The following is a 144,179-nucleotide window of genomic DNA, read 5'->3' as shown; positions in this document are numbered from 1 at the left end:
GGTTTTCTTCTATGACTACCTCCCACCAGGGCAACAGATGAATCTTTAAAATATCACCAAAAGCTTAAAGTAAGGCTTTCTATCCATGCACATCCCTGAAGACACTTTACATGGTAGAGTAAATAACACAAAGAGATAGAAGCCTGGGGGACATGTGAAAAATGAAATTATGAGCTGTAAACACTAAGCATTATTTTAGCACAGACAGAGCGGAGGTTGTAATTGATTAAAGAATGCCATCCAGATGTCAGGAATAACTGTTGCAGTTTTCTGAAATAGTCATTTTGTTAAAGCTTTAAAAGCTTTGAATAGCTCCAGTTATACACACTAGGGACACTTAGAAGACCTTAGCTGTAAGTTCCTTGAGGAAAGTATCTCACTAGTTATTCAGGGACTGACAGGCAGTCTATGTAACTTTTGAGTCACAAAGAAGATTGCAGAGTTGTAAACTCCGCTTCATAACGCACATAGGTGGGAGATGAGCTATGACCAAACCGTTTATACAAAAAATAAACCTGTTTGTTATAGGAAGTGACCCTTTCTGCAAACTGCATCTGTGTTCTTCCCGATCAGAAAATAATATGCAGTGGGACATGTTGGGAAACATTACAAATGCATAACACCTCAGTTCTATATTTAAAACAATCTAATCATTAAGTCTCAAGTATTTATCCAGTAACTGTTTTCTTAGCATAATCTGAGTAAATGGCATGGATTCTTGTATGACGCTTAACTGTTCTTAGCAAGTTTTTTGAAAAGGAAGTTTCTATTTCATTATTTAATTTCAGATTCTTTTTAAACACGGACAAAATGAGTAATGAGAGTAAGCCTTTATAAATGTCTGTTGCCAATGGGAATTCACTGGAGATGACTCAAATCACGCTCTATACTGGAAAAGGTGCATTTAACTGGCAAATGAAAAGATCAGGCCAATTTCTTTCTTGCATCAACCCTGAGTAAAATCTCCTTAAGAAGAAAATAATGATTTGTTGCATAGGGAAAGAATTTAACTACTTGTTAGCATTCGAATGGGCCCTGAGGAAACATTCAAGTTCATTAAATCAGAACTCCCTTTTTGAGTCTGCTACCAGCTGGGCATCAACTAGCCCTCCCATAAAAGCATTATTGAAATCAATGGGTTCAGGGCTTTGTGTTGAGCCTGGACAACAGAGAATTGGGTAAATGACACCATGGTTTATTAAAGAGTATGACCGCAAATACATTATAATGCTTTTCTTCCTCTCTTGATTTAATTCTGTATCTCTGCCTCTGGAAGGCCCTGACTCTAAAGTTGAGGTAAGAAGTAGGATAAAGATGGTTTTGCAGTGATAGGAAAAGGAAGACTGAGGCTGATCCTAATTTTGTGAGCTTCTTAATTTTCAGAAGAATATTTTTGCAGGAGTAAATATTTATCAATCAATCAATCAATCAATCAATCAATCAAGAGTCCTGCCAAAGAAGATTTTATTAATTGAAGGACCACATCCACATGATTCATGGTCTACGGTTTTGTCAATTCTATTCTAGAGCATTCTTTTTCTCTTAGGGCTTAAATTTAATTGAAATTTTAATCCCTACTAGGTTTTTAATAAGGGGCAGCTTTTGAGACATTATAAAAACCTATAATTCTCCCTTCCCAGTTAAAGAGTTGTACAGATGTCATAAGGCTTTGAGGGGCATTTATGTCGTGCTCCTCCCAGGGTATGTTTCTGGTTTCTTTAAAAGTATCTTAACCTGCCCATATGTGCTCAACTTCCCTTTGTGGAATCCATTGATAAATCATGGCAAAAGGAAACCACTCCATGGAAATAATGTCTAAAGGAGACCCTCTTTATCCTAGAGAGGAAAACCAGAGAGCTGACCCAACCTGCCTCATGTACAAAAGACCACTCCTTGTTCAAATCAAAAGTGTCCATGTAGCCAATGAGAAATGGGAAGAGGGTGGTTCACCTGGAAATCTGGGGCCTCGGGCATTTTCTGGAATGTGTACAGTCAGAACGTGCGAGTGAGTCAGCAAAGAGAAAGCAGGCGGCCACACCTCTCCCCCATCTGAGCAGTCATCCTTCCTGTGTGGGTCAGAAGCATTTGTCTCGAAGCACCGCATGTAAGACCGATTGATTTTAAGTAAAAGTGGCAGTGTTATAAAGCGGGGAAACATTGGAGAGAACTGTAGGAATTACTAAAACGGGCCATGCCGCTTCTTACCCTGTGAAAATTGCCCTGTCATTAGCCTCTCTGTGTTTTGGTTTCTTTACTTGTGGAATAAAGACATGAGACCAGGTGACTTCCAAAGTCCAGCCTGGGTCACTGCGGTGTTGGTCGCTCGGAGGGTAGCTTGAATATACACACAGGTTCGTAGAGGAAGAATCGGGGCCAAAGAAAGGAGCATGATCCCCAGGCATTCTTGGCACTGACCGCGTTTTAATGCCCTCTCACCATCTGTCTCTGATGACGGCTGACCTGCCTCCTTAGATAGCGTATCTGTGAACATGAGAAACCACCCGCACCAACCGTATGACCTTTCTGACATTGATTGTAAACCGTCCCCAAGCCCAGAACTTTTCAGAGATATATGAGGTTTATCAGCGCTGCTCAGCTGGCCAAACCTGACAACACTGGGTGAGGTTGCTTTTGTAATCTGGTCTGGAAAAGGGGAACCATACTTCATGTTCACCCTGCACCCACCCACTCCCGTTTCTCTCCAGGGCTTCTCTGCTTTCCCATTTCCAACTCCGGGCTACACCTTGCCAGTGGGCATTCCGAAAATGGAAACTTGATTATGTCTGCTTAGATTTCCTTACTCCCCATTTAATAAATATCAATAAATTCAGACTGCCTCACTTTCCAAGACTCTAACTTATTTGACAGTAATGATTTTTAAAATTCATTAGCCTTTCGTCATTCTACCTTCTTTATTATGGCATCCATATGAGCTACCATGTACGGTTTCACCACTCTTCCATTTATCTGCATTTACTTCTTGTTTTCTCCAAAGTATGTTCTAGCTTAGACACTATCTCATCCTCTCCGCTGCCAGATATTGATTATTCAGACATTCTCTGATCCCGTCCACTTCAGCTATACTCATTGTTATGTCTTTGTAGGTCTTCTTTCCTTTGACTACAAGGACAACCTATTATTCCCACAACTCAGCACTCTTAACTGGGTCTCTCCCGTTTCCAGAGCCTCAAAGCATTGCCGTGGGCTGGGTGCTTCTCTTCCACACGAACTTTCTTTCTCTTCTTAACTCTTCACATGCACTGTCACTTTTGTCCACAATCTTCCTGACTTAGCTGCCATCACAAACATGTGTTCCTGGCTGTTCAGATGTAAGTCTTTCTCTTGTGGCATGGCAGTAAAGAACTATGAAACAAACAGACAAACAATAAAACCATTAAGCTCCGGGGCACCTGGGTGGCTCAGTTGGTTAAGCGTCTGCCTTCGGCTCAGGTCATGGTCCCAGGGTCCTGGGATCGAGCCCCGCATCGGGCTCCCTGCTCGGCGGGAAGCCTGCTTCTCCCTTTCCTGCTCCCCCAGCTTGTGTTCCCTCTCTCGCTGTCTCTCTCTGTCAAATAAATTAAAAAAAAAAAAAAAAAAAACCATTAAGCTCCTCAGTGCTATGGTTTTCCTTGGGGGAGATGATGTGAGGAGAGCAGGGCTCAGCATCTTTCAAGGCACGCATGCTCTGACTGCATATGCTAGACTGTTCTCTCTCTCTGGTCTATGGAACATTCCCTCCATCCCACCTCACTGAAGGCAATTTTGATGCATTAGACTCCTGAGGCTGTGTCTCCCCGGCTTCCATTTCGACGACTGCCTTCTTGACCGCTGATCATGTAGGCTTCCTCCTGCCATTTTTTTTAAATGCCTTCTCCAACAAATCAAAGCTCACCCTCCAGGCCTTACATGTGTAAATATTACTGGACCATTTCTGTTTTCTAGAGAACTAATATACAGTTGCTAAGTGTGGAGCACGTGACCAGCTCACTTCATGCCTCTGCTTCAGCTGTGATGATGCTAATCCTGTAGCTTGAAAATCCCCACTGAGGGACACTCTTTTGTGAAAATCCACAATTTTATACACGCGTTTCTGACAAAAAGGAAAAAAATGTTAAGTCCACCCTAGTTCTGTCTGGACAAGCACAGAGAGAGGCGTGTTGGATTGCCAGACAAATATTTTCCCTGAGTTTTACTCAATGAACTTGATTCACCGAAGGGCTGTTTTCCCGCATGAGCAGGAGAGGTGGGCTGCCTGGAACCACCACTGCCCCACTCTCCACAGGGCACGGGTGTGAGTCATCGTTTTCATGAATGAGAAGAATGGGGAGGTGGGGGAGACAAGGCGCTTGTTGCTAATGCCCTCAAACAAGGCAAACATTTTGTGAATAATTTTTATATAACATATGACGGGTTGACTTTTTGGTTTTGTTGTTTTGAATGGAATGCAAAGAAAAAAGAACTTGTTTCAACAAAAGTTTTATCTGATATCCTATTCATTTGCCTGTTCTTTGTAAAATGTTTGGCAGCTTTTCCAGGGGTGCAGAAAAGGCGAAGTGTTGAATCATGCTGCTTGCAAGCATTGTACCTGTGCATGCATGAAATGCACTGCAAGGGATTGTCAATCCCGTAAGGACACATCTGACCAGCGAATATGACCGCTCAATTTCTGAGGAAAATTAGAGTTGGGATGTACTTTGCCACCAGCCCAGTGCCTTTGGTAGAGGTTTGGAGAAAAACAAAAAAGCCAGCAGAGGAGTTAAGAAGCTTTGTTATAAAGCATATCGAGTTTCTTCTTCACTGATGTCTGGTGACTGGTTTTGCAGCATGTACCTCAGTGAGAGTCTTCCCTAATCCAGGAATAAGAAGCAACAGGGTAAAGAGAACAAGGCCGGGAATAAAACTAAATAATAATAATGTTTAATCCTCGTCTCATGTCTGGCTAGCTCTTACCCTTTTAATCATCTGAGCTCAGTGGAAGGTCTGAGCTTTTCAGTTTAATGTACTCCATGGCATGCATCCTCCTGAACTCTTGACCTCCTGCACTTCTCAACCTTGTACTTCCCCTCACATCCCTATGGTTTCATGTTTCTACTCTTAGCTCATGCTATTCCCTCTACCTGCAACATTGAGTTCATTTAACTAATTCTAGCCAGTAGGGTTTAGCACAGAATTCCTCTCCTCTGCCCGGTCTTCCCAAACCCCTCACTGGGTGAAGGGCACCTCCTCTGTGCTTCTACATCACACTGGATATAACTCTATTTGCACCTTCCTCAGTTCTATTTACCAGAGGTGCTCAAGGGAAAAGGCTATGCCATTCATTCATCATTCATTCATTCAACAAAGATTTATTAGATTCCTGTTATGCACTAGGTACCTCTTCAGAGGCTAGAAACAACCTGGCGAACAAGACAGGTAAGACCTATCCTCCAGCACTCTATCAGGGAAGACAGCTAAAATAAACCAAACAAGGAAGCTAGCAAGGGAGGTACTATTAAAAAAAAAAAAATGAAGATACAATACCCCAGGAGAGTGCCTGCTGATTTAGACTGGGTGGTTAGGCGAGACTTCTCCAAGGACCTGGCTTTGGGCAGAGACTTCGAATGCAAGGAGGAGCCAGCTATGTGAAGATCTGCGGACAGTGTCTGGTTCAGGACAAATGCAAGTACAAGGCCCCGGGGAAGGAAAAAGCATGATGAATTACAAAACTTAAAAAGGGCCATGTGGCTGGTGAATAGAACGTCCCGGCAGAAGTCAAGGGTAGATAATGAAGGGCCTAATGGTCACAAATAGAAGTTGGGATTTTATTCTTTGTGTGATGGGAAACCCTGGGACAGTTCTGAACACGGGGTTATGGGATGGGCTTTGCAGTTCATAGAAAACATTGGGGCTCTCAGGGGTGGATGGATTTTGTTGTGTGTCCCCAGAGCCAGGCATCATGCCTGCTCTGTTTCATTAGGACACTCAAGCCATACTACTTTCCTACCCATGAGAACTACCTTTTCCGAGGTGCATGGCCCCCCAGTGGAAAGGAAAACCCAATGTCATTTCAGCCCAACACACAGCACTGAGCTAGAGTTCCTCCCCTGGTCTCTACTATGTACTGCCCTATTTCCAGCTTCTTAAAACATCTCGAAATCAAAATTGCTTTTTACATATTTTTTGTCCAGTTCCATAGATAATCCATTTGATTTTTGCTCACCCCAATTATCCCAAGTTGGAAGACCTCAGATGTGTTGAAAAACCGTCTCTAGGCAAGGCCACAAGGTGGGGCAATAATAAGGAATTGAAGGACTTCTGGTCTCTTCTGAAGTCTAAGTGTTATTTTCTAGAACATGCTGAAAGCAGTCATCAAGGCTTATTGTCATTCTGTGACTTTCTTCCAAGGGCCTTTAACCAGTCCCTCTGTGAGTTAACCCAGGAATGCCCACCGCGCAGCCTGTATTATTAAAAATGGAACTCAAGAAGCAGAGCAGGAGGGCATACACGATGGTACCTAAGAGATGAACTTCATGCAGCCTGGTTCGCGTTGCTGGGAAGGCAGCCCTGTGGTCTCCTGTTCTCTTCGCTCACTCTCGCATCTGATAGTGGGGCTTCAGTCCATGCTGGGGTGTCTTAGATGCTATGTCAGACGCTTACCAACCCCCCTGGGAGCAACATCCTTTCTGGGTGGGAGGGGGGATTGGATTGTATCACTTTATTAAAACATACTGACATGATTTAAGAAATTCTGCATTTCAGAATTAAAGTATAGCTTTCAGTTCTGAAGGTTAATGTTGCTATCAATGTGGGGAATGGGATCCAATATTTTTTAGGAAGCAATTGCTGCTCTTCTTCCCTGGTCCTGCAGCCCGAGCCCCATGCCTCCCTAGCAACACCCACTAGATCTCAGCGGTTCCAGGATCACTCGAATCCACACACCCTTGCCCTTCTAGGTAGAAGTTAGGCGCTTTGTAAATAGCAAGTCCTCTGGAAAATGCGAAGTTGTTTGAGTCTTTTGAAGAGAGCATTTCAGATTTACATTCCCAAGGAGTCAAGGAGCCAGGTCTTTTGTCACACACTGAAACTCAGGAACAACAATGACAGTGAAGCCTGCGGGCTGTTGCCTGGTCTGCTAAAGAGCAAAGAAACGCTGGTCCCGGGACCACTTCGGGATGTGTTTGTTCTTTCTAAAGTAGGAAGTTGTCACATCCACCCGTTTCTTTTCTTTTCTTTTCTTTTCTTTTCTTTTCTTTTCTTTTCTCTTTTCTTTTCTTTTCTTTCTTGGTTTTCATATTTTATTTATTATTTTATTTATTATTTATTTTATTTATATTATTATGTTCAATTAGCCAGCATATAGTACATCATCAGTTTTAGACACCCATTCATTTCTAACATTTTTCTCATTATACCATTTAGAAAACTGGGATATTGTGAAAAAAAAAAATAAGAGATCATAAAAAAGCTTTGAAATCCCAGAGAAAACTGTAATGGTTACAGTTCTAGTCCATTTATTTCTAGTTTCACTCTAAGAATGTGTGTGTCTATATACATTTATGAGTATGTAGTGCCCCTGCTTACCCAGACACACACACACACACAATTGACCCTTGAAAAACACGGGTCTGAGCTGCACAGGTCCACCTATTCGTGGCTATTTTTCGATAAAGACAATACAGTGTTGTAATTGTATTCTCGTTCTTGTTTTCTTACCAGGATTTTCTTTTCTCTAGCTTACTTTATTGTAAGAATACAGCCTATAATACGTATTATATATAAACTACGTGTTAATCGATTGTCAGTGTTACAGGTAAGGCTTCCAGTCAACAGTGGGCTATTAGTAGTTAAGTTTGGGGGGAGTGAGAAGATATACACAGATTTTGGGCTTTGCGGGGTTTGGAACTCTTAACCCCTGCATTATTCAAGGGTCACCTGTACCTTCTTTAACAAAATTGTTATCAATGTTTATATTTTACAGAAAATATAAAAGTTCTGTGCTCTTTCTACATAAGCAACCACTAGTTTTTGCCTTAAGCCAAATGCCGGACAGGTGGTTTTAACTGACCTTAGTCAGGTTTTTCTTGCAATACTTGTAATATACATCATCTTGATCAATAACAGAAGACAAATTAGATTGTTTGAAACTTAAAAAAAAAAAATGCCTTCCTCCTGTTTGGGTGCCTTTCTTCACCAAATTAATCAATCCTTAGCTTTTACACCACTATGCGCCGTGTAGACTGGCTTTTAAGTGAAAAAAAAAAAAAAAAAGCCCTTTTTAGGGGCCTAATGGCAAGGTAGCTTTATCAGAAGAGCACTAGACCAGGAGTCAGGGGGTCTGGTTTTGCACGCTAGCCCTGCTCATGATAGGCTGCATCCCTTGCGGTTCGCTTACTCCTAAAACAGAAATGTGGATTTCTAAGGTTCTTTACAGCTAGAAAAGTCGACCCTCGGTTACCATCGTGTGATGTTGTGCTTTTCCAAATAACCTAAAAAAATGGTCAGCCTGCTGTGAAGAGTAGGGAGAAGTTCAATTAACTTCCTGGGCTGGCTTAAGCAATAAGCCGAGTGACCTCTGTAAAGCCGTTCCATAATACAGAAGTAAACAATTACTCTACACAATCTTTCCTTCCACGTGCTTCCCACGGGTCACACATTAATCATTCTGTTGGTCTTTTCAGGCAAATGGATTCATTAGTTTCTTGCTGCTTCTTCCTGAGCTTCGTTATAGAAAGGTCGAAACTCTAACAGACAGGGAAGGGAGAATATTTCTTCCTCACATGCTGAGGAATGGGTGTATTTCTTTGGAAGCCTGGAAGACAGCTCTCAAATGGGTCCCTGTCCTTACAGCCTTGGTCCCACCTGCATCTCCAGCTTGCCCTCCATACTGTTTCCCATTCTGCCGCCCAACCGTACCTACCGTTGCTTCTCACTCAGCCCTCTTGCTTCTGGGCCTCTGCCAGGAAGCTATACCCTCCATCAGCCGCCAACTCTGACTCTTGTTCTGCTTTCGCCTTTAAATGTTACCTCTTCTAAGAAGCTCTCAACCTTTCTCCTCCAGATTCGGTTTTGTGATCTTCCTCTAAGAAGGAAGTCCCACACCCCATGGTTACTCTCTCTATACCTTCATCACTATCCATCAAAAATGTCCATTTTCTATCCGTTTCCCTTCCTAATATAAATGCCTTGAAAAGACTCGCTTGTCTTGTTTACCATTGCACCCTGTCCCCTAGCATGGTGCCTGGCATGTCTATTCCCCTCTACAAGGTCAATGAGAATGTCTAGGAGACCAGTAGGTCTATTTGTCTATTCCCCTCTACAAGGTCAATGACGATGTCTAGGCGACTAGTAGGGACTTGATAAAAGCATCAAGGAGGAAAAGTATGCATGAGACATATAAAAACGTGCTTCAAGATTGGGCCAAGTGCTTTGTACATGTTATTTCATTTACATATGTACAAAGCATCCTTTACGTATCCTGCATTTTGCTAAGTACTATGGTATATAGAAAAGAAGAGAAATTATGAATCTTGTCTTCAAGACAACTGAAGGGAGATGGTGAACGTATTTGGAACAGTTAGACTACACGTGTGTGATAAGCTGTGTGTGTATTGAGAAGGCCATGAAAGTGCAAGAAAATTCAATGCATTCTGAAAACCCTATGAAGGATGCTAACTAGAAGCTGGAAGGACCTAAAAGTTTCCTGGCTTTTAACAGGTGCACATTCCTTGGAGGATGGTGGTGGGAGGGAAGCAGATCTTCACTCTGTTTCAGACCTGGAGGAGACAGGAAGCTAGCTCCTCTCTCCTTTTCCTTTAGACTGTTGTTTGCAAGAGGAATACAGATGAGGTTCATCTGACAAAACTACAGCTCCAACATGACCCTTTTAAAGGGTAATCGCTTTGAGCCTCAGTTTGAAACTTCACTCACCACTGATTTTGCTGAGGTAGCAGAGCTCCTTTTAAATAACACATTAGGAACTTTAAATGAATTAGCGGAATCGACTGATAATAGTTGAATCTGAAAGAGAGTCTGTGGGCTTGGGGTACGGAACAGGTGTTCTGGGAGGCAAAGCTCCGGAAGGTGCAGATTGGCTCAGAGAGAAAAATCAGAAGACCCTAAAGATAGGCTTTGCCAACAGGAGGTCCTGACGGAGTATTTTCTCCTTTCTTTGGATAAATAGAGTGGTAAGGTTTGTACAAAGCAGGCCTCTGGAGTGGGTTAGAGAAATCATATATTGTTCATCCAAAGTAGTAAACTTCGTCTGAAATAAAGCACTAGACTAGATATTATTTTTAATATTATCCATAGATTTTCTCTCCACTCTTTAGCAGACTTTTCTGGGACTGATTAGGAGTCTTCTCTGCCCAGAGTACTATAAATGTGTTTTCTCTGTGGGAAAAAAAAAACTAGAAAGACCCAGAGTGGAGGAAGGAACATCTTGCTTTTAAAGCAGCTCTGCTTAAGAGACCATAGGAAATAAATTACATTTCCCAGGGTTCTGATTTGATTTTTAAAGACTTACTGGCTCTGCAAAACAAGACATTCAGGAGAAAGTACATGTGAATAGACAGAGATCTACATTAAAAAAAAAAAAAGTCTGTTCCTTTCTTTTGGGATCACAATGAGAACATAGGTATAATTTAAATAAAGCCAAGGAAGAAGCATTTTCTTATGGTCTGCAGAAGTTTTCTGTTAAATATATCAGACGCTTTGCACACTGGGAGCTGTATAACCTCCCCTCCTTGACTGAAACTTAATGCAGACATATTTATTCATATTATCCAGTTACTCCTAAGATTGTTTTGGTTTGCGACCTAGAAATCACAAGAACCTTTAGCTTGAGATGACAGAACATAGCAGGATAACCCAGACAAAACAGAACAAACACAAAGATGAAAAGGATAAACTCTTTAACTAGGCTCTTCCGTAAGGAATGCTAGGGAGGGATAAATGAAGGAAATCACGACCTGTTGCTGTGTATCCAGGAGGGTGAAGTGACATCTCTCGGTGAAGTTCCAGTGTTTAGCCATTGCTAAGCTTTCTTTCCCCCGGAATCAGTAGAGGGTGCTGTGCCTACAGAATTGAGGCGATGAGAAGTTTCTGTACAAGGCTGGGACTTGGGGCTGTCCTCCATCTTCAGGCTGCTTGTTCTTGCCCAAAAGAACTGGGAAGAGGGGAGAAGGTACACACAAAGGCCACGCCAAAGGATATAGGTAACCCAGGAGGTCCTAAGAGAACATGGGAAATGATCCACTTCTGCTAAAACTCTTCTAAAATACTATTTTGAAGTATTTGGCAGAAGCCGAAGGGATAGCAAGCTTTCAGAAATTATTAAGGTGACTGAGACTTTATCTATCTGAAAGCAGAAGGGCAATATTTTGAGCAGGGTGATGCCTACAGTTAGCGAAGCCTTCTGGTAAGTGGTGAAGTGATTACTATCATTTTATTACTGTTGGCTCTTCCTCTTTGAATACTCCATGTACTGGATGACAAATTTTACCAATATAGATTTGAAATCTCTTTTGACAAGACTATGCCATGCTTCTTTTAGAATCACACATTTCAGAGCCGGTTGGCCCCCTGGGGCCCTGAGGTGCAATATTAATATTTGGACATACAGAGACATTGGCACACAGAGGTGAAGGGACTTGAGAAACCCGCCAGCCTGTTAGGGGCGAGGCCAGGACTAGCACCCAGTGTCCTCACCCCTGGGGCCAAAGCTCTCTATTTCCACTGACCTGCTGTAAGGGTCAGCATCTTATATGCTGATGGTCCATAATCATACTATCACACTATAATCATAGATCACTGTAGCCTTCAAAGCAGTTCACATACATTATCTTACCGGTATGTACCCAAATGTCTCTTGAAAATATATCATGTGTCTGTTTGCTCAAAGAAAGCCTGCCCAGTTTCATGACTGGTTAATGGATATGTTAAATATCTGTTTCCAGTTCTGTTTACCATGGGATACCCATCTCCATCTAGTCCATCCATCAAGTTTCTATTTTTTCCACTTTCCCCACCTGTAAACTCCTTTCTTAGTTCCTGACTTTGCTATGTTGTGTGAACAGTGGAGTAAAGTTCAGCTGACTCAGAGTAGGGAGCCTTGGCCGGATTCATGGGGTTGTGTAACACCTACTTCCCAGGAGGTCCCAGTGCGAGTGATGGCATGATGAGCAAAAGGGGAGCCGACACCACTGATGCTTCATAGAAGGTGAAAAGTTCAATAGCCCCGAGAAGTCCCTTGCATGTGTTTCTCAAGCCTGAGACCTGAGGAACACCTCCCGTGTTACCTGACAGCTGGGATCGTGACTCTGAGAGTCTCTTTATGGCATCCATGCACTTTTCTTAACACACATCCCCTAGAGTAGTTAAAGGGAAAGATGGAGGCAGCCCCATCACTTATAAAGTCTGGGCAGCTGTTTTCAGGGATACTGATGGGAACAGGACCAGTCACGCCTGGCGTCATGTCGTGAAAGTGTAGATTTCAAATTCCTCGTCTGCCTTTCCTATATGATTTGAGGTAAGAGATCAGTCATCTGAAATGTGCACAATAAGGCTAAACTTGGAAGCCTGTCTTGAGTTGCAGGAAGGATCGAGGCCAGAAGCCTCCAAGGGGCCCTGTGAGCTGCCTAAGACAAAGGGGAGAAGGTTAAGGGCAGCAAAGATGCAAGGACTAGGCAGGATAGATGGTCTTCTATGTGCAAAAACACTATAACATGGGCCTCCCCAGAATGAGGAAGCTAAACAAGAAGATAATCAATGCCTATAAAATTTTGAAAAAGCTGGGGCCCCTTCAGTTGTTAAGCGTCTGCCTTTGGCTCAGGTCACGATCCCAGGGTCCTGGGTTCCAGCCCCACATTGGGCTCCCCACTCCACAGGAAGCCTGCTTCTCCCCCTCCCACTCTCCTCTCTTGCTATATCTCTGTCAAAGAAATAAATAAAACCTTTAAAAAAATTTTTTTTTAAAGTTGATGGAGGGTATGATCTTGTTCACTGTTTTATCACTTCAGGAGACTCCCATGAAGCTCAGAGATTTTTTTTTTTTCTTTTTAATTAAAAGGAGTACCACTTTATTTAATGGGTAAAAAAAGCATAAGGAAATTATACCAAGAAAGAACATAGGCTGATAGGCTTAAGGAGGAGTTTATAAATTTTATATCCCTAATGGAATAATGAAGAAAATTAGGACTAATTTTGACATTATCCCTATTTTTTTTTACTATACCCTTGGATTTATAGAGGGTTTCTGTATATAAAATGCACATTATGAATATAAATATGAATATAATATTAATATATAGTAATATCCTCTCATGAATTATCCACTAATGTACATGTCAGTTATAGAATATAATACCCGCTCACAGACCCAGGAAGGAGGAGGCTCTATGTGAAAGAATCTAAGATTTGGTGCCAGGAGACCTGGCCTAACCCTGGCTTTGCTACTTAAGAGCTATGTGATTGTGAGCAAGTGATTTTAAATTGTCAAATCCTGTTTTCTTCATTTATAAAATAAAAAAATGTCCACCTCATGTTATTGTTATAATTTTTAAATTAAAAATATAACTGAATGAACCTGGCAAATGATTATCAGATTGTAGGTACTCCATGGATCTTTGCCTCTTCCTTCCACGGGCAGAAAGAATTCTGGCATTATCTTTTTATAATTATTAGTTTTTATTGTCTTCAGAAAATGTTTCTAGACTTAGCCTTTCGTTTTCTTGTTAGGAAGCTAGTTAGTCCCTGGATATGTTTGTGCAAAAATTGATTGCTCATCGAGACTTCAGAAGGTACACCATCATTACATATCTCTAGCATACATGTAGAGTCTTGTTTTTCATTTCTTGGGTAATCTGATTAGTTGATTCTGATATTGTCTGTAAACAGCATCAACTTTAAAGGCAGATTGGATTGGTGATGTTTGTCAAAGTTCTCCAAGGAAAGTAGTTTCCTTCCTAAAAGTTTTGGTAATCTTAATTTTTTTGGGGGGGGGGTAGTGGTGGTAGGGGAGAAATCATTCATATAATATTGCTTCTTGGGAATATGATTCTTCTTAGGAATGTACTGAGTTACCAGATGATGCAAGCACCCTGGCACTTGATGATACATGAAAAATACAACACTGATAAGATCTATTGTCAAGTAAATGATTGATTGTTACATACGACCTTGATTGGTTGAGCCCAATCCACTAGTCAATTTCAAAATTACCTCATAAATCACCAAGACGATAGGAAGGGAAGCCTTACTATGACTTATCTTTTCCCCAAAATGTGGCAATATGATTTTATAGCTTAGTGATAATGATATTTCTGTGAAATCAAAAGTAGTTCCACACTGGAAGATGGAAGACATGTCAACTCTTTCTACACACCCCTATCAAATTCGTTGAAGCTCATGGTCTTTAATCACCATCTTTCTTCCCTGGTAAGGTTACAAATGTTAGAGTCATGTTGACCATGAGTGAAAAAATCTGACAGCATGCTATTTTGTTTTTTGGTTTTGTTTTTTTTTTTCCTTCTCTACCACATCCTCTGATAATGATTTCCATGGGCTGGAAACACTGTGAAGAGAGAAATATTTAGTTGAAATTATTTTTAAATGGAACTGATAGCTTCACTAGTGATCTCATAACCTCAAAGCACTTTACAAACTGAGTAATCACTGAGGACGCTAAATATAGTAAATACAATGTTTAAAACCTTCACAGATAAATCCGTATTTAAATCTTCTACCACTGAGTAGCTTTGCTTTTGATGTACCTTTTAAAATCATGGATTTCTTGATGGAGGTATTGAGTTTGGTCCTAACTGTTGCTTTTTGTTTGTTTGATTTTTTTCCCAATTATATCAGTTAGGCCTCACTCTCTGAGACATTTTATTATATGTGGAAGGAAGATGCTGTTGTGACTGGAACGATGGTCCGGGTGCCTAAAGGTCTTTCTTAATCCCTAGCTCAATTAGTGATTGGATATCTCAACCATGAGCAGGTTTAAAATAAGAATGAAAATATTTCCTTTCCTTGTAGAGGTTTTTGGTATATAATATGCACATTATTATAAAATAATAGGCTTTTAAAAAATGTAACATGCACTCTATCATTTTGTTGGTACTAAATAAGGATACTACTCATTTAAGTATATGCATACCCATCTGTTTGATTTTATTAAAATGTAGTCATGGACATGGATAGGTCACAAATTATAATTTGTAAATGTATTAAGATAGAATAATTACAAGGAAAAAAAGTTTTTAAGTACTCACCTTTTCCTTCACCCATTCATTCCATATATTGGTTTTAGGACTTACTCCTAAAGTTGTATTACGAATAATTAGCTTTAGGCATGAGAGATGTGAGGCCCCTATCTTCTCCAGGGCATCACGTCTGCTGCTGGCTCACTCTCTAGGCTCTTGTGGTGGTTGTTGAACCTGACCCTAGAGCAGCTCAGGAAAGAAAGAATATCCTGAATGGTACCGTTCCTTTAGTAATAGCCACTTTTTGGTTATAGGAGACTGAGCAGGTAGTCTAGTCAACTGGAGCCTCATTTGATACGTTCAGAGTACATGTTTCTTATATAACAGGTATTTTGCTCTATAGTACCAGCTCTCACTATTTTCATATATATATATATATATATATATATATATGTATAAATAAGTAAATGTATATATATAGCAAAAGTGGACGAAGTACTTTGCAGGAATGTGTACTATTCTTAGACACCCAACACACTGCTGGTTTTTGGCACCCCCTCTGCATCCAAGCAGGACTAAAGCCTAGAGACAAGAAACCTGAGAATGAATGCCATACCAAACCCCAACTAAGCATCGCCCTTCAGTACAGTCATTTTCCTTAATAACCTTTCATGAGAATAAGGTAATTATGAGATGTGTTGGGTTTTGCCAAATGCTTTTTAAAAAGCCACATAGTCTATGAAGTCATCTCTGATTTCCATGCAGAGAGGGTCCCCTCCTCCCTTCCCTCACCCATTCTACTCCACACCCTACCCTGAACCCCACCTTCCCTCCAATCCAACTAACTCACACAAGTTTAATTTTCCTTCCCAAAAGCTATGTACTTGAAATTCCTATTCTTAATCATGTGTATTTTGGTTTCCTCTTTGATTTTCCTTTTTTTTTCTGCCCCCCCTCCCCCGCCCAAGTTTCCTGTTGATACCAACATGAGTCTCAAAGGGCTTCCCTTTGCTTCTTTTGGAAAAAAAATAAAGAAAAGAGATGAATTTAGAACCTATAGGGTGGAAAATAATAGTCACAAAAAGGCAGCCCTAGTATGTAGAAGTGCAGAGACAGGGCTTACCCACCCATCGCTTCCAGAAGCCACCTCCCTGGGAGGGCATTCCTTTGGAACAGAAGCAGCATCCATTCCACAGGGATTTGAAAACTGTGAGCTCTGAGTGATAAAAGGCTGAGTCATAGGTTATCAATGTGCAGATTGCTTCTTTGCCTCTGCCTTGAGGGCATGCAAGCCATTTTTTTCTTTTAAACTAAATTGTTGGAATTTGATTCATTTCCTCTTTACTTCTTCCCCTCTGGTTCTCAAATCTAGAATTTTGAGTTTATCTATAGAGGAGGGGTTCCAGGTCTGGGCTAATCCTGAGGAGCCTAAGATTGCCATCAGAGCTCCCTGAGCAGACGGTTGGTGGACGATAGCCCTTACAGACATAGCTCCACATGAGCCCATGTGGCCGGGCTCTGAGAAGCCCAGTGTGAGATCAGAAACGAAGTCCACCTTCGAACAGTGTTGTCACAACTGCTGTTGTCGCTGATTCTGAAAGTGTTCGCCTGGCCAGTTCTTACCACTCATCTTCTCCATCTGCCTCTCCCAGCAATGATGTGAGGGGAGAGCTCATCAAAAGCTAAAACGGCCAAGTGATCGGAAAGGACAGGATGAGTACACTGAAACCTCCGTCTTCAGGAGGTTTCTGTCAAAGCTCTCTGATAAAATTTCCAACCTAAAATGCTCCTGTGGTTATTCAGCCAGGCTCTGGGACCCTCAGGCACACTGAACTTGCATGGCCTGCACATATTCCATGTTGAGCTGTCTTCACCCCTCCATGATGTGTAGCTGGGAAGGCACACTGCCTCCTGTCTGATGGTCCTTACTGCAGAGAGCAGGCTTCTGCCCTGTGAGCAGGGGCAGCTCCAGATGGTGCGGGAGGCAAATCCCTGGTTGGGGATCTGTTTCCTCTATCCCTTGAACCCATCTTGCTTGTTAGAGAATTTTGAGTGTTGAGTGGAGAGGTGTCTTGCTTGGGCTTGCTTGTGAGTACCGGGAATTCAGCTTTTCTGCCTTGGATTACCTGAGTTGGGATGTAGGTGTGTGGCGGAGAGCATGGGTGGAGGCTTCTCACTAATGGGGAAGGCATCTTTGAAACAAGCCGAGATGTGGAGCTGGGATTCTGGGAAGCAAACATTTCTTCCCAGCACCGAACTTTGATGGGAGGATACTTTGATATCTGTGGTTGCAGAATAAATATGATTCACTCTGGGGATTCTGCACTGCAATTAAATAAGCCAGAAAAAGGCAAATAAAAAATCTGAAAAATTATCCGTAAATACTTAGCAGTTTCAGAAGGGCTCCCAAGGGCATTCAGTCCTTCCTAGTCATGATTTATTAAAATCTTCAGAATATTACCATGTTTTTGGTAGTGTTAATGTAGCAGCTAAGAATGCAGCCCCTCTGTTCAGTAACAAAGCCACCTCTTATGAGCTGTAAACCCTTGAGAAAGCTACATAAATCTCTGTGTGCCTCACTAATATCAACTGTGAAGTGGGGATAATAATATTATGTATTTCATAAGGTTGTTTTAAGGTTTAAATTAGATTATAATACTTAATATTAATTGACTGCTTTGGAGCCAAACACTGTTCTAAATGCTTCTTCAGTATTACTTTGTTGTCATCATCATTACATCAATCCTCATTATTATTTGTTATGTTGTGTTATAAGGACCTATAGACAACTTTGATTCCACAAAGAATGGAATTCAAGACCTCAAAAGGAGGCATATTAAGGATTTTAATCATCTTCTAGGGAGCCAAGCAAGACTGAACCTTTATTGCAAAGTTCTGCTAGGCTTTTTAGCACTTTTCAAGGGTTAGGTAAATAAAGTCATCACTAGCAGCAGCTGTTAAAGGAAAGAGAGCGAGGGTAGAGGTACCAGGAGATGTAGATGAGAGTTCTGAACCAGCTGTCACCTACCTGTATAACTTTGAATAAATTATTCCATTTCACTGAGCCTCAATATAAAGGACTCATTTTTAAAAATAATAAATAAGGGGGCTAAATTGGGTGACATCAAAAGTTTCTTTCACCTCTTTGATCTTAAATATTACTCAATACCTACTCTATTCAGAGCATCTATTCCCACAAGATACCACTGGTAGCCCAAGACTGTGCCATATTCCTATTTTGCAATGTGGCAGCTGAGATTCTGGTCACTTGTACATAATTCATCCTTAGGTCTATCTTAAGTCCAGGAATGATTTTGTTCAAGCGGTGTCTTCTCTACCCTTCAGACATCAGATTTTTAGATAAAACAGTGAGGGACTGCTTGCACTGACATACACATTTTACTCTAGCAAGTCAGACCAAATCCAAACTGGATTTGAAAAAGTGCATTAGAAGCAGAGTTAAAAATGCAGATTATACTTAAAGTTCGGCAGAGATAAGTGGTAAAGTCCTATCCCCAAACTGTTTTATTTTCGGTGTTATAAAGAATTCTATAAATAAATAAGAGATTATTTAAAATTAAAAAAAAAATCATGTTCAAGCAATATCATTGATTGCAAGACACTTCCGGCGACAAGACAGAGACAAATACTTGAAATCTCAACAGCCCTAAAATGTGCTGAGATTTTGTTTTCAGTAGAGCCTCATAAAGAGGTCTTGGGTATTCTGCTAGTCAATGAAAGAAACTAACGAGTCACATAGAAGTCCTCCAGCTATGCACTGGACCAAAACGTCCCTGACTGCCTGCCCTATTCCAGAGGATTGGGCTCCCGAGAGCAGTGCAGTGTTGGCACAGAGATTAAAGACAAAGGGTTCCTCCCGGTTCCTGCTCCTTTGAACCTGAGTCAGACCAGAGGAAGAACAATGATGTAACCCAGGAGAAGCAAGGCTGTGATCCAACTTTTCTCCCAGATGCTAACAATATTGACTTGTATGGCATAATTATGCCCAGATGCTACAGCGACAGGGCAGCAGAAATGTCTGACTTCTGTAACTGAACATGGTGTTTTTGATTGTTATTTTGTTTTTTTAAAGGCAGCAAAGAAAAAAGAAATCGGTCCCATTGCTTTAGCATCTCAGGTCTTGGCGTGTTTCTGCCAGGGCAAGTGATAGTCTCTCTGAGCTCCTCTGTGCTTTGACAGCATCATAAAGACTGGTTTCAATATTGGATAACATAGCTTTAGGGAAAGCCTGACACTTAGTATCCCACTCAGAAGGGATAAGTAGGTCACTGAGGGTCTGGAAACCATCCCTGTAAGTTATAATTGGATCTTCCAAGGAAGTTTAACTTGGATAGAGGAGTAGAGAAATGCCTTCAAATGTTTTCAAACATGTGAGGAGCTTCCTACTCTGTTTTTCTAGAAGGCAAAACAAGTGAAATAAATCTGAAAGATTTCAGGTCACTGTACTGAGGCCCTTTCTGATAGTTACACATCATAGAAATGGGGTGAGTAGCCTTATGAGGTGATAAGCTCCCTGTCATTGATGGGAAGCGGATCGAAGCCAGTTGAGTATTTGTCAGTAATGCTGTAAGCACGATTTCCATTCTGCCTGGGAATTTGGAAGGAAAAAAAAAGTCATCAATGCTCAAATGATGAGAAAACTGAACTGATGGCGAAATATGTAGGATTTTTGGAGCCAGTTACCTCTCTTCAAATCTCTATTGTGAAAAGGATGAAACTAGTGTTGTAGACCTTCTTGAAGAAGTCAGCAGAAGGGACTATTGCATAAAGATAGAATGTCCCAAATTGAGACAGCATCCTCTGAGAACATGGATTTCCCCTTAGGTAGAGTGAGGATAATGATATTGGCCACTCGTTTACCTCCCAGAGATTAGTGCAAGTCTGTGGCTCAGTATTTTTAAAGAGCTTTGAATGGTTGCAGCGGTTACTGTGTCCCTGCAGATGCTTTGGAAGGGCAGTTATTTTGATCAGAATGTCACTCAGAATCAGTAGGCTGGCCTCATAAATCACTGGGGGAGGATAATGTAGTTCAAATTTGTTATGTCTTGTCAAATATTTTAAAATAATAATATGTAGTGTAATAAATAAAGTACTTGGTTTGATGCCCTAATTTGAAAGTCATTTCGTTTTCTGGAAAAAGAAAACTGTCCACACCGAGGTCCAAACTACTTTAGTTTTTATAGTTCCAAATGTCTATGGGGCATCAAGCCAGGTCATTTAAAATTATGTCAGGTGGTTTCATTTTAAATTCATTTTGTAAAAAGCCCCCCTCCCCCATCTCTGGGGAGAATGGACAGCAAAAGCAGGACCTTCACAAAAGCTGAATGTGCAAAAACTGACTGGTACTTCTTAGCAAGCCAGCAGGGTCCTAGAGTGGGTCCTATGTTGGGTTCTGGAGGAGAGTCAAGCCTGGATTTACACAGTGCTCTGAACACAGCAAAGGTCCAAGCAATGGGAAAAGCCTAGTTAATCGTCTCGGAATTATGAATTCTTCTTTGCTGTTTTGCTTTGGATTCACTATCTCGAGCTGACCTCTGAGGAAGGTTGAATGTGCACATGGAACCAGTGCTTTCCTGTGAGGTAGAGGAAGCAACTTCTGACTTGGGAAAAACCCTTGAAATCTACATATTGTCACCAATTATTCTTGTGCTTATCAATCACAATATCAAAATGATTTTGTAATACAACTCAAACCTCAAGGGACAACAAGATTCCAAAATATGAGTTCTATCTAGATAATATTTCTGTCCACGGGTCTAGCTATGTATCAGTATCCATGTAGAAAAGTAGAAAAATAAAAGTTTAACAACATTTCTAAGAACATGTTGAAATTAGCGATCACTGCGCTCAAAAAAGTATTTTAAAAATGGAAAACAAATCAGTTGATAAATGAGTCATTGACAGATCAGTGCGGTAAAAATAAACAACTCTAGACTGATGGCGCTCAGCTCTGGTTTATGAGATCAGCGAGCAGTCCCTCCTGGGAATGATCATCTTAGAATGTAGTCCTGCTTAGGTGAGCCTCCCCATCTTTCACCATTCCAGTTAAAAGGAAACGAAAACAAAAAAACGAAACAAAACTCTTAGGTAGGTAGTATTAAGGACACCCAAGTATTTCAGGTTTGATTTGGAACTGTGGGGAAATAAAATGTGTGACATAGAACAAAGCTGCAGCCTTTACAGATTGTTTTCTAGGTCTTTGCAGTCAGGGTCAATATTCTAGGGGGACAGAGCCCTTATCTGGATCAGGAGTGAAAATCCTGTTCCCAAACCCATTAGTTAGCAGCTTCACTACCTTGGACAAATCGCTTCACCTTTCAGAGACTTGTTTCGCAAATAAATGATGGTAGAGTCTAGACAGTTGCCTTGGGTCAAGTTCTTCTGGGGACAGACTTTGAGGGAGAGAGATCAGAGGTGAGTGAGTTTATTGGGGTGCTCTAGGAATACCTGTGAGGGAGTGAAGGTGGCAGAGGGAAATGAACTCTTTTGCAACAGAGTCCTCAACTGTTCCTACCGGCTCCAGAGCTGGGATGGCCTTCGGAGTTGTCCTGAACTACACAGGAGTCAGCCTTTAGACATTCGTAAGTCACTTTGTCAAGTCATTGAGGCTGTCCTCCAGGAAAAGGTGTGGCAAGAGGCCTCTTTTCAGCAGTTCCTGGGGAAGGAGTCAGCTATGATTTGTCATCAGGCAACATTTCTAGCAGTTTGGAAAATGAGTGCCCCTGAAGGCTAGATCTGAGCGATGTACCATGGCACCCACTTTGACAAGCAGCACTATTTCCAGTATTACATTCTGTGATGTTAAAGTATTGTGCAGTCGCTGAAATCAGGGTATTTTTATATCTGATTACCCATGAAATTTATTCCCTCTGTGTATACTACTTCTCCCCCTATCTAAAGTTCCAGAAAGATTTTCTGCACTTTCATGTCCATTGAGGCAAAAGGCTTTTATTCTTCTAGTTTTATAGTTTCTGTTAGTCCTCCTTTTCAGGTAGATGAGCACTACATGATAGTTTCTTTTGCATTTTTGTGGCATTTAAAAAAAACCCCATAAAATAGTCATTATAAAAGTCTCCATGAGGGGCGCCTTGGTGGCTCAGTCGGTTAAGCATTTGCCTTTGGCTCAGGTCATGATCCCAGGATCCTGGGATTGAGCCCCACGTCGGGCCCCCTGCTCAGTGGGCAGCCTGCTTCTCCCTCTCCTCCCGGCTCGTGCTCACTTGTGCTCTCTGTCGCTATCTTTGTGTCCCTCTCTCTCAAATAAATAAATAAATAATATCTTGAAAAAAAATAACTAAAACATCATTTAAAAAAAAAAAAAAAAGAAGTCTCCATGAGATAGGTTCTCCCTTTAGGTTCTGTCGCTACTAACCAATTCCAATTTTCATTTCTCCATTAGAAGAAATTTTTTCTTCCTACCTTCTATCCATTGTTCATCATCCTTCCAACCAACTTACAGCCAATAACTTGTCCCTTTACAATTTAATATTCATAGTCACATTTCTTTACAAAAAGGTTTTTATCTATATTCAAAATCATATGCCCTGGGGATCTTTTCATAAAAATGAAAATAACTTTTAGGTCATGGAAGGAAGTATGAGTAGTGAGTTAGTGAATGGATTGGGAAGGTGGGTAGGGAAAGCGGTATATGATTAAGAGATAATCATCAAGGACTAGTGAGTGATGTGTGCTTACGGAAGCATGATGACCTAGCCTTGAATATTGGACTTAGGAAGTTACACAGGTGTCTGGGCTTTTCAGAAAGTGTTCATGCCATCGATCAGTATCTTAGATCAGCTTATTTGATGAATAATGACAGTGTCGAATGGAATGAAACATACAAGGTGGGAGGTTGATGAAAGTTAAAAAAAAAAAAATCCGGTAAAGGATGAAGAAGAAAAGCATAATAACCTGTAATGGGCCAACCAACACATTTAGATTCCATTCACAACTTACTATCTTTCACCTTATTGGTAAAACAAACAAACAAAAAAACAATAAACACAAGAGCACCTTGTTCATCTTCAGCATTGATTTGTTTTTTCTCCCTGAGATACCTCCTTTCCCATTTTCTCTCTCTGAGTAGACTGTTGAATGTCTTGGCCATTGGTCCAGATTTATTCTACTTTGAGAAGTTCCCTGACCCCTTGCTTGACAGCCCCAGATCCAATCAGTCACTTCTCTGTAACTGATACTCTTCCATGGTCTTCCTTGGAGATTTTATCAGTGCACTCAGGATACTCTATTACAATTATTATTTCATGTAACAAACACCTATTTAGTTTCTAGTCTGTGCCAGGCACTAATCTCAGTGATAATTTGTCTAATCCTCATTACAACTCTATGAAGGTAGTACTATTATTTTGACCAGTTTACAGATAAGGACACTGAGGCACAGAGAGTTGAACACACTTCCTGTGGTCTCAGAGCTAGTAAGAAGAGCTAGGATTCCAGCCCAGGGGATCTGGCTCCACAATATTGCAGTTAACCTCTATGCCATGTGGCCTTTCTGTCACTTGTCTGTTATGCTCATTAGACTGGGAACTCCCTACTTCTCATGGGAAAAAAATAGCTTTTTTATGATATAAATAATACTCTCCCATTGTAAACATTAAATCAATGCCTAAAATAAACTGAAGGAAAAAAGGTTACCTGGCATGCCATTACCCTGAACCTGCCTGAAATAATCATCACTAGAATTTGGGTGTTTATCCTTTCATGTATTTGTTTAGTGACCCACCCACCCACACCCAACACATATAATTAAATGAGATCATATCATTTTTTTTTATCATGGATGTTATCTGCCCTCCACCTCCCAGAGTTGTCAGTCCCAATAAGACTTGTTAAAAATCAATACATGAAAAATATCCATTTATTTTCTTCTCTTATGGCCTCATGTTTCACCTATGTTAATGGAATTTTTTTTTTTTTTTAAATGGGACCATATTGGGGCACCTGGGTGACTCAGTCGTTAAGCGTCTGCCTTCAGCTCAGGTCATGATCCCAAGGTCCTGGGATCGAGCCCCACATCGGGCTCCCCGCTCTGCGGGAAGCCTGCCTCTCCCTCTCCCACTCCCCCTGCTTGTGTTCTCTCTCGCGCTGTGTCTCTCTGTCAAATAAATAAAATCTTTAAAAAAATAAAATAAAATAAAATAAAATGGGATCATATTAAACAAAATACATAATTTTTTGTAAGTTACTTTTCTCACTCCACAACTTCTCCCAGTCACTGCCACAGCCCCAATTCATTCTTTTCACCGGCCACATGACATTCATCCCACTGCATAGACCACCATGCATTCAGCTGTTCTCCCGTGGCATTAACTTGGTTTTCAGCTCTGGACCATTGCAAATAATGCGGGGCTGCATCTTTAGCCCTTGTATTTCTGACATTGTGCTGGGCACAGTGGGATCATCTGAATAAATATTTATTGGATTTAAAAAATGGATAGGATAGTAGTCAGACATTAGGAAGAATAAACTAGTTTTTCTTAATTTACAAAGTGGGTGTGATTCTGAGGGAGTCTTATATAAATAGAATTTTAATAAGGGAATTATAATTTAAATGTATGAGGAGCTTACTATTTAAAAGACTCATGTGAGGGGCGCCTGGGTGGCTCAGTTGGTGCAGCGTCTACCTTCGCCTCAGGTCATGATCTCAGGGTTTTGGAATCGAGTCCCGTATTGGGCTCCTTGCTCAGTGGGGAGGGTGCTTCTCCCTCTCTCTCTGCTGTTCTCCCTGCTTGTGCTTTCTCTGCTGTCAAATAAATAAATAACATCTTTAAAAAAAATAAAAAACTCTTGTGATAAATGCTTCCAAAGGTATACAATTGTCCTTATTTTTTTTCTCTGATGAAAAATCAGTTTCTTCATGTAGAATGTTTGCTTTAAGCGACCTGCTTTGGAACATCATCAAAACACCTCTATCTACACACAGTTCATTGCTCAAATACCTTTTGCTTTGTGATCTTGTCCCTCTATTTCCAGCCTGGTTTTCTCCTACTCCTGTGTACAAAATGTACGTTCTACCCATACTAAGCTGCTTCCAGTCACACAAGCACATAGGCTTTTTGATACAGCCATGTCAACCCTCAGCTTGGAATCACATTTCTGTCACCACACTGTCACTGGTGATTTCTGCTCATCCTTTCCAGTCTGAAATGCCACTTGCTCTGCAGAACATTTTTTTTAAGGTTTATTTATTTATTTATTTATTTGAGAGAGAGAACAGGGGGGAGGGGCAGAGGGAGAGGAGAGCACAGAGCCCGTGCTGGGCTCGATCCCACAACCCATGAGATCACGACCAGTGAGATCACAACCTGAGCCGAAACCAAGAGTTGAACGCTTAACTGACTGCGCCACCGGGCGCCCCTCTGCAGAACTTTCTTAAATCTCCTCTCCTGATCACTTTCCTGCACAGTTATCAACGTTTTTGCATTTGATCCCATAGAATCTATCCTATACGTCAGTACAGTACTTAAATCTTCTATTTTAACTCATCTGTATGACTTACAACACAAGACCGTGGTTTGGTTTTGTTTTGTTTTTAGGGTTTGAAGTTTGTCTTTTTTTTTTTTTTTTTTTTTTTTTAACTTTTTCTCCAGCAGTCTTCTCAGTGTCTGGTGTAGAGAAGTTGCTCAAAAATATGTGTTGAGTGAACGAAGATAGAAAAAATAAAAATGTTCTGGCATGGAATCACGAAAACCGTCCAGTAACCAGTATTAAAAAACTTGGTGGCATCTTAGAGAAAACAATCTGGGGGCTCTGAGACTTTCCAGAGGACACTTCTCCGGAAAAGGAGGAGCAAGTACTCTGATCAGAAGTTGAGTACAAATCCTCTGAGGCCCCTGATTACCCCGACATGGACAAAAGAAAGGTTCTCCACAGCCTGCCACTATTACTATAAGGAAGTCCCAGCTCATATGATTCATAGTTAAATATTTGCATGTCCTCTGGCTAAGAAAAACAAAAGCCACAACATTCCAGAGCCTTTAGGCATAGAAGACCTAGGGACTTTCCCAGTTATTTCTCCTTAGAAACTAGTACCTGTAGAGGCCCTGTTTCATAAAAGCAAGGCATGCAAAATGGGAAGAAAGTGAAATAGCTCTCTGCTCAGAATTTATAAAGTATATCAAGGCCAACAAAGCAATTATTAAAATTGATTATCAATGTTCTGATACTTTGGTATTTCTGGGGTTTTGTTGCTGTTCTCTAGAATAAGCTAGAAAGCTGATAAAGTGTGGTAAACATTATAAATAAAGAACGGTGGGCACCTGGGTGGCTCAGTTGGTTAAGCGACTGCCTTCAGCTCAGGTCATGATCCTGGAGTCCTGGGATCGAGTCCCGCATCGGGCTCCCTGCTCAGCAGGGAGTCTGCTTCTCCCTCTCCCGCTCCCCCATCTTGTGCTCTTTCTCTCTCTCACTCTCTCTCTCAAATAAATAAATAAAATCTAAAAAAAATAAATAAATAAATAAATAAAGAACGGCAAAATACAACAAAATGATTTTCCCAAATCCCTATGGTGGGCTGAGCTCACAGTCCTCTGACACCACCAGTCACGGCCCTTACTTGAGCTCAGAGTCATCCCCATTCTCTTTGGTGGGCACTTTAAATGTATTTCTCTTCCAACAGCCCTGAAAGTTTGGCATGATTATTTCCACTTCGCAGATATTATTTCCATTTCACAGATAAGGAAATGGAGGTTAAGAAAAGTAATTATCAATAACTGTTATGATCAGGATTTGAATTCAGGTGGTCAGGAGGTGGCATTCTGCAGAGAATGATCTCAGAAATGCTATGTGGGAACCTCTGCCCCCTTTAGACATAGAAATATATTTTCTTATTACCTGAAAATTTGAAATTATAGCTTTATTCTTGTGGTTTAAGGCAATGGAGTCTCTCTACCTTGTTAATGCAAATCTTCCCCAAATCTTGCAATCCATTTATAACTCAATGTGGATGAGCTTATCAGATCCTTTCTAGAAAACAGTCGTGATTAAGGAGTATCAACAGTTATTCTGTTGTTCTTCCCTAGCTTCAGTCTTGCAGTGTTCTTCAAGCTCTGGGTGGCAAATCCTTCAGAACCCATCGTTAATCTGAGGCCAAAGGATACAATTTTCCTCCTTAGGCCAAAGGATACAATTTTCATATTTGATAAAGTATGTGTAATGTTTGGGGGCCTACAGAACACCAAGAAGGATCTTCTAAAAGTGCCCACACTGAAAGACTCCCAGTACTAGGAAATCAACTATATGACAGAAGGAATAGAGACCTTCATGGCTCGCACCTAGTAGGTGTTCCATAAACGCCTTCCACAAATAAGCTCATGTTAGATGGACTGGCAAATGGAGCCCCAGTTCATAGTTCCAGCCTTGGTACTAACTCATTTTGGATCCTAGTCCCAACACTTCTTCTCAGAACCACACCTGAAAGAAAATGCAGCACAAAGGGCATGATCTCTTCACTATGACAGGGGGGCTGTGGGCCTCACAAAGAAGCACGCACAGCCAGAGCATGTCTCTGAGTCTCTGATACAGAAAATACGAAGCTGCCGGGAAGACAAGGGCAGTGCTGACATCTGCCCGGCCCCCCTCCCTCCCCGCCCCCAACCCCACACTCACATTCTCTCTGTCTCTTTGTCTCTCTCACCTGCAACTGTACCCAAATGATGCCATTACCAAGTATAAAGTAAGTGGCCCCATGGCTTGCCATGGCTTGCCTAAGAAGGTGATCAATAGCCCACATTTTGGAGAGATCTCCAGAGAGAAATCCAGAGTACTTTCTTCATTTAATCCAAACTAACAAAACTTCTTATCTTTTTTGTTCTTCCATTATTCACTTCCTTCATCTTTTATCGCACATTTATCGAAGGTACACTTCGTACTGGGCACTTACATATGCACCAGAAATAGAGTGATGGTGAAGAGAGGCAAGGTCTTTGCACTTACATTCTAGTGAATGGAGCAGATAATCAACAATAAATAGGATAATTTAAAGCAGTGATTAGTGAGAGCAAACAAAGCAGCAATGGGGCAGAGAGAGACTAGCCAGGTCCGGTCGAGGGGTTCTCTATGGAGGCTCTTGGAAACCCTCTCAGGCAGACCTGAGGATGAGGGCAAAGGAGAGGTCTAAGGAGAGGGAAAAAAAGTGAAAAGTCCCTGAGGCAAGAATGAACCTAGTGTGTTCTAAAAAATTAAATTAAAAATGTCTTTGTGGTGTAAGGAACAGAGGGAAGACATTGAAGAGATAAGCAAGGTGCCATGGTCAAATTCTGAAGGAGTTGAGATGTTGTTCTAAGGACAATGGGAAGTCATAGGAAGGATTTCAGAAGCGGGCTTACAGCATCCGAATGGATGCTTTAAAGAGCACCAGGGCTGTGGTGTGACCAAGTGTGGTGGCAGGGAGAACTATTGTGGGTCTGTGGCAGTGTCCAGGGAAGGGATGATGCCAGCCAAACTAAAGTGCTTACCTTGCGGACTGACAGGTCTTGACGTGTGATCTTTTCTAGAGGGAGAAGTCACACAACTCTGGCAGATTTCAGACCGAAGGTTCCCATGCCTTTGAATAAGGACCACATGCACACAACTTCACACTAACATGGAATTGATTAGTTCCGTCCCTTCCCAGAAATCAAATTCTGATTGAGAGAAGGACCCTGAGTTACTGAAGAAACAAAGGGGATTATTGCAAAGAAAAAAAATTGCTACAGTAAAAGGAAAGGAAGCCTGAGCTCTCAAAAAGACACATCACCCACTGTAGAGCAGCCCTAAGGGCCAAGCCTGCATATCCATGCCGTCTATGAAGTCTATTTTCTTGTGACGGTGTCAAGCTGAAAAGATCTATAGGCATCACGGAGGTCATTCATCATCTCAGAAATAAGAAGACTTAACAGAGGAGATTGAAATGCTTCACCTGGGGTCACGGTTCTAGTTATTGCTATGACCAGATTTAGAGCACTCATCTCCTAGTGCTCAGTACTATGCTTTATTATTACTTTTTAACACATAACCTGATTTGTTCCTAATAGGTTTGTAATACACTGTCCCTGAAATGTAAAGATTCCTCACTGTTTGCCATAAGGCAGCAAACGTGTCATTTGAAATTTTAGGACACGTGTACACCTCATTAGAATTATTCTCACTGACTCTATCCCTTTAACATGAGCTACCATGCAGTAGAGTCTCTTTTAGAAAAGAAGGGAGGAGAAGGGGGGTGAACTGGACAAGGGCAGGGAGGAATATGGGGAAAGGAATACCGCTTGAAAGAGTTAATAATATCTTTGCCTTAGACTCAAATATATGATGTTGTTACCTTCCGGACATTAATCATGTTGTCTTTTTCATTTTTGTTGAAAATGGGTACAAAGGTGGTAGCCTGGTACCGTTCTCCTTTATGTAACTTTTCCTACATTCCTTATTTTGGGTGAGATGGGTAGCTCTACAATCTTAACTTGATGGATGCCATAAACCATGGAATAGTCTACAACAATGCAATTTGCTTGGTCAGTGCTAAGCATCTGTGCTCATCATGAAAGAGCCTTTGAAATATTTATGTGCACACTAAGAGAATGGTAGAAAATCAAGCAGTCGGGTGGATTTCACTGGATTCTTTTCTCCAACAACTGGGACCCTCCTCTCTGGTACTGATTTTAGGAGACCTTGGAAAATTTTCTATCTCAGCAAGCCCCAAACTTTTCAGTAAAACAGAAAAAAAAGACTGATATTTTATGAGACATGTTTCGACCCTTGAATGCAGAGGAACTTTATAAATAGACAGTTGCTGTCATCCTTCAATGAAATCTTTATCACCTGGTGAAATTATACTTTGGTAAGTACAAAAATGCCCGGGTGCCCACTCCACACTCTGGAGGATGTTCATTTGTAAGCTTATTAGCGTCTCCAGCATTTAGCAGCTCATCCCAGTTGCCCCATTTGACTTCAAGTCCCTAGTGAGCCCTTGGGAGCTGGAGTCCTCCAAGGGAACTTCAAGGGGGAGTTCAGAGCTCAGATCCACCAAGGAAGGGAGAGCCAAGATAAGGACTAGATCTCTGAGAAAATAGATGAAAAAGTCAAATCCACCACTACTTTGAGTCACTGGCACAGAGAGGTGGCAGCCAAACTGACTGTCATTTTGTGGAGTCATGGTGGTTCAAAGAGAACAGAAGCCTTCTCTTCCCCCTTGCAATTATTTCCATGGGCTCTGTTCTCCTGCCCTGCCTGGATTTGTCAAGTCTGAAAGCCAAAGGAGAGTTGAATGTGCATCCTGGTTGCCTACTGTTAATAAAAAGGACAAAAACAATTCAAATAGTTATTCTGACAGTAACCATGCAACCCTGATTCATCATTTCCTCTCCTCATCCCTCAGCCCCAAGTGCTAACTTTACCTCTCTGACTTCTCCAAGTGGAGTTAAGAACCAGTGAGAACAGGCATCTTCATCAAGGCAAGTAGGGTGTAGACTTCAAAAGGTAATGAAGTGGGCTAGACCACACGTGAAAGAAGTTCTCGTGTCGTGCAAGCTGATCCGATCAGGACCTTGCCAGGCAAACATCCAGGAAGTCACAGAACTCTTAGTGTTTTGCGGTTTATGTCTGTTAAATGGGGATGTTAGCAGTGACTTTAACTGATATTGAGGAGGACTTTCCATGTGTTAGACACTGTGCTAAAAGCTTTATGTGCATTATGCAATTTAATCTTCACAACCGATTTATGAAATGGGCATTTCCTAGACAAGGAAAATGAGGTTTAGTAATTTACCTGTGGTTCCAGCCAGTAGTGAAGGGAAGATTCCAACCCAGGCAGACTGACTCTGGAGTTGTCCTACTGTCCTCCTCATCCCATCATGGGAGGCTGAATGAAACATTGTGTATAAGCTTGGAGATAAAAACTACACGATATAAGAAAGGTTTTATTTATCATTTCTATTCTTTACAACCTATAGGTTGTAATCTCAATAAGGATCATGTTATCAAAAAATTTGCTTGGTGAGCTCTGAGGGAGTGGCTTTTTGAAGTCAGGTAGAAATGATTTCCAAAGAGCTTGACTTGTTCCTTTCCCTCTGCAGTCAAATGGTGGTGGTTCTAGGACTTCTGCCATAGAACTAGATATATGAGTGACAGGAATGGGAAAACATAGCACTGATGCACAGGGCTCGTAGATTGTCATTTAATAAAATGTCCATGCCATATTATTTCAACCCATGCAACATTTAAACAATACACATGTGTGCACTTATACACGCACATGCACATGCATGCACACACACGCACCTTCTGCCCTACCTTGGGCTGTGGTCAGCTTATGGAGGCTGAATGACAAGAGGCAATTCTTCCCTAATTCAACCATTCTGAAACTGAGAAGTATTAGGACTTTCAATATCTGTCAAATCCTGGAGAACAAAAGCCTCATTCAGTGTCTCATCTCTTCATGACTGTCTTATAGAAGTACCATTTTTGCCTATATCCCTTTGGTAACCTACTTGATTTTGGTGTTGCTAGGGAGTGCTATAAAACTGGTTCTAAGATATACTTCCTTCTGGTGAAGGAAGTCCCAAGGAAGCAGAAATGGAATTAGTTCAAGGAACTTAGGTATACCATACAAGTTGGCTGGATGTGCCAGCCAGCAAGTCCAGCTCTCACTTTGCATTCATTCATTATCCTGTGTAATCCTCATCACAACCTCCCCCAACCCCCGAATTGGGGGTTATCTCCTTCTCCCAAAGAATGAGAGGCCCAGAGAATTTTAAGAACATGCCAAGGTCATTTAGAGAATATCAGAGCTGGGAATCTAACTCAATCTCTTAGACCCTATGCCCTGTAATTATTCTGCTCTACTTGGGGTCAGCCAATTACAGCCAATGGGCCAAATCTGACCTGTTGCGTGCTTTTATAAATAAAGTATTATTAGAACGGAGCCATGCTCATTCTTTTATATTCCATCTACTGCTGCTATTGTGTTACAACAGCCTAGTTGAATAGTTGCAACCGAGGCCATATGGCCGGCAAAGCCCAAAATATTGACTGTTTAGCCTTTTACAGAAAAAGTTTGCCAGCCCCTAGACAATCCCCAAACATGATAGATTCAGCTCAGATTGTTCATCTCAGGGTGTCTACATTTTACATGTCTCTCTGAAACCATTGCCTACAGATCTATAGACTTCCTGTCTTAAGCCCAGCTTCCTCCCTATACATTTGTTTTCTTCCGCAGAGCAAGAAGAAACCTGAATTCCAGACAAGTCTCTAAGAATGAGTCATGTGTTAAAAGGTTCTATTCCACTTTGTATTTCTAGAACATGTTTCTTTCATAGAAATCAAAGTATTTTCTAAAACCCATTCATTTGTCAGGCATCTGGAAAACTCGCATCCTTTAGCAGAGGGGAGAGAGTAGTTATTCACTCTGGAATAGTGAGACACCAGTCAGCTTATGGATGAAACCCACATTATGTCATCCGCCGGGTCTACATAGAGTGTAAGGTCATAGGAATGAGGTCTTTGGCCGTCCGGGTGATCAAAATCTTAGATTTCTGAGGCAAGTTTAAGGTTCTACATATCCTGTGGTCTGTGAGGCCTGAGGATAAAACCAAAAGAGTAGCAATGCAATTAGAGCTTCCTTCACTCCTGCCTGATTGCCCAAACCACACAGTCATAGGCTGGGGGAATTGGCTGAGCTCATGCGTTTATTGTCTGTGGCCTTTCTCGGGTGGTGATAGACATGCTATCATCTCAGTTTTTAAGGGAACCAGATTGCAATGTTAGGAAATAGATAAAGGAGAGGTGGAGACATTTTTAAAGGAATGTGATGACTTCCAAAGTACAAATGTAAAAGTATTTCTGAATTAGTGAATAAGCTATTACAAAATAGTTTTGAAGAAGTGCCTTAGTAACACATACGATTCCAGTGAAAGTAATTTATACTAGGTAAAAGTAAGGGCCTATTTGAACCAATGTATGAAATGCTAATTTGTGTATCAATTTTAAAATATCTAATACTAAAAGAGAATGTGTCCTATATGGATGTCTGCTTTGCAATTTCTAATGCCATTTATTTTTTATCATCATCCTCCTCTTCATTTTTGTTTTTTGGTTTTTGTGTGTGTTTTTTTGTGGGTTTTGTTTTGTTTACTAATGATATCAAAGTTTATTTCAGTCAAGTCCATCTCCAGGTAGCTTGAGTTCATATTCACATATGGATTTTTTTATGGGTTAGGTATCCAGAAATTTGCACACTCTGGGGAAGAGCCAAACATCTCCAAGTTAACAGAATGGGAGAAACTGCAAACCATATATCTGATAAAGAATTAATATCCAAAATATAAAGGGAATTCCTACAACTCAATAGCAAAATCAGCAAACAAACAAAAAATAAAACAAAACAAAAAATAGCCGGATTTAAAAATAGACAAGGGACTTTAATAGAAATTTCTCTAAAGAAGACAGGCAAATGGCCAACAGGTACATGAAAAGCTGCTCAACACTGGGAAATGCAAATCAAAGCCTCAATGAAGTATCACTTCACACCGTTAGGATGGATGTTATCCAGAAAAGGAAAAAAGTGCTGACAAGGAGGAAGAGAAATTGGAACTAATGTACACTGTTGGTGGGAATGTAAAATGGTGGATAGGAATGTAAATTTGTGCAGCCATTATGGAAAACAGTATGGAAGTTCCTCAAAAAAATTAAGAATAGAACTACCATAACATTTAGCAATCTCACTTCTGAGTGTTTACCCAAAAGAATAGCAGTCAGGGTCTTGAAGAGATATTTGTACTCCCATGTTTATTGCAGCATTATTCACAATAGCCAAGATATGGAAACAAACTTAATCTCCATCAACAGATGAGCAGATAAAGAAAATGTGGTATATGCATTCAATGGAATATCTTGCAGCCTGAGAAAAGAATGAAATCCAGCCATTTGTGACAATGTGGATGAGCCCTGTAGACATTATGCTAAGTGAAATAAGCCAGTCACAGAAAGACAAATACTGCATAATGCCACTTATGTGAGGTATCTAAAATAGTTAAATTTATAGAAGCGCAGAGTAGAATGAGAATTGCCAGGGGCTGGGGGCAAGGGAAAATGGGGAGTTGCTATTCAATAAGTACAAAGTTTCAGGTCTGCAAGATGAGTAAGTTCTAGAGATCTGATGTGCAGCACTGTGTCTATAGTTAACAACACTGTATGTTCAAAACTTGTTAAGGGGGTAGATCTCATGTTAAATGTTCTTACCACAATAAAAAAAAAATCTCTAAGTTAAGTAAAAACTGCTTTAGTGCAGCCAAAACAGCTCTAAGAAAGTTCATGTTCTATTATATGCAATTTTAATAAACATATCTGGTTTCCCAGAATACCACAGATTGAATATCAGACCCTAAAAATGAAAGCAAGACTAGTCATCACAAGAGCTACAATTTGTTGACTGTTGATGTTGGGCCCGGCACTCTTCTAAGTCTTCTGTAAGCATTTCACTTGCACAAAAACAATTAGTTGTTTTCTGGAAGTGTTTCTGGAACGCCCCCCACCATTTTGAGGTTGTGGATAGGCATGATGGATTTACAATGACAAAATAATCTGTTCTGCAGAGAAAAAGTTCAGTCAACCATTTAGACTGCCTTATGCCGAAGAGTCCGTCACAAAGGACTTTAAAACTATTTCAACAGCTTGGTTGGGCTGTCTGTAAAGATATCTTCCCAGGAAAAACCTCAGAAAATGCCTCAAAGAAAAGAAAGGTATATAATTCGTATTTGGTTCAATCTATTGTCAGCTCTTATTTTATATATATAATCTAACTTGTTAAAGCTTCTTTGTGCTTATTGATGCTTACTAGAGAATAATATCACAGTTTCATTCTCTAATCATATGTGAAGTTCAGGGCCAGTCAATATTTTTACATCTTCAAATTTAGAAACCTAGTATAGAGCCTTACATATACTAGCAAATGTTTGCCTTTCATCGCAGAAATTTCAAAAGCACTCTATTTTGTTTATGCATTTGTTAATGGTCTTCCCTGCTATGAACTTTAGAAACGTTTAGCGTCCATTTACCCATGACATACACACAGCCCTGATGACCTAACATGCGGATTTGCAGAGCAATAACCTTGCAGCTTATGTCAGCCTCAAGTAAAAGGGGAGGTGGTAGTGGTGAATCTGTTTTTATTACCTGATGCTTCATCATAACGAATCAGAGGATTTATGAGAAATCTTTAGCCATCCCATGAAAAACTTGCTTGCCAGAGATGTACAGATTTCTGCTTTATTAGAAAAATTGTTTAGACTTTATTTGTGTGTATATAAGAAATTGTTTGTCAGAAAGTTCAACAGTCATTTTATGCTACGTCAAACATCCACACTGTTCTGAGTCCACTTTTCCGATGTCATCGGATTCTATAAAATGTGATTTAAACAAATTAGTCCTGGTCAGAAGGACCCATTAGAGGACATCTGCAATATATGAAATTGTGGCTCAAAACATGCTCAGTCTTGGAGTTACTCACTTTCTCTGGGTCTCTGCCATGTATACAGGAGAGTCCAAAACAATGCATAATATTTGCTGGGTCTTCAAGAAGGAAATAATGATGCCTGGAACCAAAGTCCCAGAATTCTCCACAAGCAACCTGACATATTACAGATTTCTGGGAGAGCTATTTAGTAGGAACTCTCTATTATGGACTGAAAATTTGTTCCCTCCCCCCATTTATACGTTGAAGCCCTAATGGGATAGTATTTGGGGACGGGGCTTTTGAGAGGAGGTTGGGTTAGATGAGACCCTGAGAGTAGGGCCCTCATGATGGAATTAATGGCTTTATCAGGGCAAGAAGAGAGACCTCTTTTGGCCTCTACACACTTGCACTGAGGGAAGCCCACATGAGATCATAGAATTTGGCCATCTGCAGTCCAAGAAGAGCGCCCTCACCAGGAAATGAATTGGCTGGCACTTTGATCTTGGAATTCCCACCCAAATAGTGAGAAAATAAATTTCTGTTGTTTAAATTAAAAAAAAAAAAATGCCCAGTCTTCCCACATAGATAACTACCTGATGGTGGCGACCTTTAGGGAAAGGCCCCTGTTCTATCTAGGAATCCCTTTAACACAAAGTAGCTGAGTATCTAAAGCCTGAAAAAAACATCCAGATAACTAATGGCATTTAAAAATGTATATCTGAGGGCTCTTCTCCAAAATATAGGAGGGTGGAACTTAGGCAGATGTCATTACTTCCACTTTAAATGTACCCCTTTTTGGGTTCTTGGAAGTGGCAAGTGTGTGGGGCACTTCCTTCATATCAAGGCAACACAGTTCTGTGCACTTTAAAATTATATTAGGAAAAAGACACATCTTGGGGCTGTAGTAAACATGACAGATTTCATCTGGTAATTCAAGATATAAAAGCCACTTTGTTGTTAGAAATTAATTTAGTGGACATTTAAGTTTATTAGACAATGCATGTATTATATATTCTGCTGCTCAGGAGAGGGTGAGACCTGCTGATTTAGAAGAGCAAACTCGATGAGAACCTGTTTCTGCTGTAGGTTGGCCAGACGATACCCTTCTAATGTAGTTTCATATATAAGGAGCTAGCTCACAAAAAATGTCAGTAGTCTAGTAGGTATGTACTTAATGGGCCAAGCCTAAGATTTGGACTCTCCATTATTTCCTCTGCGGGCAACATATGCATTAACTCTGGCCCATCCATGTTAATGAAAGTCCAGAGCCATCTGTATTCTGACTAAAGGCAGGAAAACAACCATTTAGTTATGGGTATAAATGTTTTCCTTGCTCTGGGGTGGTGCATGCACTTTATGCTTTGAAGGAATAGTTAGATTATATTCCTTTCATTATGGAGAAGCGCCTGTTGAAGAAAGACATGATTCTTATAGCCTGGAAGCTAGCCATGCAAATTTGTCCAAAGAGGACTCCATCTTTTTCAACTTGATATTGAGTGCTTCATAAGTGAGTGGCGGCCCCATAGATGTCCTGTTTCAATGGCTTTGAGGTCCCAAGCATATGAGGAAAATCCAAACTGCCATAGCTACTGCTCAAAACAATTAGTTTGAGTGCCTCTACTATTCCTAACATGTGTAGGTAGAGTCAGGGTCCTAATGGGACCCCTCCTCAAGCAAGCACAGGGGCCCAACTACTTCATATTCTCACTACAGCACAATACATGAGTGTTTTTACATTTAAGTTAGAATTAAATTGAAAATAACATATTGACCTGGCAAACTCAAACAGTATGGAAGTATATATATGACATGAAAAACTAAAATCTCCCTCCTTGTTTCATATTTCATTCCTTCCTTTTCATCTGATTATCCTGAACAAAGCACTGTTACATCTGTTATGTGTGAGTCCAGAAATGTTTTGGGTAATAGCTACAGCTAGATAGCCAGTTCACTAGAGCCCTTGGATGGAAATAAAACAGTTTTTCAAAAGGCATCTCTTCCTTCAAGCAAACATTAGAGGGCAACTCTGGGAGGGGGGAAATCATATATAGCTCAATCCATGACAGACCTTTCCCCCTGCCAATAAATGAATGATCTATCTATAACTCAGTGTTAATTTAGATGTGCTTATCTTTCTGAAACTCCCTGTTTTGACAATAAGCTCATTAGTGACAGGAACCCTGCAGGGTCTCGAAGATAATCCCCAAGTGCCCCAATTTTTCAATACATATTAATAGAAGTTCATTGTCAATTCACATGCACCTCCTATAACAAATGAATTCAGGCAGCCCAGATTCCTGAGCTCTTTTCCTTGACACCTCCCATGGTAATGAGATCATTGTAAACTCATGCAACTGAAACCCTCTTTAGTTTGATGTACTTGTTGTTTTTTCATGTCCTTTTAAAGCACAAAGACTATAGCCAAGATTTTTAATAAACAAAAAATGGTTTAATGTTCTGCATTAAATAAATTGAGGAAGGTTAGACAAAATAAGATTTGCAAGATTTTATGCTGGGAGGGTGATAAGGGTAATGGGTGGAATTAATGAGTCTGAAGTGGTCCTGACTACAAAGTTGTTTTTAAAATGTTGCTTTCTCAGAGAACATAGAAACTTGAAACTCAACAAGCATGAATATAGGAAGGCCTTCTCAAAGAGAGGCCATGGACATTCTTACACATATGCATTTGGCTTTTCAGGATAACACCTAAACTGAGAGCTGCATTGATGTATGCTCCTCTTTCTCTCATCAGCCTTTAACCAAGTTGTTTGGCATTCAAGACGCCACCCAGGAATGGATTGGAATCCTGTAGATCCCACATTTTGCCAGTTAATTCCAGAAGCTGAGTGGCTTTCACATTTCCTTTTCCTTTTTCCTTTTAATCATCACTACACAGCTCATCCCAGCTCCAAGAATCATTCCTTCTCATATCTGCCTATACATCCTCTTTGAGCCCCTTCTGTTTGTTTGTTTGTGGGTCTTGTTTTGGTTTTGGTTTTCAACTCACTTCTATCTATTTCCTGGTTATTTCAGGAAAATCTTTTCTCAAAGCACTTTCTGGTCTATTCCTTTTTCCTTCCCTCTTGACTATAACATAAAATTTGTTATGATCGAAGTGTCTGGATAGCGTAGGAAGTGTTTTTAAGTGGCACAAAGAAACCAAGGCCATCGCTCTTTTGAACTTGCTTTAGGGTCTACTCAGATATTTTCCTTCACTTTTTCATCCCTCTGGAGCAAAATCTCAAATAGATTTACTTTTCAGTAAAAATATTAACAGATCTTTCTCCATTGTGCATGATGATTTTTTTCTGTTTTTTAGATATTTTATATACTCTAAAATCACAATGAATTACATTTATACTCAGAAAACAAAAAGAAAAATACCTTATAGCCAGTTACTTAAATTTTATCGTGTGTTTTGAAGTTCTAACTATAATATCAATATCATTTTTTGCTATAATATGGTATATGTGTAGATTTTGGCCATATAATAGGTGAAATAGGTTTCTGTGTTAATTTTATATTGAGACACAACCACTATCTATAACATCTTTTATGGGAACGTGCATCCAGGGCAAAACAACTATTTCAAGTTTCATTTTAGACAAATTGGGTCCATGCGTTTATTACTTCCATTTTCCAAAGATGATTAATTTGGGAAGATTTGGAATGGAAAAATAATGATTCAAAAGAGGCCACCATACTTTTAAACTAAGGTCCAAATGGTATGCATCTTTGTATCCCAACAGAGTGCGCTTAGTAGGTGTTAAATAATATCTCTGTGTTGGATAAAGAAGTTTATGAGTGAATGAAGTAAGCATTAAAGCTACTGGCCTCCTCTGTTCTGAATTAACCTCTAAGTAGGACTGCCTCTTGCAAACCAGTTAAAAAATAGCCATTGGCTTCCTAAGTTCATCTATTGTATTAAGGACTACATAATCAAGATGCCTTAGCCCATGTTCCTAGATATTTTAAAGGTATGTTGTGAATTAACATCCCACTGATTCACTTATATGTTTTGCTTTGTAATGGATCTGCATCTCTAGGGATAAGACATATCTTGGTAGACCACATGGATATGCAAGTTTCTCACCTGCCCCCTAGTGATCTATCCTTATGGAAAATCATTATACTTATGACTAAGTTTCCTTACAAAAATCATTCTCCAGATTCTGATATTAGGAATTCCAGATTCATAACAGGGCACTGTTTGTACAGACAGACAAGAAATGGACAACAAATAAGAGAACTGGTATACCGTGGGGAGGATTTGAAGTACCACATATGTGGTAAACATAAAGGAGAATTCCTTATCATCTCTTTATGCCTCTTCACAATTATTTTGGAAACTTCACAGAACATGTCTAGATAACCAGAGTGAAAAGTGAGGGGTAGGACAAGGTATATAAAAATATGAGAAGAATGAGAGATCCTAGCTTTGCCACCTGGTACATAGGATGAGAGGGTTGTACGAGCAAAGTGGGCAGCATTTGGAGGTAGCAAAGGAATAGACAGATAAGCCCTGGAGGTGACCAGCTGCCAGTCTCACACAAAGCCCTAATTAGTGGTCTTTCTTGAGCCCTAAACTGACTCCAGGATGGGCTGCTGGCCACCAGCTCTGTCAGGGCTGCTGAGCCTGGGTTGGCTTTCCTCCTTAGCTTTCTTCTTTCTGATTCTCTGCCTTCCTGTGATCCGACTACTTGTAGTGACAGGATTGTGGTTGTCAAGATGCACATTTGATTTCAAAATGGATGTGATAAGCAGATATCCTCCTCTTTTCTGTAGGAGTGTACTTGAATGAACAAATCTTCTTCCTCCAAGGTTTGGAGGAAATGGGAGGAAGCACTGCAGCAGAGAAGAATGGAGGGTGTGGGCAGTAGCAGTCCTGGATCTCTTCCCTTCCTCGGGGGAGACCCACTTTTAAAGAATTTCAAAATGTACCTTAAGTGGTCCCTGCACACCATCTATCTTCTTTCTCAATCCTGCCTTGTGGTTACAGAAGAAACAAAAGGTAAACACTGCCACAAACCAACAGAGAACAATCAACTGTAAGAATGCAGCAGAATATGTTCTTTACTTGAACTTTGAATCATTAGATCCGAACGTACTCTTTCTCTTCTTCCAAACCTCCAAAGTGTTGATGACTTCTGTTTTTCGAAATCATGAGCTGCACAGAAATCCTTTCTCTATAAGTTCATAATTCCAATCGGGAACATTTGGAAAACAATTCTTCTCTTCTTAGCCAAATAAATAATGACTTACCTTCTTCACAAAGAACAAAGTCCCACTTCTAGTTAGAAAGTTGGAAAGGTACAAGAATACCTGTTTACATTTAGCTAACGAAGATGTGAAATTTCTGTAAGAGACTGAAAATTTACTTGAACACTATCTAGCACTGGGCCTGGCACACAGTAGGTGCTCATTAAAAGTCTGATCAGGAGACTTTGATTCTAATCTCTATGTAAGACTATTTACATTTCTAGGCCACTTTTTCCTCATCTGTAATATAAGAAACAATAATATTATACATGGGGGCACCTGGGTGGCTCAGTCGTTAAGCGCCTGCCTTCGGCTCGGGTCATGATCCCAGGGTCCTGGGATCGAGCCCTGCATCGGGCTCCCAGCTCCGCAGGAAGCCTGCTTCTCCCTCTCCCACTCCCCCTGCTTGTGTTCCCTCTCTCGCTGTGTCTCTCTCTGTCAAATAAATAAAATCTTTAAAAAAATAAAAAAATAAATAATATTATACATGATGTATTATTATTCTTTTTATAATAACTAATATAATAATATATTATAAATATTAGAGCCTTTGTGATTTTATTACGTATTGATGCCTAAAAGACAATGACGTCTCTCTAGATAAGCCCGGTGTCCCCACCACTCAGCACTGTGCCTTTTCCACAGCAGATACTCAGTAAATATTTATCAAGTCATTGTTTGTGTTCAAAGAGAATGTTTAACCTCTTACTGTCTCAGTTCCCGCCTCCCCTTTCTTGGTCTCGTGTTTACTATTAGTATATTGACGTCCTCCGGGCTGCTTCCAGGAATCTAAAAAAAGTTTCTCTTTTGATATAGGGATATGCAATTCAGTTTTTCAGAGACATTTCATATTGATATACATGACACAGATTAAACTCCCTGTCTCCATATTCCCACATACATACACATAATCTGTTTGTTCTCTCTTCCCTTCCTTTGTAAGCTATTATCGTAGGCAGACTACTTACTTCTTCTTCAAAGAATTCTGAATTCCTAAGTCCGTGAAACCCTGGATGGGCTTATGGCAGGTCTTGTGAAACCCATACATGGCTTTCACAGGATCCATAAACCCTGCTATTGTATGAAATGTGTGTGCCTTTTCATGGAAAGAGGATTGGATTTTTTTAATCAGATGCTCCAAGGGTACTTTGACCCATAAAAGGTTAAGATCCACTTTACTAAATGAATCATGTTTAGTCATTCCAAAAATCCTGCACTCTCCCCTTTGTGATTGTCTCAATTTCTTTAAAAATCTTTTATAAGATAATAAAGAAACTCACTTTACATCTTATAATTCCATTCTATGGCAGGAGCAGCTTAAGGATGTGCCTTAAAGTTTCTATCACTCCATCAGAGGGGTCTCCACTCTCAACCCACCCAAGCCAGGAAGCCCATAACTCATTATCACTAGGCAACATCCTCTTGACATTTCCATGAGCTGCTGTGTCTTGTTACCCTGGCCCTGGGCAAGTAAACTGCCCTCACATATATGATGACTCATGAGAAGGTGGTATTTTCACCAGAGTGAACTTGGGGCATGCAATGCATGTTGAGGACACCAGCCTCACTAAAGTAGAGGGCCATTTTGGGAAATAATAGGAAATGAGAGATACAGTGATGTAACAGAAGGGACACTAAATAATAGTTAAGGGGCCACTCTTGAGACTGCTATTAACATACTCTAAACTTTAAGGTAGTGCTTCAGCTCTTTAGGCTTTATTTTCTTTCATAGATCAGTACAGATATTGGACAGGATAATATACAGTGTCTTCCAGTTTCGATCTATGTGTGATTCTGGTTGACCAATATTGGACAAGTTAAGGGACAGATCTAGAGTTAAAGGTCCAAAATTTTAAAGTCTCAAAGTTTTCTAGGTTAAGAAGAAATGGGCAGGAAATTCAATAAATCCAAAGTACTGAACTTATGAAGAAAGGAGCCAAACTAATGGACAAGAATACCTAATATTGTAAAGATCTTATTTCTTCTAAAATTATAAAAAATATAACTCAATTCTGATTTTTTAAAAAGTGGGTTTCTTAAAGTTTTTCAAATTTCTGGAACAAACAGATGAGAATAGCCTAGACTTCCTCCCACAAAAAAAATGATAATTATGAATAATAAAAAGTTACAGTGCTATTCATGACAAAATAATACAAAGCCACAAAAAATTAAAACAGCATGACATAACACAAAGTAGGTCAATGAAATAGATTTAAAAATCCAAACTACCTGGGCGCCTGGGTGGCTCAGTTGGTTTAGCATCTGACTCTTGATTTCAGCTCATGTTATGACCTCAAGGTGCTGGGATAGAGCCCTGATTAGGCTCCTGTCTCATCAGGGAGTCTGCTTGTCTTCCTCTCCCTCTGCCCCTCCCCCTGCTTGTGTGCTCTCTCTCTCTCCCAAATAAATAAATACATCTTTAAAATTAAAAATGAGAAAAACAAAAAAACACAAAAATCCAAACTACCAGTCATTAATAATAATTATAATGGTAAAACTATACTAATTTTGTTCTTATCATTTTAAAAATAACAGTTAAGAAATCAACTAAGGAGGGCACGTGGTGTGATGAGCACTGGGTGTTATACACAACTAATGAATCGTTGAACACTACATCAAAAATTGATGCACTGTATGTTGGCTAACTGAACATAATATAAAAAAAGAAAAAAGAAATCAACTAAATAAAATGATTTTAAATTTAATAATCTTATGTAATAAAACTATAAGCTTATAATTGTAAAGCTATAAAGTTTTATAGTTATAATCTGATTTGATAATTGTGATAATTTATTATAATAAAGTAATAATGTAGTTATAATAATTAATAAAAAGAAAACAAACAGCCCAACAAAAAATAGGCAAAATATTTGAACATATACCTTCATCTAAGACACACAGATAACCAATAAAAATATGTCAAACACCACTAGAGATTAGGGAAACTAAAATTAAAATCAGAATGAGATTGTCATAAATACCTGTCAGAATGTCTAAAATTAGAAAGAATGACTAGAGCAAGTGTTAGAAAGGATAAAGAGGAACTGGAACTCTCATACACTGCTGGCAGGAATGTGAAATGGTACAACCACTTTGGACAACATTTTAGCAGCCTGCATAATAAGTTAAAAGTACATCTCCTATTTAACCAACCATTCACCTCTTAAGTATTTACTCAAGAGAAATGAAAGCATACATCCATTCACAAAGAGTTGTACATAAATATTCATAAACAGTTTTCTTCATGATAGTCGAAAATTAGGAGCAACCCAAATGTCCATCAACAGATGAATGTATAAATAAATTGTGGCATGTACATACCATAGAATAGTACTCAGTAATAAAAAGGAATTAAACGACACATGCTACCACATGGATGGTAAAAAATAATTATGCTGAGTGACAGAAGCCAGACCAAAAAAAAGTTTTACTGTGTAATTCATTTATATAAAAGTCTACAAAATGCAAACTAATCTACAAAATGCAAACTAATCTATATAGAAAGCTTACTCAGTTATTGCCTGGAGACAGAGGGTGGGATGGATTACTAAGGGACAGGAGGACACTTTTGGAAGTGATGGATATGTTTATTACCTTGTTCGTGATGATGGTTTCACCTCTACATGTGTATGTCAAAATTAATCAAATTGTATGCTGTAAATATGTACAGTGTTTTGTATATCAGTTATACTCAATAAAGCCAGTGTGATGTGGCATAAAAATACCGATGTAACAGATTCGAAGTCCAGAACACCAGATATTAAAGGTAGTTTCTCAAATCTGTGAGAAAATAATGATATTAGAGAAAATGGCTAGCCATCTGGAATTAAATTAGATTCATCCCAGTAGCAATGTAAATTCCAAATTGATTTACTCTAACAATTTAAGAGATGAAAGAAACTATAGAACACTATGCAATTATTTATCTGATCTTGAGTAAATATAAATTTCTAAGCATAATACAAAGACAAAATTTTTCAAGTAAAAAGATGATTATTTTGATGTCATAAAAAGTGTTTAATAGTTTACATTAAAATAAATATAAAATTAAGTAATATAGTGAATGTGTAGTCTATGTCATAAATATAAGAGAAAATATTATATCCTTGACATATATATAAAAAGATCTTATAAAACAATATTGATTTAATTGAACATCCCTATTTTAAGATTTTATTTATTTATTTTAGAGAAAGAGTGTGCATGTACACGTGTGAGCAGCGGGGAGGGGTAGAGGGAGAGAGAATCTCAAGCAGACTCCACACTGAGTGTGGAACCCAATGTGGGGCTCGATCCCACAACCCTGAGATCATGACCTGAGCTGAAACCAAGAGTCAGACGCTTAACCGACTGAGCCACCCAGGTGACCCCGAACATCCCTATTTTAAAAAGCACTAATCATAAAAACAAGTTTCACCCCCCCCAAAAAAAAAGATGAGGGAGAAAGAGGGGAAAAGGAAGGGAATGGAAAAAGGAAAAGAAAGGAAGGGAAGGAAAGGAAAAATGATGGAAGGGAAGAAACAGAATTACAAAATTCTTAGCAAGAAAGAGATGTCCCCCATCTTTATAGATTGTTTTACTTTAATCATTGTGTTTTTCCATATTTTCACCCTTCCTACAACATAGCTGTAGTGCTGTACCTGGGTGATCACAAGAATAATCTAGAGAATAGAGAAGTTCAGTGAGCTTAGCAAAGTGTTAATAGTCTTCCAGATGAACAAGGTGAGGAATATATGTCTGTCCAAATGAAGGCAGAGATAAAGGAGGTGTGTGTGAGAGAGAGACAGACAGACACTGAGGAGATTATAATTAGCAGGAGAAATCAGAGCTTTAAAAGGGGAACACATGGGGCGCCTGGGTGGCTCAGTTGGTTAAGCGACTGCCTTCGGCTCAGGTCATGATCCTGGAGTCCCTTGATCGAGTCCCGCATCGGGCTCCCTGCTCAGCAGGGAGTCTGCTTTGCCCTCTGACCCTATCCCCTCTCATGTGTTCTCTCTCTCTCATTCTCTCTCTCTCAAATAAATAAATAAAATCTTTAAAAAAAAAAGGGGGGGGAACACATTCTGGTCACTGGAGGACAGAGGTAGTGCCTCAATCCTGGTGTGAATCCAGACTGTCCAAGTACGATGCTGAGAGTTGGTGGGCACTTCAAAGATGCTTGCTTAACCAGTGGTGAAAGATATTAAGGGGAAGAATGTATATCACATTCAAACATATGCAGAGGGCAGAGAAATGTTAAGATGTTCACCATAAGCTCCATTTCCTTTAACCTTTACTTATAATTCTCATTTTCCAACCCTTGGTTCAAAGCATAAGTGGTCATTGAACATTGACTATGTAGTCAATGTTATTACCAGACCAGATAAAATCATGCAACACCATCCTGATTCTAAAGAATTTGGAGTCTAGCTAGGAAGATACACCTCACAGGAAATCATCAATAATCACAGATGATCCCTGATTTACCATAGTTTGACTTTACTATGATGTGAAAGCAATATGCATTCAGTAGAACAAGAACTTCAAATTCTGAGGTTTGATCTTTTTTCGGGCTAGTGATATGCAGTATAATCCTCTCTCCCAATGCTGGTCAGGGGCAACCACAGCTCCCAGTCAGCCACTCGAGGCTAAACATCCAATATATATACCACCATTCCATACCCACACAACCATTCTGTTTTTCACTTTCAGTATAGGGTTCAATAAATAACATGAGATATTCAACACTTTATTATAAAAAAGGCTTTGTGTCAGATGATTTTATCCAACTATCAGCTAATGTAAGCCTTCTGAGCACATTTAACGTAGGTTAGGCTGTCAAAATAAGCCGTGATGTTCGTAGGTTAAGCATATTAAATGCATTTTCAACTTAGGATGTTTTCAACGCACAACGGGTTTGTCAGGACATAACGCCATCCTAAGCCAAGGAAGATCTGTAGATAGTAAAGCCATTTCCTCCATTTCATCATGGGGCAGAACACATTCTAGAATGAAGAGATGATAACCTTCACAGCAGCATGCACTCGCAACACCTAAGGAAATATTTGTTTTTTTGAAGAGAGAACTATTAGACATGAGGGGGCCTTTAAGTTGCAAGGGGAATTCTGTTGTTGAAAAGAGCTAATATCCAATGGATTAAGTCAACATGTAAATATGTAGTCTTGGGAGTCTGTGAGGCTCTCACAGGAATATTAAGTGCTGGGTTTTATGACTGGAGCTTAAACCCATGACATGGGCTTTCAGTCTCATGAAGCTGGCTTAGCAGGAAGGGGCACACAGTGTTGATGGTGCTTCCTGAAGTAACCGACGTCCCATCCAAGCCTTATGAACTGGTTCTTCAGTGAAGCCACAGGGTAGACATTTTACTGTTCTGTGTCCTTGATCAGAGCACTAGTTAGAAGTTGTCAAGAGAAGAAATAAATGAGAAAGAAAAGAAATGCTTTTTAAAACTCCTGAGGAACTCATGAGCTATTAGCACAAGAAAGTATTTAGAACTATTTAGGATAGCAAGAGAGGAGATAACGTTGGCTGAAAATGAAATGCTAACGTTTTCAAACAGTGATAAATGTTCAAGCTGTACGTAATGTATCTTCTGCCATTTACTTTTGTTGGTCTTCACCATAAATAGACATGACTTAAGGTATGTCTGAAGATTCATTTCCCTTTTATTGAGCTCACTCAACAAAAGTTTTTTTTTTTTTTTAGTATGTCCTGCTTTTATAAACCAAGATCTAATTTGACATGATTACGTAATTGTGTGGCCATTCATGCCCCTCCTCCTCTTTCTCCTTTCTGCCAAGTGGAAAGTCTCTTTTTGCCTAGAGCCTTATAGAATATGCTAATTTGCTTAATAGCAATAATGGTTTTCCCACAACTAATTCATTTATTTGCTAAATTGTTATTAAGGACCTATTAGTTGGCAGCCACTGTGCCAGGTGTTGGGAACAGAAAAATGAATAAGACACATTCCCTTCCTTGGAGCTTTCAGCTTAGTGGGGGATTCAGACAATTCAACAGATAATTTGAAAGGACGCTGTGATATGTACACAGAAAAGTGTGGCAGACTGCCAGTTGCCTACCCCAGCATAAAATTTTCCCAATTTTCCTTAGAAACAGAACCCTTTCATTGTACCCAATTAAAAGACCAAGTATCCTAGCCAGCCTCTGAGCTGAATAAGCCAAAAGAGGGGTCCTTTTAGCTTTCCTCCCTGTCTAGAAGGCTAATGAAGCAGCTGGAGCTACAGCAGCGATCCTGGACTATGAAGTAACCTTGAGAGCACGAGGAGGTTAAGATTCTAGTAACTTTGTAGAACCACCATGTCAGCCCCAGAAACTTCCTTGCTGACTTCTTTTACATGAGAGAATAAACCTTTGTGTGTTTAAGCCACTGTAGTTGGAGCTCTGACCATTGCAGGCAAAAATCATAGGAAGAGGATGGCCCTTAGGGAAAAACATGGGAGTGGCTCCCCTCTCTGTCGGTGGGGAGAGGTCAGAGATGATGTTCTTGGAGAAGTTGCATTTAAATGGAAACTTCAAGGATAAGTGAACGAGGAAGGTATGGAAAAGTGTTTTTAAAAGAAGGAATACCCCGTGAAGATCTGAATTGGAAGGAAGCTCCCTACAAGATACTAAAGAAAGTCAGGCTAACAAGAGTAGAGTGGATTAAGAAGAACCTGGCAGGATATCAATCTGGAAAATGTCATAGATCTTCCATTCTGCAAAGACCATCATAAAAATATGAACACATAGCTGCAGAGCATCTCAGAGGTCTAGAGGAGAGGTATATTTTGGGAGATAGCAACATATAGATGGTTTTTACAGTCTGGAGAATTTGTGAGGTCACGCAGGGAGAGTGTTTCAGGCTAGAAGAAGACCGAGGACAGAACCTTGAGATCCAATGGTTAAATATCAAGCGAAGGAGAGTCTTCCCATCTCTGTTTTAAAAAGAGAGAAAGAATATCAGCATAATTCGGTGTCACAAAATCTAAGAAATCACTGGGGCAGAGGGCAAGGGTGAGGTGGGGTTTTTTTTTGTTTTGTTTCTAAATAGCCAGAAGGAACCAATGATGCAGGATTTCAAGGAGGGTAAACAGCCCTCTTAGCAGTGTTGCCCTGCTAGAGAGACTGGTGGGTGGACAATTAATTAAGGTATTTACAAACAGGATGAGCTTACGTAAGCCCCTAAGATCCTCAGTTTCAGTATTCGTCAAATAGGGATAATAGCACTCACCTTGTAGTGTTGTGCAAAGACTAAATAAGAAATGGAAAAGGGTCTCTAACTAGGTAAGGAACTGCTGTGGTGATTCATTCACCCTTTAAAACTGATTGAAACTTAGAGGGAAAATCATCACATACGCAGATTGATCTTTGTCTGTCAACCTCTTGACAATTAATTAGTATATACAGTTTTTTAATTTTCAAGAATTTTTCTATTCTTATGCATGGATTCGTATTGCCCTATCACAGATAAGCCTAGAAAAACAAAACATTCCTTTGAGAGGCCTGGGCTTTGAGAATTTACCCTAAAAGCTAACAAAGCCCAAATGGGAGACCCCTTCCTTGCAAGGTCTTTTTCAAGACTCCTGGGAGGGGTTCTAGCCATGGGTTCATAGGCTTACCCATTTACATAAAATTTGCAAGGTGAGACAATTCAGTTACAATCACTTAAGACCACAGTCTCTTTTCTACTCTGACTTTCCCTCTAAAATATTCCTCTTGTGTGGGTGGAGGGCCCTGGGCATTTTGGAATCCAATTGAGGGAAAGTGGAGTTGGAGATGAATTTATTTGGTGCATAGTGGGATGTCTAGAGTTATTGCAAGGTGTCCCAGAGTAGGAAAGGCTTCCAGAAATATGTGCTGATTCACATGGCATTTTGTCAGGAAGGTGCAGGGCCAGAGATTGTCTTATGAATGAATGGGTCCCAGTGCGCCAAGCACCAGTGGGATGTGAGCTGTGACAGGACAGGTTTTGAAATGGTTGGAGCCAAAAGCATGTGGAAAATTCTATCAGGCATCAGACATGTGGAATTGTGACTAGAGGATTTAGTTCCATTGATGTCTAGTCACAATGGAAATTCTGTTCTGTCAAGAATATACATACTAATTCAGGGTATCAGTGTATGCAATTATGAACTCATTGAGTTGTTGCTGTTTTCTTTAATGAAACTACAGGAAACTGAATTTATCAGAATCCTGATGTTTGTAGGGCACAAACCTGTAATAGTACCACAAACTCTGAGTGTCTCTGTAACAACTAAACTAGAAAATATAATAGAGGTTTTTTTGTTTTGTTTAGTTTTCTGAAATTTGACAGTCATGAACATTTGCAGGGCATTGTTAGAGTTAAGTTGTAAGGTTGAAAAAAGCTTGTTTAATTACTAGTAATAAAAAAAATGAACACATTTCAATCAACCATGTTAAAGACTGATTCTCTTTCAATTTTCTCAATAGAAAAAAAATTATAAGATCATTGTCAGGTGAAGACAATCAGAAAATATGCAGGGGAAAAAAAGGTAGGGAGAAAAGTATCATCAAGATCATCAGGCAGTTAATAAAAATATGTTGTTTTTCTGAACTTTGTCACATTTGTGGTCTTGTCAACTTTTCAAATTTTGTAATTGGTGGAATTTCTTTTTTTTTATTTTAATAAATGTTCACTTTTTGTCCATTGTAATTTATATTTATAATGTTGTATTCTTCACAATTCTTGAAACGGTATGCATCTCACAGCCCACCAAATCTGAGCTAGTGTGCCCCTTTGTGCGGTTGTCCCATTGTGTGCCAACAGCAAGGCCCAGGGTCTCTTCTTACATGGTCCCTGCTTCCCTCCACTGTCCCTGAGGAGTCAGCAGTTAATGACATGATCAGCCTGCTTCCAGTTCCACGCAGTTGGTATGGAAAACAGAGTGAAGGGCTGGAAGAGGATGACCACTGGTGGCAAGAGTCTCCTCTGGCCCTAAACTTGCTTATCCCACTGAACCAAATGGAAAGCCTGCACGCACCCAAAAGCCACTTACTTCGTAGGCTGTGCGGTAAGCCAAACAGCATGTGCTATGGTGCTCACGGCTATTGTAGGGGGTAACCCTACACCCCTTCTGGCCACATACAGCACGTTTCATGAAGGTACTCCTTGTAACATTGGTTTCTCATCCCATGTCATTCCCAGTGATTTGTATGCATCCCTTATTGATGGGCATCCTCCAGAACTGTCCGATTGTCCCTCCCTTTAATCCAGCCCTGGCCACAAAGACCATTTTGTCTTACTCGGATATTTAACTGAAGTGATTCAAGGCTTTTCCTTAAGTAACCTTAGCAACCCTGAGATGATTATGGCATACATCTTCTTTCAAGGCTTACAGCCCATGAATAGTTTTCCACTGGTCTTACGGTAAAAATCCCAGATCAAAATCTTAACATGGCCTCCAAGGCCCCGCATGGTCTCACCCAGACCTAATTCTCTGGTTTCCCCTCCCCTGCAGCTCCACTCACTCACCAAGCCGTTCCCAACCCCCACTGCACATAGGTGGGCCTCCACGCCTGAGGTGCGTCTGACTCTCCATCACCAGGCCACCTACTTCTCACTCACCGTCCAGATATCAAACAGCTCAAACATCACTTGCTTGGGGATGTCTACCCTGTTGACACCCCCCTCCAGGTTTGGTTAGTGTCCCAATTCTAGCTCACTAGAGGCTGAACTAGTGTTTTTGACCTACAAAACCATCCCTCGCATATGGTTCTCAGCTCCCTGTGTCTCAGAGTCCTCATCACCATTGTCATTAAGTAATGCCTCGGGTATTTGATTAATCTCTCTGATGGATTATAAACCGAGAGAATGGACATCATCTCTATTGTGTCTGTGGCTTTAAAGCACACAGTCCATACCACCTAATAAATATTTACTGAACATTATTTATTCAACGGCGCAGATAGATTTTTTTGTGTTTTCTAGGTTCATGATATACACAGAATATGGCAGGTAGTGGAGAAAAGTGCTATTTAGTGGGTTTTGTTGCTTTATTTTTTTAAAGGCTTCAGGCATTAAATGTCATTATCTAATATTTTGCCATGTTCTTCGTAGTACTTTGGCCCTAATGTTCTCTCTTTGGTGATGCTACTGCACTATGCATGTGAAATACGTTCTGTTTGTACCACGAGGCTCCCGAGACAACCGCAATCTTTTCAGTTTCCTTTTCTGCTAAGATAAATCTCAAGGAAAGATTCTCTCCAAAAAAAGAGTGGAACTTTTCACGATCCGGTGCCAAGTAAACACTCTCAGATTACAAAGCAAAAGATGTTGCAAAAGCCTTGAGAAGACGCAGTTTACGAAGCAGAAGTTGTACAGATGTCGTGGAAGGTCTAGTGACAAGTCACAGATGATGGCAGCTCAAATTTAACTCCTTTCAAGACGGCCAAGGCACTTCACGTGTGACAGACGCTCTTGAGGACACAGGGAGCCCAAAGCCCTGCTTTCCGGAGGAGGAGGCCCCGCAGGTCTGCGACCCCGGCGCAGGGGCCCTCATCAGACCAATCAAGGACTGTACCCGCTCTGTGGCCAGGCTCACGCACACGGGGGTTTGCAATCAGCTCTGCGCACGCTGTTCCTTCTCCCGGCCGCGCGTCTGCGTGAACCCTGGCCATTTGTATCCCTCTTAGCCCCTCACAGACATATGCCTCGTTGTCTGAATCTTCACACTCTTTCCACCCTGTAAAAGCTTCTCAAAGCCTCTTCACAAGCTGAAAAGCGATGCCTGGTTAAGAGGAACAGAGATGATGCTTATGTCGACACCCTGCCTCTCAGGGCCCGTTTCCTGTATCTCTCGAATGGGAAGAACAATACGCCTTACCCTCCTCCCAGGGTTGCTGTGGGCATCCCTTGAAGTGATGGCTCTGTAAGTGCACCAAAATGCATCGATCGGGACACAAATAGAAGGGCTTCTTGTAACTCATCCCCCTGAAGAATTTCCTTCCACTCTGAAGGGACTGACTGACTTGCAGATGGTTATCAAACTTGGATTACTAATGTAATTTCTTTACTGGAAGCATGATGCTCCACGTGGCTAATCTGAGTCTTTTCATGGATGGATGGGTTTTATAATAAATAACTCACCCTTAGTATTTTTTTTTTTAAGATTTTATTTATTTGAGAGAGAGAGTGAGAGAGAGAGAGAGCACAAGAGGGGGGAGCGGGAGAGGGAGAAGCAGACTCCCTGCTGAGCAGGGAGCCCGATGCGGGGCTCGATCCCGGGACTCCAGGATCATGACCTGAGCCGAAGGCAGTCGCTTAACCAACTGAGCCACCCAGGCGCCCCAACTCACCCTTAGTATTAACTTAGCTTTCCAACTGGCCAAATAGGCCTTTACTAGAACAAGATTAACATAGCATTTTAGTAAATGATGAAAAAAGTTCTTTCTCTGTCTCTGTCTTTGTCCATCTCTGTCTCTCTCTTCCCTCTTCTCTTTCTGGAAAGATTATTTCTCTTTTTACAGAAACAAATAGTTTTCCATTAAAAGCAACTCATGGGCCCTTCAAATTAGTCCATAAATATAGAATTCAAAGGTATAAAAAAAGATAAAACAGAGCACAAATCATGCTTGCCAGGAGCTGGGTGAGGAGACGGGGTTGTCTACAAAAGGAAATGAGAACATTTTTTGAGGAGTTATGGGACTTTTCTATATTTTACAGAATTGCACACTCAAAAGGATGAATTTTACTGTAAATGTGATTTTGCAAAAATGGAACAACATAAGCACGTATAGTCTCACTAACCAAAGACAAGTTCTGTGAACACTTTGGCATCCTTCTGACTGGTCTGTTTTGTTTGTGGTGGTGTTTTAAGATGCCATTGTGATCATGCAGTACATACATGTACATATGTGTGTACATAGATTGATTGACAGAATAAACTTTAAAACATAAAATAGTTAATTCATGCAACTCGTACGAAATGCCAAAGTACAAGAACATTTACTATGAAAAGTCCCCTCTGACCCCTTCCTTTAGGGGCATAGGTCCTTTTCGGTGTTTGTTTTTAAATGTTTTCTTTTTTAATTGTGGAAAAACACACGTAACATAAAATTTACTCTCTAAACTACTTTCAAATGTATAGTTCAGTAGTATTAAATATATTCATAGTGTTGTACAACCACCACCACGATTTATCTCTGTAATTTTTTTATCTTGTAAAAGTGAAGCTTTATACCCATTAAACAATAACTTCCCATTTCCTCTCTCCGCTCTCCCCCCGAGCCCTGGCAACCACCATCCTACTTTCTGTCTCTATGATTCTTGACTACTCTGAGGATCTCCTATAAGTGGCATCATATAGTATTTGTCTTTCTGTGGCTGGCTTATATTACTTAGCATCATGTCCTCAAGGTTTATCCATGTTGTAGCATCTGTCAGAATTTCATTCCTTTTTAAGGTTAATATTCCATTGCGTGGATGGACCAAATTTTGCTTATTCCTTTCCAATTTTTATATCTTCTCTGAGATAATCTATACATATGCAAGATCAAATACACATATGCTTCTTTTCTGACATTAACATTAAGACACCAAGTCCATACTTCTGTATTCCATTTTTTGTTGTTTTACTTAACAAAACATGGAGATTGTTCCAAATCATATATGCATAAGCTTTTCCTTGTTTTTAATGTTACACGGTATTTCCATATTTGGATGTACTATACCTTCTTGCATTGTAGTGCTAGCCATCTGGGTTGTTTTCAGTCTTCTGCTATTACAAACAATACCGCAATGGATATCTTTGTACTTGCGGCTTTTCTTTCGATGTGAGTTAATATATTTATAGAAGAAATTCTCAGCGTTGGAATTGTGAGGTCTGGATCTGCATGTTAAATTTTGATAGAAAAGGCTAAATTGCCCTGCTTAGAGTTGTACCAAGTTTTACTCCAGCTAATAATGCATAAGAGTGCCCGCTTCTACATTGTGTATTATCAAACTTTTCATGTTTGACCAACTGATGAGTGAAAATGGCACCCTGCAGCTGTTTCAATTTATATCCCTCTTACTGTGACTAATTTTGAGCTTCTTTTTATATATTTAAGAGACGGATGTACTTTCTTTCCTTTCTTCTGCCTGTTCATATCCTGGGTTCATTTTCTATTCGCTAGGTAGCCTCTTTCCTATTGATTAGAGGAAGTTTTCATATAGATTAGGAGAATTAGCCCATTTGGCTATGATGCATCTCATATACTTTCTTTTGTTTGCCACTTGCCTCTTTATTTGGATTTTTTGAACTTGCATCATTTATTTAATATTTATGTTTAGATTTGTCACTCTTCACGTATGGCTTTTCCATTCCAATATTGTTTAGAAAACAAAAACCTCTGAAATAATGAATTCTCGTACTTTTATGGTTTATTTTTTTCTTCTGGTATTTGACCCATCTGGAATTTATTTAGGTATAAGAATAAGGTGGATTTTCAATGTTTTATTCCCCCAGATCATGAGTCAGCAAACTTTTCTGTAAATGGCTAAATAGAAAATATTTTTGACCTTCGTGGACACTACAGTCTCAAGATCGTTACGCATCTTTGCCATCATAGTGAAAAAGCAGCCACGTGGTCATGGCTGGGTTCCAGGAAAGCTTGTGTATGATAGGAAGCTGGCAGGATTTGGCCCACAGGCTCTAGTTTGTTTACCCTTGGTGTAGAAGGCTAGTTAATTCCTTCAACAGCATTTATTAAATGAATCCTTTTTTTCTCACTGATACGCATGGCACATTTATCATATACTATATTCTTTTTCATTGGTAGGTCTTTTATAAAACTCGCCATTTGATTCCACTGTTCTTTCTACTTATAAGGTTTTACCATATTGTTTTAGTTACTATAGCTTTATATATATTTTTAACATCTGAGGGGGCCAGCTACTCTTCAAAACTCTTATTTTTCAGCATTTTATGCACTTGACTGTTGCTGAATAGATTGGGGTGTCAGGATACAGTTATGGGCCCATGAAGCATTTTTTGAAAAAATTTAAAATACTTCCAATGGGAAAAAATGGGAACATTTAGCTGTATTAGTGCACAGTCATTATCACAGGTTAACCTTATTAACTTCTGAGTAGTGAAGAGAGACTGGACTTAATTTCCCCTCTGTTAAAAATACCTCTAGGGGCGCCTGGGTGGTTCAGGCAGTTAAGCGTCTGACTTCGGCTCAGGTCATGATCCCAGATCCTGGGATCGAGCCCCGCATCTGGGCTCCCTGCTCAGTGGGGGGTCTGCTTCTCTCCCTGCCTCTGCCCCTCTCCCCGCTCGTGCTCTTTCCCTCTCTCCCTCTCTCTCTCTCTCAAATAAATAAATAAAATCTTTATTTAAAAACAAAAACCTCTATTCACTTTTTCACCTACTAATTTAGGATGTTAGTGTGGATATGCTGGAAGGTGCCTCCCGCTCTGAGATGCCAACGTTATATTTCCCGATTTCTGCTTTCTCTCATTCTTCCTGGCTTAGTAAATGCTAAATCAAGGTTCGTTTCCTTACATAGGACAGGTTTCATTCACCCCCTTCCACCTTTGTTAAAACATAACTTTAACTTTAAAAATAGCACAGACTTTAGAAAATTTGAAAACTGTAGAAAGGTATGAAAGATATTAAAATCACTTAACACTTGGGGCACCTGGGTGGCTCAGTTGGTTGAGCGTCTGCCTTCAGTTCAAGTCATGATCTCCAGGTCCTGGGATGGAGCCCGGAGTCCAGCTCCCTGCTCAGAGGGGAGTCTGCTTCTCCCTCTCCCTCTGCCCCTTGTACCTGCTCACGCTCTCTCTCTCAAATAAATAAATGAATCTTAAAAAAAGTACATCACCTAACACCGCACTCAGAAATAACCACTGTTAAGGTGTTTGTGTATTTCATTCTCTTGTGTATACACTTGTAACATGCATGTGTGTGATCCATATGCAAACAATGCACAGCAATTTTTTCTATCTTTTTTCCATCAGTTACTCCCTCATGTCCTATGCCCTTGTGAAAGACTGGCAGGGTTCCCAAAAAGAAATTGATCAAACCCCTTGTCCTTAAAAAGTGCACTTTCAGAGTTTCCATGGACGTGAGGCCATGCCCTCACCACTTCTTATTTCTTCAGGCTTTCATTTTGGCTTTTCTCTTTGAGGAACTATGTTCTCTCTCTTTTCCCCTTGCGGTGGGGCTGCTTTTTTCTCGGGAGGTGTGGGGGAGGCAGAACCCGGATGTGAACGAAAGCATCTTGCCAGCACTCAAGGTCTCAAATTTTTTACCATGTTTGCCCTATGGCATTTCTGTCATCATCTTACTGAGCTTTTGCCAAACTTTATAAAGAACAATCCTACTTTAGAAAGTCATTGTGATCCTGTTGTCTGAGAATAGGTACTTAAAAGAAGAAGGTTCTCTCTTGGAACCGGGTCAAGTGGCTGAGTTGCTGAGGTGCTGTACTATGTCTTGGCTCTCTCTTGCTTACTGAGGGGCCACAACCAGGGGCCTGGAGGGCATCTTGAGAGAGAAGTGCCCTTTTTGGGCATCTGCTCTTTTTGGAAGGAGGAAGAGGTGAGATCTAATTTATTAAAACCACAGGTTGTCTGCCATATTTTCAAATTTCAAGATAACTTTTTATTTAACAAGTACTGATCCAGCGGCACTGTTAATATACATCCCGCCCAGTTTCTTTTTCTTTTTTTTAAAATATTTTATTTATTTGAGAGAGAGAGAATGAGAGAGAGAGAGCACATGAGAGGGGGGAGGGTCAGAGGGAGACGCAGACTCCCTGCAGAGCAGGGAGCCCAATGCGGGACTCGATCCAGGGACTCCAGGATCATGACCTGAGCCAAAGGCAGTTGCTTAACCAACTGAGCCACTCAGGCGCCCCGCCCCCCCAGTTTCTTTTTCTAATGGAATTTCAGATTTCCCCATAGAAGTGGTTTTCTGGCATTAAAAAAAAAAAGTTTGTGTTTGCAACATACCCGAATGGGACTATGAGTAAGTATTATATGTTTTAAAACTCAGGAAAGAAATAAAGATGACAAAGACACACTTGAACAGACAGACCTGAAGGGCTCTGACCCCAGAGAGGGAACAAATGAGAGGTATATGCACCAAGAGTGGAGAGCAGGAGGCAAAATAATGTGAAAGGTGAGGAAGGTTGAAAAGTTCTGTTTGGAGAAAAGGAAAAAAAAGGGGGGGTCATGGATCAGGGAAGGGGAGAAAGACTGACACGGATTGGCAAATGACAATGGACAAGAGGATCAGCTTGCTCGGGTGAATGGAAATATTTTTAGGCATTTTTGTTGATGTCAATATGATCTTGTTGTTTCTTCTCCTAAGTGAGAAAATCAAGGCATGACTAGGAGAGGAAACCAAAGATTCGGTAAAAATATTTTTAGGAGAGGTTCAGAGGAGAGTACGTATACATTTGAAACATATATTCTACACAAATAATGACACACAGTTGAGAATGGGAAAAAACATTAAGTGGCAGATAATGTATCCAAACAATATTGGTAGCAAATGGGGTGATACAAGAGCAAATGATATTTTGCCGAGCTGAGAGCATGATACTTATCTTGAAGAATTTGAATGGCTGTCTTACAAAAGGCTTGAAAAAGGAAGATCTGGGACCCATGGATGTGTTGTACATATATTTTTGTTTGTTCAACAGAAGTAAATCTTTTCAGTGTCTCATTACATATTCTCATTCCTGTTATTACCTTAAATAAGGAACACTGTCAACAATGACGTGGGATGCATAGTGAGATTCTTCCCATTAGAACTGATCAAGTAAATGATCTGCTGTATGAACAGCAGACAGAGATGCCATGATGGGACTTCCAATGGCAGCATTCTGTGATGAGGTGATCTTCATGATCAGGAATTCTTACCCTACTAGGATTATTTTTTAAAAGAAGAGCTCAACAAATCATATCACCAGTTTTGATAAGAGACTCATATTTATCTACTCAGTATCTATTCTCCACAGCTTTCTTACTCACAAATACTTGATTTTATTGGGGCAGTATTGTACCCAGGTTGAAAATATGACATTCTTAATTTGCACTACAGGTGGGGATGGTCCAGTGACTCGATTCTAGCCAAAGAAATGTAAGTGGGAGTTGGGGGGAACATCTTGGATTCTTAAAGAAGAGAGATTGCGTATGTTGACGTGGAACATGTCCCTCTCTCTTCCTCTTCCCCTTCTCCTTTTTCCCATCTTGACCAGGATCCCTGGCCATGCTGGGACCTTGAGGTAACTTTAAGGATAAAGCCTCAACTAAAGAATAAGAAGCAGAATATGAACAAGACTTGGTCTTGGAGTTCATTGTAGAGCTTCCAGACCTCCCCCAAACTGCCTCCAAGACTTCTCATTCTGTTAGAAAAACTGAAACCGTGATTTGTTGAAGCCTCTGTTTTGAGTCTCTGTTACTTGGGCTGAACACGATACACCGGTGAGGGTGTTTACCAAAAATTATGTTGTTTGTGACTGTAACTTTTAACCCGGGCTCTGCTGCCTTCCTACTGTTCCGCATACTCTCTACCCTTCTTCCTCTGACTCACCGATGGGATTATATATGAAAATAAAATAGTCACAGTTTCCATTTCAGATCTAAATAAACAGATTAGAAAACAAAACAGAAGGAAATTAGTGCCCAAAACAGAAGGGAATCTTTGGTGCCCAAATACAGCTCTGCTATTTGGTATGTATAACGTTCACCGAACTCCTATACAAATTCACGTGTGGGGTGGGAGGAGGGGACAAGGAAGAAAGTGAACAAAAGAAGCAGTCTAAAAAGTTTTCAAAAATTAAATGTAGGTAAATGGGCTCCTGGGGGGCTCAGTCATTAAGCATCTGCCTTCAGCTCAGGTCATGATCCCTGGGTCCTGGGATCGAGCCCCGCGTCAGGCTCCCTGCTCCGCGGGAAGCCTGCTTCTCCCTCTCCCACTCCCCCTGCTTGTGTTCCTGCTCTTGCTATCTCTCTCTCTGTCAAATAAATAAATAAAATCTTAAAAAAAAATTAAATGTAGGTGAAATGGAGCTCACAATTCTCATCATCATTTCCATTTGGATTTGGAGAGAATGCCAATTCTTTCTACTTTTACTTCCTTGTAGAGCAGCAAGATAGACTGCCCCGTGGTAGTGTGGACTATCTGCCACCAGAACTGAAGTTGTAGTCGCTCCAGTCCTGGTGTCATCGGCATTGTTTCTACTGGGAAAGGTCAGGTGTCAGCAGGGACCATAAGCAAAGAAAAAACCCATCCCCTGGAACCACAAGGGTAGAGAGGAGGGGAAGCAAGTGACAGCCGGTCTCCGTGCTGGATCATTTTCAGGGGTAGCAGACCACTACATCCGGAGGCTTTTTTTTTTTTTTTTTTGCAAAAAGGAAGCTGAAGGACAAACATCTGAAGGAGAAATTAATCTCTGTAAGTAGGTGACAAGCTGCGATAAGCCCTCAGGGTACATGTCAGGGTAGCACAGATGTTAGTGTGAGAACTATTACTTGATTCAAGGGAAGTGGGGAGAAGGGCAGAGGAGGGGGGAGATGGCAAAGGAAAACAAAACAACAAAAATTAGAATCATCTTTGCTAGGCAGCTGATTTTTTTTTTGAAGGCCATCTATCCTTCACAAGAGCAAAACATTAAAATACCCATATGGCAAAGACATGGTTAAACTGGAATTTTCACCTCTTGATATTGACAGTGTGGATTTGCTCAGCCCATTAGAAGAGCAATTTGGCAATATGACTGACGAGCCATAAAATACATATTTCCATTGATCCAGTGACCCAGCTCTTAGAAATATATCTAAAGGAAATAACTCAAAATATATTTTTTAGAAGTTGTATGCCTAAGATGTTTGTTTCAGCATATCTACAGGAGAGAAAAATAAGAACCAAATGTCCGTCTCTGAAATAATATTAAGAAATTCAGTGTATGTTAATTTAAGGGGATACAACACTGAAAATTATATTTAAGATAGAAAAACATGGAAAATGCCTATAAGATAGACGATCTGTAGCTAAGTCCCTTATATGTCTTCAAATATGTAATTATGATAACTGCATGTAAACAAGAACAAAAAAACCTTCAAGGAAAAACCTTTTTTGATATTGTAGGATTATGTGTAACATTCTCCTCTCACTTTAAGGTTCTGTTATTGTTGCTGTAATTTTTTTTTTTCTAAGTGAAGTAAAACAGAAGACTAAAAGGAAGGCCAGAATTTTACAAGGTAGAGCTCCACCCATCTGAGCGTCTCATTTTATGGATGATCAGTTGAGTATAAACTTTGTATGGAATAGAATAGGCTCATTTCATTGGAAACAGTAAGAAGTACTCATTGTCCCAAGTGCCTATTAGAAGTCCGGTCAATCGGAGGGGTAGACGAACCTTGAGAGACGATGGACTCTGAAAAACAAACTGAGGGTTCTAGAGGGGAGGGGGGTGGGAGGATGGGTTAGCCTAGTGGTGGGTATTGAGGAGGGCACATTCTGCATGGAGCACTGGGTGTTATGCGCAAACAATGAATCATGGAACACTTCATCTAAAACTAATGATGTAATGTATGAGGATTAACATAAGAATAAAAAAAATTAAATTAAATTAAATTAAAAAAAAAAAAAAAAGAAGTCCGGTCACTTTCCAGGGGCCAGCAGTAAACAACACAAAAAAAAAAAAAAAAAAGACGAGATAGTGTGAGCTGAGCCATTGCTCTCAAATCCCCCAATTTGCTTGCTTTCAACTGCTGCTTCCCGTGACATGGTGATACTCCACATTAACCACATCACATCATGACTAGAGCATCAACATGGCGCCTTGAGGAGAGGGAGGGGAAAAATGATTTTCAGAATACCCAGGAGTTTCAGAAGCGTGATTTTCCTTCTCTAGTACCTCTCTCTGTCACATTCAGTATGTAGGTTATGCAAAGAAAATGGGAACAATTTAGGTTCCAGCTGTTGTTGGAGGAATAGCAAATAAATGGCTGAAGTCTTTTGGAAAACATAATAAAGCCAAACAAAATGAATTATTCCCCACTTCTGCTTCCTACATCCTACCTAGAGGGCCTTTTTCACACTTAGTCTTTTTCTTCTAGTTTCACTGTCCTTGTAAGAAAATAACCCTAGTGAGAGAAAGGGTACAGTTCTTGGCGGATAGAAATGACGTGTATCAGATGATCATAGGCTGTAAGGCAAAGCTGGTAAGTGACCAGGCGGGGGCTCTATACCATAAGGAAGGTGGAGAGCAGAGTGTCTCTGGGAGGATAAGCACCCCGGGAACTTCTGTGAGACTGGGACCTGGATCTCAACAGCAGAACCCTTGGTGTGAGGCAGGGTTGGAGTAAGTGTTTTTGCCTACGCCTCGGGATGACATCAGAATTTTCAGACAGATACTCCCCTGTGGTAAGAAGTGAATTCAAGAGATGAGCCTGGAGTTAGGAGGAAGGGTGGAAGGGAGATGTCTCTGAGCCTGCATCATTTTTAAAAATTTTTTAATGATTTCATTTGAGACAGAGAGAGAGAAAGAGAGCATGAGCGGAGAGAGGGGCAGAGTGGCAGAGAGAAGCAGGCCCCTCACTGGGCAGGGAGCCCAACTCGGGGCTCCATACCAGGACCCTGGGATCATGACCTGAGCAGAGGCAGATGCTTACCCAACTGAGCCACCCAGGCGCCCCTGAGCCTGCATCATTTTCTCAATAATAGTATATCAAAATCTGTTCTTGAAAAACTTTAGGGTTGATTATTTGATAATAGTATTCCTCTTTTTCTTTCCTTTTTTTTTTTTTTTTTTTTGTTTTTACTTAGTTAGTATTAAAGTTATGTGAAAGTTCACATCTGTTTTAGCTAAGATAAGGAGAGAAGGTTTCACGCATGCCTAGGCCAGGGTTCAAAAGGGGAAACGTGGGGACTTGGTAAGACAGTGATGGCAGTCTCCTGGGAAGGTAGGACCTCTGGCCGCAGGGTCAGGTGACTCAGTAAACTGCCTCTGAACTTCTGGAAATTTCTTCTTCTAGAACTCTTCCCTCAGGGAATTCTGCAATTAGGGTTCATAAAGGAAGCTCTTCCCTATGGGCCCTATATTTTATATTCTTCTTAACGTTTTTGTCTTCTTCTGTTAGGAAGTGCTTTATACACTATCAAAGACCAGCTTCCTTCCTTGTGAGGAAGTCTCCACCACAAGCAGAAGGCCTTTGTGGGCCAGGCCCATTCAGCAGCAACCCCATCAGCCCTTGCCACAAGGCTCTACTTTCTTTTCTCTTCCCTTTTTAACAGACATGCTACTCTATTGGGAACTTTATTCTTCTCTTTATTTTCAAGAATAAGGTACTTCTGCTTTCAAATTGGCCTTCTAATATTCAGCAAACTAACACAAGAAATTATTTTGTGAGACAAACACAATGGTTTGTTGAAATTCTTTCCTTTATTTCTTTTCAGAAGGATATTTGAAAGCTTCTAAGAACAGATCTACTAATAAAGCTATAAAATAAAATAGAAAACCAAAATTAGAGGTAAAACTGATCCAAGCTGGGAGGTCAATGTAATTTCTGGTGTGGGGCTTCATCTTTGCCCATAAACTTCCTAGTACTCGGAGTAAAAAGGAAAACAAATTCTGTTTCACTAGCTCTTTTCACAGATGACTCTGGCTATTGTCTTTTGTCTACCCTGGATGTTTTCTCATGCTCTTCTTCCATTAATGCTGCTCTTTTCCCTTTGGGGAGGTTCTTTTCCACCCTCTGCCCATCACCCTCCTTTTTGCACACCTTCCCCCTGACCTGTGACTATCAAGAGGTGGGATTCTGGCCATTGAGCATCATGAAAATCTTCCCAGTGGTTGATACATAGACTTTAGGGGGAGTTTATTTCCCACTGAAGATGCTAAACTGGAAAAATATGAATTGGGAGCATCTATTGGCCATCTTCCCTGCCCTGAGGAACAGGCCAGTCTCCAGTGGGAGGAAATGAAAGTGAACATAGAATATAGGTCAGTGGAGGGCGAGCGAGTCCTATGTGCAGAGTCTTAGCTCTGTCCCCGTGCCCTGAAGTCTGCTTGCTGCAACTCTTAGATTCTGTCCACGCCCCAAGGGTGCTTCCCAGCAATGAGAGCGAGTAAATTCCCTTCTTTGATTAATAAGTCTGAGTAGGGCTCTGCCACTTAAAACAGAAAAAAAAAAATCTTAAATAATACATCTTTCATTATTGGAAAGGAATCAGAATATAGTTTAACAAGGAGCCCATTTTCTTTCCTAAAATTAATTTTGAAAGAATAGTCTCACACAGGACTTAATAGCACATATTGAGTGATGTAATGGACAATGCCTTCAACCACACTTTTACAGTAAATGCAGAAGTGAATTTCATGTGATGGTGTCTAGTATAAACCTTGAATAAAAGCCAAGGGCACAACATTAAAGCGAAATTGAGTTAAAGCAACTCTGCAAGGATAGGCCTAGTGTACAGGGCGTGTTCAATGTTCTCCTCGTCCAACTTCACCCAAGGATAGAGCTTCAAGAAATAGGACACTTTATAGTATTTCTTTAATTAAAGTTTTTTAAATTTATTACTGAAGTATGGTTGACATTAATTTCAGGTGTACAACATAGTGATTAGACAATTCTATACATGACTTAATGCTCACTATTCAACATTATCACAGTATGATTGAATATATTCCCTATGCTCTACTTTTCATCTCTGTGACTTATTTATTTTATAACTGGAAGTTTGTACAACTTTACCCCCCTTTATGTATTTTACCCCTCTCCCTCACCCCTTCTCTCTGGCTCCTATCAGTTTGTTCTCTTTACTTCCGTCTGTTTCTTTGTTTGCTCATTTGTTTTGCTTTTTAGATTCTGCATATAAGAGGACATTTTATAACTTTGACAGTCTTCTCCATGTGCGCCCCCCTGATTTATCCAAACTGCTGATAAGGGCTGAATAACAGATATTTTGAGATTTACTTTCCAATGAGGACTGATGGTTTCTGTTACTGAGTGAGAAATGGATCGAAATGTTTTAGAGACTGGGTGACAATTGAGGAATGTAAATAGTTGTGATACTTTTACCTGTATACTGTAAGACCTTTTTGTCTCCGCACTGAAGTGATCCATATAGCCCTTGGGGATACTTGTAAGATGTCCAGATTTGTTTTTTCCAGGAATCAGCTTTGGATTGGTAATTGCACTAAAGCAAATCATCATTTAGATCCACAGAACTAGAGAACAAAATGGTTTGACTTGGAATTTTTTCAAAGTAGGAATTTGTAGTTACCCACTGAAAAGATGGAAATGCCACAGAGGAACTTGGCTTCCCAGTATGCTCTCCAGTGCAAAATAGCTTTAAAATGTTCATTTCCTTTCTTTCCTCCTCCCCAATGTCACCTGGTATCAAAAGCAATATATTTATCAAAATAGTGGAATCAGAGAGTCTGCCTAGAAATGTATGTTAGTTAATCATGGCTAGTATCAAGCCATTCTTTCAGAGAAAAATCAGAATTAATTTTCTCTTGAAGTTGCCTCTGAATTATGTCTGGTTTTGGTCACCATTGCCCTTCCAGTTCTTATCATAATACATAAAACAAACTTTAAAGACTTGCTGAACTAGTGAATGAATTGATTATTCAAGTGATGGAATCAAATTTCTATTTGAAAATGAACTCTCTGAATATGTTCTGGAAGTTGAATAAATAAAATTGGAGGTGGAGGTCCAGGTCAAAGGCCCTTATACCAATCCAGATGAGGGCCCTTGTGGTTTGAATTAAAGCACGGCAGTAGGAACTGAGAGAATTGAGCTGATTTGAGAGATATTTAAGTAGTTGGCTGATGATGAGAGATGAGGGAGAAAGAAGAATGGACAGGACCAGCTAAATAAGTTGCAGGGTCCGGTGCGAAATTAAAATACCAGGTCCCTTGTTCCAAAATCTTTAAGAATTTCAAGATCACAGTAGAGCATTTAGCAAGCACAACGCCCTGTAAAGTTGTACGGGACTCCTGCTCATGAAGCTAGCTGTAAGAATGAAACCACTCCTATTCGCTATGGCAGGGGCACTTCCATTTATTCAGAGTGCCTACCACGTGACAGGGACCGTGGTAGGCATTGAATTTAACCTAAAACCAATAGCACAGTATTAGGAGAAAAGCTCAGATGAAAAAGAAACAAAGCATAGCTCCATTTCATACCATGTGAGAGTATATTTACGTGTAGGAGATTATTCCTGTTTACCTCAATTCTTTAAGGGGTGTTTGAACACAGATTTCGAAGAGTTTCAATAATTTAGCATATAGCCATCTGCCACCTACTGGGTCAAAAAGCCAATGAAAGATAAATAAAATCTCCAAACATTTTTAAGTTCTTTTTGACATATTTTTTTTTCCTATGAAGGAAAAGAGACTATAAGATAACAGCAATCGATCAAGGAGTGGTAATGACTTCAAACCACTTGACTCTTAGGTAAGATAGTACTCTGAGATATGCAGCCCTGCAGTTGGTGAAAATCACAACTCACTTTTCTATTAGGCCTTAGCCCTGGATGTTTCCCTGGATGAAATTGTGTCCTATTCATGAATTCGGTCCATTCTCCTATCTCAATAGCAAGAGAATAAAACTATTTTCTGGTCAAAACTGGTAAATTGTTGGCACATTGGCATTTTGAAAGAACCAGTGTATCAAAATAAATAATAGAGATGTGCCAAAAAAAGACCATTGGAAAATACCGCTAGCAGGCATATTTGTGCATGACTGATTTAACAAATTTTGATTCAGCATTTATGGAGCTCCTACTGAATGTGATTCATTGTGTCAGATCCTTTCACACAAAACAATCTCTGAATTAAATTCTCCCTATAAGATTAACATAGACTGGGGTGCCTCGGTGGCTCAGTCGTTAAGCATCTGCCTTCGGCTCAGGTCATGGTCCTGGGGCCCTGGGGTCGAGCCCCACATTGGGCTCCCTGCTCCACGGGAACTCTGCTTCTCCCTCTCCCACTCCCCCTGCTTGTGCTCTCTCTCTCACTGTGTCTCTCTCTGTCAAATAAATAAATAAATAATCTTAAAAAAAAAAAAAAAAGATTAACATAGACCCGTATCACCGGAAGATATCAACGGACCCTACCAGATGAGGGAATTTCAGGCTATGGGAGGTAAAATGGTTTGCCCAGGATTTTGTGAACAATTTCCACATCTTAAATCTCACATCTTAAAATATAAAAACAAAACAATAACAAAACCCATCTGTCTTAGTCCATTCAGGCTACTGTAACAAAACCGTACATAGACTGTGTGGCTTATGAACAACAGAAATTTACTTTTCACAGTTCTGGAGGCTGGGAACTCCAAGGTCAGGGTGCCCACAGATTTGTTATCTGGCAACAGCCTACTTCCTTATAGATGGCACCTCTCACTAGGTCCTCACATGGCACAAGGAGCTAGAGAGCTCTCTGGGGTCTCTTTTATAAGGACACTTTCATAGACCTTTGTAAAAGGTCTCTTTTATAAGGACCATTCATGAGAACTCCACCCTCATGACCTAATCACCTCTCATAGGTCTCTCCTCCTAATACCATCATGTCATGTTGGGCATTAGGTTTCAACATATGAATTTGGGGGGGACACAAATATTTGGGTCATCGCATCCTCCCTGGATACGCTGCCACCCTTAATTGCTCTGCTCCCTTGCAGGGCCCAACTTTTGTAAATGTATCTCTCAATTTCCTTAGTGTTATTGGAATGTACTTTATAATTAAAAATCAATATAGTAATAATGATTTAAAGCCCAAAGTAAATATAACCAAAGCATGTGAATGTATTTGACAAAAGGTAGACATCTAAAAGTGAAAATATTCTAAATGGGAAACCCCGAGAGGGTTCAAACTCTTCTCCAGTGTTTTCACTTTTAGGTAATGAATGGCATGGACAGGGTGATAACAATGATAACAGTAAATTAACTACATGTTCTTATAATTCTAAAGACACCATTCTAGAAGCTTTCCATGAATTATCTAACTTAATCCTCACACAGCCCTGTGAAGTATCATCATTTCGATTTCACACATGAAGACGGGAGGTGAAAGGGGACGGATATCTTGCCAAGGTGACAACGTTGGTAAGTGGCAGACTGCTATTTCCTCAGAAGAAACAAATCGAACAGAAGGATGGGTCTATCAGGGAGTAGATACATATGTAATTAACATTTCTATAATAGTTTATAAGTCACTTTACATAGCTGTATACACTCTGCAACCTTTAGACGGCCAAACTATTACTGTGCTTATTTGGACACGAGTTCAGAAGATAATGCCTTTTGCAGCCATGGAGCTTGCATTTGGTCTAAAGAAACATGCTGAACTGGAAAAGTGGAGATTCTAACTGGGACACGATGCCCCAGTGATCCTATTGCCAGTGCCCAATTCGTCCAAGTCCTGCTGCCAGAAGGGCCTGTCCACTTGGGGATAAGATGAAGTTTTACCAGTCTGCTTGAGTAAATGCATCTCAAGATGTTAACTGACTTATTTGTAATAATATTCATACTTCCCATCGAAGCTTGCTATACCAGACTACCCAGGAATAGACGGCTCACAGCCCAACCTGAAAACCTAGGTCTGTAAACCAGCGAACTCTCTTGACAATGGTGAGAAAAAGAGCTCCAGGTTGTGAATGACATTCAACAAATACTTCTTGAATCTGCCCATACACTATTCTAGTCACCAGAAATTTAGCAGTAAATGAGCAGAAGACAGACACCCTGGGAAGCTTCTGTGGATGGAATGAAAGTGTTTGTCTATGTAAAAGAAAGTAAATAAAATCAGCGTGGGCCGGGGGGTGAGGGGTGGGGTGGGGGGGCGGGGCAGAAAGGAAGAGGTAAACATGTTTTTTCTAGACTAATCACTGAAGGTAGCCACCAGAGGGCTACCTAGCCATACCTGGTAGAGGTAATGTGACACAAAACTTCCTCCTACCCCTTCCTTCTTCCCACATATGAATTTAGCACACTGAGCTTTAGCATTATGAAGTATCCAAGCGGCGACAATCTTTATAATTTGTGTCCCTGAGACACTATAAGGAAACAGTGGGCTTATCCTTTAAGACTGAAACTGAGAATATCTCTGGCGCCATAAATCAGAGCCAGAGAGATGTGACTGCCAGCTTTTTTTTTCTCTTTTACTTTTTTTTATTGTTGTTGTTGTTCAGATTTTTGCCAAGGAAAGCTGTCTGTTGTTCTAAAGATTATACTTAATGTTCTAAAACAAAAATATCTCATTAAAAGGACACCTGCCATTGCATCAAATGGGGTTTCTATCTTCTTTGCCTACAGGCTGAGCCAGATGTGATTTGTTGTTTTTCCGCAAGTGGTGGTGAGGGTTTTTTTTTTTTTTTTTTTTTTTTTTAGTGTTTGCTTTTGTTTTTCTAGCGTGGATAACTAGGACATAGTGAGGAAGATAGCTGGCAGGTAAAGATGTGCACAAAAGGACCCTCTGATCTGAACTAAACTTAGAGTAAAATATTCATCTTACAGATCAGGTCCTTTTCCATTTTATTCCAGTCATTCCCTTGGATAGAGCACATGCCCTCCTCAATTTTCCTCAGAGTTGCCATGAGGTGTCTCTCCCTCCGCATCCTGTATAGATGACAAAACTCTATGCTCTAAGTTGAGCTTAAATTGTTACAGAACCTGGACTGGGTCACCAGACGGAAAAACCAAGCGGCACCCGGAGATCTTGGAGGACAGGAGGTTTACTTAACACTGGCGGGCTCAGAGGAGAGTGATCTCCAAAGGTCTGAGCCCCAGCACGAACAAAGGGGGCAATTTATACACTTCTTCTTCCGCATACTTGGCACTTTGGGCGCGTGTGCAAAGCGGGGCCGGGAGAAGAACCCGGAGGAGCCGCGGGGCAAGGACTGGGACTCTCTCGCTGGCTCGGTGGGCCATCTGAAGACACAGATTTTCCTTATCAAAATGTTCCTTCCTGACTCTTTCCTCTTCCTGGGCAGATGATTTGCTCCCTTGTCTTTGACTTTTAGCCTTTATATACTACTACCACAATAACAGAATGTTTGAGCTGAGGGGATCCTACTGGCTCTCAGTTGCTCAACTGGCTTCCTCGGAGGTTTTTAAAAACACTGAAACATGCAGTTGTCTAGGTCCCAGCTATAGACTCAGGAGGCTAGGGTAGAACCCAGGAATCTCTATTTTACTAAAGTCCCTCGAGGTGATTCTCATACACAGTCAGATTAGGAAACCACCGTGTTGGTGTAAATCTCTCATTTCGTAAGTGAAGAAGCAGAAGTTGAGTGATTTGTCTGAGGTGCCAGAGGGTCAATAACAAAGTCAGGAGTTAGACTCAGTGCCTTTTCCTTAAACCACCTATGTTGCTTCAGACACCATCTGGGGAGGGACTGCTCCATCACATGTTATCAGTCTGCAGACTCAACCATGGCACATGGGGACAGTGAGGGGTGGAAGGGAGATTTCTGGACTAGAAGTCAGCTATTTACCAACCAGGTGACCGACCTGTGTGCATGATATGAATGCACAGCTTGACTTTCTTCATCTGGAAAATTGGAATAAGGAGTCCTGCTCTGTTTTAGCCCACAGCATGAGATGTATACGAAGTGCATTATAAATCATAGGTGACATCACAAGTATAAACAAGTAATGCCAATGACCAATAATCAATACAACGAATGTATGAATAACAATAGTGAAGGTCAGAAGTGATTCCTTAGCTCAGAGGTGAAAGAGACTAACTAACGGGCCCATGGCTCAGGCTAGGTCTCACAGGTGTCAGTCTCCTGGTGGGGTTGATGCAAGGTTTGAAGTCTGGTCTGTATCTCTGCTGTTTCAATTTGCTCTGTTGACCAAGCTCTGGGGTCCTGAGTCACATCTCTGCCCAGCTGTTGAAATCTCTGTGGTAATTTTGGGGAGTGCTAGGTTAAAGCAGATACATGATTTCCCTTTGATTCTCCTTTTCCCAAACTAGTCATTCAAATATGATGTCTTGGGTACCTGGATGACTCAGTCAGTTGAGCATCTGCCTTTAGCTCAGGTTATGATCCCAGGGTCCTGGGATCAAGGCCCATGTCAGGTTCCCTGCTCAGCAGGGAGTCTGCTTCTCCCTCTCCCTCTGCCTTTCCCTCCACTCATGCTCTCTGTCTCTCAAATAAATGAATAAAATCTTAAGAAAAACAAAACAAATATGATGTCTTTTGTGGCACCTGGGTGGCACAGTTGGTTGAGCATACAACTCTTGATTCGGCTCAGGTCATGATCTCAAGGTCATGAGATCGAGCCCTGCGTTGGACTCCGTGCTCAGGACAGGACCCTGGGATTGTGACCTGAGCCGAAGGCAGACACCCAATGACTGAGCCACCCAGGCACCCCGAGACTAGATTATTTTTAAACCTTCTATGCGCCCGAACATTTTAGGATGTTAGGTATTTGCTTTAAGTGATTCTTCGGGGGTTCAAGGAAAGATTCTTATTTCAGTCTTTTGTATTTATTCAGCAAATATTTATTGAGTACCTATTATGTGCTAGGCACTGTTCTAGGCACTGTGGATACAACAGTGTACAAAATGGACAAAACCCCTGTCCTCATGTGGTTTACATACTAGTGCCTATAAAAATAGTGTCTGTTTGAACACTTAAAATGTGTTCTTCCAGTTTGGATCAAGACAGGACTTTTGCCAGGCTGGGAGAAATAGAGAAGAATGAAGCAAATGGAATTCATAGCACATTCCCGTTTTGTACTTTTCTTTCCACCTTTCTTTACTTCCTTCTCTTGACCTAGTCCTAGAACAGCAAAATTTTACAATTTTTGCTACCAGGAAATAATTATCTCCTATGCAATTAAGCTGTACTACATGCAAAAGAGCCAAAGCAAATCTAAACATAGCACCTATCCTCAAGAGCGGGCAATTTAATTGTGGAAACAAAGCTTATACGTAAAAAAGAAAATGCTAATTCAAAATCGCATCAACTGGGATTTTGTCTGAGCCAGACAAGCAGCCCAGTTATGTGCCCTGTCCATTAGGAGAGACCTAAGGAACACTTTTTAGTGCATGTAGAGCTTGAGTTTGGGTAATACAAATATCACTACATGTCATCAAAGATAGGATCCACAAAATAAGAGAAGGCTATAACAAAACAAGTTTCCTGTACTGCCAATAAATGCACAGTGCATAGCTTTATGCACTGTAATAAGATTTATTGACTGTTGTGATGTCATCAAGAAGGGCTTTGAAGTACAGAACACAGGGAAGAAGTTAATGGGAGAGATTGATTGATTTGAGGGACTTTACACTTTAAGAGTGATGATTGGGCTTCTCATGTATTATTAAATAATATCCAGCTGACCAAAAAGATGAAAGTCTGAAAAGGTGCACACAGTACCTTTATGGTTTGGAGCTGGTGCAATCTGAGCTCAGGACAGAAGCTGCTTGGAAATCTGTGGTGGTGGTCGGATGTGCGCAGAGCCAGAGCAAAGCCCGCGTGCACGACCATGTCTGCTTGCCAGGAATCCTGATGACCAGGAATACCTCCCGGATTCAGTGATGTTTACCTACTTGGCCTCTTCTGAAGAGTGCCTCTACACGTGCTGGACCCTAAAGAAGTTCATGCCCCAACCCATGCCCGGTTCCTGCAACAATTAAGTTGGTTTCCTTTTATCAGTGCTTTCAGTGGTCATATGATGAAAGAAAGACATTTTAACAAAGGAAAGAGAAAAGGGCCAGATGTCTTGGTTGACTTTGAAAACTTCCCAATAGAAAGATCCTGGGACCTTTCTGAATCTTGACATGTTTTCTCTCAGGTCTCTGTGAACAGAGATGAAAGTGGAGAGGGAGAGAGACTGTGCTGAAACAGCAGCTGGTAGTGTTGGTGACAGTCCTTGCTATTTGCATCTACACCGAGCAGGGATTAAGAAGCCACCTGTCTCCCTAAGCTCGTTGTGATTCAGTCCCTTGGGGGGGGAAAAAAAAGAATTGCAGATGAGAATTTTAATGCCCAGTAGACCTGGGGAGACAGGTATGATTTAGCCAATGAGCAATAGGAAGAAGTCCTCAAACAGCCTTCTCAGCCCCAGTCAGCACGACCTACACCAACGTGCCCTTAGATGTAGTGCTGCGACATCTTCAGCTTGTGGAAATATTGCCAGTCTTACCCTTTGAGTAAGTTGAAGAACTTCAAAGGGGTATGAACATTACCTACCTAGGTCAATAAAGTGTATTTGGAAAGGCTTTCTCTTGTCATAAGTAATTAGGTTATTAGGCAAAAATCTGATCTAATCACTTTCTTAGTGTGTATGTTCATTCAAATCCAAGAGGGAATGTGTCGCTGATTATTATTCAGCAGTATTTCTTTTTTAAATTAATTAATTGCTTCTTTAGATTGAAGGATAGCTGACACACAATGTGACATTCGCCTCAGGTGGACCACATACTGGTTCAACTGTTCTGTACGTTATGCTGCGCTCACCGCAAGTATAGCTCCTATCTGTCCTAGGACAACGCTGTGACAATATCATTGACTATGCTGTGTCTTTCATCCCTGAGTTATTGGCAGAGTTTTGAAGGTAGGGATTTGCCCCCCATCACACGTCACATTCCTGTAGCCTACAACTACGTCTGAGCCTCTGCAGGGGTCTAGTAAGTGAACAAATGAATGTGTCCATATGCATCGTCCAAGTGGCTACGGTGACGTCGAGGAGGGATACGGTCACAGAGTGGGGTTTTCTCCTCAGTCTCTGCCTCCTGATCTGGAGACAACCAGATGGGAAGAGGGAACACTTTATATTTTTGAGACTCTTCAGCTTCTCCATTTGGTTGCTGATGCCAAGAGTGTTTTTCTCCCCCCCAGAATGTTTCATTTCTCAGAATACACTTTCAGTATCAGTACTTTTTTTTTTTTTAAAGGTTTTATTTATTTGACAGAGAGACCACAAGCAGAGGGAGAGAGAGGGAGAAGCAGGTTCCCTGCTGAGCAAGGAGCCTGATGTGGGACTCGATCCCAGGACCCTGGGATCATGACCTGGGCTGAAGGCAGCCGCTTAACCGACCGAGCCACCCAGGCGTCCCTTGGTACTCATTTTTTTCCTCACAATTCTATTTTCAACTCTCTGCCTTTTCTCATAATGACCTTTAAGAGATAAATTAGTAATAATAAATATAAATTTAAAAATATAAATAAATATAAAAGTAAAAAAAGATAAAGTTTTCTTTTTGGAAAATAGAAGTGAGTTTTATGTTAGGGGAAAAAAGGAATATTGCAGATGGAATTTCCTCTAATTTTAAATGTACCCATCTGGCTTCTGGGAAATAACAAATGTTTATGGGCCTCCCCTCATATTAGGGCAACTGAATCCTGCACGCTTTACAAATTATATTAGGAAATAGCCACATGTTGACCCTCTTGAACTCAACAATGTTCATTTAGCGATCACAAATATAAAAGACGTTTTATTTGTCATTGTTAAAATCAATAATCTCTTTTTATTACAAAATTGTCTTAAAATGTCTGCCCAGCACATCCTTAGTCTTTCCTGCCCCTTCCACGGTATATTGAAGAGTCACAGGTCCCCAGCCAAATGCAAGGAAACAGACCAAATGCCATTTCAACAAGCTCTAAGGGACAACGATCATTCTTTAAATGCTTGGCATGCTTTGCCTATAATATTGTCCTGCAAAGAAGACTGTCAGTCGAGATGATAAATTTTTTCTCTACAAAGATTAGAGTGAATATTGATATCTGCCAAACTGGTTCCAACCTGTGGGAGACCTAGTCATGGGTCTTTGAGAATTTATACGTACTGAAAAGATACTGAAATATTTGACTGAAGTGTGATAGGCTCCCTTCTGCACACCCTTCTGAGTATCTGCCAACCCTCTCCTCTTTATGTCCCCTGCCTGCTGAAAGATCAGTCCCCCGCCTTGGTGATCCTCTCTCCTATTATCTCTTGAATCAGCATTTCCCCTATCTCTTGAATCAGTGTTACCCTCGTTAAGACCACCAGTATTTATCACCCAACTTTATGAAACTTCTGCCTAATTAGTCTCCCTCTTTCTGGGCTTACACCCTTTCAACCCTTTCTCTGCATTCAGAATGACATTGCTTCAAATGTTACCCGGGCAGTTCTTACAAAGTCCTCCTGATAAAGGCATGACTTCCCTTCCAGTTGCTCTTCACTGCTTTTCCCCTAGCCCCCCACCCTTTTCCCCACTCTAGGCTATATCCTTGAAGATCGCTATGTGTTCCCTTGAAGTCTTTGCCTGTTTTCTCTGCCCCCACTTCCTCAGATAATTCCTGTTCATGCTTGAGATTTCATTTTAGGTAACAGTCCTTTCCCCATAAAACCTTCCCTGACCGTCTAGCTTTGCATTACACACCCTCCTATCTGCTGCCACAAGGCCCTCTTCCTCCATCATGGTACTGACCATACGCTGTGGTCATTGGCTGCTCACCTGTCCAGTCCCTTTCCTATGCTAAGAGCTGCTAAAGGGCAGGGCTGTGTTTATCTGGTTCTCTTTGTATTACAGCACCCAGCACAGTCACTGGCACTTAGTATGTGCTAAATAAATTATTGAATTTTAAAAAACTGAGAATTCAACACTCCCTTAAATCAACTGTAAACACTTTACTAAGATGTTCTGACAAGTACTACAAAATATCAAATATTTAAAATAAAACTGATTTTTAGGGGCACCTGGGTGGCTTAGTCATTAAGCGTCTGCCTTCGGCTCAGGTCATGATCCTGGGGCCCTGGGATCGAGCCCCACGTTGGGTTCCCTGCTCTGCGGGAAGCCTGCTTCTCCCTCTCCCGCTCCCCCTGCTTGTGTTTCCTCTCTCTCTGTGTCTCTCTCTGACAAATAAATAAATAAAATCTTTAAAAAACAAAAACAAAAAAACCTGATTTTTAGTTACAGTTTTCAATATTATAGTTTCACACACACTCACACACATGCACACACACTCATGTGATCTCTATTGACTAAAACTCTAAAATAAAACCCCTCGTTAAAATAAAGAAGCTTAGTGTGCATGTGTGTATGCATATTCTTTTTTAATTGACAAAAAAAACAATAGCCTACAGAGTAAGAAAGGGAGAGATTCAGTTGCTGATATTTTAGGCATAATTTCTCAAGTTTAAAGGATAATTTGGTCAACTTAAAATAGTCATTTAAAAATGTGAACAGAATTTGTGGTTGTCAAGACACAGATCACAGATCCTTGGGAAGTATAAAACTTGAAAAACAGCCACAGTGTATAAAAGAAAAGAACTGTCAGATCCTTACTGCCAAGAGCCATTTTAATAAAACATTATGTTAATGATAGAAGTGAGATGGTTCACTTGAAAAAAAAAATTCAAATAACTGTTAGGGAAGCTGGGTGGGGGGTGGTGGCCTCCAGTTTGAAAGTGGCAGCCTGCAGCATTATTAGGTGCTGAAAATAAAAGGACCACATATAACCGAATGATGACTTTCTGAGTCCTTGTAAACCTGTCCCCTAACAGCAGCTTGAAACTGGAATCGCATTCTTACTCTAAATTGTTTTAATTTGGTAAAGCCCTTTTTGAAACATTTACAAGCAAAGGTGAACTGTTGAAGACTCTTACATTGCGAAAAAGCATGAACTGTAACATATAGTTCATCAACACGAAATGAGTAAAAGCATGTCATGGCCGGAACATCTTGAATGTTCTACTCGGTGTGACAAATCTAATATGTTGCCCTCTCTTCTCTCCCCTGTTTACTTACATAAAAGAGTTTTTGTCGATGTTGATTTGTTTTAATACGTCCAATTACATCATCATTGTCGTCAATTTATTTACAGAAATACTTTTAATTGCCTTCGACCTTCAGCCCTATTTTCTATGAAAGATTCCTGTCTTTATTCAAGTGATTTCTTTCCTTTCGAAGATTACCCAGCAGACAGAATTTTTAGGATCTCCTTGGTGATATAGATTCGATAACGCTTTTTTCCCTGTTAATGTTTCAGTGTTGTTTAGTTATTTTGTTCTTGACCTCCTCGTGTTTTCAGTGATTTGAGAGTGATAAAATGAGTCTTAAGTAAAAATCTTTTAATTAAAGCAAACAAAGGATCAGCTTTTACGGGAAACCAGTCCATCAGCAAGTATTTGCGGTTGAAGTCCAGAGGGAGGCTTGTGTGGAGAGACAGAGAGAGCCCCAGGGGTCTGGAGATTGTAATGTAGGTGCCCCCATTACACAGACCTATCATGATGCTCCCTTCACTCTGACTGCTTGTCACTGATTGTTTTTACTGAGAGTTTTCAGACATTTCTGGGAAACACGGTAATTTTCCCTGACCACACACCTTAGGGCTCAGGAGCTGGGTTTTTTTTGTTTTGTTTTGTTTTGTTTTTAACTAATTTTATCCTTACACTTTCCTTCTCCTTTATGCTTGGACTGGCATGGTTTTCCTCTCCTTTGTGCCATAGACATCGTCTCCCTCAGATGGGGTATGAGACTGTTTTGTTTAAAACCACAGTTTCCTGTTCCCCTGGGGAAAAAACCATTCTTTACTCTGAGCCTCAACTGAAATGTGGCCTCCGATATCAAGTTTGCTCACCATCCTCGTTTCCTTTATAGAATTCTTTTACCGTTCCTGCCAGCTACCCTTTCCCTGTGTTTACCTTCTTCACTTGTTATTCTGTATCCTTTAATACTTCCAACTCTCTTTCATTTCTCCTGGCTCTCCCTACCAGCTTCTATTTTCCTACGGGTTTTTTTTTCGATTTGAAAAATTGATCACATAGCGATCGATTAATGATAGGCTGGAATAAACTGTGTGCTTTTGCTTTTATCTACCTCTGTTGTGTGGCATTATTAGGAAGACGAAACTACGGCATGCCCTATGGCTCTTCGCTGAGTAACTGGTTGTAAACCGGGGCATGGAATGTTCCCCCAACATTCTGGAATCTCTTGCAATTCTTTCCTGTCATGTATCTCCCCCGGTCTCCCTTCCCAGACCCACCTACCCCTTTGTATCATGTAGGCCATGTTTGAGCTGCGTCTTCTGTGTCTCCAGCCTTCAGTCACTCGAGACAGGCACACACACAAAACACAGGACTCAAGACATAAACACTTTGCAGGTCCCGTGAGATCTTGCCTCATCCTTGACAGCAGTCTCCAAAGTAGGTCTGGAGCTGTGGAAAATTCTCCTGTTTCCGTGTTTGCCTTCTTTTGGAATTTGGGACTGTTTTCACAGAGTGATTTACCAAGAAAACATTCCAAATCCTCCTCAAGGATCACATATCCCTTACCTTATGGTCCATTCCCAGACACCGGGCTTAATGGGACATTTCTGAGCTTACTTCGTCCTTGTCTTCCTCCTCCTTCTTCCTCCCCTTCTTCATAAAACCTGACTTCAGTCTGGTCTTCATGTGAGAACAAGAGATTTAGTTTATTCCTTTGGCACAGCTTTCAACAAAAAAACACGAAAGTGCCGTTTTTTACTGAGTGACATAGCATCTAAAGATAGGTGTTTGTGCCCGGCTGTGCTTTGTTATGCGTGAGCCCGGAAGTGGCTCCTCATACAAAAAGAAATATGGTCAGGCTAACAACAGAGTTCAAGATGCTGTGAAATCAGTGACGCATTGATGAAGAGAGGGGCTGTGAAGTATGAACTCTACAGTTACCATCACTCTCAGAAAAAAAAAAAAAATTAAAGAAGGTTTAATCTCTGGTAACCTGGTCCTCCTTTCCACATGTACTTTCTAAATAATAGTGACCTTCTCTTGTCCCTCCTGTGTGTACAAGCTACTTCATTAGGTTGTGTAATACAGCCTGGGTGAGCTTATGAAACAGTGCGGGGGGGGGGGCGCGCCTGGAGGGCGCAGTCAGTTGAGCGACTGACTCTTGGTTTCAGCTCAGGTCGTGATTTCATGGGTCATGGGATCGAGGCCTGTGTTGGGCTCTGTGCTCAGTGTGGAGTCTGCTTGAGTTTCTCTCTCCCTCTCCTCCTACCCCTTGCATCTGTCTCTCTCTCTGAAATAAATAAATAATCTTAAAAAAAAATACACACACAATAATGGTAGCTAACATATGCCAACTGCTTACTTGTTTAAGATCCAACGACTAGTAAGCAGAAGAGCTGGGACTGGGTCATATGGTAGATGGATGTGTGATATTTTTTTTCTATTATTATGTTCAATTAGCCAACATATAGTACATCATTAGTTTTTGACGTAGTTTTCAACGATTCATTAGTTGCATAAAACACCCAGTACTCATCACAACACGTGCCCTCCTCAATACCCATCACCTGGTTACCCCATCCCCCACCCCCTCCCTTCTGTAACCCTCAGTTTGTTTCCTGGAGTCCAGAGACTCTCATGGTTTGTCTCCCTCTCTGATTTCTTCCCATTCAGTTTTCCCTCCCTTCCCCTAATGTCCTCCACACTATTCCTTATGTTCCACATATGAGTGAAACCATATGATAATTGTCTATCTCTGCTTGACTTATTTCACTTAGCATAATCCCCTCCAGTTCTATCCATGTCGATGCAAATGGTGGGTATTCATCCTTTCTGATGGCTGAGTAATATTCCATTGTATATATGGACCACATCTTCTTTATCCATTCATCTGTTGAAGGGCATCTAGGCTTCTTCCACAGTTTGGCTATTGTGGACATTGCTGCTACGAACATTGGGGTGCATGTGCCCCTTCTTTTCACTACATCTGTGTCTTTGGGGTAAATACCCAGTAGTGCAATTGCTGGGTCGTAGGGTAGCTCTATTTTTAACGTCTTGAGGAAACTCCATACTGTTTTCCAGAGTGGCTGCACCAGCTTGCATTCCCACCAACAGTGTAAGAGGGCTCCCCTTTCTCCATGGATGTGTACATTTTAAGATACTGCCAAACTCTTTCCTAAGGCATTGAATTATTTTATATTTCCAACAGCAGCAGACAAGAATTCTAGTAAATCACATCCTTGCCAACTCTTGCTATGGTCAGTCATTTTAATTTTTGACATTCTAATTTGTGTGTAGTGGTTTCTAATTGTGGTTTTAATTTGCATTTCCCTGGTGGCTAATGATGTTGAGCATCTCTCCATGTGTTTATTTGCATATGTCTATTTTCTTTGGTAAAATGACTATGCAAATATTTTGCCCATTTATTAATCAGGTTGTTTGTTTTCTTGTTATTGAGTTGCAAAGTTTTTTTTTAATACTCAGATGCAAGTCTTTTTTTTTTTTTTAAAGATTTTATTTATTTATTTGAGAGAGACAATGAGAGAGAGAGAGCATGAGAGGGGGGAGGGTCAGAGGGAGAAGCAGACTCCCTGCTGAGCAGGTAGCCCGATGCGGGACTCCATCCAGGGACTCCAGGATCATGACCTGAGCTGAAGGCAGTTGCTTAACCAACTGAGCCACCCAGGTGCCCCAGATGCAAGTCTTTTATCAGATATGTGACTTACATATATTTTCTGCCAATCTGTGGCTTACTTTTTCATTCTCTTAACTGTTTTTTGGCAGAGAAGGATGTTAAATTTGATGAAGTCAAGTTTATCAGTTTTTTTCTTTGGATTATGCTTTTGCTGTTGTATCTAAGAAAACTTTGCCTAACCAAGATAATAAGGTCTGTCTTCTATTTGTCCACATCAAAAACTAATGATGTCTATTTCTATAGACAATGTTATGCTTTAAGTTTCGCCTTTATGTCTATGATCCACTTCAGGTTCATTTTTATATATGACGCAAGACATAGATCAAGGGTTTTATTGTTTAGGTTTGGTTTTTTCTTCACATATGGCTCTCCAATCATTCCAGCATCTTTTGTGAAAAGAAGTTATCTTCTCTCTACAGAACTGCCTTTGCATCTCTGTTAAAAATCAATCGACTATTTATGTATGGGTCTATTTTTGGTGTCTCTTTTCTGTTCTACAGATCTGTTCACTTATATATTTATGCCAATACTACACTGACATGATTACCTTAGCTTTATTATAAATCTTGAAGTCAGGTAAAGAAAATAATTTCTCCAACATTGTTCTTTTTAAAGTTGTTTTGGCACTTCTAGGTCCTCTGTTGTTTTCAGAAGATGTTTAGAATCAGCTTGTCAATTTCTACAAAAACATGTCTGCTAGGATTTTGATTGGGATTCTGTTGAATCTGAAGATCAAGTTGGAGAGAATTAGCAAGTTAATACTGAGTTTTCTCTCTCAGTTGATTCAGTTTTCTAAAACTTCTTTCAACAGTATTTTAAAAAATTTTTTTCAGGTACAGGTCTTGCATGTATATTGTCAAAATTACCTCAAGTATTACATGTTTTGACGCTATTATAAATGGCAAATGGTACAGATTTGCTGAACATACTCATTAGTTCTAGGAGCTTTTTGTAGATCACATAATATTTTCTATATCTACTATGTTACTAAAAGCATCAAGAAGAAACCAGGCCACACTTTCCATATGGTGCTTGGAAATTCCTTCAGTTAATATCCAAGTTCATTGCTTACAAGCTGTACCTCCTACCCAACACTAGAACATGGCTCTGCCAAGATTTCTGCCACTTTATAACAAGGAATACCTTTCCTCCTGTGCCCAGAATTATCTTCCTCATTTATGAGATCTCACCAGAATCAGCTCTAACATTCATATTTCTAGCAACATTCCATTCCTGGTGATGTATGTAAAGACAATGGAAGCTTCCTCTGCAGCCCACCTCACATCTTTCTGATCCTTCACAGAATCATCTGTAACGTCCGTATTTCTACTGACTTTCTCTTCAAGGCAATCCAGACTTTTTTCTATAATGCCCCTCAAAACCCTTCTAGTCTCTTCCTATTACCCAATTCCAAAGCCAGCGTACATTTTTAGGTATTTTTATAAGCAGAAAAGAGAAACCAGGCTTCACTTTACACACTTTTCTTGGAAATCTCCCCAACTAAATATCGAAATTCATCTCTTGCAAGTTCTACTTCTCACCCCAATATTAGAGTATAGTTCTGCCCCATTTTCTGCCATTTTATAAGAAAGATCACCTTCCTTTCAGTTTCTACTCTAACATGTTTCTCATTTCCTTCTGAGACCTCACCAGGACCTTCCTTAGCATCACATGCTTACCACTATTTTGTTGATAATGTGTGTGTTCTCCGAGATGATAGAAGCTTTCTCTGCTGTACTCCTCACATTCATCCGAACTTTGGCCAAAATCACCTTTAATGGCTTATTTCTACCAACTATCTCTCTAAGGCAACCTGCACATTTTCTATCACATGCCTCAAGATTCTTTTAGCATTTATCCCTTACCCAATTCCAAGGCCACTGCTACATTTTTAGGTATTTGTTAGAGTAGTACTGCACTTCCTGGTACCAAATGAATATATATTATAATGATATAATCATATAATACATATATATATATACATATGTATATATATGAGATTAATGTTCTATGTTTTGAAAACTACCGTTTCTATATATTTTATCTATTTTTTCAGTTGTTTCAAATGGGAAAGCAAATCTCATCCCTGCTCTATCTTGGACAGAAATGAAAATCTAATTAAACTTTTGAACCTTAAGTTTTTTCATTTGTAAAATGAACATAATAATAAAATTCTACTTCATGAGGTTATTGTGGGTGTTGGTTTTAATATATGCAAAAAATTAACAGTGCCTCATACATAATAACTACTCAAACCGCATTTGTTATACTTTTTAACAGCATATTTTTGACATATTGTGATTTCTAAATATCTATAATCTTTTTATTTGTGTATATATGGAGGCAATTTGGTTTTTTGAAAAAAAAAAAAAAAAGACCATAATCTAATGTATAAGGTGTGGCCAATACCAGGTTATGATAACATGTTTGGTGCTGTGGACACTGGTTTCCATCTTACTTTAGAGCCTCTAACTTTTTGTTCTAGTGATAGTTACTGTATTAGTTTCCAGCATTGTTAAAATCGGTGGATGAGCCACTGATAGCCTATGCATTCTGGTTCTAAAATACATCTTCTTCTCTCCCAGCTAGCATGCACTTCAATACTAACGTGGATTGCAGTTTCTTTATATTCTTTCTGAATATAAAGTACATTGAAAACAAATTCATATTCTTTCTTGGTATTAGACTTATATATTATTATTTTAACAATAATTATGTTTAGGGCGCCTGGGTGGCTCAGTTGGTTAAGCGACTGCCTTCGGCTCAGGTCATGATCCTGGAGTCCCTGGATCGAGTCCCAGATTGGGCTCCCTGCTCGGCGGGGAGTCTGCTTCTCCCTCTGACCCTCCTCCCTCTCATGCTCTCTGTCTCTCATTCTCTCTATCTCAAATAAATAAATAAAATCTTTAAAAAAAAAAAACAATAATTATGTTTAGAAATAAAAGCATGAATTTACTAAGACACGTGACTTCCAAATTCCACACTTATCATGTTATTTTTAGCTTTCTTATCATTATCTCTTCATGAAAATGTTTTTCTAGAAGTCTTTATATACATTTTTTCTAGAAGTAGTTATATATATATGTATATTATACACATATATAAGATATATATATATATATATATAATCTCTTCTGCTATAACACACAAACACCTGGTCCTACAGTGAGAATTAGTTGGTATGTGATGGATACACAGGGAAATACTTGTATATACAGAAATCATTTGGTTTATATATGGATTGTTCTTGGCTAGGAAAGCCAGATTACTAGAGTAGAATAATCTTCAGTAAGAAAGAAATTAAAAATCTCCAGCTCAGTGCCTCCTCCACAGAGCAATGCAGTCCAACCTTGTGCATGTGTAGCCCCTGCTTTCTGGCACTTTCACTGACTGGGAATCCCAATTCTAGCCCTCATTTCAGCCCCCACCAGTCAGCCTCATTGACCATGTGGCCTGCATTTCCACTCTACTTTGTTTTTTTTAATTTATTTTAATTAATTTATTTTTTTAATAGCATTCACTGTGGCAGCCTCCATCCATGCTGAGCTGCTTGTCTGGGCAACCCGAGAGGTCTCCCTAGGTACCAATTATGATTTTTGTTTGTATTCTGGTTATAAAGTTCCGTAGGTTTGAAGTGATCTATCCTTACTGATTTTTGTCATAGGTTCTGTTTTTATAGTGTGTGATTTTGCAGAAAATAAGGGTTTGTTTTTTTTTATGGAGGCATGTATTGCATTACAGTAGAAACACTTTTTCTAAGGTACTTGAAGTTTTTATTTCTTTCTTCTCTTCCTAAAATACAAATGTCCAAGAATAAAACAATGTAGTTCTTATTTGCTGTTTTTTATGGACTGAGGTAGAAACATCAGGAAGGTACAGCCAAAAATCTGAAAACAATAACAGAAACAGACCATCTCCTATTTCTTGCCCTGATTAATTTTACGTTAGAGGTGCATTTGCATGTGAAGAAACAAAAATATTGAGGGGAACTGATTAGAAAATATGAACAGTTTAAAACTTCTGATATAAAGTAAAACAGGTTAATTATGCGTTTTCTTCAAACCAACATGTTGTACATCTTAAACTTACACAATGTTATATGTCAATTATATCTCATAATAAGTAAATACATATATACGTATATATATCATTTTAAAATTTAAAAAATTTTAAGTGTCTTTAAAAAATACAACTAAAACCTCTTGTTTGTTGTTGCCGAGACACATATTTAAAATTCCCCACTACTCAACTGATAATCCATTATTTGATCTTGGTCACAAAATGATTTTAAAAATGTTTTTGGAGCACTTAAAGTAGAAGAAAAGTCATAAGTTTTTGTAGAGCCTTTCGTTTCCTGCATTTCATTTTATTATTGGGTATCAGGTGTTAGAGGATGTAAGTCAATATTCTTTTTCCACCTTATTTCTGGAAGTGTTGAATTTTCCATCTCTTCTGCATTTGAAAGTACTAGGTCTGGAAAGAGAAAATCTATTCATTTTTTAAGTTAAGTGCATTTAAGTACATTGCAGATCTTACTTTGTAGAAAGCCTCCTTGCCTCCCCCCATATCACCTCCTACGCTCACACTGACACATTCCAGTCATGTATGTGGGTCTTTACACCAGTGCCCCAGTCTATAAACTGTGTACAAGTACCAATATCAACCTCACTGTATTTTCTTATAAAAGAGCATAACTACCCAGATTGCCATTGTGTAAATGAGGAATGCTGGACAGTCACAATATTAAATTAATTTTCCTGTAAGATTTGTAATATTGCTTCAGGTATCTATATAGAAATCATAATATACTAAACTGAACATCTGTGACAAGTTAATATCAAGAGAATCATTTCTGAATTCTGATTTCTTGTATTTTATTTTGCCTACTATTTGGGAGTTTCTTTTATATAAGTATAATGTTGATAATAATCAGAATGGTTGAAGACTCTGGAGACATTTTTAGCAAAAAAAGAGAAGACTTGGAAGAAACATGATCATTGTCTCGAGTATTTTGTGAACAGCTATTGGGAGGAGGAAGCAGACATATACCTCATGGACAGCCATGTGGAGGAGGAAACAGGCATGTTCTTGATGACTGACTGGAGCACATGCTTGTTGAGGCCAGGATCTCAGTCTTCATACTTAATTGTCTTACACTTAAAAAACATGCCCTCAGGGTGACTGGGTGGCTCAGTCGTTAAGCATCTGCCTTCGGCTCAGGTCATGATCCCAGGGTCCTGGGATCGAGCCCCGCATCGGGCTCCCTGCTCGGCAGGAAGCCTGCTTCTCCCTCTCCCACTCCCCCTGCTTGTGTTCCCTCTTTCGCTGTCTCTCTCTGTCAAATAAATAAATAAAATATTAAAAAAAAAAACATGCCCTCAACACTCGACATAGAAGACATTTGATAAATACAGTTGTAAGGTAAACTACTTACTTAACTAATAAGCAAGAGTCAAGTTTAAAGATAGAATAAGGCTGGGGTGCCCGGGTGGCTCAGTTGTTTAAACATCTTCCTTGGGCTTGGGTCATGATCTCAGGGTCCTGGGATCGAGCCCCACGTTGGGCTCCCTGCTCAGCAGGGAGCCTGCTTCTCCCTCTCCCTCTGCCGCTCCCCCTGCTTGTGCTCTCTCACTCTCTGTCAAATAAATAGATAAAGTCTTAAAAAAAATAAAAATAAAGATAGAAGAAGGCAGATTTTTATTCAAAAAGATACTTCTTATAATTAGAGCAGAGAAGAGAATGAGGTGCCATCAGAAGTAGCAATCTCCCCATCACTGTAAGTGCTGAAGCTAATGTTGATTGACTCTCATGAATGTACCATTGTTGGTCATAGTATTTTCTTCAATGCCAGAGAATTCTCTTACAGTACTGCAGGGATTCCCCCCTCACCCCGCCCCAATGATTTTAGAGTTCTACAACAAAGTTCTAGTTGCAGGCTAGAACTTAGAAGCTTGGGAGAATTCCAATAACAATGACATTGCTTAAGCTAAATGCTGGAAAAGCTCCTAGCAAATAGAGATGAAAGGAACATATTGAGGCCTTTGGCTCATGTTTTTAGAGCTGGGGAACATGTCAAATTGGGAGTTTTGAGACTGTATTCCATTGCTCATATGTGACTCTATTTCTGCATGATTTGAAATCAGGAGTTTGTGGTCAGTAACTTCATGTGTATATATTACAAAGATGACTCAAAGAATTCCTGATGAATCATTAAGACTTTGCCTTTCCAATGTCAGATGCAATGGCTCGCTCTCTTACCTCCTTCAGGTCTTTGCCAAATGTCTCCTGATCAGTGAGGCCTTAGCTGACCACCTTATTTAAAACCACCATGCTCTCCCCACGATGCCCCCAACACTTAACAACGCTTGGCATACCAGAGACACTCAGTGAAATACGCTGAACTGTACTAATAGGGAGAACACTGTGCTTACCATCTGCACTCCACTGCCTATCCCATCAACTGTGAATCTCTTACAAGGCCATTCACAAGAATGAAATGCACTGTTGATGCTACTTGTGTTACTTCTCCTTGGTCTTGTTTGGGAAAATAAAGGCATGGAAGCCAAAGAGGAAATGAGCAAGTACTGAACACCCACCATGTACCAGGCATTGTGCAGAGAGCTTTGTAGCCACCGTGTCATTTATTCCTATTACAATCCCATGAGGTAGTTGTTATAATCCCTGCTTTTCCAGATAGAACCAAGTCTCGGAAAGCTTAAGAAATGCTTATGGTCACACAATCTATAAAATAACTAGGATTCAGCCAGGTCTGTCTGACCACCGACAAGGAGAGCTTCCTCTCAGAGTATTCGAATCCCTCCCTGTTCAAAAACGCTCAATACTCCCACATTCTACAAATATAACATTTTTTGAAATACAGATAATACCCACAAGAGCTTCTATGTTTATGGATAATTTGCACATAAGTGGTAACTATTTTAACCAGATCAACGTCTCAGAGTGAGGGTTCATTGAGGGAGGGAGATTTTGGGATTAGGACGAGGAGGGATTTGACTTTTTTAAAAATTTGTTTTGTCTTCATATGGTACAAAATTCAAAAAGTACAGAAGTGTAAATGATAAAAAGCCTTCCTTTGTCCCCATTCCTGTCTATAGCTACCCTCTCCCCTTCCAAAACAAAAGTGATTCTAGAAGATGCCTCCTTCCCAAGAAAGCTGGACCATGCTTTTTTATTTTTATTATTAATACAAATGTTAATTCGTATACACACTGCCATGCACCTGTCCCTTTTCACTTAATTAATATACCTCATGATTAGTGATAAGAGATTTGGGGCCAATGTCAGGGATAAAGACGGTCCTGGTCACCTGGGTACCTAAAGAAACAATCAAAGAGGCAAGGCCTTGGAGAAATTTTTGCCTTTTCTGCACTTGGGGGTGCTTGTTGTGTCTCTGAAAACGATCTGGGTGCTACACAGTTCCTGAGCTGCAACAGTGTCCCAAACACCCAAACTTGGAGATGACAAAGGGATGAAGGTAAGGAGGAACATCAGAGTGTGAAGAAACATTCATAGTCTAATGTGCACATTCAAGTATTTCCTCTACCTGATCTCATGAGTGCCTTGTGTCCTTAGACAGAAAGACCCCTGAAGACATGTACTCCACCTATTTAATTCCTCACCGTGTCCTCAGCGCCTAGCATGCTGCTTGGTACCTACTAAATCAATGCTTTTGGTCAGCCTTCAGGACTTCACTTAGATCAAATCAGCTTCCCCTTCTTCCTTCCTCCTTCATAATGTCCCAGAAACCAAAGGTGTTTTCTTCTTCACATTTAAAGCTTCCACCGTGCTTTCTAACCAGTGTGGTTTTCTTGCCCCAAGACTGCTGTGGCTTGGGCTAAAGTCTCCCTCTCTCCCTCCCAATTGTTCCCAAAGATGAGCAAAAATTAATTCCTTCCACCTCGGGAGTTTTACTGCTCATCATTAAAAGGGAACAATTGGAATATCAAACAGGAAAAATTGCAATGATTACAAAGGACTGAAGGGTGGTACCACACAAGTCTGATTTCACTAGCTTTCCACATCCACGCTGCCCTGGGTTCCTCTAGTTTCTGAGCTGACGCCATTAAATCTAGTGGGGGAGGACAGGAAGGAGACTTCATGGTTCTCTCTTGGAGGAGGAAGCTAGATACCAGCCTGAGATTCCTGTTTTCTTATGTCCCTTCACCCTTTGGTCCATTTGGCTCCTTGCTCTCTAATCACTTGTGAATTAGACTATTTCAGGTATTTCAGGTATTTCAATACCTTATCTTTCGACTCCCATCTGAAGCTGCCAAGGCTGTCCATTAAATAATCCAGGGTTTCAAGCAGTTACTTTCACTGTCCCCTTCCAACTAAAGCCTTCTCGACTGCAGAAGGGAGAAGACCACTAAAAGTTACATAATAATGTTGTGTCTGGTATATAGGTAGGTGAGTATTTGGCTGCTCTGATGGATATATGACAAATGTCTTTCTTAGGAATATTTCCACACAAATGCTGGATTTCCTCTAATCTTTTTCTCCCAAGAACTGATTATTTCCCTGATGCTCACATTTATACATTCATGTAGAGACAAAGGGATTGCTCATAATTCCACATACCCCACGTAATTATTGCTTGTGATAACCTGGCAATCTTTATGAAGTTATTACTGTACAATTTTCTAATCTCACTTTACCGTGATGAATATTGCACACTAATCTGCATAATGCCCTCTGGATTATATTTGCTAGATATGAGTCTCAATTTACTGGCATTTTGGTTAAACATTTTATAGTTCTTATATCATTAGTAGGTTTTTTAAAATGTACTTTTATGTGAGGATCTGATTGCTGAGGTGAGAGGAGTATCCTCATCAATTCTCCCTTAGAATAATCTGAAAAGTAGGTATGATGTAAATTTGTCATTGTCAAGAATACATAGGGAATAAAATATTTTAGGTAATCATAAAATAGCTCTTTTGCAGCATGGGCAACTAGGCTTTGTGTCCTTGGGTTGAGTATCTGTGCACTGAATCACTGGATTTGGAGAATCTACCCAGCTCCTCAACTTACTGGTTTTGTGTTCTTTCTTGGTCAAGTACCCTAACTTCTCCAAACCTCAGTGCCTTTATTTACAAAATAAGGACATAATAATGCCTCTCTCAGAAGGTTAGTATCAGGATTAAAGGGAGTAATGCATCTTGTACTCTTAAGAGCACTGTCTCAGGAACCAGACTGTGTGGACTTAAACTGTATAGGCTTGAGCAAGAGACGATGTATATCTGTACCTTTGTTTTGTCATCTGTAAAATGGAAATAATTATACTACCTTACTCAAAGTTTGTTGTGAGGATTAAAATAAATTAATACTGTAAAACACTTAGGTTCTTGGCACATAATAAATGCTTAGTAAAAATTAGCTATTATATGATATGTGTAAGCATTGTATAAATCCTGATACACTTTCTCACCTATTATCTGGGTTCTCTGTACCAGTTTATGTATTTTTTTTGGAAGCATACACTGTCATATTAGTTTCAGGTTGTGCAATATAATGATCCAACAATTCTGTACATTACTCAGTGCTCATCAATATAAGTGTACTCTTAATCCCCTTCATCTATTTCACCCACCCCCCCACCCATCCCCTCTGGGAACCACCAGTTTGTTCTCTATATTCTGGTGTGTGTGTGTGTGTGTGTGTTGTTGTTTCTTGGTCTCTTTTTCCTTGTTTTGTTTCTTAAATTCCACACATGAATGAAATGATATGGTATTTTTCTTTCTCTGCCTGACTTACTTTACTTAGCATTATACCCTGTAGGTCTATCATGTTGTTGCAAATGGTAGGATCTCATTCTTTTTTATGATTGAGTAATATTCCACTGTGTGTGTGTGTGTGTGTGTGTGTGTATACCACATCTTCTTTATCCATTCATCTATCGATGGACACTTGTATTGCTTCCATAGCTTCGCTATTATAAATAATGCCCCAATAAACATAGGGGTGCATGTATCTTTTCAAATTCATGTTTCTGTTTTCTTTGGGTAAATACCCAGTAGTGGAATTACTGAATCCTATGGTAATTCTATTTTTAATTTTTTGAGGAACCTCCATACTATTTTCCATAGTGGCTGCACCAATTTACATTCCCACCAACAGTGCACAAAAGTTCCTTTCTCTCCACATCTTCTCCAACATTTGTTACTTCTTGTACTTTTGATTTTAGCCATTCTGACAGGTGTGAGGTGATATCTCATTGTAGTTTTGATTTGTATTTCCCTGATGATAAGCGATGTTGAGCATCTTTTCATGTGTCTGTTGGCTATCTGTATGTCTTTGGGAAAATGTCTATTCAGGTCCTCTGCCCACTTTTTAATTGGATTATTTGGGGTTTGGGTGTTGTTTATTTTCTTTATATTTTTTGGATATTAACTCCTTATCAGATATATCATTCATCAATATCTTCTCCAATACAGTAGGTTACCTTGTCATTTTGTTGATGGTTTCCTTTGCTGTGCAAAAGCTTTCTGTTTTGATGTAGTCCCAATAGTTTATTTTTGCTTTTGTTTCCCTTGCTTCAGGAGACATATCTAGAAAAATATTTCTATGGCTGATATCAAGAAATTATTGCCTGTGTTTTCTTCTTGGAGTTTTATGGTTTCAGATCTCACATTTAGGTCTTTAATCCATTTTGAGTTTATTTTGTATATGGTGTAAGAAAATGGTCCAATTTCATTCTATTGCATGTAGCTGTCCAGTTTTCCCAACACCATTTGTTGAAGAGACTGTCTTCCCTGTTGTATGTTCTTGCCTCCTTTGTTGTAGATTAATTAACCATATAAGCATAGGTTTGTTTCTGGGCTCTCTATTCTGTTCTGTTGATCTATGTGTCTATTTTTATGCTGGTACCATTTGATTACTGCAGCTTTGTAGTGTATCTTGAAATCTGGGCTTTTGATACTTGTAGCTTTTTTTCTAGGTTATATTTATTCAATGGAATTATTTTTTACAGATTCCATTAGATTTTATAATACAAAGCAAAAATATACTTACCAGGTATTGGGGAGCCTAGTTTTGATGTTTCCTACAATTTTATTCATATTTTACCATTATACACATAAGTCTTATCCTTCTTCTTGATACTTTTTTTTTTTTAAGGCAGGGGCAGCCTTTTTATTTGTATTTCTTTTAGAGCTGAGAAGAGTGCTTGTTAGTAATAAAGATTTGTGCTTAATAAATACTTCTTGACTGTGAAATTGGTTACCATTTTTGGAAGGAACTCTAGCAGGAAATGAGTAGGCTTAGATCATTGTGGCAGGGGGTCAACAGCAATCTTAAAGCTGAATTCAGTAATAGAAATTTGTGGACAGAAGTTAAATTTGGTGTAAATTCAAATTTTAAAGTTCAAAAGTGCCATGATATAGTAGAAAGGGTGCAAGATTTGTCTTTGAACCTGGAGTCCCATAATCTTGGGCATGCTCTCAGGCAAGTAACTTCATAATATCTATACTTTTCCGTTTGTAATATGAAGGCCATCTATCCCCTCTTTCTATTTTTAGGAATGCTTAAAATTACTAATAGAGGTAATCTATGGGAAAGTGCTTTGTAGACAAAAAAATCAATGTACAATGTCAGGGTTATTGATCATTGTGAGAGGCAAGCCAATGATTCTGAAGAAGACACCAAATATTTTTCTGGCCAGCTATATATTGGCAGCTTATATTTCTTCTGGGCTGGCTTTAGTCTTGTCTATTAAATTCTGTAAAGAACAAGGTAGAATCAATGCATCCTTTAGACTAAAAGGACCTGTTAGGTGAGTCAATACTTAACTCCACAATTGTACCCTTAGGATAGGAAGGATGTGTGTCACCAGTGGAGGTGAAGGCTGTAATAAGGAGAGAGGGAAGAGGGGCCAGCACTGCTCCCTGTTTTCATGAAGGTCCCCTAATTCTGTTTGAGTCCTCAGAATGGATGCTAATATGCCCTTTCTCTTCTTTGCCCATCTCTCTATCCCCTTCTGTTCCTCTCTCCAACCAGGTTTCAACTGCAGCCTTATCCAAAGTGTAAGGCAAAGAGAGAAGTGGTGGCCATTCCTACCTCCAGCCTTGATAACAAGCATGAAATATGTTTCTCTAAGTTCTGATCATAAGGGAATTAGAAACACTATGATCTTTTTATTTTTTTTTTAAGATTTTATTTATTTATTTGTTAGAGAAAGAGTGGGCGAGAGTGAGCAAGGGTACAAGCAGGGGGAGCAGCAGAGGGAGAGGGAGAAGCAGGCTCCCTGCCAAGCAAGGAGCCCAATGCGGGACTCGATCCCAGGGCCCTGGGATCATGACCCAAGCTGAAGGCAGACGCTTAACCGACTGAGCTACCCAGGCGTCCCACACTATGATCTTTTTAAATTGAAATACCCTGATAGCTCCAAAAAGGAGACTCTGACCTTGAGGGATCTCAGTTCATTGCTAGGAGAGGTGTTACTGATAAAACTCCTTGTAGAATATGTCATGATGGAAGGAATCAGAGGGGTCATTGAGTTCACACCCAAATTTTAGTACAAGGAACCATCTTGGTATATTTCCTTTGCATGCTTAAGAACAAAATGTTTGCTGGAACTCATTTACCGTCAGTGAATGCTCCCTAGGCTCTGAAGTCCAGAGATGTTCCTCCATAACTCATGGGAGATTTGGGTCCTTTCTGAGACAATAAGTTACTATTAGGTCACTGAAAATACTTGGGGCATGGGTGCCTGGGTGGCTCAGTTGGTTAAGCGACTGCTTTCAGCTCAGGTCATGATCCCGGAGTCCCAGGATCGAGTCCCACATTGGGCTCCCTGCTCAGCAGGGAGTCTGCTTCTCCCTCTGACCCTCCCCCCTTTCATGTGCTCTCTCTCTCTCTCATTCTCTCTCTCAAATAAATAAATAAAATCTTAAAAAAAAATACTTGGGGCGGCTGGTGGGAGGAGGAGTTCCTATGATGAGAATGTGATGATGTGTCCTCTTATTAATAGAAAATGAAGCTACCCCGGACTCATTCTCAGGGTGATGGGCATTTCTCATTGAACTGTTTTCTTGATGATGGTCTTGCGCTGAGCAGCTTATCCCCTCTGCTTTGCCCTGTTCTTTTCAAGCCCAGTGGTCAGGGAGTATATAAGCAGCTGGCTGGGATGGGGAATCTGGTCCAGAGCTTTAGGAGCAGCTTGCAATGGTGAGGCCGAGCCAGCCAGACTGGTTCAGAGAAGGAGCCGTGACCCTCAGCACATGCAGATTATTAGTTAACACTCCGACTCCGGCTGGTTGGGGAACGGCTGAGAGAAAGCACTTCGATTCCTACTGAGCTCATTACCTTAAATTAGTTTCCATGGTCTAGTGGCCTGTGCAGGAGAGGGAATTCTCCAAAGTCCTGGAAAAGTGTGTGTATGGAGGTGGGGGGAAGGTTCTCTAAGACGAGGAGATTAAGTTAAGCTTCCGTGAAAAAAAGGGGGGGGCTGTTAATAATTTAATTCATACTAAGCAAGCACACACTCTCTGAGCAGAGAGCCTGTTTCTTTAGAGCAGTCTGAGGACCTGAGCCAACAGCCAGAATGCAAATGGGAAGCGAACAGAACAGATAACAACGAACTTCATGCTTTACCTCTTCCTGCTTTGCTCAGTGCTACGAGATGAGCTTTACAAGCAACTTCTGTCTCTGTGTGTGTGTGTGTGTGTGTGTGTGCGCGAGCGCGCATGCGCGCAAACAGGGCGATGACATGGACTCTTCACAGGAAAGCACTAAGTGAGGATTAGCTAAGTAACGAGAGCAAATTGCAAGGGTGAAGGAAATGCTCGATAAAATCGCTGATAGATTTCTCCCAGCGGGAGAATCCCTTCAGTGCTCCTTTCATCTGGGCCTTTCGGGCAGCTTCTACCACTGCTATCTCTGCTGTCTTCTCAAGCCTTCCCCTCAGAGCCCTTGCCTCTGAGGAGCTTTGAATTTACCCACTGAAATGACTCCCACATTCTCCCACCAACAGCTGGAAGTGGCAAGACTCATTTTCCTCTGCACGGGGAGAAACTGAGGCAGGAATTTGGCCAAGTGGTGGGTAATTCTTCCCTGTTCCCATCCTGAAGAAAGCAGCTTTTCAAAACGATTCCATCCTGAGTATACATTTCACAAACTTTCTGGCTAACAATTTAGTTAGATACGCATTCAACAGTCTTCGAAATGTGTGTGACCCTTGCCTGAGGAAGTCCATGTTCAACACATAATCATTTATCTTCTCATTTACTTTTCTCTTCTTCACACCAGAGTGGATTGCCTTTGAGAGAGAATTTAACCACTTTTGGACTTAGAACCAATCAGTTTCTTACTCCATCTGCCCACCGAATGGCTTACAGATCTGATGAATCTGCTTCTTAGTGGGGTACCAACCTTCCACAAGCAACACATTCTCTGGTTGTGGGCATATTCAAGGAAATCTGTATATTTGCACAGAACCTTGGAAGTGTAGACGTGAGCAGGCTTGAATGATCACAGCCCACACTTTTTATTTATAGATGAGGAATCTGAGATGCTGAAAAGACAAATGGCTTACCCGAGATTTCATACGTATTCAGGGCCACAGAAGAACTAGAACCCAGGGCCTGTACCTACCATATGGGCTTTTCTCTAGTAATGGAAGCTTAACAGTTTGAGACATAAACTAGGGAGAAGTCACTGTAGGATGAACCTTATGAAGTAGAAAAAGAGATCATGTGTATACTAGATATCATGGTACCCGGGAATCCATTACTGGTTGTATCTCGGCTTACTATGCATAATTGAGAGGTTGGAGCCATGTGCCTCAGTTCATTCACATTTGTATCCAAGGAGTGTAAGGCCTAAAATAGAAGAAAGGAACATCCTTTATCAGTCACTCAGCTCAGTCTCAATGTAATTTGTGCCCCTATATTTGATCTTTATTAGGACCTTCTGGACAGGTAGTTACTATATGCTAACGTATTTACATACTGTGATGGTTAATCTTATGTGTCAACTGGACTGGGCCACAGGATGCCCACACATTTGGAGAAACATTATTTTGACTGTATCTCTGGTGGTGTTTCTGGATAAGATGAACATCTGTATTGGTACACCAAATAAAGCCCATTGCTCCCCCTAATGTGGGTGGACCTCATCCAATCAGTCAAAGACCTGAACAGAACAAAAAAGCTGAGTAAAGAGCCAACTTCTCCTGCCTGACTGCTTGCAGATGGGACATCCCATCTATTCCAGTCTTCGGACTCACACGAAAACATGGGCTCTTCTTGGATTGAGGCTACCAGCTTTTGAACTGAAACTTACATCATTGGCTTTCTGGGTTCTCAGACCTCTGGACTCAGATTAGCACTAGTACACCATCTGCTTTCCCAGGTCTCTACCTTGTTGACTGCAGGCTTGGGGACTTTTCAGCCTCCGTAATCACATGGACCATTTCCTTATAATAAATCTCTCTCTCTCTCTCTAAAGTATGTTCATACACACACACATCCTATTGGTTCTGTTTCTCTGGAGAACCCTGATTAATACCTGTATGTTTTTATACTAAATCCCCACAAAGACCCTCTGCAGTAGATTCTGTTGTTGTTGTTGTTGTTGTTGTTGTTATTACTCTATTTTAAAAATGAGGAAACTACACTGGGGCTATTTAAGTCACTTGCCCAAAGCTCCACATTGCATCTGGCAGGAGTCTGAATTCACTCCTGAGTCCTCGTGCTCCTTCTCTGTGATACACTTTCTCCTAATGTGTCCCACAAGCAGTAAGCATGTGCAATTCTTGGACCTAGGCATCAGTTCTAAGAATTTACCCTAAGTAATAATCATGGATATGTAAGTATGATGATACCTCTCAAAACATTTATAATAGTAAAAACTTTGAAACAAATGCTGAATAATGGGTCATCGGTTAAATGATCTAGGATACAGTTCCTCAGTGAAATACTATATTCATTATAAACCATGCTCTCAAGGACTGTTCATTAACCTGGGTAATCATTCACAATATATGCCTGTAAAAAGAATGTCACAGGCCTAAGGAAACGATGACAGTATAATGTATTTTGGATGGGATCCTGGAATTACATTTAGTTATTACTTTTTCTTAGGCTTGTAACATGCTTTTACTCTTAAACTGGCACAGAAAAGAATAAAAAAAAATAAAGAAATTTGAATAGAGTGTAAACTTTAGTTAATAATAATATGTCAAATTGTTTCATTAATTGTGACAAATGTACTATATACTAATGTAAATGTTAATAATAAGGGACTGGGCAGGATATCTGAGAATTCTTTCTACTATCCTCATAATTTTTTCTGTAAATCTAAAACCATACTAAATTTAAAAAAATTATTTTAAAAAATGTATATCCAGGAGGACACCCTGTTTGTAAAGAAAAAGAATATATAACATCAGTGCATTATAATAATGAAAGGAAAGAAATCAAAATATTAACAGGAACTATTTTGGCTTGGAAAATATGGCTAATTTTCACTTTTCCATGTTTTCCAAGTTTTCTACATGGAATGTGGAACATAAGGAATAGCATGGAGGACATTAGGAGAAGGAAGAGAAAAATAAAGGGGGGGCAATTGGAAGGAGAAATGAACCATGAGAAACTATGGACTCTGAGAAACAAACTGAGGGTTTTAGAGGGGAGAGGGGTGGGGGGATGGGTTAGCCCAGTGATGGGTATTAAAGAGGGCACATACTACATGGAGCACTGGGAGTTGTATGAAAACAATGAATCATGGATCGCTGCATCGAAAACTGGTGATGTATTGTACGGTGACTAACGTAACATAATAAAATAAAATTAAAAAAATAAATAAAATTTTAATTTAAAGAAACATAATAAATACTATCTTTAAATCTCACTCCCATTTCTTTCTGTAGTGTCTGAAACTTTGGCCATGAAAATGTTCCTTTAATGTAAAGGTAGTTACAAAATATGTCCCCTAAAGAGTAATACTTTATTTTTGTTTATTTTTTTAAGTTTTTAATTTTAATTCCAGTGTAGTTACCATAGTGTTATAGTAGTTTCAGGTGTCCAATATAGTGCTTCTACAATTCTCTACATTAGTCAGTGCTCATCATGATAAGTGTACTCTTAATCCCCTGCACCTGTTTCACACACACCCCCACCTCCCCTCTGGTAACCACCAGTTTGTTAAGAGCAACCCTTTAAACCTTTATTCCACATCATTCCATTTTCATGAGTCCGATGGGCAAATAAGCTGGCTGTCATTTTGGAAAACAGAGGAAAGTGTCTTCAGAGAGTGTGTGGAGAAGGACACCAAAAAGGGAGGAGAGGGACAACCAAATGCCAATCCTCACCATTGCCCTTCCTTGCCTTAGCAAAAGGCTTCAGGGACTCCCAAAGGGCAGCACAGTACATTTTCTTCTGTGCATAGGTGGCCAAGATGTACAAGATGATTTTTGCATAGATGGTGTTTTGATCTAAGACTGAAAGAAGTGCAGTTTGGGTTCATTTTCTAAAATAAGTCTCTTACACAGGCAGCTCTTAGATATGAAAACACACCTCACCCATTCACCAGGCTGTCTTGTGTTGTGGAGAGAGCTAAACTTGGAGCAGAAGCCCTAGTCTCTAACACCCTGCCACTAATTTCATATGTGACCTTGGAATAAACCCGCTAAGCTTAGGTACCTCATGGCTAAAATGAAGCCCCTTCATGAGATGGGATCACTGGTGTTCTCACTGTGCACTACTAAGCCCTAGGTGTTCCTTCGAAGTTTCCCATGGGCCAAGTTGGGATTAGATTCTCTGGACTCCCTAAACTGGATTGAACCAAAGCACCTTAACGTTTACCTGTGTTACATAATGGGCCTCTGTATACAATTTTGTTTGAGAGCCAGGATTTTGTTGAACTCTAACATTAAGTGACCCTAAAATTCTGAAAAATTGCTTAAAGTGACATCAGGCGTCAGGGTGCCTGGTAGCTCCATCAGTTGAGCATCTACTTTCAGCTCAGGTCATGATCCCGGAGTCTGGGGATCAAGCCCTGCATTGGGCTCCTTGTTCAGCGAAGAGTCTCCTTCTCCCTCTCCCTCCGCCCCTCCCCCCTGCTCCTTCTCTCTCATTCATTCACTTTCTCTCTCAAATAAATAAATAAATAAATAAACAAACAAATAAATAAATAAATCTTTTAAAAAAATGACATCAGGGTTCAAAAATCTGTTCTTCAGGCATATCATCAATATTATCCTGGTATAAGAAGAAATAAACTACCCCAAAAAGGAGCAAAATCAGATTTAGGTAGTTCAAAAAATAAAATATCCCTGCCAACATAGTCCCTGAAACATTCCTTTCTCTGTCTAGCAGAGGTGATATGGGAGGGCATGTTTCTCCGGCGTCTCCATCATGATTCCTTTTGCATATTCAAACCTCCAACCCAATACTTCTGCCTCCTGAGCTGGAAGAGCAACCCAAGTTAGTGATTACCCATAGCCTTTCCAACCTTGTTCTGTGAAATCGGCATTTAGAGTGGTAAGAAAATATGCTGGGAAAATGTATTGCCCTAGTAAGCAGAGGAAGGCAAGTGCCTTATTTCCATTTTGAAGTGAGCTTTGAGCTGAACAGATGGATCTTGTGTTTTTGTGGCATTTCAGCTCTCACCATAGCAGACAAGCAAAGACCGAAGGATCAAGAGACAGAGCCAACAATGCCAACACTTCCAAGGGTCCTGAAACTAATTCAGGCACGGTGAGCCCCCCAAGGCATTGATGGTCAGGAGCCTATTAGAACATCTTAGGACTGCTGCCAGTAAGAACAGACCATGCTCCATCTTACAGCCTCTCTGGGTCCAAATTAGGCTGAACTCCAACCTCTTGAAACCTTCAAGTTTATAACCAACTCCCCTATTTTAACCTCTCCTGAACCCTAACAACATAGGCATTATTTATTATTGGAAAGGACAGCTAGGTAGCAGGAGAAGGTTAATAAGAAAACCTCCACATTGCAGAACAGTCTTGGTGGGTTCTCTACCTGTGGCCCCATTCACCCTGTAGCAGATAAACTAAGCGCAAGCATATGCTTTTCAGCAAATTAAAGCATCTATTTGAAGGAAACATTTGAACAAAACTCTACTTGATTGGGTTTGTTTTCTATAGTGTATTTCTATGGGGAATATGTTCTTAAGAAAGTCAGATATTACTATATAAAAGGATGTGAAGGGAAAGAATTTGTAAATGCACAAATTACAATCAATTTATGTTCATTTGATTTTTTGTGAATTTGACATTCTCTTCAGTGATTCTTTCCTTGTTTCTTCCTTATATCTGAATCATTATGTTTATTATGTAAAGGGAGCAATTAGCCCTATGTTTATCCTCTGGTAGACTTGCTGGTAGTTCTAATAGGAAAACAATATATGAGCATGAATATTGAAGACAATATAAAGTTTGTAGAAATAACTGCAAATTCTCTAAACTTTCCCCTTACATATATACCTGTTTCCACATTCGCTTCAATCTTCTATACTTTTTCCTTTCCCTTTTAATTTTCTTCACATCCTCCCATCCCCAACTTTCATCCTTATTTAATGACAATCAACATCACAATCCATGGTTTTTGCGTCTGATCCATTAAAATGGCTCATCCTATTGAAAACTCTGGCTGGCCAAGTGCAAGTTAACAGGGAAATTCTAAACAGGCCCTTTGTGCACAAAGCTCATTATAGTTTCAGTTTCTGCAGGTTGTGGAATACTCAGCCCTGCAATGGAGAGTCTGCACCGTGCTTTCTAATGGGGCAGGGATCAGGATGATGATACATCCTCTAGACACATTCATGATTAAGTTGCTAAACTACTCAGCATAGTATGATGGCAAGAGCTCTGGAATCAGCCTACTTGGGCTCACGACATGACTGTTGCTTAACAATTATGTAATCTTTTGGATAGTTATTTATCCATTTTAAGCCTCATATCTGTCATCTGGAAAAGTATATAATAATACCTATCTTTGTATTGTCATGAGTACTATATGATCTTAGTGACATAAAGTGTGTTTGACTTTAGTGTTAAGTGTGGTACCAGACTCTAGTAACACTTTAATAATTGTCTCCTCTCTTCCTTCCTGCTTTTTCTCCCTCCCTCCTTTCCTCACTTCTTCCCTTCCCCCTGTACTCCCTCCCTTCCTCCCTCCCTTCCTTCCTTCCTTCCTCTCTCTCTCCCTCCCTCCCTCCCTCCCTTCCTTCCTCCTTTTCTTCCTCCCTCCCTTCCTTCCTTCCTCTCTCCCTCCTTCCCTCCCTCCCTCCCTCCCTCCCTCCCTCCCTCCTTCCCTCCCTTCCTTCCTTCCTTCCTCCTTTTCTTCCTCTCTTCCTTCCTTCCTTTCTGAGGGCATATCTGGGAGTGATGAGAGGACGGATATCTAAGACAGTGGTTTTCAAATAGTCTTCTAACCCCAGCAGCAGCATCACCTGGGAACTTGTTAGAAATGCAAATCCTTTGGCCTTACCCCAGACCTCCTGAATCAGAAACTCCGGGGTGGGGACCCAGCCGTCTGTGGTTTAACAAGTCTGCCAGATGATTCTGAATATGAATATTCTGGTGTGAGGTTTTAAGTCATGCAAATGAATCTCTGCCTCCATTAAGGTGAAAAGGGAAAGGCCTTCTTGGCTTACATGGTAGTTGGGCAGTATGACAGGACGCAGAAACACTATTAGAATTACTAGAAAAACACCATCTTGAGCAGCTTAGTCTCTCAGGGTGTGCCTTCTACTCAAGATGTAAATGAGGACAGGAGAAACAGCACTAGTATCAGCTGCTCCATGATTAGTCACTCTCAGGTAACTAAACAGCGTGAGAGTGTTGATCAAGCATGCTCTTGGGTAATTAATTGGCAGTGGAAGTGTGAACTCTCCCCAGTTTAATAAATATTAGAATACTACAGCAAGTATTGGTGAGTAACAGGGAGCAGCTAAATAGACAGCCTTTCATTACATCATGAAGGATGTATTTCTCAGTTTTCTGGAGAATATTCTAGAAGGAACTGTACTTTGAGGGTAAAAGCTGGAAGAAGACCTGTCTGGTGTCATAGCAACTATAACAACATTAACATAGGTATAGATCTACAGGAGACTTCATGAAATTGTTTCCACAGCCAATGATTACATAGAACATTTCGTTGATCCACCCTTTCACACATTTCCCCATCTATGAATGTTATCCTTTTTAACTGAACTTCCTTTCTTGGTCTTTTAGAGAACTTGTTAGGATATTTTCAAGACCAACAGCCACGGGAAAGGAAATGGAAGAAGCTATACATCCTTGACCTCAGGAGTAAATTTTTTTGCTAAAATACTTTGTGGAGAAGTTGTTCCAATGCCATTTCTCTTAGGAATTTTTCTCTTTATCGTTGTAATCATGTTTATCTTTCCCTTTTATGATTAGGAAATATATTCACCACAATATTTATTATTAGTCATTGGTATGTTTTTCTATGCACTTTTCCAAATCAACTCTGTTCTACTTATCTTGAAAAACTAAAATAATATCTTTAAAATAAGTCCCAGTGGTTATTTCATGTTAATCAAAGCCAGTAGAGAAAGCACAGGAAAATGAGATATATGCATCCTTTCTCAAACGTAAGAGCCTCATACTAAATGTTTTTGAAGGACTTAAAAATGAGAGCACTATTTGTTTATAATGCCCAATCATATAGCAGTTATTGGATCCGAATGTGCAATGTGTTCATCTGCAAAGTAGTTAAATGCTAATCGAATTCTTCTAGACTAGAGCTGTGCAATAAAAATATAATGCGAGTCACATATGTAATTTAAAAAATTTTAATAGCCAAATTGAAAAAGATAAAGTGAAACAAGCCAAATTAATTTTGATAATATATTATACTTAACCCAGTATATCCAAAATATTGCCATTTCAACGTATACCCATATAAAAAATTCACACTCTTTCTTTGCATTAAGTCTTTGAAACTTAGTACATTTGACAGAGCACATCTGAGTTTGGACTAGCCACACATTTCAGGTTCTCAGGAGCCACCTGTGACTACTGGACAGGGCAGCTTTAGACTTATTAAAAGAATAAGTCTATAAGATATATTCTTAAGTAAGATTCCCCCAAATATAACAGATCATCAGAAGAAAATACATACACGTACAAATAGTTATCGCTCAGAGTAGAAGTGTGTTGAATGTAAAGCTGTTGATTTGTCAGTAATTATACATGTTAAGAAACAGTTTTCCTATTATCTTAAACTGTTCTTAAAAGACAGCATTTCAGTTCAGTTGAGAAGTAGAGATATTTATTTTATTTTTTTTTTAAAGATTTTTTTTTTTTTTTTTTTTTTTTTGACAGAGAGAGTCACAGCGAGAGAGGGAACACAAGCAGGGGGAGTGGCAGAGGGAGAAGCAGGCTCCCCGCCGAGCAGGGAGCCTGATGCGGGACTTGATCCCGGGACTCCGGGATCATGACCTGAGCCGAAGGCAGTCGCCTAACCAACTGAGCCACCCAGGCGCCCCGAGAAGTAGAGATATTTAAAGATGAAATGTTTTTGTACCATTCATGTCGAAATCTGATGAGCTCTATCAAGCACTAGATTTCCTGGATTCTAAGATACGCTATTCATATTTCAACATTTATGAACACAGAACACATGGTACAATTAATGTGTACATTTGATGTACTTCTTTTCCTAAAATGTGATGTTCTTCTCAACACAGAAATAGTTGTGGGACATTGTGTGGTTGTGTAATTTGAGACTATGTTTCAGCACGCGAGAGATGAATTTCTTAGAGCCTTTATTAGGGATCAGAATTACAAGGTGGGAACATGGGGCGCCTGGGTGGCTCAGTCCTTAAGTGTCTGCCTTGGGCTCAGGTCATGCTCTCCAGATCCTGGGATGGAGCCCCATTCACTTGGGACCCTGGGATCGAGCCCTGCGTCAAGCTCCCTGCTCCTTGGGAAGCCTGCTTCTCCCTCTCCCACTCCCCCTGCTTGTGTTCCCTCTCTTGCTGTCTCTCTCTGTCAAATAAATAAATAAAATCTTTAAAAAAAAAAGGTAGGAATATACAAATAAACAATGGAATTAAAGTGTTTACCTTGAACAAGCAAAGGTGAGGGTGATAAAGGACAGCTTTCAGTTGCAGCTCCACTTCAACTCTAGGGAGTATAAATGTATGAGATCTTATGGTACTTGACCCTGTTAATATCTACATACTGTTCTGCAGAGTGTGCTGGAACTGAGTTTCCCATTTGTATGACAGACAAGCTAACGATCTCTGGATGGTGAATATGTTCTCTAAAATGGTCCCCGAAACAATGGCTAATACAATGTGTTTTCTTTTTTTTTTAATTTTAAAAAAAATTTTTATTGTGTTCAGGGAGCCAGGTGATGGGTATTAAGGAGGGCACGTGTTGTGATGAGCACTGGGTGTTGTACACAAATAATGTATCATTGAACACTACAACATGTTTTCTACATCACTGCTCTATTCCAAGAGGAATCAAGGGTCACTGAGCTATATTCATATAAAATAGAACTGGACTCCCAACCAGTTGTTTTTGTTAGACCAAGTATTTAAATACCCAAGTACTTAAGGGTATTCCTTAAATACCTTTAGGCAGGAAAGATAATGGACCCAGAGGAAAGATGAGTAGGCAGAGAATCAAGTTTATAGGTCATTCTACGTATGTCTGAATTACCCAAAACTATGTATCTTCTGTGGTAATAGTTAGACTCTTATTTTCATACGTGTCACATTTGTCTTTTGGAAAATTCAAATCATTTTTAAAATGCCAATTTCAATAATACTGAGTGCCAAGGTAAATAAGAGGTTAGGATAGCTGCAGCCTAAAGCTTGGCTAAAATACCTTATCATAACACAAACATCTATTCTTCTACGTATATGCAAACTGAACATTGTTTATCTCTCTCTACAGTCTAGAAAATCTGTGGAGTAAATCCTTACCGTCTCTTCATACCCAGTTAAGGCTGAATTAGTAAAATCCTATTTTATTAGTCCCAATAAACAGATGGAAACATAAAAGCCCCACAGGGACAGCTCACACAGCCTGTCAATGGCATCTGAGAACGCCGGGTGCCTGATTCTGCTAATTCTCGCCTCAGGAAGGCGATCCTCTTATAAGGGTCAGAGCCTAGAGTCCATGTCACTGCTCATGCTGTGTTTAGGTCCAACTAACTGGGTGCATGCAGAGAACTTTCAGCACTGAACACTCATCAGACAGAGGCAAGGAGCATGCGGCTCCCTGTGGGGTGGGTCGTGTTCTCTTGTGTTTAATGGAAGTTGTGGGTCCACTTTCCCTTGGGAGAAAGCGGTTGTTTGGGGTTATTGTTCTCTCATTTTATATTGATGTTTTAAGAGAAGGGAAAACTCCAAAAACTTCCTTTTTCATATTTTTGCTTGAAGATCCGGGATGATTTCTGCCATCGGCCTTTTTCTGGTGGCTTGCCTCAATTTGCTGGGAGGGAGTTGTGGGCATCTCTGGTCATGGCCTCAAAGTCACAAAGCTCGCTAAGTATGCCTGCCATCCTTTTGTTTCTGCCACTTGATTGGTAGGGGACCGTACTCGCCTCTCCTTTTCCTGACCCCTACCTAAAAACAGGATGACTGGCATGTGTGAATTTGTCAAATTTTAACCCACATGAGGGCTTTCAGAGTCTCACTATGACACTACCAGATGCCTTTGCTCATCTTTTGAATATACCCTGTATAATGCAGCAATTTTTTCCCAAATCACATCAGACCTCTCTAAATCCTTTGCCGTGGACCCCAAAATCGAGGGAGAGGGAGAGAGGATTTGATCTGAATAAAAGTGACTATTTTTGAGAGTATGCTAGGGAAGGGACCACATGTCAGATGCTCAGAAGTTGACCCCGTGGTCAGCAGATCAAGAAATGGAAAACATCGACCACAGAACAGTGGCCAAAGGCAGAAAAATAAAGATTTTACTTGTCTACCTCTGGCATAGCATTTGCAGGTTCTGCCCAAAGTCTCACCCATCTCTCAGCCCTGGAGCTTCAGTCTTAAACGGGAAGGTAATTGCCGGCAGCTAGAGCTCACAGGCACACCGCATGATGAGTGAGGTCATGTTAATGAAGCCCTCGGAAAGAAAAGCAATGTGAAGCGGCAGGGCTATTACCGTTCCAAGATTATTTTACAAAAGCGAAACTTAAGTTCAGTGTGATGATTAACAAGCTATTAGAGCCTAGTTATTGATTCCTCTATCTTTAGAGTAGCTAATGCAATGCAGGCCACAGACCCAAAGCTTTCCTTCTTCCTGTGTGCCTGAGCTTTGTGACGGCGCTTTTCTTGGGAAAATACAAATCATTGAACACACGCAGTGGGACATCTTTATCAGGCAGGTACTGGGAGAGGGGGAAAACACCTCAACTGGTCGTGTGCTGTATTAATTTTTGCTGATAACCAAGATTCATGCAGATGCATAGGAAATCACATCATAAAGAGGAGAATGAAAAAAGTAAAGCATTAATGCAAACTTCCTTACTCCGAAGCAGCTTGTGTTTGCATTCTATGTGCATTATACGTGTACATATTAAATATGTTGTTTCATAACTTTGATCCGTTCCTATTCCTCACAAGGAACTGCATCATTGATGGTTTCTCCTGTTGATTAATATAAAGACCAGTATTGTTTTTATCTGCCATGGATGGCAAATACTGTTGGTGAAGCCACTTAAGCGATCTCCTGTTGATGGACACCGAGGGTGTTTACAGTATGTTTGCTTCCGTAAATAGTGCTCTGATGAACTTCATGCATACGTCTCTGAGATTTGGGCCAATTTTCCCTCTGCGATAAATTTCTGGAAGTGGAATGGTTGAATCAGAAGATTTAGAGATTTTGTGTCTTTAAACATAGTGCCCATCTACCCATCAGAAGGGTCATACAGATTCCTTTCTGCCTCCACTGTAATGGTGTGCCTGCCCCTCCCCAGCCTTGCCCACACTGGGTACTGTCAATGTTTTTGATCTTCACCAAACTGATAGGAGAATGGAAGGTCTAACGATTTTTACATTACATTCTTGCCATGCCTATCAGACTATAACTGAATACAGTTGTTATGTGTCAGGGGACCTGGTTTAACTCATAGCACACTGTTTGAATCTGTGTAATAACCAACTATGATATAATGAGACTTTCCATAGTCTCGAAAAAGAAGCCAAACTTTCACATGGTTTAAATTGCTCTCTCGTTTACACTCCCAACATGGTAGGTCATCTGGGAAGCCGTTTGGAGGTGCCCCAAATGACCCCGTACAAGACATTAGCTGCCTATCCGTGAAAGGAAGACCATGCTCAACATGAACAAACTCTACAATGGAGATTGTTCATTGGGTGGCCTGCGGCATTTGACTCACTAAGAGGTATTGATCCCCTTGCCTTTAGCAGTGATATCTTTACAGTTTCGATTTTGACGTGTTTTAAAGGTTATTGTCTCCAGGACAGGTCATTGAAGAAAGAGACCTCACACTTCAGCAGAGCAATTTCATCTTCATGACCCAGCCACACACTAGGCAACATATTTCTCCTTGTACTGACAGATTATGTCAAGATTTACAAGGCCTGGTCTACATGAAAGCAAGCACATGTTTGGGCAAAGATTCAAATAAGCCAGAGATACAGGGTCAGCATTATCCTGATGCAAAAGTCAGACCTTTCTCCTCTTCTGCCTGCGCCAGAGGCCATCCCCTCAACAAACACACATGTACATGCCAGCATTTTTTTCATCTTCCTTTTTTAAAATATAGTTTTCAGATATTTGCTTTAGATTCAGTTTTCCATGAAGACACCCATGATTGATATACTGTGGGTGTTACCCTTCTGGAAAGTTTATTTACCCAAAGTTTTTTGACTGGTTGTCAACTAATCAGTTTTGAACCCTGCTGTGATACATTTGCCTCACATTCCTTTCAGGAAGTACAGTAATGAGGAAAGAGAAAATTATCATGAGCCAGTATTTGGAGATCTGGTATTTGGAATTCTAGAAGTTTATGTCTTCTGCCCAGTTCCTAAGCCTTCTTTCTAGATAACCATCAAGCAGCAAACCTGCTATAGACAGCTGACTCGGTTAGTTCGATCTGAACAGTACATCCATATGTCCTCCTCTCGGTGTCTCAAATTCTTCTCTGTGACTAAGAGGGAGCTCTGTCTTCTCTAGGCTATTCCTTAAACTTTTGTGTCCTTGTGTTCCCCTCATTTCTCCATTTGTGGCATCTACAACACATTACACTAACTTTATAATGAAGGACCAGCGTGAGTAGGACACATTGAAAGGCGTTTGCCCCGGGCCTCTAAGGCCAAGAAGTCCCAGGCCAGCCAGAAGGTGCTGGATCATTACTAGCATTTAGCAGGTGCCACACCCAGCCCTGAGCTCAATACACTTCACTATGACTTCTCAAAGTATCTTCATATTGAATGTTAATTAAAGGTACTCTTTTGGGGGGTTCAATGAGATCAAAAGCACTGGTCTTCAATTTTGTGGTGAGGAATCAGGAAAATCTGGTAAACAAAGATCAAGATGAGGTCTTACAACGTTGGCGCAAAGAGCATGTTAGAGTGAGTCAGGAAACTTGGTGAAAGTCCCAGATCTGCCTCTTACTAGTTTTAGAATCTCGAGTAATTCAGTTAATATATTTGAGCATTGGTTTCTTCATCTATAGGATGCATTGAAGGTAAGCGAGATAATATATGATTGTTCCTGGCATTATATTTGACACATTGCAGATGCTCATTAAAAGGTGGCCATCATCTGATGGAATTTTGTGTCAGGAATTCCATCAGATAAATTGCCCAAAATACATAGGAAAGCCATCAGACTGTTTACAGAGGGGTACTGAGTTATATGATTTTGAATTAAAGAAATATATTTTTTTTGCTAAATTGTCCCATAAAATGATTTAACCCAGGAGAAAATATAGTTACATCTGGGTACAGTTTCTATCGATTTGGATTAGACTCTTATTACTTATTAAGGTCTTCTGAAGTTTCAGTGGACTTGTCTTTGTTTGGACAATGAATCAGAATTGGATATTAAAAGCTTGTTTGTAAATTTCAAAAAAAAAAGGTGGCTATCATTATGATTTAAGCCCTCTGTGGCTTTATGTTTCTACAATTTACTATATATCAGAAGCATTTCTGTAGCCCATGTTCGCTAGACAGGTACTGCTAAATGCCAAGGACATTAAATGGGGTGATACTATCTGAACTGAGAAAAGAGTAAAAGAAAACATCTAAATGCATCTTTTTTTTTGGAGTTTATTTGTATCAGTTGCCAATATTCATTAGGAAAGGAGAGGTTAGAATATCAGTTTTCTTAATAGCTGTTATAGAGTCCTGCTTAGAAAGTAGTAATTCTGTCTCCACATTGATTTTTCCCCAGTTTTATTGAGATGCTACTGACTGTGTAAGTTTAAGGGATATGGCGCAACGTCTTGACCTATATGTAATTACAAAATGATTACCACAATAAGTTTAATTAATATCTGTCATCTCATGTAGAGAAAGAAAGAAAGAAGAAAGAAGAAAGAAAGAAAAAAGAAAGAGAGAGAAAGAAAGAGAGAGAGAGAGAAAGAAAGAAAGAAAGAAAGAAAGAAAGAAAGAAAGAAAGAAAGAAAGAAAGAAAGAAAGAAAGATGTTTTTTTTCCCCTTGTGATGTGAAACTTTAGGCTCTACGCATTTTTATGTTTCCTAGATAAGTCTATGGGTAAATGTGAAGGCCATCAGTGAGTGTGATTTCACCAGGATAAGACTCTTATTTACAAATTGTTAGTATGGCTCAGGGTGTCTGTTTGTTTTAGATCTGAAGTCAACAAACTACAGTCACTGGCCAAAACCACCCCCCCCATCAGTTTTTTGTAAATAAAGTTTTATTGGAACACATTCAGTTATTACATCTCTGTCTGCTTTCATGCTACCTTGGCAGAGTTGTTTAACTGCAACAGAGACACAGAGACCATATTGCCCACAAAGCTGAAAACATGTACTATCTGACCTTTTACAGAATAATTTTGTCAACCCTTAATTTAGATTATAGTAGCATTGTTTCTGATTGAATAGGTAGTGGCTAGTACCAGCATATAAAGTTTAAACCACTTAAGAGCACATAACAGAAGACTTAAGTTAGGGGCGCCTGGGTGGCTCAGTTGGTTAAGCCACTGCCTTCGGCTCAGGTCATGATCCTGGAGTCCCTGGATCGAGTCCCGCATCGGGCTCCCTGCTCGGTGGGGGGTCTGCTTCTCCCTCTGACTCTCCTCCCTCTCATGCTCTCTGTCTCTCATTCTCTCTCTCTCAAATAAATAAATAAAATCTTCAAAAAAAAAAAAAAGAAGAAGACTTAAGTTAAAATATATATGAATTTATTTATCTGGAAGAGAAGGGAGAATGAGCCTGATACCATCATTCTTGTATGGATGTACACACAGAAGTAGGATTGGCAGCTAGAAGATTTGAAGTCCCTTTCATGAGAACACACCTAAGGAAAGTCATCCCACCATGACTCTAAGGAAGCAGGATTATGACTCTATATAATGGCTATGGAGAAACCTCAAATAAAGGTGTTTTCTGCAAGTGTGATGGTAGGTGAGAAAAATTAAAAAGTAAGAGCAGTAAGAACTTATTCCATATTGAGGGGATCTGCTGTGGAGCCCAGACCAAATGGACCATGAAGCAAGAAATGCAGGGTCAATTTAGGTGACTTCATTTAGGGAGCAATGACAACTCGACAGCTATCCAGAGCAGCGAGAAGAATGTTCACCAGTCACCGCAGGTTGCCGTGAACACCCCCACACGGATTTTTAAAGCGTGGTATCAGTGATGGATGTGTGCGTGATTCTGTGCGCCCTGTAAAAGAAAAAAAGACCTAAATCCATTTTTATCGGAACTAGAGAAAAAAAAAAAATAGTTCGGATGTTTGAAACTTTTCTGACGTAAAATATTGTGTAATTCATAAACAGTTCTTTGTGTTTTAGTTCGTAGTATGTCCAGAATATAGGACTCACTCGCTACCCTCATGCACGAAACAATTGCTCGGTGGTGTGTTTGTTTGTGAAGTGGTAAACATTACCCTAGAGGATGTTTAAGTTTGTGAACAGGATGAATTGGTGACTATGGACGTGGAAAATGCTGTCACAGGGCCCTTCTCTCGCTGATCACCATCCCGCCCCCGGCTCCATACCGCATATGCGCGCGGCCGACCTACACCGTGACATTGGCCATACTGTCTGGGCGACACACAAAGCCTATGCCAGGGACAAGCTTCTCTTTCAGGCGCCTATCAGGCTGTCAGCATGTGCTTCGGAGAGATAGTGACATCGCTAGGCCCTGACATACACCATAATGTCAGCACAGCAGAAGCAAGTGGAAGATTCTACTTTCCCGATAAAGATCAGTTGCTGTTTCCTGTCTTGAAGACGAAAGTTGAGCAAACGCAGAGGTCATCTGTGTTTATATTAACAATGCAGGAGTTATACTACATTTTCGCAACAACATCAGGTCATTATTTATCCACTTGTCCTTTTTTTTTTTTTTTTTATCATTCCTTTGAACTGCCTACATTTGCTTATCATGATATTTCCAAGTCTGTAAACAGCCCAAGTGTGGCTGTTCTATTTCTCTAAATAGAGTCTTAGGTCATTTTATTATCCAACATTATAAGTCATCAGAATGCACCCATCTGTTGCCCTTCCACATCTGGTGTAACTTTAACTCTTTAAGCCCGAAGAAAAACTAGAAAAACCATTGTGACATTAGTTACTTTATCCTACCACACTGTTTTCCGATATATCGTCTTCCCTGAAATACCCCAAGGAAAAAATGAAATATATCTATTTCTTTGGAAATGGGATTAAATATAATGGCTTCTCCCCCTCTGCGTAGTGATCTTTTTGGTTTTCTGTTGCCCTGATTATTTTCCCTGGGATCACAGCCCCTCGAAGCCTTTTCTTACAAACTCAAAAAAATCTTTACAGATGTGAAGTCTAGAGCCTCGGAGGCTGCCTTCCCCGCAGCCCATGGACACATCTCCATAGCAGTGGAGCTGTAAGAGAGGCAAAAAGCCAAAGCCTGTTTAGCACCAACAACCTTGTCACTTTGCCAATCATTCTGTTAGATTTCATTACATGCAGGATTAGATTTTCTTGCATGTGCATTTTGGGGGTAACAGACTTTTGGTGGACCTGTTTTCAATCCATCTACCTTCATCTTGAGAGCTCCTTCAGCAAAAAAAGAAAAAAAAAATGAGCAGTTCAGCTTTTAATCACATGATGAAGCAAATCACAGTATATCGACTGATATAAGATAGTTCGGGGCTCCTGGGTGGCTCAGTTGGTTAAGCGTCTGCCTTCGGCTAGATCATGATCCCAGGGTCCTGGGATCGAGCCCCACATTGGTCTCCTTGCTCAGTGGAGAGCCTGCTTCTCCCTCTCCCTCTGCCTAACTCTCCCCCTGTTTGTGCTCTTTGTCTCTCTCTCTCTGTGTCAAATAAATAAATAAATTTTTTTTAAAGATAGTTCTAATGTGTGAGTCAAGATAAGCTCTCTTTCAGTTATCTCTTGGGGAAAGACGTTCAACATCAGGAAATTGACAGATGTTTAATTACTTATGTTGAGTAGCTTATAAATATAATATGAACAGAGACATTTCAACCACACAGTTGTTTTCTTCCAAGTTGTCATCCATTTCAGCTGGAATAGGCTAGATTGTTCTGTGGTAGCAAACTACCCCAAAGTCTTGGCAGTTTCCAACAACCAAGATTTATTTTTCAATTACACGACATGCTCAGTGAGCATTAGCAGGTGGTTCTGCTCCTTGTCATTACCTAGATGGGACCCACAGTGATGGAGGAGTCTCTTTTAATACTGGTGTCCCATTATGACACAGGCAAAGACAAAGGTAGACCTCGGTCATAGAACAAGCTATGACTTAAGCTTCTGTGTGGATATCATACAAGTCACTTCCATTCCCATGTCCATTTCAGTGGCATAACAAGTCAATCCAAATCTGACTTCAGTGCCTTGGGGAAAATATAATTCCATGCCCAGGAAGGGAAGCAGGTATGAATGAGTGGTAATGAGATCCTCCTCTCCATCAAACCCAGGTGTCAATGCTTTATTTAAGTTTTTTTTTCCTTCTTCTTCTTCTTCCACATCCTTTTTTAAACCAACCTGGAAACAGTGTTTATAGAAATCAGCTTCACTAGTTCTAAAGCAGAGGCCTCATTATTGGGATGTGTTGTCTGAACTTATGAGCAGATCTCAACCAGAGGCTTATTAGCAGGTTGACTTAATAGGGCCTAAATGGATGACCCATTTTAGGACTATCACCACCCATAGAACTATAGATTTTCCTGCTTAAGGGTTTCACACTTACGTGAGAAAGGAGTACATCCTTCACCAAAAGGACCAAAGCTCCCTCCTGCTCTGTCAGCTACTGGTTTCCTCCAGAAAGTTACTAAAACCAGGTACAAGGAGCTGAGGTGTCACTACTCAGCAAGTCCACAGAATCTGTGCTTATGACAGTACCCTGGTAATTCCTGATCATTGCATCACTCCCTGATGGAGACCCAGCTTTTATTTCAGCAACAATAACGGGTGGTCCTGGACCCCTGACCTCACCTGAAGATGTCTGTATGTTGGATCTGCCTTATATATGGGGCAGTTGGTTCAAGACTTAGAGAAATGTCTACAGACACTCTCATTCCAGGTAAGTTGCTTTGGTTTTGTTTTGCTTTTGGGATAGGACCTAGTCATATTTTGTCCACTATTGGAAAGCATAGATGAGTATTACATACGGAAGCTGGTTTATTCCTTCCGATGTGTGAAGGTTTCTGTAAATAAGCATTAGCTGCATCAACACCAGGGTCTATGCCAATCAGCATAGTAATGCTTGGACCTTAGTGTTCTGAGGGTGGAATGAAATGTGGTTTTTTGTTTTTTTTTCGAGACAAAGTAACAAGCTGTATGTTTTATAATATGAAGAGAATTGGGGATATAGAAGGATATTTATCTAGAGTTTCTCTTCTCTTTGTTTTGTAGAATGATGGGACCCGACCAGGGGAATTGGCCAGAAGCAACAATGGCTTCAGGCTTGGCGAAGTGGACTAAAACATGAAGGTAAGTGTTTGAGACTCCAGTGTCCTGAGACCATGTCTCTGCCTCATCCTACAGCGTCCCGGCCTCCTTTTACAACTTTGGCCCCAACACTGTGAAGCCTTCTGCCCACTGACTGTGCTTTCCCTGCCATATGCTGATTACTAATGCCAGTAAAATACCTACGTACTTTGGCAGTAACATATGCAGATACGTATGTTTCTAATTACAGGGAAATTGTTAGAACACGACTTGGCTTCAAGATACACAGTTAATAATCCAGGCAGAAATAACGCTTTGTTTTCTAACAGAAGGAAATAAGAACTTCATTTTAATCATTTTTCCCCCTTTCTCTCCCTTTTTGTTTGTTCAATACACATACACGGGCAATATCATAAATGGGCAATACAAGACATTCTCGTAAACAGTGTAGCCATTTCTTCTCAGACATCGGACATACTACATCTGTTACCTGCTTAACCATCCATCCCCTCCTTTGCTACAGCTGCATATCCAGGATTCTGGGTCCTGTCATTGTTCTTTATGGATACCATGTACACTTTTAAAGAATAAGTGTAAATTCATTAAAGTTCTTATTTTAAAATATGCATCCTTATAGTGTACGTGCATGATTTTTGCTTTTCCTAATCTTTTTCTTGCAGGCTTAAAAGGTTAAATCTGAGAGTGACCCGCGTGTATAGAAACTGAATGCACTATAGGTTCAAATGGGCGAGGAAGTTGAGTAAAATCACCTCGTCCCGTTCTTGACTATGCTATTCTAATTTGCATTTTCAAATCAGTGTATCTCAGCCTTAGGACAGTGCTACTATTATTGTTGGTGGATTTTGCAACCTAATCTTGACTCATTCAGCGAACCACAGAAAATCACCCGAGGCCAGATTCCCAGTCCACAGGAATTCCCTTTCAAGTGATGAGAGCCTTACTCTTCTTCAAGATCCCCTTAATAATTCACAATTTCTTGAATAGAGAATTATTTCTGCTTACCAATGAAGCAGAAGATGTCGTCATGCTCCCTTTGCTTCATCGTGTCCAAGGAAGTAGAGAAATCTAGTCACATGCTGATGAGTAGCAGTGAAGGATATGTTCCGCTTTCTTCTAGGGCAAACCTGGCCAACTGTTTCAGAACACATGTGCAGAGCTTGGGCAAGTGGTGTGTGCCTGGAGGCACTGAGTGAGGTTAGGGATGGATGTATGGGGTGCCTGCTACAGTGCCTCTCAAACTCAGGACTGAACTGTCTCCCTAGAACCTAAGTCATTGTTTTTCAGTATCTGACAACTTGCAGATGTTCATCACTGAAAATAGGGACTGTGCTTTTCATTTTGTGTAAATGATGAGTAAATGGCAAAACAGCTACAGAGGCATTGCCTAAAAATGGCATTCTTATTAAATGCATTTGCTATTATAGACATGCACCATCTGATTGTTTCTTGTGTTACACTGCAACTTCTTTTGGCACGTGAGAAACACTTTTTTCTCAAGGTTTGTTAGTTTAAACATCAGTCAACATTCATTTATTGAGCCTGACTTTACAATAGGCATCAGGGATATGAAGATGAGTAAGGCATGGTCCCTGACCTCCAGTAGCTCACGGTTTCGAGATGCCTCCATGATAAAAATAACTAGCATTCATTGGGCATCAACTACATCTCCTCAACTGTATTACCTGATTTAATTTTCTCATGACCTTGTGCAGTGAATATTGTGTAACACACACACGCAACGAATTTGAGTTTCAAAGAAATCAAATAACTTGCCCATGGTCACAGAACAACTTACATGGTCATAACGGAGTTGTAATGTAAGGCTAGATCTCTCTGATTCTACAGCCTATGCCCTTACTGCTTCTATTTTATATCAAGCTAACTGTGTGATACAAGAATTCACTCAGGAAATGCGACTGCATGATGATTATGAGAGGTTGTAGGTGCTCTAATTAGCAAATAGACATCTGAGCCCGGGGGTAAAGCTCCAGCCTTTCGCTAGGGTTCTGTCCTACTCCACTCTTGCCAACAAACAAGAATCCACATGTCCTGGCCAGACACTATTCTTGGGATTCCCAGGAACACCCCCGCCCCCCCCGCTGAGGTCACCCCCCACTCATTAGTTTATATATCCCTTTGCATTATTGGCAACTTGTCGGTGACTTCATTTACATTTACCCAAACTGTCACACCCCTTACAAGTCCTCAGGAGACGAGAACTCATGGGACAGTTAATTTACTCAAAGTTCCTCAGAAATGCTGTTTCTAATGTCAGAGCCTGCCTCAGAAAGGATGTTGCCATAATACCCCCATTCTATGCTTATTTTGTATATTCTTAGCCTGGCTACCAATATCTCAGATTGTTTATATTCCACCATTTCTTTTATTAAAAAAAGAAGAAGAAGAAGAAGAAGAAACTTGATGAGGTGACTTCTTACCCAGTTATGCTCTGATTATCACCATAAGCCTAAATGAACTTTAGCGGTAGAGATAAGGTTTACCTTATAGGATTGTTTAACAGGTTAAGATAAGAAATGCCACAATTAACTAGAATGTGTTGCTTCACAAATGGTAGATGTTACAATTTTTGGCTTAATACGTCGCCCCTCCCAGGAACATTTGTGTTTTAAAAGAAGCTAAGTAACAAAATCCAGATTAAAGTAGTGAATTTCTAATTATGGAATTTCCTCAAAGGGAGATATATTTTGGCTGGATGTGTGTGGGGAAGGTGGGTTCCTTGAGATACACCTGGTATAACTCTCACCATTGGAGAGCTTTGGTCCTATCTTTACTAGAAGATAGTGATAGAGAATGTGAGGATGAAAGGACAGAAATAACAATAGATAACATTATACTGAGAGCTAATTATGCACTGAACAGGTTCTAAGATCACTTTAAATCATTAATTCATTTAATCCTCTCAACAACCCCAAAGGTAGGTCCCCTTCTTCTTATTTTACAAATAAGGAAACAGAGCCTAAGAGAGATTATTTAATTCGCTCAAGATTACATAGTCAAGGGGTACGTGTGTGGTCCGTTAAGCATCCGACTCTTGATCTCAGCTCAGGTCTTGATCATGAGTTTAAGTCCCATGTTGGGCTCCACACTGGGTGTGGAGCCTACTTAAAAAAATTTTTTTTAAATGTTTTTAATAAAAAAAGATTAGTCAAAAGGCAGATGAAGGATTTGGAACCAATTTTTCCTGATATGAGTCCATGTATTTTCTCCTATATCACCCTATATTTAATGCCATAACAAATTTGTGCTGTCTGTCCTTCCAGGGCTGGTCCTGGATATTCTTGGCGAATCTCATTTAGGGGGAAGAGGTGCTTTAAGTGGTGGTTAGTTACACAATAATTAAATTTAATGTATCAACTTAAGCCAAAGGGAAGTGGTAAGAGTGGAATGACTTAGATTTCTGGGGAAATACTTGTTTTATTTGTAGTCATGGTCTACAACATTGCTTCTATTCCTGAGTAGATGCCAGGAAGTGAGGCCATAGAGGGCGTCTGAGCACATGATATGTGCTGTCTGCACTCGGAACGGTATCAGCTTGGACAGCCATATGCTGGGGAGTGAAAGACATACCGGGACCTTGTTTCCTGTCATCTTTATTTGAAGACCAGGCAGCATGGCATCAAATGAAAGGAACAAGTGAAGAGACATCAGGAAAGTGTCAGAATGAAAGAGAAATGCAAGATTTTAAAGAAGGCTCCAACTCACTCCTCACCGCCTGCAATTAGGAAAGAGGTGATAAGGGCCCAAAAGGGTAGAAGAGAGATTATAGATTTAGGCAATTCTTACCAGCTCATGGTGGAAAAATGAGATATGTCCAGTAGCAGAGCTGTGGAAACTATTAGAAACTGAGCTAATTGTAGGCTTCTTAGTGTGCCTCAGGAAATGAGAAGGCATTTGTCCCTTTGGGGCTTATATTTTTTCCAATTTTCCTTGTTCAGGAAAGAATTCATTCTTTGAGCAATGTAACCTCCTGCTATGATTTCTCAACTCCACAAAAAAAAAGAAAATAATTATAGATTAATAATGAACCAAAATAGAAAATGTTAAATGTGTGTAGCAGATAAGTGGAAAATATTCTGTCTTGTAAACTGTATTGTTTCAGGTCCTGGCAACAGAAAGGAACAATTCTCACCTATGCAATTCTAAATGGATGTTAGAATTCACCTCTCTTTCCGACTGGGGCAAATTTTCCATCTCAGTGGGAGGAGGACCATGATGTGCCCTAAGCCTGGTCAAGAGTGAGAAAAATTTCTAAAAGCACAGATAGCTTTCCTTCCTTGGGCTGAGAGATTTGTGGCCTTTCACACACGCTAGCTGGGCACAGTTCTCAGAATTTTTCTCATCAGTAAAACTTAAAGTTTGAATTTATTAAGAACTTCCTCCGGGTCAGGCACTGAGCATTTTATTCATTCCAAAAATGGCCCTTGAACAGCCATCCTGTGTCAGGCACTCCCCTGGGATGCTAAAAGCTCTGTGCTGTCTCTCAACTCTAACAAAGGTTCTGGAAAATAGGTGCGAGGGTGCCTACCCATTTTACAAATGCGAGACTCAGAGAAGTTAAGTAAGATGCACAAAGTCATGCCATTAATATGTGACAGATGGGAATCAGAATGTTTAGAGTCCCCTAACTTATTGAAAACTTAATGCCCCCAGATGGCCAGATGAGAACCCATTCCTAGGATCCAAAGTCCTTGACTTGTTACTTCATTCTGTTCACTGTTCACTGTTGAAACTCAGCCCAGTGTCAGTTGCTGTTACCCTGTGTCTTCCAAAGTGACATGGACCTAATTTGACAAAATAACTTAAAGGTATAGGGCCAGAGGAGATTGCCAATTATCACCATCCTTCCTAGGTGCATCTTAACTCTGGCCTTCTGGAGACACTATGCCTGAATTTTTCCCAATAGTTAAAAATTGGCCTGGATAAAGAAAGATGGCAGATAGGCAAGGTGGGAGGGAAGTATTTCAGTAACAGCCTCTCGAATCCGACCTTTTCTAGATTCACGTAGGGCTCTGGTTCTGAGAGCTGTCCTCATGGCAACCTCGGAGTCTCATTGGTTTGGGTGGACAAAGGTATCCAGGCATCACAACAGTGTTCCAAGGAGATTTCTTCCCAACAATGAGGGAAACTTGTATTTAAAAGCAACCTTTAACCAAACTGAAGGAAAATAGAAGTTCCCAAATACGGTATTAGCTCAAGTCGATGAGTTGGTGGTTTTGTGCGAAATCGCTGTTGGGTAAGCCCCAGTTTACTGGCCGAAACAATTCTCTGTTACCTGACAGAGTCAGAGAGGATCATTTTGCATAATCCAGACACTTCATATAGGTCCCTCCTGCTGTTGCTCCATGAGCTATTATATTCATAGTCGTGTTGTTCGCTTAGTTGTTAGTTCTGTAAATGTGTCTGGGTAATAGTCTACAAACCTTAGGGTTTTACATTTGCCATGCAGATAAAAAAGGTCTTTCCTCAGCAAAAACACTATCAGGAAATATTTTTTTAAAATAAAAATATAAAATACTATCAAATGACCTCAAGTTTCTAAAGAATTAGAAGTCAATGGAACTTATAAATATTTCTTTTTTATTGATTCTCAGTGCCCTTTGGGATATTTCAATACATCCTAATATAGTCACATTTAGCTGTTATTTATTTTCATGGATTCATACCGCTGCTTCTAAAGCAAAATATTTTTTATTAACAAAATCTTTCCATTAGCCAAAATGAAGATTGCTTTTTATAATGTTTATTTATCTATCATTTCCCATCCTTTGAATTCTGTAATAAGTCCTAGCTTTCTTTATACTATCGCTAAGTGTGTGTACTTTTCATTTTATTCCTCAATCTTCATTTCTGAAGTTTTCAATAAATAATTTGCTCTGAAAAAAAATTAAAAGCTTAAGTTGGCTTTATAATTATCAAGTGACCTTTTGTTTTGCCCAAACGATGATTTATAAGGGAACTTCTAGATTCAGATTTATCCTTTCCTACTTCATCTTATGCTGCAAAAGTCAGCATCAGTTTGATCACTGAGATGATCTTCTGTCCTGGGTGGAGTTGTACCGAGGTCTTTTTTATATAAAGCCGTTGTCGATTAGGCTGCCATCATCTAATCAAGATGAAGCTATACGTCCTAGAATTGTGTGAATGATCATAGATCATTAAATAACTATGATATATTTCTTTTCTTTGATTGGAGATTGCAGTGACATAATAGTGCCTATTGTGTTTAAGAGAACAGAAAAACATTGTGTAGAAATGTCAATGGTACAGGGCACACGCTGGGCCTCACATGACCAAATATTGCATACATGAGTGTGCACGCACACACACACACACACACACAAAGTTTTCTGGTGTCTTACGTCCTACTCAGCACCAACATCTCCATCACAACTCTGTCATACTGTTTCATAGCCAGGCAGGTAGCAAAAATGTTTGGGACTGTGTTCATGGGCGTGCTCCTACTCCCATAATAGTGTGGGGGGGATAAATAGAAGAGATTTTTTGGTCCATTTTTTAACTGTATCAGGTCATATCCAACTTCTTCAGTGCACTCAAACTTGGAATTTATCCAAATTGAGACGACAGCTCTCTTCTGGAACTCCCTCTGAATTGTCTTTGTTTGTTTGTTTTTAACCTGGCTAACACTTATTCATTGTTCATGACCTAGCTTATCTTGGAAAGCCCTCCATTTCCCCAGCCTACCCCAAGTCTTCATCTGAACTCAGCATCACTCCTGTGTGCCCGTTGAGTGATTTGTTTTGTCACTGGACTTATTACTTGGTATTGTAAAAGTCTATTATTAGAAAGTATCCCTCCCTCCTTCATACATGGAATTCCTTGACAGGAAGGACCAGGTCCTATTTATCTTTGTCTTCCCCATGCCTGGCACAGAGCCTGGCTGTGTAGTAAATTCTGAAGAAATCTTTGTTGAATGGGCAAATAAACTTTTGAGAATCCCACATAAACATCTTTATATGCCCTAGTAGTCCTCCCTTCATTTCATCTGGTTGGTTTTCACAAAGCCAGATATTAGGGAGAGAAGAAGGAAGATCATTAGCTTGCAAAAAAAACCCTACTATGGCATTGTGAACATGAAGTTTTGATTTGGGGGTTCTTATCAATGAAGATTGTTTTTAAAACTAAAATTCAAAATTTTAACTCTCTACATCCTCCATTATAACATCCTTACTTCCTCCTACTGTTGTCATAGTTTTGAGTACTATGTTTTCAATAGGAAACATCTGACTGAAATACATTTCTTTAGATATCTTTGTTACACCTCGTGAGCTACATTTTCCTAATACACAAACCTCAGGCAGGAAATAAAATAGACACTTTTGTTGGTTAACTCTTAGAGGTATTATGTTGTTTGTGCAAACCATAACCTAATATATTTTTAAATAATATCTTTCTTTAAAACACATTAAATGAAACCTTGTATTTTGTAGATAATTATGGCTTCACATGCATTTATAATATTACAGAGAGCTCCTGTGTACCTTTTACCCGGTTTCCCTCAAAGTTAACATCTTGCAAAACTCCGGTATAATAGCATAACCAGGATATTCACATCCGTGTAGTCAAGATACAGAACATTTCCATTCCCATAAGACTCCCTCATGTTGCACTTTTAGAGTCACCTCTGGTTTCTCCCCTCGCCACTCCCAACCCTTAAAACCTAGCAACACCTGCATATTTTGTCATTGCAAAAATATTGCATAAATAGAATCATACGGTCTGCAGCTTTTGGGTGTTGGCTCTTTCTGTTCAGCATAATTCTTTGGAGAGGCTTAGAACAATTCTCTGGAGATTTATCCAGGCTGTTCTGTGTATCAATAGTTTGTTCCTTTTTCCTGCTATATAGTATATCATGGCTTGGCTGTTTAATCATTCACCCGTTGCAAAATATCTGAATTATTTCCAGTTTGGGGCTATTATAAATCAAATTGCTATAAATATTCATGTGCAGGTTTTTGTGTGAACATACATTCAGTTGTCGGGGATAAATGCCCAGGAGTGTAATCGCTGGGTCATATGGTAGCTGCATGTTTAGTTTAGTGTTTTGTTTCTGTTTTTTGTTTTGTTTTTTGTTTTGTTTTGTTTTGTTTTAAGAAACTCCCAAACTCTTTTCCAACATGGGTGTGCCATTATACATTCCCATTGGCAGTGTAAAAATGATCCAGTTTTTCTGCATCCTCATCAGAATTTGGTGTGTCACTTTTTTTTATTTTTGTCATTATGGTAGGTGTATAGTGATATCTCAATTTGGATTTAATCTGCATTTCCCTGATGGCTACTAAGGTTGAACATCTTTTCATGTGCTTGTTTGCCATCTGTATATCCTCTTTCGTGAAGTATCTCAGTGCCTTTTGCCTCTTTGCTAATTGGCTTGTTTCTCAACTGTTCAGTTTTCAGAGTTCTTTATACATTCTTGGGAGCAGTCCTCCTTCAGATATGTGGTTTACAAATACTTCCTCCCAATATGTAACTGATCTCTTCATTCTCTTTACTTGGTCTTTCACAGGGCAAACAACTTTAATTTTCATGAAAATACCTTTTTATATCTATTTGGCAACCAGATACCTAGATTCTCCTGATAGAAAAGCTTGTCTGAGATAATGTAAAATCATTTTTACATCTTCATAGATCTATCTCCACTAATGCCATGCAAATTTAACCTTCACCCCTAATGAAAACAGAATCCTAAGTTATAAATTGGCTGTTTTCCTTGCTCAAGTATTTTGCTATAAATTCACTTCCAATAACATTTGCGGAGCACCTACTCCGTGTTGAGTGATAAGGATACAAATTTCATAATTTGTGGCTTATTTGCTTTAGGCTCTTACATTTACTGGATTACATCTAAATTTTTATTTGGTAATTTCCTTCCAGGAAGCTCAGGTTAGTCTTGTTTTCTATTATCTCTACTGCCTTATGACGAAGAAGTGAAATAAGGTCTTAACTTTGCTTTTATCTATGAAACCTGAAAAAATACAATGAAATAACTTGTATGTCCCTCCATATGACACAGTAAGATTATTCTCACAAGCTGACTTTGACTTCTCAAACCCTATTTAGCAAACCATGTTATTTCTTAGGACATAAAAGGTTGCTTTCAAAACATATCAGAACTTAATAAAAAGTCCTGATAACCGAGGAGCACTGTGTAGAACTGCTTATAAAATTACATTCTCAAGGCTATTTTCCTCTGCTGCATTTGTAAATATGTGAAAACTAAATATATGTGTGGGCAGTAATTAAGATTAACCACTGAAAATAAAAGAGGTAGGGTTGTGAATGGTTGTTTCTAGGTTTTCGATGTCACTGATTTCTGTTTACTTTCAAAACAATCATTATTTTTGGTCATGGTGATCTTTAGCATGGAGAGCGTTTTTTAACTTGCGAAGATATAAGTGAATTTGATTTGACTGAGCACAGCAGTGAGGATTAACCAATGACTAAGTGCCATAAGGCAATGTATGTCATCATAGTTGTTTCTATGGTGATGAACTATGATGTCACTAACTCATTAGGATGGTGACTCAATGAACCATTTAGACAGAGGATGAAAAGTAGTAGCTTGCCCGGACGTCTGCCATCTTTGCTTTAGATGATATTATTAATTAAAAGGAGGGGCTGGGTATTTCTCTCAGTGAGATTATATAAAGATATTACGTGTCCTTAGACTTGCCTGAACATGGCTATCCTGGTTTTAAATGGAGGTTTTTCAAACCCCCAAAAATTCATAAAAAGAATGTGACTTGGGGTCGTGTATTCATAAGAAAAGGCCTTTTCTTCTCACATTTTGAAAAGGCTCCTCATTAATCATAGTTAAATTCGGACAAATTTTCATCAGTAGACTCTTTTATTATTTAACGGTCTTGTTTTTCATTTTAAAATATTGGCACCGAGTACATAGAGGGAAAAGATCTTCGTGCTCTCATGTTCAGAGATTAAGAAAATAGTTTAGATTTAAAATTAGGCCCTTTCCCTGATAGTTTTGGTTGGTACACGCTTTAGGCTAGGTTTCTATGACACAACCAGATGCAAATGAATTGGCATTGCGCCTGCTTGCTGTTTGTACCATCTCCGTGGTAGCAAACATCCAGGCAGCTGGAAGCCCACACTTGGCTCTATGAGTCAATTTAGTTTATAAATCTGGGAATTTGCAGACCTTCCTCTGACTTTTTGATATCAATATCTTGACGATTCCTCTGATTTCAAGGGTGCTCAAGGATTTCAGAAAGCAGTTTTTACTTTAGAGTTCTGAGAGAGAACATTCAAGAAGTTGACCTGGCTTTTCAACCAGAAATGAGAAATCTAATGCTCACCATTGGTACCAAGACCCAGGATAACGGAAAAGGCATCAAAGACCTTGAGTTGTAGACAACATTGTACCAGCTCGTGACCTTCAACTCTGATACTTGATCTTCTCATCAACAGAGAGACATGAAAACCTTAACTGTATCAGAGAATTGTTGTGAGAATTCAAAATGAAACATATTTAAAGCTCTTAGTTCAGAGCTGGGTATAAGGTCAGTGCTTAATAAACGATAGTTACTTTTCTTTCACAACAGATATCAAAATGGTCTGATTCCATCAGTGTTTCACAAGTAAGAATTAATTCCTTTGGCCATCCCCAAAGCTTACAGAAGGCAAATGACGCATCATTCCATCTCACTGTCACCACACAACACACAATTGTTACTTAGCTCAGGGAGAGATGGAGCATCTGCTTTTCCTCCCTAAACACTGACCCTCCCTTGCAGGATTCAAAGATTGTCTTCCTTCAGCAGGTTGCCTGAGCCTAAACTCCAAAGAATTGCATTCATTATGAGCTAGAGGAAGTCAGATCCATTTTCTGCTGCAATGGCCCTCTGGCTCTTTGGCACTCTCCACGTCCTCCTCATTTGGAAAGGGCTTCATCATTTTCTGTCTCACAAAGCAATCCTATTGTTGCTTATTTCCACTGCAGGGAAAAGATGAAACATCTCACTCAGGGCTGCAGAACAATGGAAGTCCCTTGAAGGAAAGGGCTAAAAGCAAGACGCAGGTTGCCTCTGAGATATTCCAAAATCCCATTGTTTTACCTTTTTAAAAAAATTTGGAAAAATCCTCTTTTGACAGTATATCATAAAGCCTGTGATTGGGCCAAAAGGCCTATTTCACTGTGTACCAAAAATAGTGTACATTGACAAAGAAAAATAAATTAGAAATAGATTTATTGAGGACATGCCATTAAAAACAGCCTCCATTGAATCAACTCTCCTTTCAGAGGGCTGCCAAGGTAAACTTGAACTAGTCTACTAGAGGCAGATGGTAGATTCCAAACTTGGAAAAAAGTGAGCCTTTATATCCCATTAAGTATTATAATTATTTGATGGAGAAGTGTTGAAAACACTAAATGTGAGTAGCTCAGAAACCAGGAAAGCGTAAGTCTGTCTTTATGCTAAATGGCCAAGAATTTCCCTTTGTCTTTCTCCTTCTTACAAATTCATGGCTCAACTCTTACCAGACCATTCACTATCTGTTATCCCAGTTATCCTCGGTACTTCCTCTAGTGACCCGGACAAAGACTAGGAGCAAAAGCAGAGGCATAGCAGGATAGAGGAATACGTGGATTGGGATATGTGAAAAGATGCGACAAGGTGGACCTGGTAAAGAAATAGACTTTGGGAGCTTAAATAAGAAGGGAAGTTGGGGAAAGCGGCAGCTGATACAGAGACAGAACAATGGTGACAGATGTCTGGGTAAAGAACGGAGGGACAGATATTCCAAAGTTTCCTATTTTATACCACAGTGTCGCTGAACACAAACTCCTGGTAAGGATTCTAGATTGCTTCGTGGGCTGATACACATTCTCCCACAGCAGATACTAGCAATTTACGTATTATTTACCAAACTTTCCCAGACAGGAATAAGTATGATTAGATTTTGTTTACATCAGCCCTGTCTTGCATTTGCTAGAAAATCATGCTTTTCCAGAATGTCATTCAATAGGAAGTGTCCTAAATTTGAAGTGAGGAAAAAAATATATGGCTCTAGAGAATATTCTAGTGATTTTTGACATTATGGAACCTCTTGTGGGTTCCTGTCTTGGACTAATATCAATGACACAGTGCTTTGATACTGTCTGGAGATTAAATGAGATACACAATCTAATTTCCTTTTGTTTTCCCTTATGTGAATTATTATACTTGCAAGAAATTTTGAATAGATGAAACATGTTTTAATCTTCTTTTTTTTTTTTAACTTTGTAAAAGAGCCAAGGCAGCATCAGCCAAATCATTAAACAATTGACTTATTAATGGATTGACATGGCTCAGACCTTTTTCCAAAGGGTGAACTCATATCTTGGTAATCACATGTACATTCATCATATTTTCTGTCTGTACCCCCATGCCATGATGAGGAACATCATTCTTTCCTTGGACGTCTGACAACCTTGTCAAAAGTAGAAGAGATGCTACTGACTAGTGCAAATCCAGCCATTAGAAAGAGCATATCCAACAAACAATCCCACCTTAAAGAAGTCATTGTGCACCTCTGGGGCCTTGTCCACCTCACCCTTGAAGTAAAAGGTGGGACTAAGTCACCTCAGAGATGTCCGGTAGCTTTAAATGAAAGTCTATGATTGATTTCTGGGGTAAGACCAAACAGCTTCTTAGCTGCTGCCATTACAGTAGTGGTAAGTCAAAGAGAATTGGGGGAGGGCGGTAGCCGTTCCTGGATGTTTCTTGAAAGACAGTAACAAGCTGGATCACCACCTAAGGACCACATAGTAACAGCCAAAAAATGAGGGTGGCTCGTGGTAGGCACACTATTTGTTCATGGGCCCTGTCAACGAATGAATCTCTCCTAATAGTCCTGCTGGTACATTTCTTTGTTTCTCAAGATTATTGAAGCACCTGATGCCTTTTTCTACAACCTTGCTCTGTTTATTTCGCCTTCTGGGTGACATGTGTGTTCTGAAGTTCCAATACTCAGAGGCCTAAATATTAACCACGATTCAAAATGAACATCCCAAAAGACTGGCAACAGTAACACTCCCCAGCTGACTCTTCTCCCCTCTTTTGTTAATTCATTTATAACACAATAGTCTGGGTTCTTTTTTCTTGCTGTGACGTCCAGGATTATTATCTATTAAGATCAGTCAGGGAAGGCCTCGTTGACCATTACAAACCATCCTAGAATTCATCAAAAGTGAAGATGTTTCATATAGTTTCCTAATTGCTTCAGATTTGGCTCCAAGCAGCTGAGGTTACTAAACACCACAGAGATAAGGCTTTGTTATCTATGAAGAAAAGCTTGGGTTAGTATGTTCTTTAAGAAAACTGCCTTGGTATAAGCAATCCCTCTGCTATATAATTACCAAGGCAAATATGTTATTTATGGTGATATCCTCAGACTAGGCCCTGGAAAGGAAGGCAGATCTCAAATAAGCAGATGAATTTGTTGAATTCTGAGGCAAGTCTCTGTTTGTTTATTTGTTTCAGTATTACCAGATTATTATTCAGTATTAGCAGATTTATTGAGACCATATCACAGACAGGGAACTGTTTGTGTCGGGGAAAACCTTTAAATCGAAACTAACAGATACTGAGTCAGACCTGAAATAGCATCTCATTCAATTGCAGCCTTGTTTCAGAACATATTCTTTCTTTTCCTGACCGGGGCATCATATGCCTTTAAAAGCAGCCGATTGACTGGTTTCCTTTTTCACTATGCTTTGGGATTTTCAGAGAATAGGAAGGACCATAACATGGGACTGATAGAAGTTTGTAGAAAGACCACTCTTCTTGTAGGCAAAAGAGGGACCAATGTTGGCAGAGGCAATATCAAAACTTTGAGCTCACTCTCTTGCCTATTTCATTAATATCTCTTCTTGGTTTACTAAAGCACTGGAGAAGAGAAATGAATAAAGGGCTTAGGAGGTTTCTCATTTCCATTCCCTACATCTCCAGCTGACCGGGTGGAGTCAGGAGGGATGGTCAGACATGATGAACCTATGTTCTATACTGTAATATAGTCACAGGGCAGAAACTGGTAAGAGTTTCTTAATTCATACCCAAAGACAGCTTTCGGTAAATGAAAAAAGACTTATAACAAGGTTGCTTCATCCATATCCTTCACAATAGGAGCCCCAAAGTCCAAAAGGCCCAGAAAATGACAGCAGCCAGAAGAATGAGGCCCTCTCTTGCCTTTTCACTGGAAATGGTATGATCAAACTCTCAGACACATGCCTCCTGCAGTTACAAAGTCACACAAGGCTAATCACAGTGGGGAAGCGTTTACACCATATGAGGTTATAAAAAGATGATCTTGGGACATCAGTGTACAAGAATACCAAGAGATACATCTATCTTGTGCTTGATTCTCTCATATTCTCTTAGGTAGCTGCAATTTTCACCAAAAGGGAACTGAAAAAGTAAAGTTTAAGCTCAGTTTAAACTGGATTCCATGGTTAAAAAAGTGGGGGGGGGGGTGCCTTTCTTGCCATCAATCTCTAGAGGACTTTTTCCAAAATGTAAATCTCAGGGGTTGAAATTTTTGTAGGTAATCATTAACTTCAGTAGAACATTATATTTCAAAGTTTTGATATTTAACTAGATTATATTACATAGGCTTTCCAGAGCTTAGTTACATATGTTCTCTTCAGTTTGAGTCTCCACCATATTTTAGCATGCAAAAACAAAATGATCTTATCTAACCTCATAAAAGCAATTGTTTAATCATTGCTACATTTAGTCATGGCACTCTTACCTGGGTCTAAGCTAGGGAAATAAATTTGTTTTTATCAGCAAGTGATGTTGATGTGCACACCTGAACAAGAAACTTCAGATACACAAACCACTAAGAGAATCTGAAAATTTTCTATTTGAGACTTCTTTTGCCATTGATTGCTGCTTAATGCCACTTGCTTGACATTCTGCTTTCAAGAGAATTTTTAACCAGGTTCTTAAGTCAATAGGAATAAAATATCCAGGGCTTAAAATGAGCATAATCTCAAAATCTTGCATTTGACACTTTCATAATTTTTACATAATAGTAGCTCCAGGGAGTTGGAATTGCTTTTAGCTGGCCTGAGTCTGAGAGGAGAATCCAAAGTCTCTGCGTTGTTTTATTTTATTTCCTTTTATCCCCTAAAGCACTGGAAATGGTTGGCTCTGATGTGCTCCTAAGGCAACCACAAGATAAGGCAAAACAGGATTGAGATGAAAACCAAGCTCACCCACATCCTACGTCAATTAGTTATTTTCTTTTTCTTTGTAAACAAGGGGGAGGGGGGAGGGTGTTATAGCTTTTACTGTAGATGTTCGTCTGTACCTCCAACCCTCCCCAGAGTTCTGTTCTGCACTATTGCTACCCCTTCACCCCCAGCATAAGCTGACACCAGGACATGTTCTCTTGAACAGAGCTCACTGTTTACGCTGGCTTCATCTTGAAAGTCATCAGCACATTGAGTTATCTTGGGAGATTCTTCAGAATAGTGTGTGTGTTTAGGAAGGATGTGAGGAGCACTGGGAGGTGGGACTCTGAAGAATATGTTGAAAGAGGAGTATTAAGGAAAGTGGTATTTAAAATTGTGCAAAGTGCCCTCCGTTGTTGATAGAACTAAGATGTAAAGAGCTTAATGGGGACTTTGGTTGTGTCTCTAGCCTAAAAAAAAAAAAAAGAAAGAAAGGAAAGAAAAACAACAACCAAAGTTAATTCCAAAATTGCTGACACTCAGTTTTTTTTTTCAGTTGAAGATTTCAGATGTAAAAACAATATAATCATAGATGGCATACTTTGTTGGACTTGAGCACAGAAAAGTTTGCTCATCCATTTATTCATTGAGCACCTGTTAGGTGCAGAGCCATGTACTAGGCACCATCAAAGATGAATAAGATGTGCTGGAATTCATAGTCCAACAGAAGAGATGTAAAAGCAAAGAGTGGAAATGTATTGTGGCAGTAAATATTTAGATCTATTGGTGTAATAGAGTAAAGCTGTTTCAGCTAAGCCTTCAAGCATGAGGAGGAATGTGCCCCATGGAAAGGGGAAGGGGGAGCTGGTACTTCGGGAAGAAGCCACCTGCGCAACAGAATGGCATCGTGGCAGAACACAGTGTGCTCAGGAAGGGTAGGCAGCTGGCAATGGCTGGCATGTACAGTTCTGCAATGGCAATGGGCTGCCAAAAGAAGAGATCATTGGAGCCAAAGTAATTGCACTGTGATTGAATTTGAGATATGATAATGTCTATGAGAAACCTGGCAATGTGACAGGTAGGTGACCATGAGAGAGCAGAGGGAGACCATGTCAGCTTCCATATGCCTAAGAGGAAATAGAATGATTTTGTTGAACACCTAGTGTGGGGTGAACACTTGCTGCATTATTTCAGGATTTCATCTCCTTTAATTTTCACCACAAGCTTGTGAGCTAAGGTTGCTATAGAATTAAGTAAGGGCAGAATTCAATGAATATCAAATGAAAAGCATAGAGAACTGCCTCACATCTTTGTCTTGGTCTGTGTGTCAGCAAAGTGAGGAGCATTTTAGGAAAGAGATCGGGGTGAGGGTCGGACGCTGGCCCTGGTTTTGTCCACCCATCTGAATGCCAGTGCAGGACTTGAAATCAAGAGAAGTCGGTTGGCAGGTGAAGAAGAGAAGAAGCCTCTCGGAACCATCTGGAGAAAAACTGTCCCTGGGGGTTGCCCCTAACTACTTTTTCACAAAACTGGCAGACCTTTTTTTAGAAGCCTGAAGGAATACACAGATCTTCTTCAGCCTTTCAAACTATGACGTCTCTTAGTACCATTCCATTTCTTGATATTATAATAATTTTAATTTTCTCAAATGTCCCCAAGGTGGAACATTCTTGGGAATGACAGGAGAGTGGACTTTTGAACTTGTTTGACTTGCAGCATAAATCTCTTGTCTAATTCTCCCTTTACGTCTCACCATCTGGGCCATCTGCTTCCTGGCTTGAGTACACAGCCTCCCCCCCCTTTTTTTTTTTTTTTTGTCTAGCCCTTGCTATTCTTCCACCAGCCCTAGCAACCACACCATGGACTCTACTCATTTTTACCCAGAAACCTGAACAAACTGCTTCCTGCAATTGCCCTCTGGCAGAAAAGTGTGGTGAAAAAGGAATGGGCCCCTCCTTCCTGGCCCAGGAGCAAGGAGGGTCCTTTTTTCCTGGGGGAAGAGAATCTTCCCTCTCTCTTCAAGAGCTGCCTTTATCACTCTCATGCCCCATCCAGTGGTTCTTTGTGCCTCAAAGAAAATTTCATGTCTCTGGCAATTTAATTAGGAAACTAGGGATCCCCAATGTTCTGGCCCCATAAAAGGAGATTACATTGGATTCTTTATGGCAATTCTTTGCTTCTTGACCCTCAATGATGCTCCAGTTTTATTTGACTGGATGTTTAGCTCTGGATCAGGGTCATTGGGAGCTATTTTTTTGTTCTGTCCTTAAATTTCAATTGTAATGTTTGTTTTGTGTTTTGTTTTGTTTCATTTTGCTCATTTGGGGAATTTGAAGTTTGGATGTTCACCTATCAAAGGGACTTCCTTCTGATCAAGTTTATTCTGAAAGTAAACATTTAATTGAGCACCTACTATAGTGATAACAAGACAATGTTTGCCTTAAATGAGCTCTACATCTACTTGTATATATGATACATATGGAATGTGCAGTAAATAAAAAGTGAGCTGTACTTGGTGCTACAATGGAAATGTATCAAATTATGCTACTAACCTCAAAGATGGGAAGCCTTCACAGAAGAGATGGTATTTGAATTGGAACTTGAATGACAAGTAGTATTTCATGAAATAGGAAAGGGGGGGAGGGCATTCCACGATGAGAAGGCAGTATGAATAAAGATACAGAGGCACAGAAGGATTATCCAAGGAATAAAGAGTACAGGGCTGCTAAAGTGTAGCATGCACAGGCTAGAGTAAGTGGGAATAGCTGATCTTAGGAACATGGATTGGGGCAGTATTGGAGAAATCTTTGCATGCCACACTGAGAAGCTTTAATTTCATTCTCTTGGCAACTGTGAACCATTTACATGTTTCAAAAGATAGATCTGGTGGAAGAACAGATATAGAGATGATGATATTCCCATAGGTAAAGTTCTACTGCGAGTCCAAGAATATGTCACATGTCTGCTCCACGTCTCATATGCTGCTTAGGCTGTTTGAACCATTTGAGAATAAGAAATAATAGTGTTTTCTCTGATACAATATTTAATAACTTTTAGCTACCAGTTCCTGCTAATTTCCCTTTAATAAGACATTTATCCCAAATAGACACCAGCTCCATGGCAAGGGAAAATGAGGAAAGTGGTACGTAAATATTCTACATAAAATATTAGCTACATTTTTTTTTTGTTTCAGAATACCACTCTACGTTGATGTCTACTCTTATTAAGTAGAAACTTCCAAGAAGTGTTAACAAAATTGTGTTTGTGTGTGTGTGTGTGTGTGTGTTTTCAGGTATTAGGAACCAGATTCTGAACCCGTAGGTCAGTTCAACCTCGCCATGACTTTGAGGAATTTTCCGAGGTTCTAGGTCTTTCCTTGAAAAATTGGAATGCTTCTGGAAAGAAAAATTTCATCATACTTTTTTCTTTGAAAAAATATTTTGGTCAACACTGAAAGAAAAAAAATTGAGGTGACATATGTCTTTCTCCTTAATATGTTCTGTTTGAAATTAATGTCATATTGATGAACAAACTATTAAAGATTAGTACACAGAAGCTATTGAATTGTTGTGTCAGTACAGAAAATTGTGTTCACTATTTCTCGTTCTCAACATAAACAAGCAGTAAATCACCGCACAAGGGGGTGTATGCATTAGGGCCTCCCATGTAAACTTCGCCTCTGCGTGCATAAACATTTTCTTATTATTGCAAATAATCAACAGGGGAGTAGCAAATGCAAGTTTAGCTTTTCTCCAGAATGTTTATCATGGTTACTTTAAACTGTTTATAGGAAAGAGAGAACTATAAATGTCCTTCAGGAGGTGGGCAGGACCATATGGCTCAGAAGGCTTTTCTGTGATAAAATGTTTGGTTAAATTTTAGGCAACACATGGTTCTCCCCTAGCAATTATTTGTCATTTCAAACATTGTTGTTGATATTCAACTCCCGAAACAAATAACACCAACCTAAAACATTTATAATAACATAAGAAGCAAGGCTCATTCTAGAGCTGGGAGGCTCCAACCGCACCCCTGCATCCCATTTCAAGGTCAGCGGTCAGCTGTGGCTGGTGCAGAGCCAGCCTCTCTCCCCTCCCCGCACCGCGGAGCATGCTACAGCTCGGGCTGGCCTTCAAAACAAACACTCGATGGGGTCCACCTCAGGGTTTTCCTCGTTGGGCTTTGCGAACTTTAATTTTCTCCAAAAAAATAGCCTATGTAGTCAATGGCTTGGGTAAGTGTTTAATTTCTGATTCATAAAGCATGCCATGCCTTGAAGAGCGTCTCAGAGATGGCCCAGGTGTTAACTACATGTTAGGTGAATAGAAAGGTAACATTTCCTTGTAAGTGACCATCAGGTTAGCTTAGACACGGTGTTTCTTGATTTGTCTAAATTCCAGTAGTAGTGAATGAGATTAGCAGAAGAAGAGGCAGACCTCGTCCCAAGGCCCATTTGCCATGTTCCCTGACTTGCCTACTTCATTTATGCTGACAAGACTAAAGAGTATCTTGGTCAAACCCCCAGACAGTCACCATGGCAAAAACCTAGACAAGTCTTCTTGGGAGCCTTTTCAAATATGTATGTATTTATTTATATATATTATGTGGCATCACCCTTTAAGAATAATTCCATTTTTTTGCCCAGTTCATTGACTAAGACAATGAAAAATAAATTCTTTGTAGCTCTCCTTTAAGGAAGTTAACTTTTTGCCCCTCACCCTGTGCTATCTCAGTCCAAAAGAACACCACCCCCCCAACCTCCCATACACAAATACACACATCTCTCCCCTCTTCTTTACTTCCAACATTTATTCGAAGATGTTGTGAAATGGATGAAGAAATGAATAAGACAGTTTTTAGTTGAAGATATTTACAGTACAAGAGGGAAGACTGTAATATCAACAAAGAATTGTGACAGATAGGAAATGTGACACATTTGACATAGTAAGTCTTGAAAAGAGTAGCATGAAAGCACAAAGAAGAGAGAAAGATTAATTCTGACAGGTGTTGTGATCCGGATGAAGACAGCTTTTGAGAAGGTGTTGTTTGCACAGCCTTTAAGGAGGAATTTGATTTTAAGAGAAGGGAAATAATGCCCAGAGAACCATAAAATAAAACAAACAAACTAAAATACCTTGTTCTTGTTCTTGGACATCATCCTACCCTCCCTCCCTCCCTTCCTCCCTTCCTCCTTTTCCCTACACATAGAAAACTAGACTACCAGGGCGCCTGGGTGGCTCAGTTGGTTAAGCGACTGCCTTCAGCTCAGGTCATGATCCTGGAGTCCCTGGATCGAGTCCCGCATTGGGCTCCCTGCTCAGCGGGGAGTCTGCTTCTCCCTCTGACCCTCCCCCCTCTCATGCTCTCTCTCTCTCATTCTCTCTCTCAAATAAATAAATAAATAAATCTTTAAAAAAAAAAAAAAGAAAACTAGACTACCAAAAGTAATGGGCATTATTTTTGATTTGGGGTTTCTTTCTTGGCAGTGACTCAAAGTGTGGTGCATTTCATTTATAGTTATTCTTGTCAGAAAGGCAGAATCTTTTAGAAAACAACATACAACAAAGATGAAAAATAAAATTTTGAAACTCGACAAGATAGAGGATAATAAAATCTACATGATCAAGTTTGTTTGTGTTTTTCCTTGTAGTATGATGAAACTGAAATTTCAAAAGCCCCACTAGTAGATTTGAATTGACCCAGGTTTTAGAGTTGTAACACAGAATGCTTTGATCGATATGAGTGCTATAACCGTAACTGGTATTTATAAGGTGGTTTACCATTTACAGCAGTAGTTCTCCGTTGGGTAGCATCTACTGCCTAGGGAGCTTTTTGGGAGTTTATTTTGTTGGCAAGTACTGGAGGACTACAGCACTCAATGGGCAGGGCCAAGGGTGAGTAAGACAGGTCCTGCCCAGTGAAGGACTGCCTGCATCCCACCCGTCAATGCTTGATGTCCAGCAGATACTCACGTAGGTGAAAAACTAACAATCATTCACATCACCCAATTCTATTTTATATAAAATTTTTTATGGTTTAGTATATACTGAATTTTTTAGGCATGCGATCACCAAGTAAATCAAATGAAACATGTATTTTATTTGGCTTAGAAACTTGCATTTTTCACAGTTTCGGAGAATCATATCACACCAATAGTTTATGCTATTTAAATCACCGATACAATGCAAGAATGTATGTCTTTCAAGAAGAGGTGCAGACATCCAACTATTTCTCTATGGCTTCTAGAATAATCATGCCTGACCCTGTGCCTATTGAGATACAGTACGGTATAGTGGTAAAGGAATGGGTGTAAACTGCCTACCTTCTCCTGCCATCCACTCTTACCACACACTTGCTGTGTGACTTTGGGCAAGTCAGCTAGCCTCTCTGTGTCTCATTTTCCTTATCTGTTAAGTGGGAATAATACTAATATTTATCTCATAGATATTAGAAAAGTTTGAGAGCTTAGAACAGTGCTGGGCATACAGTAAGCATAATAAAAGTGTTAGTAATTATAACAAGTTTACATTCCTTCTCTAAAACCCATGGGACTAGATGTGTTTTAGAATTCAGTATATTTTTTAAAGGTAATCTGGTGCTTGTATTATGTGTATTATGTAACAATATTAGTGGAAACCAGGAGAACACCCATAATTGAAAACATTTATTATTATTATTATTTTCAGAAAAACTTCTGGGCCATTCACATTAATTGGGAAAAATAAAGACCACATCAGCTTCTTTCCGTCAGGTTTTGTTGTCAAATGAGTTACAAAATGGTTTTGAATTTCTGAGTCATTTGGATTGTAGAATTGTGGAAGCACCATAAATCTGTATATTATTATTATTTTACAGATCATTTTCCTCTTTTATGTGACAGTCATTATTTTGATTATATAAAGAGGTATCTTTGTAGATAAAGTACAGCATCTGTGAATCGCATTTTGAGACAGTTAAGGTGTTTTTTTTTTTTTTTTTAAAGATTTTATTTATTTGAGAGAGAGAATGAGACAGAGAGCACATGAGATGGGGGAGGGTCAGAGGGAGAAGCAGACTCCCTGCCGAGCAGGGAGCCCGATGTGGGACTCGATCCCGGGACTCCAGGATCATGACCTGAGCCGAAGGCAGTCGCTCAACCAACCGAGCCACCCAGGCGCCCGAGACAGTTAAGGTGCTTTATAAACTATTATAAAAAGGAGATATTGGGGTCGCCCGGGTGGCTCAGTCGGTTAAGCGTGCAACTCTTGATTTCGGCTCAGGTCATGATCTCAGGGTTGTGAGATCAAGCCCCTCGTCAGGCTCTATGCTGGGCATGGAGCCTGCTAGATTCTTTCTCTTCCTCTCCCTCTGCCCCCCCTCCCCTCACCTCTCTCCTTCTCTTAAAAAAAAAAAAAAGATGTTGGGTCTGGTAGGGTTGAAAACCACTAATATATGGCCTTTCGTTTTGTTTTTTGATATGTTATCTCATTTGATCTTCACTATAGCCCTATGTTAGAGAGAATAAAACCAAATGTAAGAGAAATTAAATGTGTCAGGCTCCTCAATCTCAATCTCAGGGAAAGAATGGGCCTTGACCCAGATCTTGGACTCCAAGTCCCTCTCTTCCTTCCTGTTCCTCTCCTGATGGTTCAGCCATGGCTGAGGCAGGTGCACACTAGCACTCAGCCTGTGATCCCCGAGTGACTGTTTGGGGCTAAAACAATAGGAGGGAACACAGAGCGAATAATGAGCTACTTCCCATCAAAAGGTTGATTTTTATGCTATAATAGGATTACTTAATGTAGCTTCATTTTCCATCTACTTTGTCAACCAAAAATTATTTTGTATTTGGACCTATTTTTCCCTGAAAATATTTTCTTGTAAAAGAAATCTCCCCTTTAAAGATTTTTCTTGATCCAGACTCCTTTTTAAAAAATACTACCATGACCTCAACTAGGTTTCCATTTGAGAAAGAATGCTATTGGCTGTGCTCAGGAGCAGAAAGAACACTAGAAAGAACACTATCGTACTAAGAAAGCAGAAAAATAAATTCAGGCCCCGATGTAACTTAACTAGACAGCCAGATTCACCATAGGTAAATTACTTGCCTTGATGTATCTCAGTTTTTCCATTTGATTTACTGTGAACATGAAGTAAGGTACCATATGAAATACAACGAGAATGAAGCCTACCAAATAAATGCACATTCAACATGAAACCACTGTTTTTATGGCTATAAAGTAAAGGATTGTTACTCTGTCTGGAGCCTCTCTATCTCTGAAATTCAACTACAATAGAGTAAGTCTAAATTATCCCTCATAGAATCAACTCCCTGTTGATGATCTGTTGATTTTCTGAGTTCTGTGAATTTCATCACAGCCCATTTTGACCCATAAATAATAACATACTGCTCATTTCAATGGTTTTACTAATAAAGTACATTTCCAAGTTCAATCAAAACAACAATCTAGCAGACACTGCTCAAGACACAAGGTAAATAAAAGATATTGCATTAACCAGTTAAAATATTTTTTTAAAAATCAAGAAGCAATCAGTGAATAGCTTTCCTTGATTTAGATAGCAATTAGGTTAATAATCAAATGAGACTGATAATTACAGCAGAGGAACATAATCAGCCGGATGACAATGTATTTCTTTAAACCTCTTGAAAGATCACATCACAGCTGAATAGCGAAATCTACTTAGGACTAATGTCCCTTGATCCTTACTAATTGTTTCACTGGATGCAGTCCTTAGAGGGAAAATTGTTTCAAACAATCTTTTCCTCATAGAGCTATGTTATTTAATTTCAGAATTATTTCCTATGTATAATCAACAGAATTGTCTTCTCCACAAAAGCAAATTCTGTAAGTAAAAAGCAGTGTATTTTTCACTTCTTTTTCACACAAATTCAGCAATGTGTTCTGACCTACCGTCTTCATGATTTGAACTCTTGCTTGCTCATATTCCCTTCTTTTCACAAAGGAGAGTTGATTTTATTTTTAAAAAGCACCTGAGAAAAATACCCGTCCTTGTGGTTACTTACTGCTGAAAGAGAAGAGGTATCTCTCAAAAAGTGTGTGTCTGGGCTCTCTGCGGACAGTCACAGGGCAGCCTACATTTCATCTCTAGGACATCTCCTGTTTGTCAGACATTGCTCCACATACAATAACAAGCCAAAAACATGGCCCCAGACCACATGATGCATAGCATCTGGTCACGTATGGCCCCTGACTCCTTTCTGCAAAGCGCTTTTGAATTTGTCATTACTTCCTTTCCCAGAGCACTCCTATTTTGCTTCCTTGTAGAAAGTAAATCATTTCAGCCCCATCACGAATTTTCCAACCCAAACCGTAGAAACCGGAATAGAGGACTCCCTGGAAACGTAAAAAGAAACAGAAATCCCTATTCAGATTTCCTTTTCCCTAACTTCATTTAAAAAAAATTAGTATGATTGCTCTTTGGTTAAAGACTAAGCAATGACTAGCAAAAAGAAGATGTTTCAACTTCAATCTTTTATTTTCAATGGCAGGAGTCCTCTCTTCCTTTGCGTGGTTATCAGCACAAACCAGTCCTCAAACAGGACCTGGTGTATGGATTGAGAGGCTCCAGTAAGTTCAGGACGGTGCTGTTTTGAAAGGGGTTTGGTTGTATTTTGTCTTAACGATGCATAGGGACCAGGAGGGAAGTGTGTCTAGTTGGTGTGTGCATATACAAAGGGAATACATATGTATGTGCTCGTGATCATCTACTGTAGTAAATGCACCTTAGTCAACGCTGATTCTCTGTAGCTATAGAAAGTTCGCCCTTCAGCACATGGAGAACTTAAATGGTGCGTTGGAACCATGTTCAGATCATTTTTCTCTGACTTTACACAGCTTTTGCTTCCCATTGTCAAACCAGGCATGAACAGCTAGAAAAAGAATGAAGTAGAAGGAGACTTTATCCCAATCATTTCAGACTTCAAAAGCCAAAACTTGGTCCATCATAGGCTGAGAGAGGAGAGTTAAAGTCTCCCACTACTAACGTATTTCCATTTTCCTTTTATTTCTAGCAGGGTTTGCTTGATGAATGTGGGTGTGAGATTTCATCCTGTGCAGATATCCATACTCTTTATATCTTTGTTGTACCTGAAGTCTGTTTCCTAATGTCACTGCTTCCTCTCCCTTCTTCTGGAAGTCATCCATGAGGAACAAATAAAGATATTATTTGTGAGGTTAAGCTCATTCACATGATTAGCATGACTAGGAAACATTTACTTACATTTACCCTGGAGTTTGCATTTGCCTCCCCCACCCCCACCCCCATACAGCTAAGGGGAGGGAAGGATTAGCTAGATCCTCCGCTAAGCAAAACTCTAATTTTTTTTTTTTTAATGAAATCTCTCTCCCGGTTTTCTTTCTACTTCACTGGCTATTCATTCTCAGTGTTCTTGTCTCTTTCTCCTCTAGCTGACGTCCAAACGTCCAAGGGTTCCAGGGCCTCATTCTCTCCCTAATTGCACCCAGTCAGGTGGCTTCGGTGTATCTTCTGACGGCACTCCACACTCCGTTCTCGTTCCTGTCTCCCAGAACGCCAGGTTCATGGGCGTGTTAGGCATCTTCATTTAGCACAGTCAAAACACAACACCACTCTTCCCCCCACCCCCCAGCTCTTCTGCTGATCTTGTCATCTGGGTAAATACCATAGCTATGAACCCAATTCCTCAAGCCACAGAGCTGGGAGATCTTCCTCGTCTTCCCTCACTGTCTTCCCACCCCCACACCTAATCCATCAACATATCCTATAACACCTAATTCCAAATATTCCCAGAATCCTCCTCTATCTTTCCTTCTTCTCCTTAGCCTGAGCCATTATCATCTCTTGCCTCATTTAGCAGTGGTTTCCAAACTCATTCTTTTGATTTTACATTTGCCCCCTCCAATGAATCCTCCATAGAACAGCCAGGATGATCTCTTCAAAATATACATTAGATTATGTTACTCTCTTATTTAAAATCTCCAACAGCTTTTTACTACATTTAAAACAAAATCTAAACTCCTTATCCTGGCCCCTCTTTGATCTCATTCCTTGTCCCTCACCCACTCGTCTACTATACTCCAAAATCACTGAAAATTTATTTGTTGCTCTTCCCCCACTATGCCCAAGTTTGGGCCTCAGGGCCTTTGCGCTTGCTACTTTCTATAACTAGAACACTGTCCTCTAAGATCTGAGGAAGGCTGACATCTGCTCTTAAGACTCAGATTCAGTATCACACCCTCGGAGTAGGCTTCTCTGATCTCAGTCCAGAGTCACTATGAGTCATTGAACTTCAGAGCACCTTATGTTAATTAAACACAGAACGTTTACCACTGTCCACTATTTTACTGATTTGTCTTTTGTCCATCTCCTACCCTTGAAATAGAAGGGACGCTCCATGAGAGGAGGACTTGATCTGCATATTTATGACTGTAATTCCAGCCCTTGGAAGAGTGCTGGACACATAGGTGGTACTCAAGAAACACATAGAATTAATGAATGAAAATCATTACAAAACATGACCTAAAGTGAGTCAGATGATATATTTGGCTTATTGCTCACACGAATTAATAACACTTTGGCAACTGTTTATCTGTATACGGCTGTCTCATTTCTTACAGAGCTGGTGAAAAAGCAGGTTCTGTCTTCACAGATGAAAGTGACTAAACATTTAACATTTAACTGAAGTGAGCTGTGGGTCACTAGCAGGTCCAGGCTGTGAGCGTTAAGAATCACTGTGGTGACCCGTTGAAACACTTTCCAGGATGGGCTTTTTTTTTTTTTTAAAGATTTTATTTATTTATTTATTTGAGAGAGAGAGAATGAGAGAAAGCACATGAGAGGGGGGAGGGTCAGAGGGAGGAGCAGACTCCCCGCCGAGCAGGGAGCCCGATGCGGGACTCGATCCTGGGACTCCAGGATCATGACCTGAGCCGAAGGCAGTCGCTTAACCAACTGAGCCACCCAGGCGCCCCAGGATGGGCTTTTAACTACCTGTCAAAGTTTACAATTTGAGAGCAAATATCAGTGAACCTGAATGCCTTTCAACTTGGAACACTTGATGCTTGAAAATCACCTCTATTTCACTTTTTGCTAGCTAGATTTACTCATTTTTTAGTCTCAGGGCCTGATTCATCAGTTTCTGTTGATCCACTTATAATCTCGGTCAGCATTTTGTTCTGCCAGCCTGTGAAGGAAAGTGGGTAACTGTGGTCTCGGCGTGGGAGGTTGGGGGGGGTAACTTGTTTTTCACTGATTCTGCTTTCAAATAATTTCCAAGAGCACAATACAATAAAAAGTGAGGGTTCTCTATTCTCAGTCCTTCATTTGAATGTAGAATATATTCTTTTATTTTCTACTTCCCGGCTCGTTTCCTTTTTGTCTTTTGACCCCACTGTAAGACTTATCCAAGAAATGAAGATAAGCCAATCTTTCTATTCATATAGGCAAAACACAGCCCAGCATGAAGTCTGTGTCTAGATGGTTATAGACAATACATTCCCACAGATTGTACTTTTTTTCTAGCTCTAAAAAAAAGTGATGACAAGGGATGCAGGATCACTGAACTTTTGAAGGCAGGGCTCTATCATTAACCCTTATGAGCTCAGTGACCGTTTTACATTTTTAGTTTCTCAGTGAAATAGAACATTCTCAGAATTCTGGCTCTGATTGGTAGATAATGGAAGCATATAATGGATGATGTCTATGAGGCGCCTACCCTTCAAGCTGACTCAATTTGTCTCATAATTGTGCTGGAAAAAAAAAAAAAACAACCCTTATCTAGGGGTGCCTGGGTGGCTCAGTCGTTAAATGTCTGCCTTCGGCTCAGGTCGTGATCCCAGCATCCTGGGATCAAATCCCGCATCAGGCTCCCTGCTCAGCGGGGACTTTGCTTCTCCCTTTGCCTGCCCTTCCCCTGCTTGTGTTGCCTCTCTTGCTGTATCGCTCTCTGTCAAATAAATAAATAAAATCTTTAAAAAAAAAAACCTTATCTAAAAAATCTCTTAAAAGAAAGTCTGGTATAAACAAGAAATTTCCATATTATGGATGACTGGTTTGCAAAAGACATGTCTTCTGATCTAATTTCAACTACAGTCTACATAGGGGGGAAAAAAACAAGTGCCTTCTTTTTTTTAAGATTTATTTATTTATTTTAGAGAGAGAGTGAGCTCAAGTGAGCTGGGGGAGGAGCAGAGGGAGAGGAAGAGAGAGAATCTCCAGCAGACTCCCCACTGAGCATGGAGCCCAACACAGGGCTGATCTCACGACCCTGAGACCATGACCTGAGCTGAAATCAAGAGTTGGATGCTCAACCCACTGAGCCACACAGATGCCCCAAAACAAGTGCCTTCTAAACCTGCCTATTATACTAATACAGCCATTGTCTATATAGAAGGAGCTTTTTATTATATGTTGTATTCAATAGAAGGGCTTAGAGGAACTACCTTCAAACTAACCTTTTCCCGTATCTAGCTTCAAGTAAGCACCCTGGAAACCTCCTGTACCCTTCCAATATTCAGTAATCTAATCAACTATTTTAAAATTACCAAATCTCTTAAACTACTAGATAGGTTAAGTAAAATAGCCTAGGGTAAAATTTCATCTACCCTTCCCAGAGTTCCTTGTTTCTGTTCCTGTTTGCTGCTGAACTTCAGTATATGAGCATTTAGAATTGATTAGCTTCCTGGATGGAATATTGTGTATATTTTTTTTTCCTGCAAATTCACATGCCGATTATTCATTTTTTCTGGTCTCATATATTATCTATAAGAGCCTCGAGACTGAAATAAATGACTAACATTTGAGTTCTGCCCTATAGAAAATTTTGAGCTCTGATTCCTGTTGCCATGCTACTTGCTTTCTAGATTCCCTGAAGTTCTGCTAGGAAGACTGGGTCTTGTCCCTTTTTATTTTTTGTTTATTCTCATTTTGTACTGTTTTATGCTTTAATAATGAGGAACTGCTATTCTCATGAAACTACTGGTATGACTAAGTGAAGCCTTAATATACTACAAAAAATAGCAGAGAGCTGTTTAATTAAATAATTTTTGGAAGGAAATTGTGATACATCTAACCTACTGACTTGAAGTACAGCATGAACATAATACAAGAAATAATACTTCTTGCTTATAGCCACAGAGTTGGATGAAAACTTAAAAGAAAAGTTGAGATGATATTTTAAGACCGTGAAAAACTTAGGCTGGATAAAAGACTTTCAGGATAAATATTCACTGTAGGGGCACCTGGGTGGCTCAGTCAGTTAAGTGTCTGACTCTTGGTTTCGGCTCAGGTCATGGTCTCAGGGTCATGAGGTCAGCCCTGTGTTGGGGCTTCATGCTCAGTGGGGGTCTGCTTAAGTATTCTCTCTCTCCCTTTCCCTTTGCCCCTCCCTTCTCTCTCTCTTTAAAATAAATAGATAAATATTTAAAAACATATTCACTCTAAAATAAGATGCTTATAGAGATGGTAGAGGCCCCTCTTACAGAGATCTTTACTGTTTTTTTAAAGTTAGTATTTATCTATGCTTTTGAATCCTAGCATTTGAATGAATTTTGGAAAGTTACTGCTTCAAGATCATGGCAAGAAAAACTACTAGCTTTCATCTTCCTCCTCCCCATTCCCATGTTCCCCCAGTACTATCTAATAATTCTCTAAATGTGAACTTTTGGGGGAAATCTCAGGATCAGAGCTAACGAGCCAACATGTTACTGTTAATACACCATCGTTCAGACCATCCAGGTAGAGTTGACCGAGACACGTACAAGCACACACACACACTCCTATAATTTTTCTTTTTTTGTCCACTTTCCTCAAATTTTGCCATCAAGGTTTTTCTTTTTAGGTAATATTGTCCAAATTTATAGCACTGTAGTTCTTCAATTGTTCCCTGTTACTTTTATATAAAACCAGAAGTGAAATTCAGAATACTTAAAGACCTGATAGGTAGGGCGTGGAAGCTGCAGTTCCCACAAACAGCCACGAGGGGCACACTTCATGGGAATGCTGGCCAGGACCCCCTACCTGACTTGAAGGGCCTGACAGGCACTGTTCTTTTTCCACCATGATGCTGATGCCCCTGCCAGAGCACTACAGGCATCCATTGGCATCTGGACCTGCACTGAGCAGGGAACATGCGGGGGCTGGTAAGTATGAATGGCTACAGGGTAGCTGACAGGCACCTGTCGCAGGCACACCTCACGGACCATGTGGGCTGCAGCCTCGGGTGGTTAATCAGATGGCTCAGGAAAAGGCTATTTATCTACCTTAAGTATTTTAATAATTATATGAGCATACAAATGCATACCAGCTGACTATCATCTCTGTACATAGTTATAAGTATCTTATGTATTTACCCCGTTTCACACCCAATCTGCTACTTATTGATGATCTTCATAATTTATAGATTTTTTTTTTTTTTTGGTGAAGAAGGAACAAACTAATAATATCAGTCCAAAGTCAGTCTATTACAGGATGAATCAATAAAGTTATCAGGGCTTTAATGGTCCTAGGAAAAAATTAAGCCATCATTCCATATTTCATTTTAATAAATAGACAAACGATGAGTCACATTTGAGAGACAGTAAGCTAGTTCTTC

This window comes from Mirounga angustirostris, unplaced genomic scaffold (genome assembly GCF_029215605.1).
Source record: "Mirounga angustirostris isolate CCGP_5_RB_7025 unplaced genomic scaffold, mMirAng1.0.hap1 SCAF_2, whole genome shotgun sequence".
NCBI lineage: Eukaryota > Metazoa > Chordata > Mammalia > Carnivora > Phocidae > Mirounga > Mirounga angustirostris.
Note: the sequence above shows the minus strand (reverse complement) of the source record.